At 39.6% G+C, this 131,729-nt stretch overlaps 7 protein-coding genes and 4 long non-coding RNA genes across 12 annotated transcripts; 10 read left to right on the top strand and 1 right to left on the bottom strand.

Moving 5' to 3' along the window:
• The first annotated feature begins 4,141 nt into the window (after nt 1-4,141).
• On the top strand, nt 4,142-8,008 carry LOC128449176 (sialic acid-binding Ig-like lectin 14). The gene is made up of 4 exons (XM_053432228.1): nt 4,142-4,455; nt 4,802-5,209; nt 5,832-7,244; nt 7,336-8,008. The coding sequence occupies exons 1-3, from the start codon at nt 4,395-4,397 to the stop codon at nt 6,158-6,160; spliced, it is 798 nt and encodes a 265-aa protein (XP_053288203.1). The 5' UTR covers nt 4,142-4,394; the 3' UTR covers nt 6,161-7,244; nt 7,336-8,008.
• Nucleotides 8,009-12,045: 4,037 nt separating this feature from the next.
• Nucleotides 12,046-14,272, top strand: LOC128449228 (uncharacterized). Its single transcript, XR_008339854.1, has 4 exons — nt 12,046-12,247; nt 12,994-13,067; nt 13,170-13,205; nt 14,013-14,272. It is a non-coding gene; the product is annotated as an uncharacterized LOC128449228 (long non-coding RNA).
• A 9,363-nt stretch (nt 14,273-23,635) lies between these two features.
• LOC128449227 (sialic acid-binding Ig-like lectin 14) lies at nt 23,636-24,562 on the top strand. Its single transcript, XM_053432291.1, has 2 exons — nt 23,636-23,751; nt 24,083-24,562. The coding sequence occupies exons 1-2, from the start codon at nt 23,691-23,693 to the stop codon at nt 24,511-24,513; spliced, it is 492 nt and encodes a 163-aa protein (XP_053288266.1). The 5' UTR covers nt 23,636-23,690; the 3' UTR covers nt 24,514-24,562.
• Nucleotides 24,563-50,651: 26,089 nt separating this feature from the next.
• On the top strand, nt 50,652-61,917 carry LOC128450091 (sialic acid-binding Ig-like lectin 12). The gene is made up of 2 exons (XM_053433540.1): nt 50,652-50,747; nt 61,131-61,917. Exons 1-2 carry the CDS (start codon nt 50,687-50,689, stop codon nt 61,562-61,564), a joined length of 495 nt encoding a protein of 164 aa, XP_053289515.1. The 5' UTR covers nt 50,652-50,686; the 3' UTR covers nt 61,565-61,917.
• Nucleotides 51,113-55,607, top strand: LOC128450089 (sialic acid-binding Ig-like lectin 14). The gene is made up of 4 exons (XM_053433536.1): nt 51,113-51,511; nt 52,136-52,456; nt 54,136-54,396; nt 55,055-55,607. The coding sequence occupies exons 1-4, from the start codon at nt 51,298-51,300 to the stop codon at nt 55,138-55,140; spliced, it is 882 nt and encodes a 293-aa protein (XP_053289511.1). The 5' UTR covers nt 51,113-51,297; the 3' UTR covers nt 55,141-55,607.
• Nucleotides 61,918-61,921: 4 nt separating the features above from the next.
• Nucleotides 61,922-67,397, top strand: LOC128450090 (uncharacterized). Of its 2 annotated transcripts, XM_053433538.1 has the most exons (6): nt 61,922-64,229; nt 64,321-64,437; nt 64,658-64,706; nt 66,380-66,474; nt 66,561-66,630; nt 66,748-67,397. In XM_053433538.1, the coding sequence occupies exons 1-6, from the start codon at nt 63,985-63,987 to the stop codon at nt 66,964-66,966; spliced, it is 795 nt and encodes a 264-aa protein (XP_053289513.1). In that variant the 5' UTR covers nt 61,922-63,984; the 3' UTR covers nt 66,967-67,397. The 2 variants fall into 2 exon arrangements, with proteins under 2 accessions (XP_053289513.1, XP_053289514.1); XM_053433539.1 differs by having other exon boundaries at nt 64,194-64,437.
• Nucleotides 67,398-71,127: 3,730 nt separating this feature from the next.
• LOC128449175 (B-cell receptor CD22) lies at nt 71,128-72,453 on the top strand. The gene is made up of 3 exons (XM_053432227.1): nt 71,128-71,594; nt 72,094-72,378; nt 72,443-72,453. The coding sequence occupies exons 1-3, from the start codon at nt 71,333-71,335 to the stop codon at nt 72,451-72,453; spliced, it is 558 nt and encodes a 185-aa protein (XP_053288202.1). The 5' UTR covers nt 71,128-71,332.
• A 307-nt stretch (nt 72,454-72,760) lies between these two features.
• Nucleotides 72,761-76,694, top strand: LOC128449764 (uncharacterized). Its single transcript, XR_008339910.1, has 3 exons — nt 72,761-73,129; nt 74,000-74,260; nt 74,918-76,694. It is a non-coding gene; the product is annotated as an uncharacterized LOC128449764 (long non-coding RNA).
• Nucleotides 76,695-80,156: 3,462 nt separating this feature from the next.
• Nucleotides 80,157-81,352, top strand: LOC128449424 (uncharacterized). The gene is made up of 3 exons (XR_008339870.1): nt 80,157-80,186; nt 80,430-80,537; nt 80,874-81,352. It is a non-coding gene; the product is annotated as an uncharacterized LOC128449424 (long non-coding RNA).
• Nucleotides 81,353-81,908: 556 nt separating this feature from the next.
• Nucleotides 81,909-84,776, top strand: LOC128449420 (sialic acid-binding Ig-like lectin 14). Its single transcript, XM_053432585.1, has 5 exons — nt 81,909-82,225; nt 83,003-83,269; nt 83,476-83,563; nt 83,655-83,771; nt 83,993-84,776. The coding sequence occupies exons 1-5, from the start codon at nt 81,928-81,930 to the stop codon at nt 84,138-84,140; spliced, it is 918 nt and encodes a 305-aa protein (XP_053288560.1). The 5' UTR covers nt 81,909-81,927; the 3' UTR covers nt 84,141-84,776.
• A 30,689-nt stretch (nt 84,777-115,465) lies between these two features.
• Nucleotides 115,466-118,302, bottom strand: LOC128449422 (uncharacterized). The gene is made up of 4 exons (XR_008339868.1): nt 118,169-118,302; nt 117,578-117,760; nt 115,964-116,958; nt 115,466-115,733 (listed from the first exon to the last, which is right to left on the bottom strand). It is a non-coding gene; the product is annotated as an uncharacterized LOC128449422 (long non-coding RNA).
• Between the last annotated feature and the right edge of the window lie 13,427 nt (nt 118,303-131,729).

Raw genomic sequence — 131,729 nt, 5'->3', positions numbered from 1 at the left:
CAGTGAAGGTGAAGTGGAACTGAACTTTCCACAGGTGAGATTCACAGCGACGCCCCGACGTCAGACGACCAACAGAGACTCCAGCAGCTCACACCAAGATGAGAGTCTTTACTCTAACGTCAGGATTTGACCCGAGATGTTCTCGTCCTGCTTTTTACAGCTACCTCGGGCCTGAGGAAGTTTATATTCACAATAAGTCATCACAGAGAGTCTGAAGAGTTCATGTGTTAAACCGTGTTGCCATTTGGAGTATTTTAAAACAAGTTAGCAAGAAGGCACAGAAGTTACATTACTGAGCTAAAATATAATATATCAATATTTAAAACTGTTAATTAAAGGTTCTGGAGAAAATAGTGAACAAAGCTAAATGTGAGGGGTAAACGTTTAAAATCCTTATTTTGCAATTTTAAATGTAAAATTATTGTATTAATATTTTTTTATATAAACTATATATATATAAATGAAATGCAGTTAGATAAAAAATGCTGAGATTCACTGCTGAATGTTTTTTGTGCTTTCCAGTGTTGTGAACTTAATCCAAACCCACACACCTGAAATGTAAATATCCTGTTGCTCAAAATAAAATGAAATATGTTGGAACAAATTATGAACTTTAAGTTTAATCACAATATTGTTGGATTTGTGAACATGTCACAGTGTGAAAGAGTTTCGGGAACATGCATGTACACACAAAATGCATTGCGTCAAGAAAGCACATTATTTTGTGATGCATTTCTATCAACGGACCATTTAAACCTTAAATTACGTCTTGAAAAAGAACACATGCATGTGAGCAGGCACGTGCACAAATTTCGCCCCGACATGCTCGGCGGCGCTCACTTGAGACAGGGAGAGAGATACTGACAGACAGACAGACAGGCAGAGAATTTAAAGGCAGTTTTACTGTTCTACTATTTATTTATTATTATTATTTTTAATTTCATAAATAATTTTGGCAATGGGTGCCCTTTTTTTTGGTTTGAGCACCTGCCGCCCAAAATGTCTATGCACGTGCCTGCATGTGACTGAGGTGTAATGTTTCTAAATGTCTTCTTACAGTTTTTCACAATTGTTAACACACGTTTTTCAAAACAATAACGGCTTTCTCAAAACTGCACACAGACAACTGAAAACCTCACACACACAATGCAAAACCTGACACTCCCTTTGCAAGATGACTCTTTGCCATCAAATCTCTTAACTGTTCACAAATTTCCTCAATGGGATTCAGGAAAGGAGAATAAGGTGGAAGGTATAGAATGGAAAAACACAGTGTGGATCATCTGTCTGGTCAGGTGGTACCAGCAGGTCATGCAGGACATCCAGGAAGATGAGGAGACGGGCAGCGTTATAGGCCCCTAGGTGGGCATGACGGTGCAAGACCCCATGGGGATTCATTGCAGCACACATTGTGATGTTCCCACCACGCTGGCCGGGGACCTCAACAATGGCCCGCTGGCCAATGACGTTTCTGCCCCGTCACCTCCTCTTCACCAGGTTGAATCCCACCTCATCAATAAAGATGTACTGGTACAACACATGAGCTGTGTCATGCTCCTGGATCAGCATGAGAATGCAAGTTACAGTATGGACACAGAGAGGTCAACACAGTGGGCTACAGTGAGACACTGTAGAAAAGGAACAATATTGGATTACAGGTACAATACATGCATGTGTCAGTGCTGAATGTTGGTACTTACAAGCACAAACTCTCACCATAACTCCTTGATGCCTGTGTTCCGTTCTAATGGGACCCTGAACACTTGTTTCATCCACATGGCATTTCTATGAAGAATACGGTCCAATGACGGTCTGGACGTTTCTAAATGTAGCATGGTCAGCCAGGATCCTAGTTTTTATCTGTCTGAGTGTGATAGAGTTGTTCTCACGAACCATATCTACAGTTACAGTTTCCTGTTCGGCTGTGTAAATGAGGTGAAAATGAATTAGGCATCACCTCTTCCTCCTCCTCCTCCTCTCACTCTTACCCCTCTCTTTCTCTGGTTGTCGATATCTTCCAAGTTCTCCATTGTTCATCAAACAACACAGAGGCTCAACAGACCTGAATGTTTAGAGATTTTAGTATTTATGTGTTGTAGGTTGATGCTTGGAGATTTTACTTGAGAAGTGTGTGCAACAACTGAACATTGTGTGTAGTGTTGTGCAATAGTACGTAAAAAGTGTTACCATAGAATGGTGTGCCTTTAGGCACTCAATAAATTTGGTTATCAAAATAAAATGTAAAACATTAATATTTAAAATATTAATATTAAATCATAACTTTAATTGGTTAAAGTTCTCGCGTGGCACCACCCTTCATAGAAGGGAAAAGATAGCCAATTTATTGATTAAGATCAGTCTCATTTAGATCTAGTTCAATTAGAAATCTCAATATTTTACCATTAAAGATTATATAATGAACAATGAAGGTTTATGGAGTTCTTAACAGTGTAACAGTTGGCAAGATTCACTTATGCAATATTAATGACAGAACATTTGTGAAAGAAGAACATTTATTATGAACATAATAAAGTATAAAAACACAAATTACTAAACAATCAAACTAACTAACAAGGAGGTGTGTGAGTGTGTGTGTGTGAATGTAAATTAGCATGCTTTAAAAATGGTCCCTAAGATAAGAGCCCCCCCCCTTCTTCTGAGGTTGCTTTATGGGGGTAGGTTTAATTAGGTGGAGACTATGCGTGTGTCTGTGGAGATGTTAATCAGATAATGCAAGAGTCAGAGAGACCTACAAAGGAGGCCTATGAAGGGCCTAACTAACAATTACTTTCAAATAACTTGTTGCCACAATATCACAACACATATCAAACTTATAAACACACACCGATCAAATAAACAGTCTTGCTTAGCGTAGTATAATTATTAAGCCCAGATTATGTTACCAGTCCGAGGGAAAGGGGAGCAGAAGTTGCAGTCCAGTTGTAGTTCTGTGACGTCTCCTGGGTTGGTGGTCGTAGAGTTCTGCATTCGTGATTCTGTCGAGCTGTGTGCTCAGATGCTGGTTGAAGTTTTCCTGCAGGACATCGCGTCGCTACGAGGAGTTTTGTAGAGCTTGAAGGGCGAGGAGATTTCCTTGAGAGGGGTGAGCTGGGAGCTGCACCTCTGACCTCCGGTTGTGGGTTGGATAGAGAAGGAAGCTGGATCAGCCAGGCCCCCCCCCCTTGGCGATGTAGGAGAGAGAGGCTGTAGCAGCCTTCCGTCCTTGGAGGGATGAGAGAAGAGAGGCTTTAGCAGCCTTCCGCCCTCGGGAGGATTGGAGAAAGAGAGAGATTTTAGGCAGACCTCTCCTTATATTGGCCCCGGTGACCTCACAGGTCTTGGACCAGAGTGACCAATAGGAGTGACCCCCCAGGTTCTTGACACCTTTGTGTGATATTGCCCAAATCCCAGGACATGCAGCATCCTGTTACATCCTCTGGGAGACTGAGTTCCTTGACTGTCTTAAGACAAAGGGAACATGTGGCACTCTGGGAGACTGAGTTCACTCCAGAACATGCGGCTTGACTGTTTCCAGTTTGACTGAAGGGAGGCCTGTGGTTTGCACAAAAACCATGTCCCAACAGTAGTGTTTTGACAACAAGGTGATGTGTAATTGACATCAGTGTGTAATGAAGGAAGTCAGAGTCTAATGCAGATAAGGGAGTGTGAAGTGGTGCCAAATTGCGTCGAGCGATTGGTACATGAAGTGAAGGTTGTGCAAATTGTGCAGAATTTTCGTTTTTGTGTGTTAACAACTGAGAAAACTAATTCCTGTCTCAATCTTGTCCTACAGAACCAGTCTGAACTGGCTCGGACAAACGGCCTTAGTTCTTCTATATAAGATCCTTGCATTTGACTGTTCTCCATCTTCATTGAGATCCCTGTGACTCTCTTTGTTGATCCTTTCTGCAGAAAGCTCCTATTAAAATACACAAAGACAAATATGGTGTTCCAGCCTCTTACACATCACAGTGTGTAAAAGCCTGTCGATGTGCACAGGAAAAACATTTCTCAGCAGTGACTTCCTTAAACGGTTGAGTGTGATAATTGGGGAGTAGACAGAAAAGCAACAAGAGCAGAAGTCACTTCAGAGCAGAAACAGAGAGAGAGGGAGAGAGAAAGGTAAAATACAACATTTAACTAATGCTTGACATATATAATGTTCTGAAATGTAAAGGCTTATGTAACCATCTTTGCTACATTCCTGGTGAAGGGAAGGTGTGAGATGTAAATCGATTCAGAGCTGCTGCTTGTTCTCCTAAAAGAGCGACTCAAGGAAAATCCGAACAGGCAGCATCCTTTATTAAGACGATGATTTCGATGGTAGACTGTCCTCTGGTTCCGTTACTGTATGTTCTGTGTCAGGTTCGTTGGAGGAAGAAGAAGAAGAAGAGATGTTTGTTCTCATCTGGGCGACTCTGCTTTTCTCTGTGAGAGTCAGTGATGCTGAGACAGGTATTCACTTTTTATTTTAACTTATATGCCAACTTTATGGTTATGAAGAAAATAGGTGGAAATAGTTTGCTATTAAAAAGATTTGCTACTGACAAGGTTTTAATTTGGGATTAGGATTTCAACTATACATTTGTTTTCCAAAGTATTATACGTTGATTATTGGAATTCCTCTGTGTCGTGTTTGCTTACCTCATTTCATATATATATATATATATATAAAACTGTGTAAAACTGACAGATTCATATGTTCTATTTTTTTTAAGTAGCCTTTCTTCTTTTTTTTGGTATATTTTAAAAGTTTAAATAATCTCTCTCCCTGTTTTTCTCTTAATGTTTGCATTAACAGGTTCTTCAGTGTGGGGGAAACAAAGTTGTCCGTTGACAGATTACTGTATCACTCTAGTTGAAGGAGAAATAACAGCGGAGGCCGGACTCTGTGTCGTGATACCATGCTCCTTCACTGTTCCTGAGAATATCAAATTCTTACATATAGTTTGGTTGAAATGTGAATCGACCAAACAGAGATGTGATTATGGAGACAGGATTTTTAACAGTAACACCTCCAGCGATCAGGTTCAGTCGGAGTTTAAAGGACGAGTGTCACTGCTGGAGTCTGATGTGAGCAAGAAAAACTGCAGCATCATCGTCAATGACCTGAAGGAGTCGGACTCTGGAACATATCAACTCAGAGTTGAAGCTTCACCGAGGAGAGGTTCATATAAATTCTCCCAAAGAGCAACTGTCTCTGTTAAAGGTATGAACCATTCTGCTGTATGACATGTTTGGTGTTTTGGGCCATAGGCTGCAAATAAACATGAACAACACTTCTCCATTTCCTTCCGTTGTGCAAAATACGTGTGATGCCACGTTACACTTTTGGTGTCAAAGTTTGCACAGTAGAGATTTTGGGATGTAGAGTGGTGTTAAAGTCCAGTCAGTACATGGCCTCAACCGATTGTAAGACCAATTAAGATGTTTCATCCCGTTACAGAGGCTAACACCAAAAAACGTATTAGAAACAAACTTTCTGAAGAATTTGCAATTTAACAAACATCAGTGTGATATGATCTCCTGGAAGTGACGGAAACAGTTCTTGTGAAAAGTTCATTTGAGGTGAAGTTTGAGTTTTTGATCCATGTCCCATTTACTAACATGGAGGTGGCAACCACCAGAGGGTGATCAAGGGAATTTGGCTTCACTTTAGTGGAGCTGTCATGTCGTCCATCTTTATTCACAGTCTATGGGTGGGACATAAAGTAATTTTGGCCGTTGTTTAGCTGATGCAGATTCCTATCGTTGCCCCATTTAAAAAAATGTGAATGAAGTGAATGATGACGTTCTGATCTGACTCCATTCATGAACTGGTCTCCCATCAGGTCTGAGTCAGAGGCCCACAGTGATGATTCCACCTCTTACTGAAGGACAGCCGACCACACTGACCTGCACTGCTCCTGGTCTCTGCTCTGGATCTGAACCTACATTCACCTGGAGGTGGCGAGGAAGAGGAGAGAGCGACACTGACCTCACAGGAAACATCACGGCCTTCAAAACTGAGAATGTGGCTGAGTTCGCTAAGAGACGCAGCTCGACTCTGTCCTTCTCCCCTTCAGCTGAACATCACGGAACCAACATCACCTGCACGGTCCTCTTCCAAGGACAAGTGAGCACAGAGGAGACGGCGACTCTGAGTGTGAGCTGTGAGTAGAACTACTTCATTTCTGAGGGGGGTTATTTTTACAACAAGAAACTTTGTTCTTAACCACATTATATGACTGTGCAACCTGTGTTTATCTATCGTAGATGTGAAGGAAGTCTGAATAACCCAAAATATGTTAGTGAGAGCAAGACTCTGACTCTGAAGTGAAGTGTTGAAGGTTTCCTTCCATCGCGGATCACATGGACTAATGCACTTGTGATGGTGAATGGATAAACAAGGAGGATATATTCTACATTACTGTGTATAAAGTAAATACTGATCAGACGTGCTGGTTCCAAAAAGAAGAAAACATTACTCCACAATATGATGTCATTCAAAATAAGGTTTAGCAAACCTGATCAGAAATAAGTAAAAAAATGGAACACTTACCTAAAATCAGTGGCTGTTAGGGTTAACCCTTTGCTAGGAAGAGAAATTGCTGAGAGAAAAATTGAAAGTTTCATCAGGAGAATCTAAAGCCAGTCTGTTTTATCTTTTATTGTTTCAATGCCCATTAACTGGTGCGAAAATACGTTTCAAAACACACACACATCACGGAGTCGGCAGAGAAGCAGGAGCTTGACGGGAGGAGCTCCGTGATGCTGAGCTGCTTCAGTCACAGCTTTCCCCCAGTCCAACACTACTCATGGTACAGGAAGAGTCAGGGAGAGGAACAGGATGAACTTGTGTCCGAGCATCAAAACCACACAGTGTACTCAAACCAGTCAGGAGTCTACTACTGCGTCGCAGAAAATGAAGTAGATCAAAGTTTGTCTGATCCCGTCCATCTGTTTGAACGTGAGTGAATTTCAAGACCTTATAACTGTGTGTTTTATTGTTCAGGAGATATGTGGGAGGTTTATATCAGATCATGTTTTCTGGTTGTCCATCTGTACATCCCATTTCCTACATCCTTCGCACAAAAACAAAATAAGAATCAAGGAGTAAATGATTTGATTTCGGTAGCCAAAGGTGAAGCTCGATATGATGCTCTCTCTCTTTTAGCCACAGGAAACTCTCTGCATATCCTGAAGTTCCTCCTTCCTGCTCTATTTGTCCTGATGATTATCATTTTAATCGTCATAGTTTTAAGGTGAATGAATAAGAAGTGAATTTGATTAAATAAATACATTTCAGAGATGGTCCGGCATGTGTAACCATATCATGTCCCTCTATGTTTTCAGACTCAGGAGGAAGAAATCTATTCAACAAGGAACAACAAACACCAAATCCCCTTCTGATTTTTCGGAGCAGTTGAGTCGTCCAGACGCCCCTGAACACCAGCCTCTTCCAGACAGCACGTACGACCACACCCACTCAACACACTGTCCCCACCCAGGACAAGGATCATCATGTGGGACAGAGTCAGACATGGACTGCTGCTCATGCTATAGTCAAAGCATCCATTTATGTTCTATATCCTCCGACATGAATAGCACAATGAAAGTCTGCCCTGTTATTTATAATAGTCATTCACTCTGTATGCATATGTTTATTCTTACATATCTTTTATATTCCACAGGCCTCCGACCGACATCAACCTTGTTTACAGCATTTTGAATCTGCCCCAGGTGAGTCCCGGGTTGAGACAACACTTTAAACTAGAAAACAATAAGTTAAAACAGTCTTTAAACAGAGACTTTAGTAAAACTCAAGAAGATTTATGTTAAAAAGAGTTTAATTCAAAGTGTCTAGTCATGGTGGCCTGTTGTCAGAACCGTGTCGTAGCACAATAGATTTTTTAATTATTTAACAACCAGTTGTTGAAACTTCAACATTTATATCTAATTGGCTTTATGTATATTGAAATCGTAGGAAACAGTGATTAAGGAGACTACAGGTCTAAGATTCAGGATATTTAAGCCTCTGCCTCGTCACTTCTACCCTGTTACAGCTGTAAAACTACTGATTCTTCTAAATACTCTAAAGCAAATCTAGATATATCTAGTTAACAAATCAAGAAAAATCTGTGTAAAAAACAACAAAAATGGTGGATTTTCAGTGTTTACGAATTGAAAACAAAATTAAAATGCAGTTTGTAGTTGTACTACATCTCAGAACCATATGTACATCAATATATAACGTTCATGACTTAAATGTACAGACATGTAGCTGACATGTTGAGAGAACGTTAAAGTAACGGTGATCAATAACAATCATGGTTTGTGCCAACTGTAGGGGCGTGCTTAGGCCCGATTTAAGCTTGTCTATTCATTCTGTTGGGAGAACTGCTACTCGATAGACGTAAGTGTTATAACTCTCCTAAGAAATTGTTTCTCAACCAGCGAACGTGGTAAAGTTGACTGTTATTGCAATTAATTGTTTTGGCTATTATGCCAATTCATTTTTCTCATTACAAAGTATTTGTTTTTCACTCTTTTGTCTATTCATATTGTCATTATTAATGCTGCCCTTTTGGGCCTTCTTTTTGGGAAAACAAAAATTCCCATCACACAAACTACATCTCCAACACCTCCTGAGAGTTTTTCTACCTAGGTCAACCGCTCTTGTACATCTCTATTTAACACGCATGCACAGGGGAAAACTACCTGCAGTTTCTAGCCCCAAGCCGGTTTCAAGGTTCCCCTCATCACCTTTATATTATTTTAGATATATTTTTCTTATGTTAGATATTTTTCATGATATTCAAGAGTAATCTGGAAATGTGTTGAAATATCAAAGTTAATTTCGCAGACCCCCTGCAATGCCGTCACGGACCACCAGGGGGCCGCGGACCCCTGGTTGAAAACCCCTGCTCTAAAGTCATAATTTCAATAATATGTTATCAAATATGTTTTAGTGGTGATATTATAAAGCATCCAAAGTCCCAGAATCTGTTATTTGTTTTATTTTGAGAACACACGATGCAAGGATCTGAAACAAGACAACAACATGTGCACATCATTTTTAAAAATTATCAATAAAATAATCTATCAGGATATCTTCAACCCTCAAATTGACCATGTAGAGCTACTGCCTTCCATCTTCTATCATCAGTATTAATCTGGCTCTACAGGCAGATGTGTCTTTTACTGTTCAAGCTGTTGCTTTTCCCTCCTTGTTCTTCCATATCCTGCCCTCACTGTTTGCCCTGTCAGTAGCTGTCTATCAGTGCACTTATATCTCAGTATACTGGGGCCAGTGATTAAAAGACAACCTGTACAGCATCCATTTTAGAGCATGAATGAAGTGATTCAGTTGCTGCTTGATAATCAATGATGTTTTCTGTCTCCATCTGCTCAGGCTGCCTCTGCACAAAACCACACAAGACGGCAAGCTGGAAACACCGAGGAGGATTCTGTCAACTACGCTCCTCTGAACTTTAAGAATAATCTGAAGTGAGAATTTAATCTTTGTGTTACAATACCAGAACAACAAAGTCGTTATTAATCAGCACATGTCATGTTGATATTTGTTTTTCAAGGAAGAAGCAAAGAAAGGTGGAAGAAGACTCCGTGTATGCGAAGGTGTCCAAGCCAACACGAGTTAAAAAGGTCAGGAACCGTGACCTCTCATTTCTTTATATCAGTCCGTATATTTTGCTATTAGGTGAATTTAATCCAGAAATTGTAGCACAAATAATCTATAAACTACCTCCGCTCTCATCCTAGAATGAACCAGAGAGCCTGCAGGACTATGAAAACATTAGTGATGCAGCTGCACGTGCACCAACATCTCCAAATCTACTTGACGACCACACCAGTGAAGGTGAAGTGGAGCTGAACTTTCCACAGGTGAGATTCACAGCGACGCCCCGACGTCAGACGACCAACAGAGACTCCAGCAGCTCACACCAAGATGAGAGTCTTTACTCTAACGTCAGGATTTGACCTGAGATGTTCTCCTCCTGCTTTTTACAGCTACCTCGGGCCTGAGGAAGTTTATATTCACAATAAGTCATCACAGAGAGTCTGAAGAGTTCATGTGTTAAACTGTGTTGCCATTAGGAGTATTTTAAAACTAGTTAGCAAGAAGGCACAGAAGTTACATTACTGAGCTAAAATATAATATATCAATATTTAAAACTGTTAATTAAAGGTTCTGGAGAAAATAGTGAACATAGCTAAATGTGAGGGATAAAAGGTTAAAATCCTTATTTTGAAACTTAAAATGTAAATAATGTGAGTGTAAAATGACTGTATTGATAACTTTTTATATAATCTATATATACATAAATTACATGCAGTTAGACAAGAAATGCTGAGAATCACTGCTGAATGTTTTTCTTTGTGCTTTCCAGTGTTGTGAACTTAATCCAAACCCACACACCTGAAATGTAAATATCCTGTTGCTCAAAATAAAATGAAATATGTTGGAACAAATTATGAATTTTCTTTCTTTGTATTCAACAGCACAGTTATATAACACTAATACTGCCCTGAGTGGGAACAGTGGGAACACTGGTCCTTGTCTCTCATCATCACCAACTTTCTGTCTTTCTCTCTTGGGCTTGACTTCAGCCTCTTGTTCCTTCCCAAAGGAAAGTGTGTCTGAAGAAATCTCTTCATTTGAGTCTCAGTGAAGAAACACAACAACCCAGCTCATATATTTACATTGTTACAGTGCAGAGTAGATTCTGTCAATCAATTCACTGATTGGCCTTGTGTTGTAAGAGTAGAGCTTCAATGTGTTTAAGAGAGTGAGTGGTCGAGAGAGAGAGAGAGAGAGAGAGAGAGAGAGAGAGAGAGAGAGAGAGAGAGAGAGAGAGAGAGAAAAGATGGACAAGGTCAGTTACAGTGTGTTGGAAAATAAATACAACAGCTTCTCTGTTATTTCTCTACTGCTACAGAAAGTGAAGGGTGTGAACCCTGAAGTGAGAAGCGGCTTCAGCCCGGGAGGAGAACAGACATCTCCCCTGTACGTCACCGACTCCGGTCTGGAGGTCGAGCAGGAGACGTTAACACTACGTTACCTTGTATATTTACCAGAAGATGATCCACTCCACCTCCTACTCACTCACCCACCGCCCACATTTTTAAATAATACCGAGGTCCGGACCTGCATGGAGCTGATTAAGTTACTTCAGATGAAGGTATTTGTCTGGGTCATGCTCTCCTGAACAACTAAAGACAGGTGAAGGGTCATAAGTTGTGGAAGGGCAGTCTGTTGGACGACTTGGGCAAAGACCTTCCAGAGATCCGAGCCCAAGCCCTTCTCTTGGCTCTCCCGACGCTCACCTCAGCCCTGGTCACCCAGAAAAAGGAGACCTTCAAAGCTCCGCGATGGGCCTCTGCGTCGCTATCTGTTGGGATGTCGGCCGTTCCCGCCCCCCTGGTGGCTTCTATGGTGGACGCGTGAGTAGCGGTGTGGATCCTGACAAAAGCTCAGTTATCTCTGTGCCTGGATGACAAATCAGTCGAGCGACTGGCCCGGCAGCGAGGCGTGGAACCCCCGAGACTTAAAGGGCTGCGGACCTGTGCGCTGTCAGGGGAGGTTACCAAAGGGGAAGTGAAGCGGCGGCTGGCAGCGGCAGAACAGGACTTGGCCACGGTGTCGTCAAAGCTGGTGGAGATGGCCATGCCCAGACACGCCCATTATGCCAGCCGCTCCTTCACCGCCATGCTGCAAGCTCTGAACGGCGCCATTGATGAAATGGCGGCCGATGCCGTGAAGATCGTGGCTGCAGCTCTCGGGGAGTGAAATGCTTTTTTCTCTGTGTGAGATGTTTCCTGTTTACGTGTTGTTCACCTGCACTTTTATGTTTATTAAACTCTCCACAAACCCTTTTGATACGTTTTCACATTGTTAGATGAAGTTTTAAATAGAGACACTGTGAATACTATGTGAGCAGGAATTCTCAAAATAAATATGAAGTAATGAAAACTGCTCTGTGCCTATCAACAAGACTTCACTACAAACAACAACTAATAGAGGAAGTGGGGGGAAGAGCATCTGAGTGCAGATACTGTGAGAAGCTGCAAACTCCATCACTGTAATCATAACACCTACAAGAAGCTGTTTTCTGGCTTGCATGACAGGGGATGATAATCATTTCTTTGCATCCCCTTTCAAAGTGTGAACACTTCCTTTTTCTGTAAAGTCTCATTCTCGGAGTGAGGCTGTGTGTGACAGACTGATACAAGTGGGTCCTCTGAGGTAAGAACAAGCTTCAATGGTTATTTATCTCCTCATGATGTTAATCTACTAGAGTAAAATAAAGTGTTTCAGAAGTTGTATTTACAGTAGATACACTGATTACAAACAAAATGATTTTTTTTTCATACAATTTATAATAATTTAAAACACTTTTTCTTCCAGTCAGTTGAAAAACTTTTTTACAAATGAAAACTCAAACATCGGTTTCAGACGTCGTAGTTCCCTGAAGACTGAGATGAACCCAAAGAGACAGATATGACTTTTTAAACTGTATATTTCAGACTAAAGGTTCAAAAATGTAAATGTAATGAATACACTGTTATTTTCCAGTCGACATATTGTATATGTGTTCTTTGGGTTCTTTGAATAAAAGTTAGTCGGACAAGTAGCTAATGTCAAATAAAATTAAAAAAGAAAAAGGAAAATAAACAATACTTTAGTTATTAAAGGAAAAAAGAAACTGAACTCTGGGATTAACAAAAACACTTAATTTCCTTTAATAAATGACAAATTCTGCATAGAGGTGAGGTGAATTTTGTGTTTTCAAACCACAAGTTCACAACCATTTTGACCTGAGGAACAAAACAAAGACAACTCTAACTGTCAGTAAAAGAAATGAAAAGAGGAAGAAGGAAATTCTGACACAAGCTGAAAAATAACTTATAATCACATGTTTTACAGTAAATACAGAAAGTTATGTGATCTTTAAATGTTTTTATCCACTTTTAATTTTTAATTTGTTTCAGGAATCCAGTTGTCGTCCCACATGAGATGGAGGCTCAGACAGTCACGTGGTTGGTTTTTCTGGCCCTAATAAAACGTAAGGATTTTATTTTTCCATTTTGAAAATAAAGTTGGTGTTTTTTTTCCAACATTTGCATTAAAGATTAACTGACTTCTCCACTTGTGTTTTCACCGACAGATGTTTCTACAAGTGACCCTGGAAGTCCCGTTAAATGTATGTACAATACAAATCTGAATATGGAAATATGTTTCAGAATATACATAAAATTACAATCAGTACACAAATGTGTCCTTCCTGCCCGAGCAACCAAGGCTCCTCCGGGTGGAAATATAATTATTAACCTAACGTACATGAAAAATGGACATTTGAACATAAACCATTGATAAAACGACAGAATGCATCTTTGAGATCATTTTAGTTGATGTGTATTTTGACTTTTTAGTTTGGTTCATGTTCCATTTACAAAAATTCATGAGGTGAGATTTATACTGCAATCAGGCACCCGGTGTCGATCTAGACACTTTGACTTCACTTTTAGTCGATGGTTTGAACTCTTCAAGATCAGTTATGACTCTAGAGCAGTTTGTCACAAAAAGCTTCACTCTACATAGTTTCACAATCAATTTGGCTACAAAAATCTGTCATAAAAGAATAAATAAACGAACAGAAAACTAGACCTACGTAAAATCAGTGAATGAAGAAAGATAAAAGTTTGTTTTCACCTCCTGACTCAGTCTGCTGTATGTCCTCGTTCAGGCTGTTTCAGAGCCTCAGGGCTCTTGTTTCAAAAGCTTTGTCCCCCAACTTTGTCCTTTTGTACAATAATTCATATCAGCTGAACTGATGAAGAGGAGTTAAAGAGCTTCAGGAGAGGAGTTCCCTTTACCACAGATTGTTGGATATTTTGCTCTGCAGAACTTTTACATTTACAAGAAACATATGTAACACAGACTAGAGGGAAGAAAAACAACAAAATCATAAAGTGCCTTCTTTAAAGAAGATTCTGCTTCCTCTCTACAGACCCGCCCACTGAACCTAAACTGTCTATGAGTTCTGAGGTCACAGAAGGTCAGACCATCACCATCAGCTGCACTGCTGAAAGTTTCCCACAGTCAACTCTCACCTTGATGAAGACCTACCCAAATCCTCAGGCTTTAATAATCACTGAAGAAAATCTGTATTCACGACCCATCAACTCTCTCTCACACACGTTTACTGTGACTTCAGCCGACGCTGGCTGGTACTTCTGCTGTGCCAAGAACACTGAGGGCTCAAAGGACAGCAAGCAGCAGGAGTTGGTGGTGAAATGTGAGTGTTTCAGCTGCGGCTTTATGTTTTAAACAAACAAATCAGAAAAAATCTTCCATAAAAAAAAACTGTCCATGCAGAAGAAAAATCTTCTCATGTATTTTTTCAGTGATCCAGTTTTTTCATTAATTTTTACTTCGGATAGTTGAAACAACAGCACCTCAGGAATTAATAACCGAAAGTATTTAAATCTCAGGGCTCTTGTTTCAAAAGCTTTGTCCCCAAACTTTGTCTTCATGTATTGTTTTAATTCGAATTCTGAACTAAAATCTTCTGCATAGTATTCACAATATTACATTCTTAGTGGACCGTCAGTCACAGAGCAAGTGTCTTGGTCCAGATTTGTCCTGGGCCACGAGAAGACCAGAAGTGATGGATCATTGCCTGAAGTGGCCCACATCCGCGTGCTATCTGGGTTGTGAATTAACCTGAAAGAATCTTCTGTTTCAGATTCACCTGTTGTTGAGATAAAGGTCTTTTCACTTGGGTCCTTTTTCCAGATAAGCCGAGGAAGACGAGCATTTCTGTCAGTGGCTCTTCTGATAACCAAGTGAAAGTTGGTGGTTCTCTCACGTTAACCTGTGACACTGATGCCAATCCTGCCCCGACGACTTACTCCTGGTCCCGCAGCAAAAATCAACAAACTGACTCTTGGTTGAAGAACACAAACAGACGAGAGCTGAGTTTAACAATACAAAGAGCAGATGAAGCTTGTTACAGATGCAGCGCCTCAAACCTCATTGGTAGAGGGGATGAGAGTCAACCAGTGTGCATACAAGTACTGTGTAAGTACTGTGATGTTTCCGATCATTTTTATGTAATTCAAATACTTTGATCATCTGCTTCCAGCTTGTGTGTGAAATGTCAGCCTCTGCTCTCGCTTTAAACTACTGTGCTGCTTATTTTAATTATGAATTCAGAGCCTACACTTGTAATGGAGTATTTTTGCTCTGCGATATTTCTACTTTTACTTAAATCTCTGTAATTCATCCACCAGAGTAAAGTATAATTATGTTGATATGAAGCCTTGTGACTCCCAGTAATTATATGGTTTCTGATAGTATACATTTTGGTTTCATGCAATGTTCTATTTTCACAGGTTTGCATGTTATTGTGATCCCTAATCCACTGTCTCCAGACTTACCTTGATTTACACCCTGATGAAACATAAAAACATATATTATGCAGGTTATTCTATGTTATAAAGACCATTATATTGGACAGTGGTTAAATCTGACAGTTCTCTGTTTTCTATATTTTTGGTTACTGCAGACAGTCCCAACCATGTGACAGTTCAAGCCAATCCTGGTTTTGATGTGAAGGAAAATGTGTTGTTGACACTGAGCTGTTCTGCCAAGTCCAACCCACCAGTGAGCTCTGTCACCTGGAGGAAGACGACTGATGGGAGAGAGGAAATCATCCAACAGACTCAGACTCAGACCTTCAGGGTGAATTCAGCCAGTCCCTCTGACAGTGGACTGTACAGCTGTGAAGCCACCAATGACATTGGAAGTGGAAAGTCACAGCCAGCTGAGGTTAAAGTCAGATGTGAGTAGAATGATTCACTTGTGATGTTGAATGGATAAACAAGGAGGATATATTCTACATTACTGTGTATAAAGTAAATACTGATCAGACGTGCTGGTTCTAAAAAGAAGAAAACATTACTCCACAATGTCAAAAACATCACAGGGTTCTTTTAACTATGGTGTAAATTAATTAATTCATTAAACTTATCCAACATTTCGTTGAACTGAAAACATCTATTTCAACATGACTAAAGTGGCCTGTTGTCATAACTTGATTTATTTAAATAGCACTTCTCAAAACAACGTTACAAAGTACTTCCCAAATAACTAAAAAAGTAAAAACACATCAAAATATGAATATAAATTAAAATAACAAATTAAAATTTTTTCAAAAAGAAAAAAGAAAAGAAAAAAACTAGAGGTATGTAAATTATAGAGCGAAGTAAGATAAAAGTATTAGTTTTAGTTTTAAGCTAGTCAGGGTGTTGCAGAGCTTCCTGGTTCTTATTTCTAAAACTCTGTTCCCAAACTTTGTCTTAGTACAAAAGCTTTGTTTATTATTTAACGACATTTCAAGTCGTTTATACTTCAAAAATCTATTTCAGATAGACTTTTTGAACAAATCATTCAAAATAACGTTTAGCAAACCTGCAAAAAAAAAAGGAAAAAAAAAAGGAACAGTAACATTAAATCAGTGGCTGTAGTTTGCTTCAAAGAGAGATTGTTGAGAAAAAAATTGGAAGTTTCACCAGGTGAATCTGAAGCCAGTCTGTTTTATCCTCCCATTTAAAGTTTCACATTCTTCTCAGTCTGGCTTTAAAGATTTGTTGTGTTATTCATTTTTGATCTGTGATGATGTTCAGAAAATGACGTTGTCTTTTCTCCTGAATTTCCCGGCTAGTTGCACACACACACATCACGGAGTCGGCAGAGAAGCAGGAGCTTGATGGGAGGAGCTCCGTGATGCTGAGCTGCTTCAGTCACAGCTTTCCCCCAGTCCAACACTACTCATGGTACAGGAAGAGTCAGGGAGAGGAAAAGGATGAACTTGTGTCCGAGCATCAAAACCACACAGTGTACTCAAACCAGTCAGGAGTCTACTACTGCATCGCTCAAAATGAAGTAGATCACAGTTTGTCTGATCCCGTCCATCTGTTTGAACGTGAGTGAATTTCAAGGCCTTAAAACTGTGTGTTTTATTGCTCAGGAGACATGTGGGAGGTTTATATCAGATCATGTTTTCTGGTTGTCTGTCCATACGTCCTATGTTTGTGAACGTGACATCTCCAGAAGGTCTTGAGGGAATTTCTTTAAACCATAAATGTAAATGTTCAGTGTGATTCAGGAATGAAATTATAAGAATGTGGAGGTCAAAGGTTAAGATTGTGTCCTCACAAAACTGTGAACTCACAAGGCATACTTACACAAACCTCAACTTTCGATGAGAACTCAAAGATGTGAAGTGATTAGATATCAGTGGTCAAAGGTCACAGTGGCCTCATCACACTCTTGGTTGATGGAGGTAAACAACTACAGAACAGTATTTCTAGTTCAGTCTTAAATAAATATCTGCACAAGGAATAAAGTTTAAACTAATTCTCCATGTTCACAAGTCTATATGATGCTCTCTCTCTTTTGACCACAGGAGACTATCTGGAGAACCTGAGGTTCCTCATTGTTGCTCTACTTCTCCTGATGATTATCAGTGTAATTGTGGTAAATTTAAGGTGAATGAATAAGAAGTGCATTTGATCAAATTCAATAAATACATGTCAGAGATGGTCTGACTTGTTATACCACATCATGTCCCTCTATGTTTTCAGATACTGGAGGAAATCTGTTCAACAAGGGACAACAAACATCGAATCCCCTTCTGGTTTTTCGGTAATGACACATTTGTTTGATCTTAAAAATCTATTTCTAATTGACTATTTGAATATTGGAAATCATAGCAAACAGTGATTATGGAGAGTACAGTTATAAGATTTAGGATATTTAAGACTCTGCTTCATCACTTCTGACCTGTTACAGCTCTAAAACTACTAATTCTTCTAAATACTCTCAATGATGTCATAATTTCAATAATATGTAATCAAATATGTTTTAATGGTGATATTACAAAGCCTCCAAAGTCCCAGAATGTTTTGTTAATTTTATGTTAAGAACACAAGAAAAAAAACAACAACATATGCACAGTAGATTTTAAAATGATAAATAATCTATCATGATATCTCCAACCCCTCATATTGACCATGTAGAGCTACTGCCTTCCATCTTCTATCATCAGTATTAATCTGGCTCTACAGGCAGATGTGTCTTTTACTGTTCAAGCTGTTGCTTTTCCCTCCTTGTTCTTCCATTTCCTGCCCTCACTGTTTGCCCTGTCAGTAGCTGCCTATCAGTGCACTTATATCTCAGTATACTGGGGCCAGTGATTAAAAGACAACCTGTACAGCATCCATTTTAGAGCCTGAATGAAGAGATTCAGCTGCTGCTCGACAATGATGTGGTTAGAGGAAACACAAATCGTCAGGAGATGAAACCTCCCCTTCACCCATTTATTCTGTGCAACAATCAAAACAATTAAATCAAGAAAAATTTCTTCAAGTCCTTAGAGAATCAGATGTGAGTATTGTATGAACTTTATTGTGACTTACATCCAGAGAGTGTCACACAAATAATCTATAAACTACCTCCGCTCTCATCCTAGAATGAACCAGAGAGCCTGCAGGACTATGATGACGTTAGTGATGCAGCTGCACGTGCACCAACATCTCCAAATCTACTTGACGACCACACCAGTGAAGGTGAAGTAGAGCTGAACTTTCCACAGGTGAGATTCACAGCGACGCCCCGACGTCAGACGACCAACAGAGACTCCAGCAGCTCACACCAAGATGAGAGTTAATACTCTGACGTCAGGATTTGACCCGAGATGTTCTCGTCCTGCTTTTTACAGCTACCTCGGGCCTGAGGAAGTTTATATTCACAATAAGTCATCACAGAGAGTCTGAAGAGTTCATGTGTTCAACCGTGTTGCCATTTGGAATATTTTAAAACTAGTTAGAAAGAAGGCATAGAAGTTACATTACTGAGCTTAAATATAATATATCAATATTTAAAACTGTTAATTAAAGGTTCTGGAGAAAATAGTGAACAAAGCTAAATATTTTGCAACTTAAAATGTAAAATTATTCTATTAATTACTTTTTATATAATCTATATATATATAAATGAAATGCAGTTAGATAAGAAATGCTGAGAATCACTGCTGAATGTTTTTTTTGTGCTTTCCAGTGTTGTGAACTTAATCCAAACCCACACACATGAAATGTAAATATCCTGTTGCTCAAAATAAAATGAAATATGTTTGAACAAATGATGAACTTTAAGTTTATTGACATTATTGTGGGATTTGTGAACATGTCAGTGTGAAAGAGTTTCGGGAACATGCATGTACACACAAAATGCATTGCGTCAAGAAAGCACATTATTTTGTGATGCATTTCTATCAACGGACCATTTAAACCTTAAATCACGTCTTGAAAAAGAACACATGCATGTGAGCAGGCACGTGCACAAATTTCGCCCCGACATGCTCGGCGGCGCTCACTAGAGACAGGGAGAGAGATACTGACAGACAGACAGACAGACAGGCAGACAGGCAGACAGGCAGATAATTTAAAGGCAGTTTTACTGTTCTACTATTTATTTATTATTTTTATTTTTAATTTCATAAATAATTTTGGCAATTGGTGCCCTTTTTTTTGGTTTGAGCACCTGCCGCCCAAAATGTCTATGCACGTGCCTGCATGTGACTGAGGTTTAATGTTTCTAAATGTCTTCTTACAGTTTTTCACAATTGTTAACACACGTTTTTCAAAACAATAACGGCTTTCTCAAAACTGCACACAGACAACTGAAAACCTCACACACAAAATGCTAAACCTGACACTCCCTTTGCAAGATGACTCTTTGCCATCAAATCTCTTAACTGTTCACAAAATGGAACTCGTGTTTTCATTTGGTACACACAGCCATATTTTCAAATGACACACACATACAATGCCTTGCATAAGTATTCACCCTCCTTGGACTTTTTCCCATTATGTACTGTTACTAACAGGAATTCAAATAGACTTAAATAAACTTTTTCCCGTTTGATCAACAAAACATGCATAGTACTTTGGAGGTGCAAAATAAATTATATTGTGACACAAACAATAATGAGAACAAAAAAGTTGACATCTGTTGGGTGCATAAGTATTCACCCCCCTGTGTCAATACTTGGTAGAACCCCCTTTCGCTGCAATTACAGCTGCAAGTCTTTTGGGGTATGTCTCTACCAGCTTTGCACATCTAGAGATGGAAAGGTTTGTCCATTCTTCTTGGCAAAAAAGATGAAGCTCAGTCAGATTGGATGGAGACCGTCTGTGAACCGCAATCTTCAAGTCTTGCCATAGATTCTCTATTGGATTGAGGTCTGGGCTTTGACTGGGCCATTTTAAGACATTAACATTCTTTAATCCAAACCATTCCTTTGTAGCTCTGGCTGTATGTTTAGGGTCATTGTCCTGCTGGAAGATGAACCTCCGCCCCAGTCTCAAGTCTTTTGCAGACTGCATCAGATTTTCTTCAAGGATTTCCCTGTATTTGGCTCCATCCATCTTTCCCTCTATTCTGACCAGTTTCCCTGTACCTGCTGAAGAGAAGCATCCCCACAGCATGATGCTACCACCACCATGTTTCACTGTTGGGATGGTGTGCTCAGGGTGATGATGGGCAGTGTTGGGTTTTCGCCACACATAGCGTTTTGCATTGAGGCCAAAAAGTTCCATTTTTTTCTCATCTGACCAGAGCACCTTCTTCCACATGTTTGCTGTGTCTCCCACATGGCTTCTGGCAAACTCCAAACGGGATTTTTTATGGATCCCTTTCAACAATGGCTTTCTTCTTGCCACTCTTCCATAAAGGCCAGATTTGTGGAGTAGACGACTAATAGTTGTCCTGTGGACAGATTCTCCCACCTCAGCTGTGGATCTCTGCAACTCCTCCAGAGTAACCATGGGCCTCCTGGTTGCTTCTCTGATTAATTTTCTCCTTGTCCGACTCTTCAGTTTGGGTGGACGGCCTCCTCTTGGTAGGTTTGCGGTTGTGCCATATTCTTTCCATTTTCTTATGATGGATTTTATGGTGCTCAGAGAGATGTTCAAAGCTCTGGATATTTTTGTATAACCTAACCCTGCTTCATATTTCTCCACAACTTTATCCCTGACCTGTTTGGTGAGCTCCTTGGTCTTCATGATGCTGTTTGTTCAGTAATGATCTCCAACAAACTCTGAGTCCGTCACAGAACAGGTGTATTTATACTGAGATTAAATTGCAGACAGGTGGACCCTATTTACTAATTATGTGACTTGCAAATGTGACTTGTGAATGCAATTGGTCGCACCAGATCTTTGTTAGGGGTTTCACAGTAAAGGGGGTGAATACATATGCACTCAACACTTTTCAGATTTTTATTTGTAAATGATTGTGAAATCCATGTAATATTTCCCCCCACTTCCAAATGATGCACTATTTTGTGTTGGTCCATTACATAAACTCACGATGAAATAAATTTTAATCTGTGGTTATACCATGACAAAATGTAGAAAAGTCCAAAGGGGGTGAATACTTATGCAAGGCACTGTACCATTCATTGGGAACACACAACTAAGCATTTGCTTGCACACTACCAAGTATTTACAGCACACTGAAGTGCAAAATTGAAAACACAATCATCAAAGTGGAACACACCATATGAATGAATGAGCCATTTCTCCTTTTGTAAAATGTCTCAGTGTAGGCCTACTTTTTTCATAGTCAAACATAAAGCAGCACACAAATATGCAGCATAAAAAGGTTTATTTCGGTACACACAGAGAACAGTACAGTACTGTAAACCGGCCTGCTCAACCCCCCCCCCTTCACAAAAATTTCAGTTTTTCACAATTTTTAACACACGTTTTTCAACACAATAACGGCTTACTCAAAACTGCACACAGAAAACTAAAAACCTCACACACACAATGCTGACAGGCCTCCTCCATGGCCTGGAGCAGTGGGACCCGGTCCTGTGGGTTCCGTTCATATACCTTCCACCTCCAAGGGATTCAGGAAAGGAGAATAAGGTGGAAGGTATAGAATGGAAATATGTGGGTGGTCCTGGAACCACTCCCGCACTTGAAAGCTCACATTGTCCCGGATGACAACGTGATTGATCCACTGTGGGTCATCTGTCTGGTCAGGTGGTACCAGCAGGTCATGCAGGCCATCCAGGAAGTGAGGAGACGGGCAGCGTTATAGGCCCCTAGGTGGGCATGACGGTGCAACACCCCATGGGGATTCATTGCAGCACACATTGTGATGTTCCCACCACGCTGGCCGGGGACCTCAACAATGGCCCGCTGGCCAATGACGTTTCTGCCCAGTCGCCTCCTCTTCACCAGGTTGAATCCCACATCATAAATAAAGATGTACTGGTACAACACATGAGCTGTGTCATGCTCCTGGATCAGCATGAGAATGCAAGTTACAGTATGGACACAGAGAGGTCAACACAGTGGGCTACAGTGATACACTGTAGAAAAGGAACAATATTGGATTACAGGTACAATACATGCATGTGTCAGTTCTGAATGTTGGTACTTACAAGCACAAGGTCTCACTGTAAATCCTTGATGGCTGTGTTCCATTCAAATAGGACCCTGAACACTTGTTTCATTCACATGGCAGTCCTATGAAGAATACAGTCCAATGACGGTCTGGAAGTTTCTAAATGTAGCATGGTCAGCCAGGATCCTAGTTTTTATTTGTCTGAGTGTGATAGAGTTGTTCTCACGAACCATATCTACAGTTTCAGTCTCCTGTTCGGCTGTGTAAATGCGGTGAAATTGCTCAACAGACCTGAATGTTTAGAGATTTGAATATTTGTGTGTTGTAGGTTGATGCTTGGAGATTTTACTTGAGAAGTGTGTGCAACAACTGAACATTGTGTGTAGTGTTTTGACAACAAGGTGATGTGTAATTGACATCAGAGTGTAAAGAAGGAAAGTCAGAGTCTAATGCAGATAAGGGAGTGTGAAGTAGTGCCAAACTGGGTCGAGCGATTGGTACATGAAGTGAAGGTTGTGCAAATTGTGCCGAATATTCGCTTTTTGTGTGTTAACAACTGAGAAAACTAATTCCTGTCTCAATCTTGGCCTAGAGAACCAGTCTGAACTGGCTCGGACAAACGGCCTTAGTTCTTCTATATAAGATCCTTGCATTTGACTGTTCTCCATCTTCACTGAGATCCCTGTGACTCTCTTTGTTGATCCTTTCTGCAGAAAGCTCCTATTAAAATAAACAAAGACAAATATGGTGTTCCAGCCTCTTACACATCACAGTGTGTAAAAGCCTGTCGATGTGCACAGGAAAAACATTTCTCAGCAGTGACTTCTTTAAACGGTTGAGTGTGATAATTGGGGAGGAGACAGAAAAGCAACAAGAGCAGAAGTCACTTCAGAGCAGAAACAGAGAGAGAGGGAGAGAGAAAGGTAAAATACAACATTTAACTAATGCTTGACATATATAATGTTCTGAAATGTAAAGGTTTATGTAACCATCTTTGCCTCATTCCTGGCTTTGCTGGTGAAGGGAAGGTGTGAGATGTAAATCGATTCAGAGCTGCTGCTTGTTCTCCTAAAAGAGCGACTCAAGGAAAATCTGAACAGGCAGCATCCTTTATTAAGACGATGATTTCGATGGTAGACTTTCCTCTGGTTCCGTTACTGTATGTTCTGTGTCAGGTTCGTTGGAGGAAGAAGAAGAAGAAGAGATGTTTGTTCTCATCTGGGCGACTCTGCTTTTCTCTGTGAGAGTCAGCGATGCTCAGACAGGTATTCACTTATTATTTTACTTATATGCCAACTTTATAGTTATGAAGAAAATAGGTGGAAATAGTTTGCCATTAAAAAGATTTGCTACTGACAAGGTTTTAATTTGGGATTAGGATTTCAACTATACATTTGTTTTCCAAAGTATTATACGTGTAATATTGGAATTCCTCTGTGTCGAGTTTGTTGACATCATTTCCTATATATATATAAAACTGTGTAAAACTGACAGATTCATATGATCTATTTTTTTCTATCTTTCTTCTTTTTTGGTATATTTTAAAAGTTTGAATAATCTCTCTCCCTGTTTATCTCTTAATGTTTGCATTAACAGGTTCTTCAGTGTGGGGGAAACAAAGTTGTCCGGTGACAGATTACTGTATCACTCTAGTTGAAGGAGAAATAACAGCGGAGGCCGGACTCTGTGTCGTGATACCATGCTCCTTCACTGTTCCTGAGAATATCAAAGTCTTACATATAGTTTGGTTTAAATGTGACCCGGCTGGACAGAGATGTGGTTATGGAGACATATTTTTCAACAGTAAAACCTTCAGCGATCAGGTTCAGTCGGAGTTTAAAGGACGAGTGTCACTGCTGGAGTCTGATGTGAGCCAGAAAAACTGCAGCATCATCGTCAATGACCTGAAGGAGTCGGACTCTGGAACATATCAACTCAGAGTTAACACTTTACCGAGTTCAGGTTCATATAAATTCTTCCAAAGAGCAACTGTCTCTGTTCAAGGTATGAACCATTCTGCTGTATGACATGTTTGGTGTTTTGGGGCCATAGGCTGCAAATAAACATGAACGACACTTCTCCATTTCCTTCCGTTATACAAAATACGTGTTATGCCACGTTGCACTTTTGGTGTCAAAGTTTGCACAGTAGAGATGTTGTGATGTAGAGTGGTGTCAAAGTCCAGTCAGTACATGGCCTCAACCGATTGTAATACCAATTAAGATGTTTCATCCCGTTACAGAGGCTAACACCAAAAAACGTATTAGAAACAAACTTTCTGAAGAATTTGCAATTTAACAAACATCAGTGTGATATGATCTCCTGGAAGTGACGGAAACAGTTCTTGTGAAAAGTTCATTTGAGGTGAAGTTTGAGTTTTTGATCCATGTCCCATTTACTAACATGGAGGTGGCAACCACCAGAGGGTGATCAAGGGAATTTGGCTTCACTTTATTGGAGCTGTCATGTCGTCCATCTTTATTCACAGTCTATGGGTGGGACATAAAGTAATTTTGGCCGTTGTTTAGCTGATACAGATTCCTATCGTTGCCCCATTTAAAAAAATGTGAATGAAGTGAATGATGACGTTCTGATCTGACTCCATTCATGAACTGGTCTCCCATCAGGTCTGAGTCAGAGGCCCACAGTGATGATTCCACCTCTGACTGAAGGACAGCTGACCACACTGACCTGCACTGCTCCTGGTCTCTGCTCTGGATCTGAACCTACATTCACCTGGAGGTGGCGAGGAAGAGGAGAGAGCGACGCTGACCTCAGAGGAAACATCACGGCCTTCAAAACTGAGAATGTAACTGAGTTCGCTAAGAGACGCAGCTCGACTCTGTCCTTCTCCCCTTCAGCTGAACATCACGGAACCAACATCACCTGCACGGTCCTCTTCCAAGGAAACGTGAGCACAGAGGAGACGGCGACTCTGAGTGTGAGCTGTGAGTAGAACTACTTCATTTCTGAGGGGCTGTATTTTACAAATGGACACTTTGTGCTTTAACCACATTATATGACAGAGCAGAAATGGAACAGGAACAACTCTGCGGAAAACCACAATCAATGACTTTCTCTATTACAAAGAAGAAAGAGGAACTGCCACTCTCTCTATCTTTAATGTCACAGCAGAGCTCAGGGCTCTTGGTCCCCCCAACTTTTTCTTAGTACTTTAAATCGTATGGGCTGGACTGATGAAGAGGAGTTTAGGAGCTTCAGGAGAGGAGCTCCCTTTACCACAGATTGTTGGATCTTTTGCTCTGCAGAACTTTTACATTTACAAGAAACTTATATAACACAGACTAGAGGGAAGAACAACAATAAAATTATAATGTTCCTTCTTTAAAGAAGATTCTGCTTCCTCTCTACAGACCCGCCCACTGAACCTATACTGTCTATGAGGTCTGAGGTCACAGAAGGTCAGACCATCAGAGTCAGCTGCACTGTTGAAAGTTTCCCACAGTCAACTCTCACCTTGATGAGGATCAACACAAATAATCAGTCTTTCAAAATCGCTGAAAATAATCTTAATTCACGACCCATCAACTCTCTCTCCCACAAGTTTACTGTGACTTCTGCCGTGCCCAGAACACTGAGGGCTAAAAGGACAGTGAGTGGGAGGAGTTGGTGGTGAAATGTGATTGTTTCAGCTGCGGCCTTTTTTTTCAACCAAACAGATCAAACCAAATCTTCCTTTAGACAATCTATCTATAAAAAAGTAGCTTTTCTTATGTATTTTTCAGATGTGAAGGTTCTAAAAAGAAGAGAACATTACTCCACCATGTCAAAAACAACACAGGGTTCTTTTCACTATTGTTTAAATTAATTCATTCATTAAACTTATCCAACATTTCTTTTAACTGAAAACGTCTATTTCAACATGACTAAAGTGGTTGTTGTCATAACTTGATATATTTAAATAGCACTTCACAAAACAACGTAACAAAGTGATTCCCAAATTACAAGAAAATAATAAAAACTAGAACTATGTCAAATTATAGATCAAAGTAAGATAAAAGTATTAGTTTTAGTTTTAAGCTAGTCAGGGTTTTGCAGAGCTTCAGGGTTCTTATTTCTAAAACTCTGTTCCCAAACTTTGTCTTAGTACAAAAGCTTTGTTTATTATTTATCGATATTTAAAGTTTTTTATACTTCAAAAATCTATTTCAGATAGACATTTTGAACAAATCATTCAAAATAACGTTTAGCAAACCTGCTAAAAAATAAGTTAAAAAAAAAGGAACAGTAACATTAAATCAGTGGCTGTAGTTTGCTTCAAAGAGAGATTGTTGAGAAAAAACTTGATAGTTTCACCAGGTGAATCTGAAGCCAGTCTGTTTTATCCTCCCATTTAAAGTTTCACATTCTTCTCAGTCTGGCTTTAAAGATTTGTTGTGTTATTCATTTTTGATCTTTGATGATGTTCAGAAAATGACGTTGTCTTTTCTCCTGAATTTCCCGGCTAGTTTCTCCAAAACACACACACATCACGGAGTCGGCAGAGAAGCAGGAGCTTGACGGGAGGAGCTCCGTGATGCTGAGCTGCTTCAGTCACAGCTTTCCCCCAGTCCAACACTACTCATGGTACAGGAAGAGTCAGGGAGAGGAACAGGATGAAGTTGTGTCAAAGCATCAAAACCACACAGTGTACTCAAACCAGTCAGGAGTCTACTACTGCATCGCTCAAAATGAAGTAGATCACAGTTTGTCTGATCCCGTCCATCTGTTTGAACGTGAGTGGATTTCAAGGTCTTATAACTGTGTGTTTTATTGCTCAGGAGACATGTGAGAGGTTTATATCAGATCATGTTTTTTGGTTGTCTGTCCATACGTCCTATGTTTGTGAACGTGACATCTCTAGAAGGTCTTGAGGGAATGTTTTTAAACCTTAAATGTAAATGTTCAGTGTGATTCAGGAATGAAATTATAAGAATGTGGAGGTCAAAGGTTAAGATTGTGTCCTCACAAAACTGTGAACTCACAAGGCATACTTACACAAACCTCAACTTTTGATGAGAACTCAAAACTGTGAAGTGATTAGATATCAGTGGTCAAAGGTCACAGTGGCCTCATCAGAATCTTGGTTGATGGAGGTAAACATCTACAGAACAGTATTTCTAGTTCAGTCTTAAATAAATATCTACACAAGGAATAAAGTTTAAACTAATTCTCCATGTTCACAAGTCTATATGATGCTCTCTCTCTTCTAACCACAGGAGACTATCTGGAAAACCTGAGGTTCCTCATTGTTGCTCTACTTCTCCTGATGATTATCAGTGTAATTGTGGTAAATTTAAGGTGAATGAATAAGAAGTGCATTTGATCAAATTCAATAAATACATTTCAGAGATGGTCTGCCTTGTTATACCACATCTTCTCCCTCTATGTTTTCAGATACTGGAGGAAATCTGTTCAACAAGGGACAACAAACATCAAATCCCCTTCTGGTTTTTCGGTAATGACACATTTGTTTAAACTTAAAAATCTATTTCTAATTGACTATTTGAATATTGGAAATCATAGCAAACAGTGATTATGGAGAGTACAGTTATAAGATTCAGGATATTTAAGCCTCTGCCTCATCACTTCTGACCTGTTACAGCTCTAAAACTACTAATTCTTCTAAATACTCTAAATTATGTCATAATTTCAATAATATGTAATCCAATATGTTTTAATGGTGATATTACAAAGCCTCCAAAGTCCCAGAATGTTTTGTTAATTTTATGTTAAGAACACAAGATCCAAGGATCTGAAAAAAAAAAACAACATGTGCACATTAGATTTTAAAATGATAAATAATCTATCATGATATCTCCAACCACTCAAATTGACCATGTAGAGCTACTGCCTTCCATCTTCTATCATCAGTATTAATCTGGCTCTACAGGCAGATGTGTCTTTTACTGTTCAAGCTGTTGCTTTTCCCTCCTTGTTCTTCCATATCCTGCCCTCACTGTTTGCTCTGTCAGTAGCTCTCTATCAGTACACTTATATCTCAGTATACTGGGACCATTATTTAAAAGACAACCTGTACAGCATCCATTTTAGAGCCTGAATGAAGAGATTCAGTTGCTGCTTGATAATCATGTGGTTAGAGGAAACAAAAATCGTCAGAAGATGAAACCTCCCCTTCACCCATTTATTCTGTGCAACAAACAAAACAATTAAATCAAGAAAAATGTCTTCAAGTCCTTAGAGAATCAGATGTGAGTCTTGTATGAACTTTATTGTGCGTTAAATCCAGAAATTGTCACTCAAATAATCTATAAACCACCTCCGCTCTCATCCTAGAAGGAACCAGAGAGCCTGCAGGACTATGATGACGTTAGTGATGCAGCTGCACGTGCACCAACATCTCCAAATCTACTTGACGACCACACCAGTGAAGGTGAAGTGGAGCTGAACTTTCCACAAGTGAGATTCACAGCGACGCCCCGACGTCAGACGACCAACAGAGACTCCAGCAGCTCACACCAAGATGAGAGTTAATACTCTGACGTCAGGATTTGACCCGAGATGTTCTCGTCCTGCTTTTTACAGCTACCTCGGGCCTGAGGAAGTTTATATTCACAATAAGTCATCACAGAGAGTCTGAAGAGTTCATGTGTTAAACCGTGTTGCCATTTGGAGTATTTTAAAACTAGTTAGCAAGAAGGCACAGAAGTTACATTACTGAGCTTAAATATAATATATCAATATTTAAAACTGTTAATTAAAGGTTCTGGAGAAAATAGTGAACAAAGCTAAATATTTTGCAACTTAAAATGTAAAATTATTGTATTAATAACTTTTTATATAATCTATATATATATAAATGACATGCAGTTAGATAAGAAATGCTGAGAATAACTGCTGAATGTTTTTTTTTGTCCTTTCCAGTTTTGTGAACTTAATCCAAACCCACACACATGAAATGTAAATATCCTGTTGCTCAAAATAAAATGAAATATGTTGGAACAAATGATGAACTTTAAGTTTATTGACATTATTGTGGGATTTGTGAACATGTCACAGTGTGAAAGAGTTTCGGGAACATGCATGTACACACAAAATGCATTGCGTCAAGAAAGCACATTATTTTGTGATGCATTTCTATCAACGGACCATTTAAACCTTAAATTACGTCTTGAAAAAGAACACATGCATGTGAGCAGGCACGTGCACAAATTTCGCCCCGACATGCTCGGCGGCGCTCACTAGAGACAGGGAGAGAGATACTGACAGACAGGCAGACAGACAGACAGGCAGACAGGCAGACAGGCAGAGAATTTAAAGGCAGTTTTACTGTTCTACTATTTATTTATTATTATTATTTTTAATTTCATAAATAATTTTGGCAATGGGTGCCCTTTTTTTTGGTTTGAGCACCTGCCGCCCAAAATGTCTATGCACGTGCCTGCATGTGACTGAGGTGTAATGTTTCTAAATGTCTTCTTACAGTTTTTCACAATTGTTAACACACGTTTTTCAAAACAATAACGGCTTTCTCAAAACTGCACACAGACAACTGAAAACCTCACACACAAAATGCTAAACCTGACACTCCCTTTGCAAGATGACTCTTTCCATCAAATCTCTTATCTGTTCACAAAATGGAACTCGTGTTTTCATTTGGTACACACAGCCATATTTTCAAATGACACACACATACCATTCATTGGGAACACACAACTAAGCATTTGCTTGCACACTACCAAGCATTTACAGCACACTGAAGTGCAAAATTGAAAACACAATCATTAAAATGGAACACACCATATGAATGAATGAGCCATTTCTCCTTTTGTAAAATGTCTCAGTTTAGGCCTACTTTTTTCATAGTCAAACATAAAACAGCACACAAATATGCAGCATAAAAAGGCTTATTTCGGTACACACAGAGAACAGTACAGAACTGTTAACCGGCCTGCTCATCCCCCCCCCCCCTTCACAAAAATTACAGTTTTTCACAATCGTTAACACACGTTTTTCAAAACAATAACGGCTTTCTCAAAACTGCACCCAGAAAACTAAAAACCTCACACACACAATGCTGACAGGCCTCGACACTCACGTCCCAGATGACAACGTGATTGATCCACTGTGGGTCATCTGTCTGGTCAGGTGGTACCAGTAGGTCATGCAGGCCAGCTTTATAGGCCCCTAGGTGGGCATGACGGTGCAAGACCCCATTGGGATTCATTGCAGCACACATTGTGATGTTACCACCACGCTGACCGGGGACCTCAACAATGGCCCGCTGGCCAATGACGTTTCTGCCCCGTCACCTCCTCTTCACCAGGTTGAATCCCACCTCATCAATAAAGATGTACTGGTACAACACATGAGCTGTGTCATGCTCCTGGATCAGCATGAGAATGCAAGTTACAGTATGGACACAGAGAGGTCAACACAGTGGGCTACAGTGAGACACTGTAGAAAAGGAACAATATTGGATTACAGGTACAATACATGCATGTGTCAGTGCTGAATGTTGGTACTTACAAGCACAAACTCTCACCATAACTCCTTGATGGCTGTGTTCCGTTCAAATAGGACCCTGAACACTTGTTTCATCCACATGGCATTCCTATGAAGAATACGGTCCAATGTAGAGAGGCTGAGGGTCTGGACGTTTCTAAATGTAGCATGGTCAGCCAGGATCCTAGTTTTTATTTGTCTGAGTGTGATAGAGTTGTTCTCACGAACCATATCTATAATTTCAGTTTCCTGTTCGGCTGTGTAAATGCGGTGAAATTGCTCAACAGACCTGAATGTTTAGAGATTTGAGTATTTGTGTTTTGTAGGTTGATGCTTGGAGAATTTACTTGAGAAGTGTGTGCAACAACTGAACATTGTGTGTAGTGTTTTGACAACAAGGTGATGTTTAATTGACATCAGAGTGTAATGAAGGAAAGTCAGAGTCTAATGCAGATAAGGGAGTGTGAAGTAGTGCCAAATTGCGTCGAGCGATTGGTACATGAAGTGAAGGTTGTGCAAATTGTGCAGAATTTTCGCTTTTTGTGTGTTAACAACTGAGAAAAACTAATTCCTGTCTCAAACTTGGCCTACAGAACCAGTCTAAACTGGATCGGACAAACGGCCTTAGTTCTTCTATATAAGATCCTTTCATTTGACTGTTCTCCATCTTCACTGAGATCCCTGTGACTCTCTTTGTTGATCCTTTCTGCAGAAAGCTCCTATTAAAATACAAAAAGACAAATATGGTGTTCCAGCCTCTTACACATCACAGTGTGAACCTGTCGATGTGCACAGGAAAAACATTTCTCAGCAGTGACTTCCTTAAACGGTTGAGTGTGATAATTGGGGAGTAGACAGAAAAGCAACAAGAGCAGAAGTCACTTCAGAGCAGAAACAGAGAGAGAGGGAGAGAGAAAGGTAAAATACAACATTTAACTAATACTTGACTTCTATAATGTTCTGAAATGTAAAGGTTTATGTAACCATCTTTGCCACATTCCTGGCTTTGCTGGTGAAGGGAAGGTGTGAGATGTAAATCGATTCAGAGCTGCTGCTTGTTCTCCTAAAAGAGGAAAATCCGAACGTGCAACATCCTTTTTTAAGACGATGATTTTGATGGTAGACTGTCCTCTGGTTCCGTTACTGTATGTTCTGTGTCAGGTTCGTTGGAGGAAGAAGAAGAAGAAGAGATGTTTGTTCTCATCTGGGCGACTCTGCTTTTCTCTGTGAGAGTCAGCGATGCTGAGACAGGTATTCACTTTTTATTTACTTATATGCCAACTTTATGGTTATGAAGAAAATAGGTGGAAATAGTTTGCCATTAAAACAATTTGCTACTGACAAGGTTTTAATTTGGGATTAGGATTTCAACTATACATTTGTTTTCCAAAGTATTATACGTTGATTATTGGAATTCCTCTGTGTCGTGTTTGCTGACCTCATTTCAAATATATATATATATATATATATATATATAAAACTGTGTAAAACTGACAGATTCACATATTCTATTTTTTTTTAAGTAGCCTTTCTTCTTTTTTGGTATATTTTAAAAGTTTAAATAATCTCTCTCCCTGTTTTTCTCTTAATGTTTGCATTAACAGGTTCTTCAGTGTGGGGGAAAACAAGTTGTCCGATGACAGATTACTGTATCACTCTAGTTGAAGGAGAAATAACAGCGGAGGCCGGACTCTGTGTCGTGATACCATGCTCCTTCACTGTTCCTGAGGATATCAACATCTCACATATAGTTTGGTTTAAATGTAAATCGACCAAACAGAGATGTGGTGATGGAGACATGATTTTCCACAGTAAAACCTTCAGCGATAAGGTTCAGTCGGAGTTTAAAGGACGAGTGTCACTGCTGGAGTCTGATGTGAGCCAGAAAAACTGCAGCATCATCGTCAATGACCTGAAGGAGTCGGACTCTGGATTATATCAACTCAGAGTTAACACTTTACAGAGTTCAGGTTCATGTAGATTCCCCCAAAGAGCAACTGTCTCTGTTCAAGGTATGAACCATTCTGCTGTATGACATGTTTGGTGTTTTGGGGCCATAGGCTGCAAATAAACATGAAGAACACTTCTCCATTTCCTTCCGTTGTACAAAATACGTGTGATGCCACGTTGCACTTTTGGTGTCAAAGTTTGCACAGTAGAGATGTTGTGATGTAGAGTGGTGTCAAAGTCCAGTCAGTACATGGCCTCAATCGATTGTAAGACCAATTAAGATGTTTCATCCCGTTACAGAGGCTAACACCAAAAAACGTATTAGAAACAAACTTTCTGAAGAATTTGCAATTTAACAAACATCAGTGTGATATGATCTCCTGGAAGTGACGGAAACAGTTCTTGTGAAAAGTTCATTTGAGGTGAAGTTTGAGTTTTTGATCCATGTCCCATTTACTAACATGGAGGTGGCAACCACCAGAGGGTGATCAAGGGAATTTGGCTTCACTTTAGTGGAGCTGTCATGTCGTCCATCTTTATTCACAGTCTATGGGTGGGACATAAAGTAATTTTGGCCGTTGTTTAGCTGATGCAGATTCCAATCGTTGCCCCATTAAAAAAAATGTGAATGAAGGGAATGATGACGTTCTGATCTGACTCCATTCATGAACTGGTCTCCCATCAGGTCTGAGTCAGAGGCCCACAGTGATGATTCCACCTCTGACAGAAGGACAGCCGACCACACTGACCTGCACTGCTCCTGGTCTCTGCTCTGGATCTGAACCTACATTCACCTGGAGGTGGCGAGGAAGAGGAGAGAGCGACGCTGACCTCAGAGGAAACATCACGGCCTTCAAAACTGAGAATGTGACTGAGTTCGCTAAGAGAAGCAGCTCGACTCTGTCCTTCTCCCCTTCAGCTGAACATCACGGAACCAGCATCACCTGCACGGTCCTCTTCCAAGGACACGTGAGCACAGAGGAGACGGCGACTCTGAGTGTGAGCTGTGAGTAGAACTGCTTAATTTCTGAGGGGCTGAATTTTATAACAAGAAACTTTGTTCTTAACCACATTATATGACTTTGCAACGTGTGTTTATCTATCGTAGATGTGAAGGAAGTCAGATTAACCCAAAATGTGTTAGTGAGGGCGAGACTCTGACTCTGAAGTGCACTGTTGAAGGTTTCCTTCCATCGCGGATCACATGGACTAATGCACTTGTGATGGTGAATGGATAAACAAGGAGGATATATTCTACATTACTGTGTATAAAGTAAATACTGATCAGACGTGCTGGTTCCAAAAAGAAGAAAACATTACTCCACAATATGATGTCATTCAAAATAAGGTTTAGCAAACCTGATCAGAAATAAGTAAAAAAATGGAACACTTACCTAAAATCAGTGGCTGTTAGTGTTAACCCTTTGCTAGGAAGAGAAATTGCTGAGAGAAAAATTGAAAGTTTCATCAGAAGAATCTAAAGCCAGTCTGTTTTATCTTTTATTGTTTCAATGCCCATTAACTGGTGTGAAAATACGTTTAAAAACACACACACATCACGGAGTCGGCAGAGAAGCAGGAGCTTGACGGGAGGAGCTCCGTGATGCTGAGCTGCTTCAGTCACAGCTTTCCCCCAGTCCAACACTACTCATGGTACAGGAAGAGTCAGGGAGAGGAGAGGATGAACTTGTGTCTGAGCATCAAAACCACACAGTGTACTCAAACCAGTCAGGAGTCTACTACTGCGTCGCAGAAAATGAAGTAGATCAAAGTTTGTCTGATCCCGTCCATCTGTTTGAACGTGAGTGAATTTCAAGGCCTTATAACTGTGTGTTTTATTGTTCAGGAGACATGCGGGATGTTTATATCAGATCATGTTTTCTGGTTGTCCATCTGTACATCCCATTTCCTACATCCTTCGCACAAAAACAAAATAAGAATCAAGGAGTAAATGATTTGATTTCGGTAGCCAAAGGTGAAGCTCGATATGATGCTCTCTCTCTTTTAGCCACAGGAAACTCTCTGCATATCCTGAAGTTCCTCGTTCCTGCTCTATTTGTCCTGATGATTATCATTTTAATCGTCATAGTTTTAAGGTGAATGAATAAGGAGTGCATTTGATTAAATAAATACATTTCAGAGATGGTCTGGCATGTGTAACCACATCATGTCCCTCTATGTTTTCAGACTCAGGAGGAAAAAATCTATTCAACAAGGAACAACAAACACCAAATCCCCTTCTGGTTCCTCGGAGCAGTTGAGTCGTCCAGACGCCCCTGAACACCAGCCTCTTCCAGACAGCACGTACGACCACACCCACTCAACACACTGTCCCCACCCAGGACAAGGATCATCATGTTGGACAGAGTCAGACATGGACTGCTGCTCATGCTATAGTCAAAGCATCCATTTATTTTCTATTTCCTCCGACATGAATAGCACAATGAAAGTCTGCCCTGTTATTTATAATAATCATTCACTCTGTATGCATATGTTTATTCTTACATATCTTTTATATTCCACAGGCCTCCGACAGACATCAACCTTGTTTACAGCGTTTTGAATCTGCCCCAGGTGAGACCCGGGTTGAGACAACACTTTGAACTAGAAAACAATAAGTTAAAACAGTCTTTAAACAGAGACTTTAGTAAAACTCAAGAAGATTTATATTAAAATGAGTTTAATTCAAAGTGTCTAGTCATGGTGGCCTGTTGTCAGAACCGTGTCGTAGCACAATAGATTTTTTAATTATTTAACAACCAGTTGTTGAAACTTCAACATTTATATCTAATTGGCTTTATGTATATTGAAATCGTAGGAAACAGTGATTAAGGAGAGTACAAGTTTAAGATTCAGGATATTTAAGCCTCTGCCTCATCACTTCTGACCTGTTACACCTGTAAAACTACTGATTCTTCCAAATACTCTAAAGCAAATCTAGATATATCTAGTTAACAAATCTAGAAAAATCTCTGTAAAAAACAACAAAAATGGTTGATTTTCAGTGCTTACGAATTGAAAACAAAATTAAAATGCAGTTTGTAGTTGTACTGCATCTCAGAACCATATGTACATCAATATATAACGTTCATGACTTAAATGTACAGACATGTAGCTGACATGTTGAGAGAACGTTAAAGTAACGGTGATCAATAACAATCATGGTTTGTGCCAACTGTAGGGGCGTGCTTAGGCCCGATTTAAGCTTGTCTATTCATTCTGTTGGGAGAACTGCTACTCGATAGACGTAAGTGTTATAGCTCTGCTAAGAAATTGTTTCTCAACCAGCGAACGTGGTAAAGTTGTAAAGTTGTTATTGCAATTAATTGTTTTGGCTATTATGCCAATTCATTTTTCTTATTACAAAGTATTTGTTTTTCACTCTTTTGTCTATTCATATTGTCATTATTAATGCTGCCCTTTTGGGCCTTCTTTTTGGGAAAACAAAAATTCCCATCACACAAACTACATCTCCAACACCTCCTGAGAGTTTTTCTACCTATGTCAACCGCTCTTGTACATCTCTCTTTAACACGCATGCACAGGGGAAAACTACCTGCAGTTTCTAGCCCCAAGCCGGTTTCAAGGTTCCCCTCATCACCTTTATATTATTTTAGATATATTTCTCTTATTTTAGATATTTTTCATGATATTCAAGAGTAATCTGGAAATGTGTTGAAATATCAAAGTTAATTTCGCAGACCCTATGCAATGCCGTCACGGACCACCAGGGGGCCGCGGACCCCTGTTTGAAAACCCCTGCTCTAAAGTCATAATTTCAATATGTTATCAAATATGTTTTAGTGGTGATATTATAAAGCATCCAAAGTCCCAGAATCTGTTATTTGTTTTATTTTGAGAACACACGATGCAAGGATCTGAAACAAGACAACAACATGTGCACATCATTTTTAAAAATTATCAATAAAATAATCTATCAGGATATCTTCAACCCCTCAAATTGACCATGTAGAGCTACTGCCTTCCATCTTCTATCATCAGTATTAATCTGGCTCTACAGGCAGATGTGTCTTGTACTGTTCAAGCTGTTGCTTTTCCCTCCTTGTTCTTCCATTTCCTGCCCTCACTGTTTGCCCTGTCAGTAGCTGTCTATCAGTGCACTTATATCTCAGTATACTGGGGCCATTATATAAAAGACAACCTGTACAGCATCCATTTTAGAGCATGAATGAAGAGATTCAGTTGCTGCTTGATAATCAATGATGTTTTCTGTCTGCATCTGCTCAGGCTGCCTCTGCACAAAACCACACAAGACGGCAAGCTGGAAACACCGAGGAGGATTCTGTCAACTACGCTCCTCTGAACTTTAAGAATAATCTGAAGTGAGAATTTAATCTTTGTGTTACAATACCAGAACAACAAAGTCGTTATTAATCAGCACATGTCATGTTGATATTTGTTTTTCAAGGAAGAAGCAAAGAAAGGTGGAAGAAGACTCTGTGTATGCGAAGGTGTCCAAGCCAACACGAGTTAAAAAGGTCAGGAACCGTGACCTCTCATTTCTTTATATCAGTCCGTATATTTTGCTATTAGGTGAATTTAATCCAGAAATTGTAGCACAAATAAACTTTAAACTACCTTCACTCTCATCCTAGAATGAACCAGAGAGCCTGCGGGACTATGACGACATTAGTGATGCAGCTGCACGTGCACCAACATCTCCAAATCTATTTGACGACCACACCAGTGAAGGTGAAGTGGAACTGAACTTTCCACAGGTGAGATTCACAGCGACGCCCCGACGTCAGACGACCAACAGAGACTCCAGCAGCTCAGAAGAAGAAGAGAGTCTTTACTCTAACGTCAGGATTTGACCTGAGATGTTCTCGTCCTGCTTTTTACAGCTACCTCGGGCCTGAGGAAGTTTATATTCACAATAAGTCATCACAGAGAGTCTGAAGAGTTCATGTGTTAAACCGTGTTGCCATTTGGAGTATTTTAAAACAAGTTAGCAAGAAGGCACAGAAGTTACATTACTGAGCTTAAATATAATATACCAATATTTAAAACTGTTAATTAAAGGTTCTGGAGAAAATAGTGAACAAAGCTAAATGTGAGGGATAAACGGTTAAAATCCTTATTTTGAAACTTAAAATGCAAAATTATTGTATTAATAACTTTTTATATAATCTATATATATATAAATGACATGCAGTTAGATAAGAAATGCTGAGAATCACTGCTGAATGTTTTTTTTGTGCTTTCCAGTGTTGTGAACTTAATCCAAACCCACACACCTGAAATGTAAATATCCTGTTGCTCAAAATAAAATGAAATATGTTGGAACAAATGATGAACTTTAAGTTTATTGACATTATTGTGGGATTTGTGAACATGTCACAGTGTGAAAGAGTTTCGGGAACATGCATGTACACACAAAATGCATTTTGTCAAGAAAGCACATTATTTTGTGATGCATTTCTATCAACGGACCATTTAAACCTTAAATTACGTCTTGAAAAAGAACACATGCATGTGAGCAGGCACGTGCACAGATTTCGCCCCGACATGCTCGGCGGCGCTCACTAGAGACAGGGAGAGAGATACTGACAGACAGACAGACAGACAGGCAGAGAATTTAAAGGCAGTTTTACTGTTCTACTATTTATTTATTATTATTATTTTTAATTTCATAAATAATTTTGGCAATGGGTGCCCTTTTTTTTGGTTTGAGCACCTGCCGCCCAAAATGTCTATGCACGTGCCTGCATGTGACTGAGGTGTAATGTTTCTAAATGTCTTCTTACAGTTTTTCACAATTGTTAACACACGTTTTTCAAAACAATAACGGCTTTCTCAAAACTGCACACAGACAACTAAAAACCTCACACACAAAATGATAAACCTGACACTCCCTTTGCAAGATGACTCTTTGCCATCAAATCTCTTAACTGTTCACAAAATGGAACTTGTGTTTTCATTTGGTACACACAGCCATATTTTCAAATGACACACACATACCATTCATTGGGAACACACAACTAAGCATTTGCTTGCACACTATCAAGCATTTACAGCACACTGAAGTGAAAAATTGAAAACACAATCATCAAAGTGGAACACACCATATGAATGAATGAGCCATTTCTCCTTTTGTAAAATGTCTCAGTGTAGGCCTACTTTTTTCATAGTCAAACATAAAACAACACACAAATATGCAGCATAAAAAGGTTTATTTCGGTACACACAGAGAACAGAACTGTAAATCGGCCTACTCAACCCCCCCCCTCCCTCACAAAAATTACAGTTTTTCACAATTGTTAACACATGTTTTTCAAAACAATAACGGCTTTCTCAAAACTGCATCCAGAAAACTAAAAACCTCACACACACAATGCTGACACGCCTCGACACTCACGTCGCCACAGGCCTCCTCCATGGCCTGGAGCAGTGGGACCCGGTCCTGTGGGTTCCGTTCATATACCTTCCACCTCCAAGGGATTCAGGAAAGGAGAATAAGGTGGAAGGTATAGAATGGAAATATGTGGGTGGTCCTGGAACCACTCCCGCACTTGAAAGCTCACATTGTCCCGGATGACAACGTGATTGATCCACTGTGGGTCATCTGTCTGGTCAGGTGGTACCAGCAGGTCATGCAGGCCATCCAGGAAGACGAGGAGACGGGCAGCGTTATAGGCCCCTAGGTGGGTGTGACGGTGCAAGATCCCATGGTGATTTATTGCAGCACACATTGTGATGTTCCCACCACGCTGGCCGGGGACCTCAACAATGGCCCGCTGGCCAATGAGGTTTCTGCCCCGTCACCTCCTCTTCACCAGGTTGAATCCCACCTCATCAATAAAGATGTACTGGTACAACACATGAGGTGTGTCGTGCTCCTGGATCAGCATGAGAATGCAAGTTACAGTATGGACACAGAGAGGTCAACACAGTGGGCTACAGTGAGACACTGTAGAAAAGGAACAATATTGGATTACAGGTACAATACATGCATGTGTCAGTGCTGAATGTTGGTACTTATAAGCACAAACTCTCACCATAACTCCTTGATGCTGTCTGTTCCGTTCTAATGGGACCCTGAACACTTGTTTCATCAGCATGGCATTCCTATGAAGAATACAGTCCAATGACGGTCTGGACGTTTCTAAATGTAGCATGGTCAGCCAGGATCCTAGTTTTTATTTGTCTGAGTGTGATAGAGTTGTTCTCACGAACCATATCTATAATTTCAGTTTCCTGTTCGGCTGTGTAAATGCAGTGAAATTGCTCAACAGACCTGAATGTTTAGAGATTTGAATATTTGTGTGTTGTAGGTTGATGCTTTGAGATTTTACTTGAGAAGTGTGTGCAACAACTGAACATTGTGTGTAGTGTTTTGACAACAAGGTGATGTGTAATTGACATCAGAGTGTAAAGAAGGAAAGTCAGAGTCTAATGCAGATAAGGGAGTGTGAAGTAGTGCCAAACTGGGTCGAGCGATTGGTACATGAAGTGAAGGTTGTGCAAATTGTGCAGAATTTTCGCTTTTTGTGTGTTAACAACTGAGAAAACTAATTCCTGTCTCAAACTTGGCCTACAGAACCAGTCTGAACTGGCTCGGACAAACGGCCTTAGTTCTTCTATATAAGATCCTTGCATTTGACTGTTCTCCATCTTCACTGAGATCCCTGTGACTCTCTTTATTGATCCTTTCTGCAGAAAGCTCCTATTAAAATACACAAAGACAAATATGGTGTTCCAGCCTCTTACACATCACAGTGTGTAAAAGCCTGTCGATGTGCACAGGAAAAACATTTCTCAGAAGTGACTTCCTTAAACTGTTGAGTGTGATAATTGGGGAGTAGACAGAAAAGCAACAAGAGCAGAAGTCACTTCAGAGCAGAAACAGAGAGAGAGGGAGAGAGAAAGGTAAAATACAACATTTAACTAATGCTTGACTTATATAATGTTCTGAACTGTAAAGGTTTATGTAACCATCTTTGCCACATTCCTGGCTTTGCTGGTGAAGTGAAGGTGTGAGATGTAAATCGATTCAGAGCTGCTGCTTGTTCTTGTAAAAGAGCAACTCAAGGAAAATCTGAACAGGCAGCATCCTTTATTAAGACGATGATTTCGATGGTAGACTGTCCTCTGGTTCCGTTACTGTATGTTCTGTGTCAGGTTCGTTGGAGGAAGAAGAAGAAGAAGAGATGTTTGTTCTCATCTGGGCGACTCTGCTTTTCTCTGTGAGAGTCAGCGATGCTGAGACAGGTATTCACTTTTTATTTTACTTAAACGCCAACTTTATAGTTATGAAGAAAATAGGTGGAAATAGTTTGCCATTAAAAAGATTTGCTACTGACAAGGTTTAATTTGGGATTAGGATTTCAACTATACATTTGTTTTCCAAAGTATTATACGTTGATTATTGGAATTCCTCTGTGTCGTGTTTGCTGACAACATTTCATATATATATATATATATATATATATCACCTGCACGGTCCTCTTCCAAGGACACGTGAGCACAGAGGAGACTGCGACTCTGAGTGTGAGCTGTGAGTAGAACTACTTCATTTCTGATTGGCTGAATTTTACAAATGAAACTTTGTGCTTTAACCACATTATATGACTGTGAAACGTTTGTTTATCTATCGTAGATGTGACGGAAGTCAGATTAACCCAAAATGTGTTAGTGAGGGCAAGACTCTGACTCTGAAGTGCACTGTTGAAGGTTTCCTTCCATCGCGGATCACGTGGACTAAAGTTTTTGACCAAAGCAGCAGAAATGGAACAGGAACAACTCTGCGGAAAACCACAATCAATGACTTGCTCTATTAAAAGAAGAAAGAGGAACTGCCACTCTCTCTATCTTTAATGTCACAGCAGAGGTCAGGGCTCTTGTTTCAAAGGCTTTGTCCCCCCAACTTTTTCTTAGTACATTAAATCGTATGGGCTGGACTGATGAAGAGGAGTTCAGGAGCTTCAAGAGAGGAGCTCCCTTTACCACAGATTGTTGGATCTTTTGCTCTAGATAACTTTTACATTGACAAGAAACCTATATAACACAGACTAGAGGGGAGAACAACAATAAAATCATAATGTCCCTTCTTTAAAGAAGATTCTGCTTCCTCTCTACAGACCCGCCCACTGAACCTATACTGTCTATGAGTTCTGAGGTCACAGAAGGTCAGACCATCACCATCAGCTGCACTGTTGAAAGTTTCCCACAGTCAACTCTCACCTTGATGAGGATCAACACAAATAATCAGGTTGAAATAATCCCTGAAAATAATCTTAATCCACGACCCATCAACTCTCTCTCCCACACGTTTACTGTGACTTCAGCCGAAGCTGGCTGGTACTTCTGCCGTGCCCAGAACACTGAGGGCTCAAAGGACAGCAAGCAGCAGGAGTTGGTGGTGAAATGTGAGTGTTTCAGCTGCGGCTTTTTTTTTCAACCAAACAGATCAAACCAAATCTTCCTTTAAAAAATCTGTTTATGCAAAAGTAGCTTTTCTCATGTACTTTTTTATCAACTATTATGTCTGACAGTTGAAACAATAGCACCTGAGAAATGAATGACCTAAACTAAATGTCTCTATTTGATTAAGTTCTGTATAGCTTGGAAAATATGAATAAAGTACCAGACCCTATATAAAGTCATTTAATCTATAAATTATCAATAAAAATGATCCAGTAATGTTACGTGGTGCCACTCTGCCACTTAATGAATTCTCCTGATAAACTACTGTGCTGCTTATTTAAATTATGAAATCAGGGCCTATACTTGTAATGGAGTATTTTGTACTGCGATTTTTCGACTTTCTTCTACTATTCAACATGACTTAAGTGTCCTGTTGTCATAACTTGATTTATTTAAATAGCTCTTCTAAAAACAACGTTACAAAATGCTTCCGATATAACATATATAGTAACAACACATCAAAATATGAAGATACATTTAATAACAATTAAACATTTCTCAGATTCACCTGGTCTTGATGTGAAGGAAAATGTGTTGTTGACACTGAGGGAAGAAAAACAATAAAATCATAATGTGCCTTCTTTAAAGAAGATTCTGCTTCCTCTCTACAGACCCGCCCACTGAACCTCTACTGTCTATGAGTTCTGAGGTCACAGAAGGTCAGAGCATCACCGTCAGCTGCACTGTTGAAAGTTTCCCACAGTCAACTCTCACCTTGATGAGGAGCAATACAAATACTCAGTCTTTAAAAAGCACTGAAAATAATATTTATTCACGACCCATCAACTCTCTCTCACACACGTTTACTGTGACTTCATCCGACGCTGGCTTGTACGTCTGCCGTGCCCAGAACACTGAGGGCTCAAAGGACAGCAAGAAGAAGGAGTTGGTGGTGACATGTGAGTGTTTCAGCTGCGGCTTTATGTTTTAAACAAACAAATCAGACAAAATCTTCCATAAAAAAAACTGTCCATGCAGAAGAAAAATCTTCTGATGCATTTTCTCAGTGATCCATTTTTTTCATAAATTTTTACTTCTGATAGTTGAAACAACAGCACCTCAGGAATTTATAACCGAAAGTATTTAAATCTCAGGGCTCTTGTTTCAAAAGCTTTGTCCCCAAACTTTGTCTGCATGTATTGTTTTAATTTGAATTCTGAACTAAAATCTTCTGCATAGTATTCACAATATTACATTCTTAGTGGACCGTCACTCACATAGCAAGTGTCTTGGTCCAGATTTGTCCTGGGCCAGGAGAAGACCAGAAGTGATGGATCATTTCCTGAAGTGGCCCACATCCGTGTGCTATCTGGGTTGTGAATTAACCTTAAAGAATCTTCTGCTTCAGATTCAGCTGTTGTTGAGATAAAGGTCATTTCACTTGGGTCCTTTTTCCAGATAAGCCGAGGAAGACGAGCATTTCTGTCAGTGGCTCTTCTGATAACCAAGTGAAAGTTGGTGGTTCTCTCACGTTAACCTGTGTCACCGATGCCAATCCTGCCCCGAGGACTTACTCCTGGTCCCGCAGCAAAAACCAACAAACTGACTCTTGGTGGAAGAACACAAACAGACGAGAGCTGAGTTTAACAATAAAAAGAGCAGATGAAGCTTGTTACAGCTGCAGAGCCTCAAACCTCATTGGTAGAGGGGATGAGAGTCAACCAGTGTGCATACAAGTACTGTGTAAGTACTATGATGTTTCCGATCATTTTTATGTAATTCAAATACTTTGATCATCTGCTTCCAGCTTGTGTGTGAAATGTCAGCCTCTGCTCTCGCTTTAAACTACTGTGCTGCTTATTTTAATTATGAATTCAGAGCCTACACTTGTAATGGAGTATTTTTGCTCTGCGATATTTCTACTTTTACTTAAATCTATGTAATTCATCCACCAGAGTAAAATATAATTATGTTGATATGAAGCCTTGTGACTCCCAGTAATTATACGGTTTCTTATAGTATACATTTTGGTTTCATGCAATGTTCTATTTTCACAGGTTTGCATGATATTGTGATCCCTAATCCACTGTCTCCAAACTTACCTTGATTTACATCCTGATGAAACTAAAAAACATATATTCTTCAGGGTCATTCTATATTATAAAGACCATTATATTGGACAGTGGTTAAATCTGACAGTTCTCTGTTTTCTATATCTTTGGTTACTGCAGACAGTCCCAACCATGTGACAGTTCAAGCCAATCCTGGTCTTGATGTGAAGGAAAATGTGTCGTTGACACTGAGCTGTTCTGCTGAGTCCAACCCACCAGTGAGCTCTGTCACCTGGAGGAAGACGACTGATGGGAGAGAGGAAATCATCCAACAGACTCAGACTCAGAGCTTCAGGGTGAATTCAGCCAGTCCCTCTGACAGTGGACTGTACAGCTGTGAAGCCACCAATGACATTGGAAGTGGAAAGTCACAGCCAGCTGAGGTTAAAGTCAGATGTGAGTAGAATGATGCACTTGTGATGGTGAATGGATAAACAAGGAGGATATATTCTACATTACTGCGTATAAAGTAAATACTGATCAGACGTGCTGGTTCCAAAAAGAAGAAAACATTACTCCACAATATGATGTCATTCAAAATAAGGTTTAGCAAACCTGATCAGAAATAAGTAAAAAAATTGAACACTTACCTAAAATCAGTGGCTGTTAGGGTTAACCCTTTGCTAGGAAGAGAAATTGCTGAGAGAAAAATTGAAAGTTTCATCAGGAGAATCTAAAGCCAGTCTGTTTTATCTTTTATTGTTTCAATGCCCATTAACTGGTGCGAAAATACGTTTCACATTCTTCTCAGTCTGGTTTTAAAGAGCAGCAATAATGTCACTTCACTTGTTGTGTTATTCATGTTTGATCTTTGATGATGTTCAGAAAATGACGTTGTCTTTTCTCCTGAATTTCCCGGCTAGTTTCTCCAAAACACACACACATCACGCAGTCGGCAGAGAAGCAGGAGCTTGACGGGAGGAGCTCCGTGATGCTGAGCTGCTTCAGTCACAGCTTTCCCCCAGTCCAACACTACTCATGGTACAGGAAGAGTCAGGGAGAGGAGAGGATGGAAATTGTGTCCAAGCATCAAAACCACACAGTGTACTCAAACCAGTCAGGAGTCTACTACTGCGTCGCACAAAATGAAATAGATCAAAGTTTGTCTGATCCCGTCCATCTGTTTGAACGTGAGTGAATTTCAAGACCTTATAACTGTGTGTTTTATTGCTCAGGAGACATGTGGGAGGTTTATATCAGATCATGTTTTCTGGTTGTCTGTCCATACGTCCTATGTTTGTGAACGTGACATCTCCAGAAGGTCTTGAGGGAATTTCTTTAAACTTAAAATGTAAATGTTCAGTGTGATTCAGGAATGAAATTATAAGAATGTGGAGGTTAAAGGTTTAGATTGTGTCCTCACAAAACTGTGAATTCACAAAGCATACTTTTGCCTTGTAAAAGCAATACCCACGTAACGCCTTGAGGGAACAAACACACAATTAAACTCAAGGAGTTAGTGATTTGATTTGGCAGTCAAAGGTCAAAGGTCAAGGTCAAAAGCGGCCTCACAAAACACGTATTTTGTCCTCTTGAAAGTCATTTTACAAAACCGCCTTTAGAGAAATTCCTCAACTTTCAATGAGAACTCAAAACTGTGAAGTGATTAGATATCAGTGGTCAAAGGTCACAGTGGCCCGGTGAATCTTGGTTGATGGAAGTAAACAACTACAGAATAGTATTTCTAGTTCAGTCTTAAATAAATATCTGCACAAGGAATAAAGTTGAAACTAATTCTCCATGTTCACAACTCAGTGTCTATATGATGCTCTCTCTCTTCTGACCACAGGAGACTATCTGGAGAACCTGAGGTTCCCCATTGTTGCTCTACTTCTCCTGATGATTATCAGTGTAATTGTTGTAAATTTAAGGTGAATGAATAAGAAGTGCATTTGATCAAATTCAATAAATACATTTCAGAGATGGTCTGCCTTGTTTTACCACATCATGTCCCTCTATGTTTTCAGATACTGGAGGAAATCTGTTCAACAAGGGACAACAAACATCAAATCCACTTCTGGTTTTTCGGTAATGACACATTTGTTTAAACTTAAAAATCTATTTCTAATGGACTATTTGTATATTGGAAATCATAGCAAACAGTGATGATGGAGAGTACAGTTATAAGATTCAGGATATTTAAGACTCTGCTTCATCACTTCTGACCTGTTACAGCTTTAAAACTACTAATTCTTGTAAATACTCTAAATGATGTCATAATTTCAATAATATGTAATCAAATATGTTTTAATGGTGATATTACAAAGCCTCTAAAGTTCCAGAATGTTTTGTTAATTTTATGTTAAGAACACAAGATCCAAGGATCTGAAACAAAACAACATGTGCACTTTAGATTTTAAAATGATATATAATAATCTGTCAGGATATTTACAACCCCTCAAATTGACCATGTAGAGCTACTGCCTTCCATCTTCTATCATCAGTAATAATCTGGCTCTACAGGCAGATGTGTCTTTTACTGTTCAAGCTGTTGCTTTTCCCTCCTTGTTCTTCCGTATCCTGCCCTCACTGTTTGCCCTGTCAGTAGCTGTCTATCAGTACACTTCTATCTCAGTATACTGGGACCATTATATAAAAGACAACCTGTACAGCATCCATTTTAGATCATGAATGAAGAGATTCAGTTGCTGCTGGATAATCATGTGGTTAGAGGAAACAAAACTCATCAGGAGATGAAACCTCCCCTTCACCCATTTATTCTGTGCAACAAACAAAACAATTAAATCAAGAAAAATGTCTGTAAGTCCTAAAAGAATCAGATGTGAGTCTTGTATGAACTTTATTGTGACTTACATCCAGAGAGTGTCACTCAAATAATCTATAAACTACCTCCGCTCTCATCCTAGAATGAACCAGAGAGCCTGCAGGACTATGATAACATTAGTGATGCAGCTGCACGTGCACCAGCATCTCCAAATCTACTTGACGACCACACCAGTGAAGGTGAAGTGGAGCTGAACTTTCCACAGGTGAGATTCACAGCGACGCCCCGACGTCAGACGACCAACAGAGACTCCAGCAGCTCACACCAAGATGAGAGTCTTTACTCTAACGTCAGGATTTGACCCGAGATGTTCTCGTCCTGCTTTTTACAGCTACCTCGGGCCTGAGGAAGTTTATATTCACAATAAGTCATCACAGAGAGTCTGAAGAGTTCATGTGTTAAATCGTGTTGCCATTTGGAGTATTTTAAAACAAGTTAGCAAGAAGGCACAGAAGTTACATTACTGAGCTTAAATATAATATATCAATATTTAAAACTGTTAATTAAAGGTTCTGGAGAAAATAGTGAACAAAGCTAAATGTGAGGGATAAACGGTTAAAATCCTTATTTTGCAACTTAAAATGTAAAATTATTGTATTAATAACTTTTTATATAATCTATATATATAAATGAAATGCAGTTAGATAAGAAACGCTGAGAATCACTGCTGAATGTTTTTTTTTGTGCTTTCCAGTGTTGTGAACTTAATCCAAACCCACACACATGAAATGTAAATATCCTGTTGCTCAAAATAGAAAGAAATATGTTGGAACAAATGATGAACTTTAAGTTTATTGACATTATTTTTGGATTTGTGAACATGTCACAGTGTGAAAGAGTTTCAGGAACATGCATGTACACACAAAATGCATTGCGTCAAGAAAGCACATTATTTTGTGATGCATTTCTATCAACGGACCATTTAAACCTTAAATTACGTCTTGAAAAAGAACACATGCATGTGAGCAGGCACGTGCACAAATTTCGCCCCGACATGCTCGGCAGCTCTCACTAGAGACAGGGAGAGAGATACTGACAGACAGACAGACAGACAGACAGACAGGCAGACAGGCAGAGAATTTAAAGGCAGTTTTACTGTTCTACTATTTATTTATCATTATTATTTTTAACTTCATAAATAATTTTGGCAATGGGTGCCTTTTTTTTTGGTTTGAGCACCTGCCGCCCAAAATGTCTATGCACGTGCCTGCATGTGACTGAGGTGTAATGTTTCTAAATGTCTTCTTACAGTTTTTCACAATTGTTAACACACGTTTTTCAAAACAATAACGGCTTTCTCAAAACTGCACACAGACAACTGAAAACCTCACACACAAAATGCTAAACCTGACACTCCCTTTGCAAGATGACTCTTTGCCATCAAATCTCTTACCTGTTCACAAAATGGAACTCGTGCTTTCATTTGGTACACACAGCCATATTTTCAAATGACACACACATACCATTCATTGGGAACACACAACTAAGCATTTGCTTGCACGCTACCAAGCATTTACAGCACACTGAAGTGCAAAATTGAAAACACAATCATCAAAATGGAACACACCATATGAATGAATGAGCCATTTCTCCTTTTGTAAAATGTCTCAGTTTAGGCCTACTTTTTTCATAGTCAAACATAAAACAGCACACAAATATGCAGCATAAAAAGGTTTATTTCGGTACACACAGAGAACAGTACAGTACTGTAAACCGGCCTACTCAACCCCCCCCCCCTTCACAAAAATTACAGTTTTTCACAATCGTTAACACACGTTTTTCAAAACAATAACGGCTTTCTCAAAACTGCACACAGAAAACTAAAAACCTCACACACACAATGCTGACAGGCCTCGACACTCACGTCCAAGATGACAACGTGATTGATCCACTGTGGGTCATCTGTCTGGTCAGGTGGTACCAGCAGGTCATGCAGGCCATCCAGGAAGACGAGGAGACGGGCAGCGTTATAGGCCCCTAGGTGGGGATGACGGTGCAAGACCCCATGGTGATTCATTGCAGCACACATTGTGATGTTCCCACCACGCTGGCCGGGGACCTGAACACTGGCCCGCTGGCCAATGACGTTTCTGCCCCGTCGCCTCCTCTTCACCAGGTTGAATCCCACCTCATCAATAAAGATATATAAGATGTACTGGTACAACACATGAGCTGTGTCATGCGCCTGGATCCACTGACACAGACAGCATGAGAATGCAAGTTACAGTATGGACACAGAGAGGTCAACACAGTGGGCTACAGTGAGACACTGTAGAAAAGGAACAATATTGGATTACAGGTACAATACATGCATGTGTCAGTGCTGGATGTTGGTACTTACAAGCACAAACTCTCACCATAACTCCTTGATGCTGTCTGTGTTCCGTTCTAATGGGACCCTGAACACTTGTTTCATCCACATGGCATTTCCATGAAGAATACGGTCCAATGACGGTCTGGACGTTTCTAAATGTAGCATGGTCAGCCAGGACCCTAGTTTTTATTTGTCTGAGTGTGATAGAGTTGTTCTCACGAACCATATCTACAGTTTCAGTCTCCTGTTCGGCTGTGTAAATGCTGTGAAATTGCTCAACAGACCTGAATGTTTAGAGATTTGAGTATTTGTGTGTTGTAGGTTGATGCTTGTAGATTTTACTTGAGAAGTGTGTGCAACAACTGAACATTGTGTGTAGTGTTTTGACAACAAGGTGATGTGTAATTGACATCAGAGTGTAATGAAGGAAGTCAGAGTCTGATGCAGATAAGGGAGTGTGAAGTAGTGCCAAATTGGGTCGAGCGATTGGTACATGAAGTGAAGGTTGTGCAAATTGTGCAGAATTTTCGCTTTTTGTGTGTTAACAACTGAGAAAACTAATTCCTGTCTCAAACTTGGCCTACAGAACCAGTCTGAACTGGCTCGGACAAACGGCCTTAGTTCTTCTATATAAGATCCTTGCATTTGACCGTTCTCCATCTTCACTGAGATCCCTGTGACTCTCTTTGTTGATCCTTTCTGCAGAAAGCTCCTATTAAAATACAAAAAGACAAATATGGTGTTCCAGCCTCTTACACATCACAGTGTGTAAAAGCCTGTCGATGTGCACAGGAAAAACATTTCTCAGCAGTGACTTCCTTAAACGGTTGAGTGTGATAATTGGGGAGTAGACAGAAAAGCAACAAGAGCAGAAGTCACTTCAGAGCAGAAACAGAGAGAGAGGGAGAGAGAAAGGTAAAATACAACATTTAACTAATACTTGACTTATATAATGTTCTGAAATGTAAAGGTTTATGTAACCATCTTTGCCACATTCCTGGCTCTGCTGGTGAAGTGAAGGTGTGAGATGTAAATCGATTCAGAGCTGCTGCTTGTTCTCCTAAAAGAGGAACATCCGAACAGGCAGCATCCTTTATTAAGACGATGATTTCGATGGTAGACTGTCCTCTGGTTCCGTTACTGTATTTTCTGTGTCAGGTTTGTTGGAGGAAGAAGAAGAAGAAGAGATGTTTGTTCTCATCTGGGCGACTCTGCTTTTCTCTGTGAGAGTCAGCGATGCTGAGACAGGTATTCACTTATTATTTTACTTATATGCCAACTTTATAGTTATGAAGAGAATAGGTGGAAATAGTTTGCCATTAAAAAGATTTGCTACTGACAAGGTTTAATTTGGGATTAGGATTTCAACTATACATTTGTTTTCCAAAGTATTATACGTTGATTATTGGAATTCCTCTGTGTCTGGTTGCTGACCTCATTTCATATATATATATATATATATATATATATATATATATAACTGTGTAAAACTGACAGATTCACATGTTCTATTTTTTTTTAAGTAGCCTTTCTTCTTTTTTGGTATATTTTAAAAGTTTGAATAATCTCTCTCCCTGTTTTTCTCTTAATGTTTGCATTAACAGGTTCTTCAGTGTGGGGGAAAACAAGTTGTCCGGTGACAGTTTACTGTATCACTCTAGTTGAAGGAGAAATAACAGCTGAGGCCGGACTCTGTGTCGTGATACCATGCTCCTTCACTGTTCCTGAGGATATCGAAGTCTTACATATAGTTTGGTTTAAATGTGAATTGACTGAAGGGAACTGTGGTGGTGGAGACATGATTTTCCACAGTAACACCTTCAGCGATCAGGTTCAGTCGGAGTTTAAAGGACGAGTGTCACTGCTGGAGTCTGATGTGAGCCAGAAAAACTGCAGCATCATCATCAATGACCTGAAGGAGTCGGACTCTGGAACATATCAACTCAGAGTTAAAGCTTCACCGAGTGAAGATTCATTTAATTTCCTCCAAAGAGTAACTGTCTCTGTTAAAGGTATGAACCATCCTGCTGTATGACATGTTTGGTGTTTTGGGGCCATAGGCTGCAAATAAACATGAACGACACTTCTCCATTTCCTTCTGTTGTACAAAATACGTGTGATGCCACGTTGCACTTTTGGTGTCAAAGTTTGCACAGTAGAGATTTTGTGATGTAGAGTGGTGTCAAAGTCCCATCAGTACATGGGCTCAACCGATTGTAAGACCAATTAAAAGGTTTCATCCCGTTACAGAGGCTCACACCAAAACATTTATTAGAAACAAACTTTCTGAAGAATTTGCAATTTAACAAACATCAGTGTGATATGATCTCCTGGAAGTGACGGAAACAGTTCTTGTAAAAAAGTTCATTTGAGGTGAAGTTTGAGTTTTTGATCCATGTCCCATTTACTAACATGGAGGTGGCAACCACCAGAGGGTGATCAAGGGAATTTGGCTTCACTTTAGTGGAGCTGTCATGTCGTCCATCTTTATTCACAGTCTATGGGTGGGACATAAAGTAATTTTGGACGTTGTTTAGCTGATGCAGATTCCTATTGTTGCCCCATTTAAAAAAATGTGAATGAAGTGAATGATGACGTTCTGATCTGACTCCATTCATGAACTGGTCTCCCATCAGGTCTGAGTCAGAGGCCCACAGTGATGATTCCACCTCTGACTGAAGGACAGCCGACCACACTGACCTGCACTGCTCCTGGTCTCTGCTCTGGATCTGAACCTACATTCACCTGGAGGTGGCGAGGAGGAGGAGAGAGCGACGCTGACCTCACAGGAAACATCACGGCCTTCAAAACTGAGAACGTGACTGAGTTCGCTAAGAGACGCAGCTCGACTCTGTCCTTCTCCCCTTCAGCTAAACATCACGGAACCAACATCACCTGCACGGTCCTCTTCCAAGGACACGTGAGCACAGAGGAGACGGCGACTCTGAGTGTGAGCTGTGAGTAGAACTAGTTCATTTCCTAGGGGGGTTATTTTTACAACAAGAAACTTTGTTCTTAACCACATTATATGACTGTATAACGTGTGTTTATCTATCGTATATGTGAAGGAAGTCAGATTAACCCAAAATGTGTTAGTGAGGGCGAGACTCTGACTCTGAAGTGAAGTGTTGAAAGTTTCCTTCAAACGTTGATCAAGTGGACTAAAGTTTCTGATCAAAGCAGCAGAAATGGAACAGGAACAACTCTGCGGAAAACCACAATCAATGACTTGCTCTATTACAAAGAAGAAAGAGGAACTGCCACTCTCTCTATCTTTAATGTCACAGCAGAGCTCAGGGCTCTTGTTTCAAAGGCTTTGTCCCCCCAACTTTTTCTTAGTACATTAAATCGTATGGGCTGGACTGATGAAGAGGAGTTAAGGAGCTTCAAGAGAGGAGCTCCCTTTACCACAGATTGTTGGATCTTTTGCTCTGCAGAACTTTTACATTTACAAGAAACTTATATAACACAGACTAGAGGGAAGAACAACAATAAAATTATAATGGGCCTTCTTTAAAGAAGATTCTGCTTCCTCTCTACAGACCCGCCCACTGAACCTATACTGTCTATGAGGTCTGAGGTCACAGAAGGTCAAACCATCAGAGTCAGCTGCACTGTTGAAAATTTCCCACAGTCAACTCTCACCTTGATGGGGATCAACACAAATAATCAGTCTTTCAAAATCGCTGAAAATAATCTTAATTCACGACCCATCAACTCTCTCTCCCACAAGTTTACTGTGACTTCAGCCGTGCCCAGAACACTGAGGGCTAAAAGGACAGTGAGTGGGAGGAGTTGGTGGTGAAATGTGATTGTTTCAGCTGCAGCCTTTTTTTTCAACCAAACAGATCAAACCAAATCTTCCTTTAGACAATCTATCTATAAAAAAGTAGCTTTTCTTATGTATTTTTCAGATAGGAAGGTTCTAAAAAGAAGAGAACATTACTCCACAATGTCAAAAACAACACAGGGTTCTTTTCACTATTGTTTAAATTAATTCATTCATTAAACTTATCCAACATTTCTTTTAACTGAAAACGTCTATTTCAACATGACTAAAGTGGTTGTTGTCATAACTTGATATATTTAAATAGCACTTCACAAAACAACGTAACAAAGTGATTCCCAAATTACAAAAAAAGAATAAAAACTAGAAGTATGTAAATTATAGAGCGAAGTAAGATAAAAGTATTAGTTTTAGTTTTAAGCTACTCAGGGTGTTGCAGAGCTTCAGGGTTCTTATTTCTAAAACTCTGTTCCCAAACTTTGTCTTAGTACAAAAGCTTTGTTTATTATTTATCGACATTTAAAGTCGTTTATACTTCAAAAATCTATTTCAGATAGACTTTTTGTACAAATCATTCAATATAACGTTTAGCAAACCTGCTAAAAAATAAGTATAAAAAAAAGGAACAGTAACATTAAATCAGTGGCTGTATTTTTTTTCAAAGAGAGATTGTTGAGAAAAAAATTGATAGTTTCACCAGGTGAATCTGAAGCCAGTCTGTTTTATTCTCCCATTTAAAGTTTCACATTCTTCTCAGTCTGGCTTTAAAGATTTGTTGTGTTATTCATTTTTGATATTTGATGATGTTCAGAAAATGACGTTGTCTTTTCTCCTGAATTTCCCGGCTAGTTGCACACACACACATCACGGAGTCGGCAGAGAAGCAGGAGCTTGACGGGAGGAGCTCCGTGATGCTGAGCTGCTTCAGTCACAGCTTTCCCCAAGTGCAACACTACTCATGGTACAGGAAGAGTCAGGGAGAGGAAAAGGATGAACTTGTGTCAGAGCATCAAAACCACACAGTGTACTCAAACCAGTCAGGAGTTTACTACTGCATCGCACAAAATGAAGTAGATCACAGTTTGTCTGATCCCGTCCATCTGTTTGAACGTGAGTGAATTTCAAGGTCTTATAACTGTGTGTTTTATGCTCAGGAGACATGTGGGAGGTTTATATCAGATCATGTTTTCTGGTTGTATGTCCATACGTCCTATGTTTGTGAACGTGACATCTCTAGAAGGTCTTCAGGGAATTTCTTTAAACCTTAAATGTAAATGTTCAGTGTGATTCAGGAATGACATTTTAAGAATGTGGAGGTCAAAGGTTAAGATTGTGTCCTCACAAAACTGTGAATTCACAAAGCATACTTTTGCCTTGTAAAAGCAATACCCACGTAACGCCTTGAGGGAATAAACACACAATTAGACTCAAGGAGTTAGTGATTTGATTTGGCAGTCAAGGGTCAAAGGTCAAGGTCAAAAGTGGCCTCACAAAACACGTATCTTGTCCTCTTGTAAGTCATTTTACAAAACCGCCTTTAGAGAAATTCCTCAACTTTCGATGAGAACTCAAAGATGTGAAGTGATTAGATATCAGTGGTCAAAGGTCACAGTGGCCCGGTGAATCTTGGTTGATGGAGGTAAACAACTACAGAACAGTATTTCTAGTTCAGTCTTAAATAAATATCTGCACAAGGAATAAAGTTGAAACTAATTCTCCATGTTCACAACTCAGTGTCTATATGGTGCTCTCTCTCTTTTGACCACAGGAAACTATCTGGAGAACCTGAGGTTCCTCGTTGTTGCTCTACTTCTCCTGATGATTATCAGTGTAATTGTGGTAAATTTAAGGTGAATGAATAAGAAGTGCATTTGATCAAATTCAATAAATACATTTCAGAGATGGTCTGGATTGTTATACCACATCATGTCCCTCTATGTTTTCAGATACTGGAGGAAATCTGTTCAACAAGGAACAACAAACATCAAATCCCCTTCTGGTTTTTCGGTAATGACACATTTGTTTAAACTTAAAAATCTATTTCTAATTGATTATTTGAATATTGGAAATCATAGCAAACAGTGATTATGGAGAGTACAGTTATAAGATTCAGGATATTTAAGCCTCTGCCTCATCACTTCTGACCTGTTACAGCTGTAAAACTACTAATTCTTCTAAATACTCTAAATGATGTCATAATTTCAATAATATGTAATCAAATATGTTTTAATGGTGATATTACAAAGCCTCCAAAGTCCCAGAATGTTTTGTTAATTTTATGTTAAGAACACAAGATCCAAGGATCTGGAAAAAAACAACATGTGCACATTAGATTTTAAAATGATAAATCTATCATGATATCTCCAACCCCTCAAATTGACCATGTAGAGCTACTGCCTTCCATCTTCTATCATCAGTATTAATCTGGCTCTACAGGCAGATGTGTCTTTTACTGTTCAAGCTGTTGCTTTTCCCTCCTTGTTCTTCCATATCCTGCCTTCACTGTTTGCCCTGTCAGTAGCTCTCTATCAGTGCACTTATATCTCAGTATACTGGGGCCATTATTTAAAAGTCAATCTGTACAGCATCCATTTTAGAGCCTGAATGAAGAGATTCAGTTGCTGCTTGATAATCATGTGGTTAGAGGAAACAAAAATCGTCAGAAGATGAAACCTCCCCTTCACCCATTTATTCTGTGCAACAAACAAAACAATTAAATCAAGAAAAATGTCTTCGAGTCCTTAAAGAATCAGATGTGAGTCTTGTATGAACTTTATTGTGACTTACATCCAGAGAGTGTCACACAAATAATCTATAAACTACCTCCCCTCTCATCCTAGAATGAACCAGAGAGCCTGCAGGACTATGAAAACATTAGTGATGCAGCTGCACGTGCACCAACATCTCCAACTCTATTTGACGACCACACCAGTGAAGGTGAAGTGGAACTGAACTTTCCACAGGTGAGATTCACAGCGACGCCCCGACGTCAGACGACCAACAGAGACTCCAGCAGCTCACACCAAGATGAGAGTCTTTACTCTGACGTCAGGATTTGACCCGAGATGTTCTCATCCTGCTTTTTACAGCTACTTCGGGCCTGAGGAAGTTTGTATTCACAATAAGTCATCACAGAGAGTCTGAAGAGTTCATGTGTTAAATCGTGTTGCCATTTGGAATATTTTAAAACTAGTTAGCAAGAAGGCATAGAAGTTACATTACTGAGCTTAAATATAATATATCAATATTTAAAACTGTTAAAATCCTTATTTTGCAACTTAAAATGTAAAATTATTGTATTAATAACTTTTTATATAATCTATATATATATAAATGACATGCAGTTAGATAAGAAATGCTGAGAATCACTGCTGAATGTTTTTTTTGTGCTTTCCAGTTTTGTGAACTTAATCCAAACCCAAACACATGAAATGTAAATATCCTGTTGCTCAAAATAAAATGAAATATGTTGGAACAAATGATGAACTTTAAGTTTATTGACATTATTGTTGGATCGTGAACATGTCACAGTGTGAAACAGTTTCGGGAACATGCATGTACACACAAAATGCATTGCGTCAAGAAAGCACATTATTTTGTGATGCATTTCTATCAACGGACCATTTAAACCTTAAATTACGTCTTGAAAAAGAACACATGCATGTGAGCAGGCACGTGCACAGATAGACAGTGGTGCTCAAGCACCGGCCCTTTTGCACTGGATGAGAAAAGTGCCCCTTATGCTGGAGCCCAATTTTTTCTTCATTCATCAATAGTTAAAAATAAAAAATACTCTCTCTGTCATAAATTTCCCCAAAATTTGTTTTGATATCTGACGGGGCATTTATTTGAGTTCTTGTCAGAATTTCGCCCCGACATGCTCCGCGGCGTTCACAAGAGAGAGGGAGAGAGATACAGGCAGACAGACAGACAGACAGGCAGGCAGACAGGCAGACAGACAGACAGACAGACAGACAGACAGACAGACAGACAGACAGACAGACAGACAGACAGACAGACAGACAGACAGGCAGATAAACAGGCAGACAGACAGACAGGCAGACAGGCAGGCAGAGTATTTAAAAGCTGTTTTACTGTTCTACAAATTAGACAAGTTCAGTAGTTTTGGTTCATTTAAAATCGTCATTATTGAAAAGAAGGTAGGTCTTAAGTTGAGCTACCGGACAGTCTGGTGAGATATATTGTGGTATATTATTAGTGTAATGCTGCTTATGCTTCAACTCTGTCAGTTGGCCTTGTTTTGTCTGTTTTTGCCTGTTATTCATTTATTTATTCAATTTGATAATTTGAGTTAGTTTGTTAACAAAAATAAATATATAAGTTGAAAATATCCTACTGTGTTTTTTATTTATTATTATTATTTTTAATTTCATAAATAATTTTGGCAATGGGTGCCCTTTTTTTTGGTTTGAGCACCTGCCGCCCAAAATGTCTATGCACGTGCCTGCATGTGACTGAGGTGTAATGTTTCTAAATGTCTTCTTAATTTGTTGGGTCTCATAGACTTTTCAGACATAAAATCCACACTGGTCTCTCCTCATGTCCTACTGCATTGACTGTGAACCCAAGAGCAAGACAGGCTTCATCGTACTTTCTGCAGAGGGGCTGAAGAGCCGCAGGTATGCCTCCGCGCCCCACCGGTGGGGGGCGCCAAACAGTTTGAGAATCACTGGTATAGTCCATGAGATCTGTGTTAAGAGGTCTCGCTTACGTGTGGTGAGATTATTATTTGATGTCTGCTGTCTCTTAAGATCAACAGATGGCCGGGCATCTCAGACCAGTTCCAGTTGTTCACCACCTCAACAAAGCACCAGCAGCACCAGCAGCACCAGCAGCAGCCCCAGCCCCCTTTTGTTCATTCATCCGTTGCCCATGATTCTCTTTCCCTGGGTTATTAGGGCCCGAGCACGACAGTGCAAGGAGCTGTTATTACAGTTTTTCACAATTGTTAACACACGTTTTTCAAAACAATAACGGCTTTCTCAAACTGCACACAGACAACTGAAAACCTCACACACAAAATGCTAAACCTGACACTCCCTTTGCAAGATGACTCTTTGCCATCAAATCTCTTACCTGTTCACAAAATGGAACTCGTGTTTTCATTTGGTACACACAGCCATATTTTCAAATGACACACACATACCATTCATTGGGAACACACAACTAAGCATTTGCTTGCACACTATCAAGCATTTACAGCACACTGAAGTGAACAATTGAAAACACAATCATCAAAATGGAACAGACCATATGAATGAATGAGCCATTTCTCCTTTTGTAAAATGTCTCAGTGTAGGCCTACTTTTTTCATAGACAAACATAAAACAGAACACAAATATGCAGCATAAAAAGGTTTATTTCGGTCCACACAGAGAACAGTACAGAACTGTAAACCGGCCTACTCAACTCCCCCCCTCACAAAAATTACAGTTTTTCACAATCGTTAACACACGTTTTTCAAAACAATAACGGCTTTCTCAAAACTGCACACAGAAAACTAAAAACCTCACACACAAAATGCTGACAGGCCTCGACACTCATGTTGCCACAATCCTCCTCCATGGCCTGGAGCAGTGGGACCCGGTCCTGTGGGTTCCGTTCATATACCTTCCACCTCCAAGCTGAAAAGAATTCCTCAATGGGATTCAGGAAAGGAGAATAAGGTGGAGGGTATAGAATGGAAAAATGTGGGTGGTCCTGGAACCACTCCCGCACTTGAAAGCTCACATTGTCCCGGATGACAACGTGATTGATCCACTGTGGGTCATCTACCTGGTCAGGTGGTACCAGCAGGTCATGCAGGCCATCCAGGAAGATGAGGAGACGGGCAGCGTTATAGGCCCCTAGGTGGGGATGACGGTGCAACACCCCATGGTGATTCATTTTAGCACACAGTGTGATGTTCCCACCACGCTGACCGGGGACCTCAACAATGGCCCGCTGGCCAATGACGTTTCTGCCCCGTCACCTCCTCTTCACCAGGTTGAATCCCACCTCATCAATAAAGATGTACTGGTACAACACATGAGCTGTGTCATGCTCCTGGATCAGCATGAGAATGTAAGTTACAGTATGGACACAGAGAGGTCAACACAGTGGGCTACAGTGAGACACTGTAGAAAAGGAACAATATTGGATTACAGGTACAATACATGCATGTGTCAGTGCTGAATGTTGGTACTTACAAGTACAAGCTCTCACTGTAACTCCTTCATGTCTGTGTTCCGTTTGAATGGGACCCTGAACACTTGTTTCATCCACATGGCATTCCTATGAAGAATACGGTCCAATGTAGAGAGGCTGAGGGTCTGGACGTTTCTAAATGTAGCATGGTCAGCCAGGATCCTAGTTTTTATTTGTCTGAGTGTGATAGAGTTGTTCTCACGAACCATATCTATAATTTCAGTTTCCTGTTCGGCTGTGTAAATGCGGTGAAATTGCTCAACAGACCTGAATGTTTAGAGATTTGAGTATTTGTGTGTTGTAGGTTGATGCTTAGAGAATTTACTTGAGAAGTGTGTGCAACAACTGAACATTGTGTGTAGTGTTTTGACAACAAGGTGATGTGTAATTGACATCAGAGTGTAATGAAGGAAAGTCAGAGTCTAATGCAGATAAGGGAGTGTGAAGTAGTGCCAAATTGCGTCGAGCGATTGGTACATGAAGTGAAGGTTGTGCAAATTGTGCAGAATTTTCGCTTTTTGTGTGTTAACAACTGAGAAAAACTAATTCCTGTCTCAAACTTGGCCTACAGAACCAGTCTGAACTGGATCGGACAAACGGCCTTAGTTCTTCTATATAAGATCCTTGCATTTGACTGTTCTCCATCTTCACTGAGATCCCTGTGACTCTCTTTGTTGATCCTTTCTGCAGAAAGCTCCTATTAAAATACACAAAGACAAATATGGTGTTCCAGCCTCTTACACATCACAGTGTGTAAAAGCCTGTCGATGTGCACAGGAAAAACATTTCTCAGCAGTGACTTCCTTAAACGGTTGAGTGTGATAATTGGGGAGTAGACAGAAAAGCAACAAGAGCAGAAGTCACTTCAGAGCAGAAACAGAGAGAGAGGGAGAGAGAAAGGTAAAATACAACATTTAACTAATACTTGACATATATAATATTCTGAAATGTAAAGGTTTATGTAACCATCTTTGACACATTCCTGGTTTTGCTGGTGAAGGGAAGGTGTGAGATGTAAATCGATTCAGAGCTGCTGCTTGTTCTCCTAAAAGAGGAAAATCCGAACAGGCAGCATCCTTTATTGAGACGATGATTTCGATGGTAGACTGTCCTCTGGTTCCGTTACTGTATGTTCTGTGTCAGGTTCGTTGGAGGAAGAAGAAGAAGAAGAGATGTTTGTTCTCATCTTGGCGACTCTGCTTTTCTCTGTGAGAGTCAGTGATGCTGAGACAGGTATTCACTTTTTATTTTACTTATATGCCAACTTTATAGTTATGAAGAAAATAGGTGGAAATAGTTTGCCATTAAAAAGATCTGCTACTGACAAGGTTTAATTTGGGATTAGGATTTCAACTATACATTTGTTTTCCAAAGTATTATACGTTGATTATTGGAATTCTTCTGTGTCGTGTTTGCTAACCTCATTTCATATATATATATATATATATATATATATATATTTTACACAGTTTTATATATATATATATATATATATATATATATATATATAAAACTGTGTAAAACTGACAGATTCACATGTTCTATTGTTTTTTAAGTAGCCTTTCTTCTTTTTTGGTATATTTTAAAAGTTTAAATAATCTCTCTCCCTGTTTTTCTCTTAATGTTTGCATTGACAGGTTCTTCAGTGTGGGGGAAACAAAGTTGTCCGTTGACAGATTACTGTATCACTCTAGTTGAAGGAGAAATAACAGCGGAGGCCGGACTCTGTGTCGTGATACCATGCTCCTTCACTGTTCCTGAGGATATCAAAGTCTTACATATAGTTTGGTTTAAATGTGAATCGACCAAACAGAGATGTGGTCATGGAGACATGATTTTCCACAGTAAAACCTTCAGCGATAAGGTTCAGTCGGAGTTTAAAGGACGAGTGTCACTGCTGGAGTCTGATGTGAGCCAGAAAAACTGCAGCATCATCGTCAATGACCTGAAGGAGTCGGACTCTGGAACATATCAACTCAGAGTTAACACTTTACCGAGTTCAGGTTCATTTTCCAAATTCTCCCAAAGAGCAACTGTCTCTGTTCAAGGTATGAACCATCCTGCTGTATGACATGTTTGGTGTATTTGGGCCATAGGCTGCAAATAAACATGAACAACACTTCTCCATTTCCTTCCGTTGTACAAAATACGTGTGATGCCACGTTGCACTTTTGGTGTCAAAGTTTGCACAGTAGAGATGTTGTGATGTAGAGTGGTGTCAAAGTCCAGTCAGTTCATGGGCTCAACCGATTGTAAGACCAATTAAGATGTTTCATCCCGTTACAGAGGCTAACACCAAAAAACGTATTAGAAACAAACTTTCTGAAGAATTTGCAATTTAACAAACATCAGTGTGATATGATCTCCTGGAAGTGACGGAAACAGTTCTTGTGAAAAGTTCATTTGAGGTGAAGTTTGAGTTTTTGATCCATGTCCCATTTACTAACATGGAGGTGGCATGGTTAATGACCTGTACTGCAGCCAACCACCAGAGGGTGATCAAGGGAATTTGGCTTCACTTTAGTGGAGCTGTCATGTCGTCCATCTTTATTCACAGTCTATGGGTGAAACATAAAGTAATTTTGGCCGTTGTTTAGCTGATGCAGATTCCTATCGTTGCCCCATTTTTTAAAAAGTGAATGAAATGAATGACGACGTTCTGATCTGACTCCATTCATGAACTGGTCTCCCATCAGGTCTGAGTCAGAGGCCCACAGTGATGATTCCACCTCTGACGGAAGGACAGCTGACCACACTGACCTGCACTGCTCCTGGTCTCTGCTCTGGATCTGAACCTACATTCACCTGGAGGTGGCGAGGAAGAGGAGAGAGCAACGCTGACCTCACAGGAAACATCACGGCATTCAAAACTGAGAACGTGGCTGAGTTCGCTAAGAGACGCAGCTCGACTCTGTCCTTCTCCCCTTCAGCTGAACATCACGGAACCAGCATCACCTGCACGGTCCTCTTCCAAGGAAACGTGAGCACAGAGGAGACGGCAACTCTGAGTGTGAGCTGTGAGTAGAACTTCTTAATTTCTGAGGGGCTGAATTTACAACAGGAAACTTTGTGCTTTAACCACATTATATGACTGTGCAACGTCTGTTTATCTATCGTAGATGTGAAGGAAGTCAGATTAACCCAAAATGTGTTAGTGAGGGCGAGACTCTGACTCTGAAGTGAAGTGTTGAAGGTTTCCTTCCATCGCTGATCACGTGGACTAAAGTTTTTGACCAAAGCAGCAGAAATGGAACAGGAACAACTCTGCGGAAAACCCCAATCAATGACTTGCTCTATTACAAAGAAGAAAGAGGAACTTCCACTCTCTCTATCTTTAATGTCACAGCAGAGCTCAGGGCTCTTGTTTCAAAGGCTTTGTCCCCCCAACTTTTTCTTAGTACATTAAATCGTATGGGCTGGACTGATGAAGAGGAGTTTCTACTATTTCAACATGACTTAAGTGTCCTGTTAAGTGTTCATAACTTGATTTATTTAAATAGCTCTTCTAAAAACAACGTTACAAAGTGCTCCCGATATAACATATATAGTAACAACACATCAAAATATGAAGATACATTTAATAACAATTAAAAATGTCTCGTAATTCACCTGGTCTTGATGTAAAGGAAAATGTGTTGTTGACACTGAGGGAAGAAAAACAATAAAATCATAATGTTCCTTCTTTGAAGAAGATTCTGAGTGTTTCAGCTGCGGCTTTATGTTTTAAACAAACAAATCAGAAAAAATCTTCCATAAAAAAAATTGTCAATGCAGCAGAAAAATCTTCTCATGTATTTTCTCAGTGATCCAGTTTTTTCATTAATTTGTACTTCTGATAGTTGAAACAACAGCACATCAGGAATTTATAACCGTAAGAACTTAAATGATATATTCTACATTACTGTGTATAAAGTAAATACTGATCAGACCTGCTGGTTCCAAAAAGAAGAAAAAATTACTCCACAATATGATGTCATTCAAAATAAGGTTTAGCAAACCTGATCAGAAATAAGTAAAAAAATGGAACACTTACCCAAAATCAGTGGCTGTTAGGGTTAACCCTTTTCTAGGAAGAGAAATTGCTGAGAGAAAAATTGAAAGTTTCATCAGGAGAATCTAAAGCCAGTCTGTTTTATCTTTTATTGTTTCAATGCCCATTAACTGGTGCGAAAATACGTTTCAAAACACACACACATCACGGAGTCGGCAGAGAAGCAGGAGCTTGACGGGAGGAGCTCCGTGATGCTGAGCTGCTTCAGTCACAGCTTTCCCCCAGTCCAACACTACTCATGGTACAGGAAGAGTCAGGGAGAGGAACAGGATGAACTTGTGTCCGAGCATCAAAACCACACAGTGTACTCAAACCAGTCAGGAGTCTACTACTGCATCGCTCAAAATGAAGTAGATCAAAGTTTGTCTGATCCCGTCCATCTGTTTGAACGCGAGTGAATTTCAAGGCCTTATAACTGTGTGTTTTATTGTTCAGGAGACATGTGGGAGGTTTGTATCAGATCATGTTTTCTGGTTGTCCATCAGTACATCCCATTTCCTACATCCTTCGCACAAAAACAAAATAAGAATCAAGGAGTAAATGATTTGATTTCGGTAGCCAAAGGTGAAGCTCGATATGATGCTCTCTCTCTTTTAGCCACAGGAAACTCTCTGCACATCCTGAAGTTCCTCGTTCCTGCTCTATTTGTCCTGATTATCATCATTTTAATCGTCATAGTTTTAAGGTGAATGAATAAGAAGTGCATTTGATTAAATAAATACATTTCAGAGATGGTCCGGCATGTGTAACCACATCATGTCCCTCTATGTTTTCAGACTCAGGAGGAAAAAATCTATTCAACAAGGAACAACAAACACCAAATCCCCTTCTGGTTTTTCGGAGCAGTTGAGTCGTCCAGACGCCCCTGAACACCAGCCTCTTCCAGACAGCACGTAAGACCACACCCACTCAACACACTGTCCCCACCCAGGACAAGGATCATCATGTTGGACAGAGTCAGACATGGCTGCTGCTCATGCTATAGTCAAAGCATCCATTTATGTTCTATATCCTCCGACATGAATAGCACAATGAAAGTCTGCCCTGTTATTTATAATAGTCATTCACTCTGTATGCATATGTTTATTCTTACATATCTTTTATATTCCACAGGCCTCCGACCGACATCAACCTTGTTTACAGCCTTTTGAATCTGCCCCAGGTGAGTCCCAGGTTGAGACACTTTAAACTAGAAAACAATAAGTTAAAACAGTCTTTAAACAGAGACTTTAGTAAAACTCAAGAAGATTTATATTAAAAAGAGTTTAATTCAAAGTGTCGAGTCATGGTGGCCTGTTGTCAGAACCGTGTCGTAGCACAATAGATTTTTTTAATTATTTAACAACCAGTTGTTGAAACTTCAACATTTATATCTAATTGGCTTTATGTATATTGAAATCGTAGGAAACAGTGATAAAGGAGAGTACAGGTCTAAGATTCAGGATATTTAAGCCTCTGCCTGATCACTTCTAACCTGTTACAGCTGTAAAACTACTGATTCTTCCAAATACTCTAAAGCAAATCTAAATATATCTACTTAACAAATCTAGAAAAATCTGTGTAAAAAACAACAAAAATGGTTGATTTTCAGTGTTTACGAATTGAAAACATAATTAAAATGCAGTTTGTAGTTGTACTGCATCTCAGAACCATATGTACATCAATATATAACGTTCATGACTTAAATGTACAGACATGTAGCTGACATGTTGAGAGTACGTGAGAGTAAAGGTGATCAATAACAATCATGGTTTGTGCCAACTGTAGGGGCGTGCTTAGGCCCGATTTAAGCTTGTCTATTCATTCTGTTGGGAGAACTGCTACTCGATAGACATAAGTGTTATAACTCTCCTAAGAAATTGTTTCTCAACCAGCGAACGTGGTAAAGTTGACTGTTATTGCAATTAATTGTTTTGGCTATTATGCCAATTCATTTTTCTTATTACAAAGTATTTGTTTTTCACTCTTTTGTTTTATTTCATAGTGTCATTATTAATGCTGCCCTTTTGGGCCTTCTTTTTGGGAAAACAAAAATTCCCATCACACAAACTACATCTCCAACACCTCCTGAGAGTTTTTCTACCTAGGTCAACCGCTCTTGTACATCTCTCTTTAACACGCATGCACAGGGGAAAACTACCTGCAGTTTCTAGCCCCAAGCCGGTTTCAAGGTTCCCCTCATCACCTTTACATTATTTTATATATATTTCTCTTATTTTAGATATTTTTCATGATATTCAAGAGTAATCTGGAAATGTGTTGAAATATCAAAGTTAATTTCGCAGACCCTCTGCAATGCCGTCACGGACCACCAAAGGGCCGCTGACCCCTGTTTGAAAACCCCTGCTCTAAAGTCATAATTTCAATAATATGTTATCAAATATGTTTTAATGGTGATATTACAAAGCATCCAAAGTCCCAGAATCTGTTATTTGTTTTATTTTGAGAACACACAATGCAAGGATCTGAAACAAGACAACAACATGTGCACATCATTTTTAAAAATTACGAATAAAATAATCTATCATGATATCTACAACCCCTCAAATTGACCATGTAGAGCTGCTGCCTTCCATCTTCTATCATCAGTATTAATCTGGCTCTACAGGCGGATGTGTCTTTTACTGTTCAAGCTGTTGCTTTTCCCTCCTTGTTCTTCCATATCCTGCCCTCACTGTTTGCCCTGTCAGTAGCTGTCTATCAGTGCACTTATATCTCAGTATACTGGGGCCAGTAATTAAAAGACAACCTGAACAGCATCCATTTTAGAGCATGAATGAAGAGATTCAGTTGCTGCTTGATAATCAATGATGTTTTCTGTCTAAATCTGCTCAGGCTGCCTCTGAACAAAACCCCACAAGACAGAAAGCTGGAAACACCGAGGAGGATTCTGTCAACTACGCTCCTCTGAACTTTAAGAATAATCTGAAGTGAGAATTTAATCTTTGTGTTACAATACCAGAACAAAAAAGTCGTTATTAATCAGCACATGTCATGTTGATATTTGTTTTTCAAGGAAGAAGCAAAGAAAGGTGGAAGAAGACTCCGTGTATGCGAAGGTGTCCAAGCCAACACGAGTTAAAAAGGTCAGGAACCGTGCCCTCTCATTTTGTTATATCAGTCCGTATATTTTGCTATTAGGTGAATTTAATCCAGAAATTGTAGCACAAATAATCTATAAACTACCTTCACTCTCATCCTAGAAGGAACCAGAGAACCTGCGGGACTATGATGACATTAGTGATGCAGCTGCACGTGCACCAACATCTCCAAATCTATTGGACGACCACACCAGTGAAGGTGAAGTGGAACTGAACTTTCCACAGGTGAGATTCACAGCAACGCCCCGACGTCAGACGACCAACAGAGACTCCAGCAGCTCACACCAAGATGAGAGTCTTTACTCTAACGTCAGGATTTGACCCGAGATGTTCTCGTCCTGCTTTTTACAGCTACCTCGGGCCTGAGGAAGTTTATATTCACAATAAGTCATCACAGAGAGTCTGAAGAGTTCATGTGTTAAATCGTGTTGCCATTAGGAATATTTTAAAACAAGTTAGCAAGAAGGCACAGAAGTTACATTACTGAGCTAAAATATAATATATCAATATTTAAAACTGTTAATTAAAGGTTCTGGAGAAAATAGTGAACAAAGCTAAATGTGAGGGATAAACAGTTTAAATCCTTATTTTGAAACTTAAAATGTAAATAATGTGAGTGTAAAATGATTGTATAATTAACTTTTTATATAATCTATATATATTTAAATGACATGCAGTTAGATAAGAAATGCTGAGAATCACTGCTGAATGTTTTTTTTTGTGCTTTCCAGTTTTGTGAACTTAATCCAAACCCACACACATGAAATGTAAATATCCTGTTGCTCAAAATAAAATGAAATATGTTGGAACAAATGATGAACTTTAAGTTTATTGACATTATTGTTGGATTTGTGAACATGTCACAGTGTGAAAGAGTTTCAGGAACATGCATGTACACACAAAATGCATTGCGTCAAGAAAGCACATTATTTTGTGATGCATTTCTATCAACGGACCATTTAAACCTTAAGTTACGTCTTGAAAAAGAACACATGCATGTGAGCAGGCACGTGCACAAATTTCACCCCGACATGCTCGGCGGCGCTCACTAGAGACAGGGAGAGAGATACTGACAGACAGACAGACAGACAGACAGACAGACAGATAGAGAATTTAAAGGCAGTTTTACTGTTCTACTATTTATTTATTATTTTTATTTTTAATTTCATAAATAATTTTGGCAATTGGTGCCCTTTTTTTTGGTTTGAGCACCTGCCGCCCAAAATGTCTATGCACGTGCCTGCATGTGACTGAGGTGTAATGTTTCTAAATGTCTTCTTACAGTTTTTCACAATTGTTAACACACGTTTTTCAAAACAATAACGGCTTTCTCAAAACTGCACACAGACAACTGAAAACCTCACACACAAAATGCTAAACCTGACACTCCCTTTGCAAGATGACTCTTTGCCATCAAATCTCTTAACTGTTCACAAAATGGAACTCGTGTTTTCATTTGGTACACACAGCCATATTTTCAAATGACACACACATACCATTCATTGGGAACATACAACTAAGCATTTGCTTGCACACTATCAAGCATTTACAGCACACTGAAGTGCAAAATTGAAAACACAATCAAAATGGAACACACCATATGAATGAATGAGCCATTTCTCCTTTTGTAAAATGTCTCAGTGTAGGCCTACTTTTTTCATAGACAAACATAAAACAGCACACAAATATGCAGCATAAAAAGGTTTATTTCGGTACACACAGAAAACAGTACAGAACTGTAAACCGTCCTACTCAACCCCGCCCCCCCTTCACAAAAATTACAGTTTTTCACAATCGTTAACACACGTTTTTCAAAACAATAACGGCTTTCTCAAAACTGTACACAGAAAACTAAAAAACTCACACACACAATGCTGACAGGCCTCGACACTCACGTCGCCACAGGCCTCCTCCATGGCCTGGAGCAGTGGGACCCGGTCCGGTGGGTTCCGTTCATACACCTTCCACCTCCAAGCTGAAAATAATTCCTCAATGGGATTCAGGAAAGGAGAATAAGGTGGAAGGTATAGAACGGAAAAATGTGGGTGGTCCTGGAACTACTCCCGCACTTGAAAGCTCACATTGTCCCGGATGACAACGTGATTGATCCACTGTGGGTCATCTGTCTGGTCAGGTGGTACCAGCAGGTCATGCAGGCCATCCAGGAAGACGAGGAGACGGGCAGCGTTATAGGCCCCTAGGTGGGTGTGACGGTGCAACACCCCATGGTGATTCATTGCAGCACACATTGTGATGTTCCCACCACGCTGGCCGGGGACCTGAACACTGGCCCGCTGGCCAATGACGTTTCTGCCCCGTCACCTCCTCTTCACCAGGTTGAATCCCACCTCATCAATAAAGATATATAAGATGTACTGGTACAGCACATGAGCTGTGTCATGCGCCTGGATCCGCTGATTCAGACAGCATGAGAATGCAAGTTACAGTATGGACACAGAGAGGTCAACACAGTGGGCTACAGTGAGACACTGTAGAAAAGGAACAATATTGGATTACAGGTACAATACATGCATGTGTCAGTGCTGATTGTTGGTACTTACAAGCACAAACTCTCACTGTAACTCCTTGATGGCTGTGTTCCGTTTGAATGGGACCTGGAACACTTGTTTCATCCACATGGCATTCCTATGAAGAATACGGTCCAATGTAGGGAGGCTGACGGTCTGGACGTTTCTAAATGTAGCATGGTCAGCCAGGATCCTAGTTTTAATTTGTCTGAGTGTGATAGAGTTGTTCTCACGAACCATATCTACAGTTTCAGTCTCCTGTTCAGCTGTGTAAATGCAGTGAAATTGCTCAACAGACCTGAATGTTTAGAGATTTGAGTATTTGTGTGTTGTAGGTTGATGCTTGGAGAATTTACTTGAGAAGTGTGTGCAACAACTGAACATTGTGTGTAGTGTTTTGACAACAAGGTGATGTGTAATTGACATCAGAGTGTAATGAAGGAAATCAGAGTCTAATGCAGATAAGGGAGTGTGAAGTAGTGCCAAATTGGGTTGAGCGATTGGTACATGAAGTGAAGGTTGTGCAAATTGTGCAGAATTTTCGCTTTTTGTGTGTTAACAACTGAGAAAAACTATTTCCTGTCTCAAACTTGGCCTAGAGAACCAGTCTGAACTGGCTCGGACAAACGGCCTTAGTTCTTCTATATAAGATCATTGCATTTGACTGTTCTCCATCTTCACTGAGATCCCTGTGACTCTCTTTGTTGATCCTTTCTGCAGAAAGCTCCTATTAAAATACACAAAGACAAATATGGTGTTCCAACCTCTTACACATCACAGTGTGAACCTGTCGATGTGCACAGGAAAAACATTTCTCAGCAGTGACTTCCTTAAACTGTTGAGTGTGATAATTGGGGAGTAGACAGAAAAGCAACAAGAGCAGAAGTCACTTCAGAGCAGAAACAGAGAGAGAGGGAGAGAGAAAGGTAAAATACAACATTTAACTAATGCTTAACATATATAATGTTCTGAAATGTAAAGGTTTATGTAACCATCTTTGCCTCATTCCTGGCTCTGCTGGTGAAGTGAAGGTGTGAGATGTAAATCGATTCAGAGCTGCTGCTTGTTCTCCTAAAAGAGCGACTCAAGGAAAATCCAAACGTGCAACATCCTTTATTAAGACGATGATTTCGATGGTAGACTGTCCTCTGGTTCCGTTACTGTATGTTCTGTGTCAGGTTCGTTGGAGGAAGAAGAAGAAGAAGAGATGTTTGTTCTCATCTGGGCGACTCTGCTTTTCTCTGTGAGAGTCAGCGATGCTGAGACAGGTATTCACTTTTTATTTTACTTAAACGCCAACTTTATAGTTATGAAGAAAATAGGTGGAAATAGTTTGCCATTAAAAAGATTTGCTACTGACAAGGTTTAATTTGGGATTAGGATTTCAACTATACATTTGTTTTCCAAAGTATTATACGTTGATTATTGGAATTCCTCTGTGTCGTGTTTGCTCACATCATTTCATATATATATATATATATATATATCACCTGCACGGTCCTTTTCCAAGGACACGTGAGCACAGAGGAGACTGCGACTCTGAGTGTGACCTGTGAGTAGAACTACTTCATTTCTGATTGGCTGAATTTTACAAATGAAACTTTTTTCTTAACCACATTATATGACTGTGAAACGTTTGTTTATCTATCGTAGATGTGACGGAAGTCAGATTAACCCAAAATGTGTTAGTGAGGGCAAGACTCTGACTCTGAAGTGCACTGTTGAAGGTTTCCTTCCATCGCGGATCACGTGGACTAAAGTTTCTGATCAAAGCAGCAGAAATGGAACAGGAACAACTCTGCGGAAAACCACAATCAATGACTTGCTCTATTAAAAGAAGAAAGAGGAACTGCCACTCTCTCTATCTTTAATGTCACAGCAGAGCTATGGGCTCTTGTTTCAAAGGCTTTGTCCCCCAACTTTTTCTTAGTACATTAAATCGTATGGGCTGGACTGATGAAGAGGAGTTTAGGAGCTTCAAGAGAGGAGCTCCCTTTACCACAGATTGTTGGATCTTTTGCTCTAGATAACTTTTACATTGACAAGAAACCTATATAACACAGACTAGAGGGAAGAACAACAATAAAATCATAATGTGCCTTCTTTAAAGAAGATTCTGCTTCCTCTCTACAGACCCGCCCACTGAACCTATACTGTCTATGAGGTCTGAGGTCACAGAAGGTCAGACCATCACCATCAGCTGCACTGTTGAAAGTTTCCCACAGTCAACTCTCACCTTGATGAGGATCAACACAAATAATCAGGCTGAAATAATCCCTGAAGAAAATCTGTATTCACGACCCATCAACTCTCTCTACCACACGTTTACTGTGACTTCAGCCGACGCTGGCTGGTACGTCTGCCGTGCCCAGAACACTGAGGGCTCAAAGAACAGCAAGCAGAAGGAGTTGGTGGTGAAATGTGAGTGTTTCAGCTGCAGCTTTATGTTTTAAACAAACAAATCAGACAAAATCTTCCACAAAAAAAATTGTCAATGCAGCAGAAAAATCTTCTCATGTATTTCTTCAGTAATCCATTTTTTTCATAAATTTTTACTTCTGACAGTTGAAACAACAGCACCTCAGGAATTTATAACCGAAAGTACTTAAATCTCAGGGCTCTTGTTTCAAAAGCTTTGTCCCCAAACTTTGTCTTCATGTATAGATTTAGTTTGAATTCTGAACTAAAATCTTCTGCATAGTTTTCACAATATTACATTCTTAGTGGACCGTCACTCACATAGCAAGTGTCTTGGTCCAGATTTGTCCTGAGTCACGAGAAGACCAGAAGTGATGGATCATTGCCTGAAGTGGCCCACATCCGTGTGCTATCTGGGTTGTGAATTAACCTGAAAGAATCTTCTGTTTCAGATTCACCTGTTGTTGAGATAAAGGTCATTTCACTTGGGTCCTTTTTCCAGATAAGCCGAGGAAGACGAGCATTTCTGTCAGTGGCTCTTCTGATAACCAAGTGAAAGTTGGTGGTTCTCTCACGTTAACCTGTGACACCGATGCCAATCCTGCCCCGACGACTTACTCCTGGTCCCGCAGCAAAAATCAACAAACTGACTCTTGGTGGAAGAACACAAACAGACGAGAGCTGAGTTTAACAATACAAAGAGCAGATGAAGCTTGTTACAGATGCAGCTCCTCAAACCTCATTGGTGGAGGGGATAAGAGTCAACCAGTGTGCATACAAGTACTGTGTAAGTACTGTGATGTTTCCGATCATTTTTATGTAATTCAAATACTTTGATCATCTGCTTCCAGCTTGTCTGTGAAATGTCAGCTTTAAACTACTGTGCTGCTTATTTTAATTATGAATTAAAATACTACACTTGTAATGGAGTATTTTTGCTCTGCGATATTTCTACTTTTACTTAAATCTCTGTAATTCATCCACCAGAGTAAAGTATAATTATGTTGATATGAAGCCTTGTGACTCCCAGTAATTATACGGTTTCTGATAGTATACATTTTGGTTTCATGCAATGTTCTATTTTCACCGGTTTGCATGTTATTGTGATCCCTAATCCACTGTCTCCAAACTTACCTTGATTTACATCCTGATGAAACATAAAAACATATATTATGCAGGTTATTCTATGTTATAAAGACCATTATATTGGACAGTGGTTAAATCTGACAGTTCTCTGTTTTCTATATCTTTGGTTACTGCAGACAGTCCCAACCATGTGACAGTTCAAGCCAATCCTGGTCTTGATGTGAATGAAAATGGGTCGTTGACACTGAGCTGTTCTGCCGAGTCCAACCCACCAGTGAGCTCTGTCACCTGGAGGAAGACGACTGATGGGAGAGAGGAAATCATCCAACAGACTCAGACTCAGACCTTCAGGGTGAATTCAGCCAGTCCCTCTGACAGTGGACTGTACAGCTGTGAAGCCACCAATGACATTGGAAGTGGAAAGTCACAGCCAGCTGAGGTTAAAGTCAGATGTAAGTAGAATGATGCACTTGTGATGGTGAATGGATAAACAAGGAGGATATATTCTACATTACTGTGTATAAAGTAAATACTGATCAGACGTGCTGGTTCCAAAAAGAAGAAAACATTACTCCACAATGTCAAAAACATCACAGGGTTCTTTTAACTATGGTGTAAATTAATTAATTCATTAAACTTATCCAACATTTCGTTGAACTGAAAACGTCTATTTCAACATGACTAAAGTGGCCTGTTGTCATAACTTGATTTATTTAAATAGCACTTCTCAAAACAACGTTACAAAGGGCTTCCCAAATAACTAAAAAAGTAAAAACACATCAAAATATGAATATAAATTAAAATAACAAATTAAAAATTTTTCAAAAAGAAAAAAGAAAAGAAAAAAACTAGAGGTATGTAAATTATAGAGCGAAGTAAGATAAAAGTATTAGTTTTAGTTTTAAGCTAGTCAGGGTGTTGCAGAGCTTCCTGGTTCTTATTTCTAAAACTCTGTTCCCAAACTTTGTCTTAGTACAAAAGCTTTGTTTATTATTTAACGACATTTCAAGTCGTTTATACTTCAAAAATCTATTTAAGATAGACTTTTTGAACAAATCATTCAAAATAACGTTTAGCAAACCTGCAGAAAAAAAAGGAACAGTAACACTAAATCAGTGGCTGTAGTTTGCTTCAAAGAGAGATTGTTGAGAAAAAAATTGGAAGTTTCACCAGGTGAATCTGAAGCCAGTCTGTTTTATACTCCCATTTAAAGTTTCACATTCTTCTCAGTCTGGCTTTAAAGATTTGTTGTGTTATTCATTTTTGATCTGTGATGATGTTCAGAAAATGACGTTGTCTTTTCTCCTGAATTTCCCGTCTAGTTGCACACACACACATCATGGAGTCGGCAGAAAAGCAGGAGCTTGACGGGAGGAGCTCCGTGATGCTGAGCTGCTTCAGTCACATCTTTCCCCCAGTCAAACACTACTCATGGTACAGGAGGAGTCAGGGAGAGGAGAGGATGGAAATTGTGTCCAAGCATCAAAACCACACAGTGTACTCAAACCAGCCAGGAGTCTACTACTGCATCGCACAAAATGAAGTAGATCATGCTTTGTCTGATCCCGTCCATCTGTTTGAACGTGAGTGAATTTCAAGACCTTATAACTGTGTGTGTTTTATTGCTCAGGAGACATGTGGGAGGTTTATATCAGATCATGTTTTCTGTTTGTCCGTCAGTACATCCTATGTTTGTGAACGTGACATCTCCAGAAGGTCTTGAGGGAATTTCTTTCAACTTAAAATGTAAATGTTCAATGTGATTCAGGAATGAAATTATAAGAATGTGGAGGTCAAAGGTTAAGATTGTGTCCTCACAAAACTGTGAATTCACAAAGCATACTTTTGCCTTGTAAAAGCAATACCCACGTAACGCCTTGAGGGAACAAACACACAATTAGACTCAAGGAGTTAGTGATTTGATTTGGCAGTCAAAGGTCAAAGGTCAAGGTCAAAAGTGGCCTCACAAAACACGTATCTTGTCCTCTTGATAGTCATTTTACAAAACCGCCTTTAGAGAAATTCCTCAACTTTCAATGAGAACTCAAAACTGTGAAGTGATTAGATATCAGTGGTCAAAGGTCACAGTGGCCTCATCAGAATCTTGGTTGATGGAGGTAAACAACTACAGAACAGTATTTCTAGTTCAGTCTTAAATAAATATCTGCACAAGGAATAAAGTTTAAACTAATTCTCCATGTTCACAAGTCTATATGATGCTCTCTCTCTTATGACCACAGGAAACTATCTGGAGAACCTGAGGTTCCTCATTGTTGCTCTACTTCTCCTGATGATTATCAGTGTAATTGTGGTAAATTTAAGGTGAATGAATAAGAAGTGCATTTGATCAAATTAAATAAATACATTTCAGAGATGGTCTGGCTTGTTATACCACATCATGTCCCTCTATGTTTTCAGATACTGGAGGAAATCTGTTCAACAAGGAACAACAAACAATGAATCCCCTTCTGGTTTTTTGGTAATGACACATTTGTTTGATCTTAAAAATCTATTTCTAATTGACTATTTGAATATTGGAAATCATAGCAAACAGTGATTATGGAGAGTACAGTTATAAGATTTAGGATATTTAAGCCTCTGCCTCATCACTTCTGACCTGTTACAGCTCTAAAACTACTAATTCTTCTAAATACTCTAAATTATGTCATAATTTCAATAATATGTAATCAAATATGTTTTAATGGTGATATTACAAAGCCTCCAAAGTCCCAGAATGTTTTGTTAATTTTATGTTAAGAACACAAGATCCAAGGATCTGAAACAAAACAACAACATGTGCACATTAGATTTTAAAATGATATAAAATAATCTGTCAGGATATTTACAACCCCTCAAATTGACCATGTAGAGCCACTGCCTTCCATCTTCTATCATCAGTAATAATCTGGCTCTACAGGCAGATGTGTCTTTTACTGTTCAAGCTGTTGCTTTCCCCTCCTTGTTCTTCCGTATCCTGCCCTCACTGTTTGCCCTGTCAGTAGCTGTCTATCAGTGCACTTATATCTCAGTATACTGGGGCCAATAGTTAAAAGACAACCTGTACAGCATCCATTTTAGAGCCTGAATGAAGAGATTCAGTTGCTGCTGGATAATCATGTGGTTAGAGGAAACAAAAATCGTCAGAAGATGAAACCTCCCCTTCACCCATTTATTCTGTGCAACAAACAAAACAATTAAATCAAGAAAAATGTCTTCAAGTCCTTAGAGAATCAGATGTGAGTCTTTTAGGAACTTTATTGTGACTTACATCCAGAGAGTGTCACTCAAATAATCTATAAACTACCTCCGCTCTCATCCTAGAATGAACCAGAGAGCCTGCAGGACTATGAAAACATTAGTGATGCAGCTGCACGTGCACCAATATCTCCAACTCTATTTGACGACCACACCAGTGAAGGTGAAGTGGAGCTGAACTTTCCACAGGTGAGATTCACAGCGACGCCCCGACGTCAGACGACCAACAGAGACTCCAGCAGCTCACACCAAGATGAGAGTTAATACTCTGACGTCAGGATTTGACCTGAGATGTTCTCGTCCTGCTTTTTACAGCTACCTCGGGCCTGAGGAAGTTTATATTCACAATAAGTCATCACAGAGAGTCTGAAGAGTTCATGTGTTAAATCGTGTCGCCATTTGGAGCATTTTAAAACTAGTTAGAAAGAAGGCATAGAAGTTACATTACTGAGCTTAAATATAATATATCAATATTTAAAACTGTTAATTAAAGGTTCTGGAGAAAATAGTGAACAAAGCTAAATGTGAGGGATAAACGGTTAAAATCCTTATTTTGCAACTTAAAATGTAAAATTATTGTATTCATAACTTTTTATATAATCTATATATATAAATGAAATGCAGTTAGATAAGAAACGCTGAGAATCACTGCTGAATGTTTTTTTTGTGCTTTCCAGTGTTGTGAACTTAATCCAAACCCACACACCTGAAATGTAAATATCCTGTTGCTCAAAATAAAATGAAATATGTTTGAACAAATGATGAACTTTAAGTTTATTGACATTATTGTTGGATTTGTGAACATGTCACAGTGTGAAAGAGTTTCGGGAACATGCATGTACACACAAAATGCATTGCGTCAAGAAAGCACATTATTTTGTGATGCATTTCTATCAACGGACCATTTAAACCTTAAATTACGTCTTGAAAAAGAACACATGCATTAGAGCAGGCACGTGCACAGATAGACAGTGGTGCTCAAGCACCGGCCCTTTTGCACTGGATGAGAAAAGTGCCCCTTATGCTGGAGCCCAATTTTTTCTTCATTCATCAATAGTTAAAAATAAAAAATACTCTCTCTGTCATAAATTTCCCCAAAATTTGTTTTGATATCTGACGGGAAATTTATTTGAGTTCTTGTCAGAATTTCTCCCAGACATGCTCCGCGGCGCTCACAAGAGAGAGGGAGAGAGATACAGGCAGACAGACAGACAGACAGGCAGAGTATTTAAAAGCTGTTTTACTGTTCTACAAATTAGACAAGTTCAGGAGTTTTGTTCCATTTAAAATCGTCATTATTGAAAAGAAGGTAGGTCTTAAGTTGAGCTACATGACAGTCTGGTGAGATATATTGTGGTATATTATTAGTGTAATGCTGCTTATGATTCATCTCTGTCAGTTGGCCTTGTTTTGTCTGTTTTTGCCTGTTATTCATTTATTTATTCAATTTGATAATTTGAGTTAGTTTGTTAACAAAAATAAATATATAAGTTGAAAATATCCTACTGTGTTTTTTATTTATTATTATTATTTTTAATTTCATAAATAATTTTGGCAATGGGTGCCCTTTTTTTGGTTTGAGCACCTGCTGCCCAAAATGTCTATGCACGTGCCTGCATGTGACTGAGGTGTAATGTTTCTAAATGTCTTCTTAATTTGTTGGGTCTCATAGACATTTCAGACATAAAATCCACACTGGTCTCTCCTCATGTCCTACTGCATTGACTGTGAACCCAAGAGCAAGACAGGCTTCATCGTACTTTCTGCAGAGGGGCTGAAGAGCTGCGGGTATGCCTCCGCGCCCCACCGGTGGGGGGCGCCAAATAGTTTGAGAATCACTGGTATAGTCCATGAGATCTGTGTTAAGAGGTCTCGCTTACGTGTGGTAAGATTATTATTTGATGTCTGCTGTCTCTTAAGATCAACAGATGGCCGGGCATCTCAGACCAGTTCCAGTTCTTCACCACCTCAACAAAGCACCAGCAGCACCAGCAGCACCAGCAGCAGCCCCAGCCCCCTTTTGTTCATTCATCCGTTGCCCATGTTTCTCTTTCCCTGGGTTATTAGGGCCCGAGCACGACAGTGCAAGGAGCTGTTATTACAGTTTTTCACAATTGTTAACACACGTTTTTCAAAACAATAACGGCTTTCTCAAAACTGCACACAGACAACTGAAAACCTCACACACAAAATGCTATACCTGACACTCCCTTTGCAAGATGACTCTTTGCCATCAAATCTCTTACCTGTTCACAAAATGGAACTCGTGTTTTCATTTGGTACACACAGCCATATTTTCAAATGACACACACACTATTGCACACTATCAAGCATTTACAGCACACTGAAGTGTAAAATTGAAAACACAATCATCAAAATGGAACACACCATATGAATGAATGAGCCATTTCTCCTTTTGTAAAATGTCTCAGTGTAGGCCTACTTTTTTCATAGACAAACATAAAACGGAACACAAATATGCAGCATAAATAGGTTTATTTCGGTACACACAGAGTACAGAACTGTAAACCGGCCTACTCAACCCCCCCCCCCCCCCCCCTCACAAACATTACAGTTTTTCACAATCGTTAACACACGTTTTTCAAAACAATAACGGCTTTCTCAAAACTGCACACAGAAAACTAAAAACCTCACACACACAATGCTGACAGGCCTCGACACTCACGTCGCCACAGGCCTCCTCCATGGCCTGGAGCAGTGGGACCCGGTCCTGTGGGTTCCGTTCATATACCTTCCACCTCCAAGCTGAAAAGAATTCCTCAATGGGATTCAGGAAAGGAAAATAAGGTGGAAGGTATAGAATGGAAAAATGTGGGTGGTCCTGGAACCACTCCCACATTTGAAAGCTCACATTGTCCCGGATGACAACGTGATTGATCCACTGTGGGTCATCTGTCTGGTCAGGTGGTACCAGCAGGTCATGCAGGCCATCCAGGAAGACGAGGAGACGGGCAGCGTTATAGGCCCCTAGGTGGGCATGACGGTGCAACATCCCATGGGGATTCATTGCAGCACACATTGTGATGTTCCCACCACGCTGACCGGGGACCTCAACAATGGCCCGCTGGCCAATGACGTTTCTGCCCCGTCACCTCCTCTTCACCAGGTTGAATCCCACCTCATCAATAAAGATATATAAGATGTACTGGTACAACACATGAGCTGTGTCATGCGCCTGATTCAGGCGCATGACACAGACAGCATGAGAATGCAAGTTACAGTATGGACACAGAGAGGTCAACACAGTGGGCTACAGTGAGACACTGTAGAAAAGGAACAATATTGGATTACAGGTACAATACATGCATGTGTCAGTGCTGGATGTTGGTACTTACAAGTACAAACTCTCACCATAACTCCTTGATGGCTGTGTTCCGTTCTAATGGGACCCTGAACACTTGTTTCATCAGCATGGCATTCCTATGAAGAATACGGTCCAATGTAGGGAGGCTGAGGGTCTGGACGTTTCTAAATGTAGCATGGTCAGCCAGGATCCTAGTTTTTATTTGTCTGAGTGTGATAGAGTTGTTCTCACGAACCATATCTACAGTTTCAGTTTCCTGTTCAGCTGTGTAAATGCTGTGAAATTGCTCAACAGACCTGAATGTTTAGAGATTTGAGTATTTGTGTGTTGTAGGTTGATGCTTTGAGATTTTACTTGAGAAGTGTGTGCAACAACTGAACATTGTGTGTAGTGTTTTGACAACAAGGTGATGTGTAATTGACATCAGAGTGTAAAGAAGGAAAGTCAGAGTCCGATGCAGATAAGGGAGTGTGAAGTGGTGCCAAATTGGGTCGAGCGATTTGTACATGAAGTGAAGGTTGTGCAAATTGTGCAGAATTTTCGCTTTTTGTGTGTTAACCACTGAGAAAAACTAATTCCTGTCTCAAACTTGGCCTACAGAACCAGTCTGAACTGGCTCGGACAAACGGCCTTAGTTCTTCTATATAAGATCCTTGCATTTGACTGTTCTCCATCTTCACTGAGATCCCTGTGACTCTCTTTGTTGATCCTTTCTGCAGAAAGCTCCTATTAAAATACACAAAGACAAATATGGTGTTCCAGCCTCTTACACATCACAGTGTGTAAAAGCCTGTCGATGTGCACAGGAAAAACATTTCTCAGCAGTGACTTCCTTAAACGGTTGAGTGTGATAATTGGGGAGTAGACAGAAAAGCAACAAGAGCAGAAGTCACTTCAGAGCAGAAACAGAGAGAGAGGGAGAGAGAAAGGTAAAATACAACATTTAACTAATGCTTGATTTATATAATGTTCTGAACTGTAAAAGTTTATGTAACCATTTGTGCCACATTCCTGGCTCTGCTGGTGAAGGGAAGGTGTGAGATGTAAATCGATTCAGAGCTGCTGCTTGTTCTCCTAAAAGAGGAAAATCTGAACAGGCAGCATCCTTTATTAAGACGATGATTTCGATGGTAGACTGTCCTCTGGTTCCGTTACTGTATTTTCTGTGTCAGGTTCGTTGGAGGTAGAAGAAGAAGAGACGAACTTTCATCGAATCAGGATGTTTGTTCTCATCTGGGCGACTCTGCTTTTCTCTGTGAGATTTAGCGATGCTGAGACAGGTATTCACTTTTTATTTTACTTATATGCCAACTTTATGGTTATGAAGAAAATAGGTGGAAATAGTTTGCCATTAAAAAGATTTGCTACTGACAAGTTTTTAATTTGGAATTAGGATTTCAACTATACATTTGTTTTCCAAAGTATTATACGTTGATTATTGGAATTCCTCTGTGTCGTGTTTGCTGACCTCATTTCATATATATATATAAAACTGTGTAAAACTGACAGATTCACATATTCTATTTTTTTTTAAGTGGCCTTTCTTCTTTTTTGGTATATTTTAAAAGTTTAAATAATCTCTCTCCCTGTTTTTCTCTTAATGTTTGCATTAACAGGTTCTTCAGTGTCGGTGAAAACAAGTTGTCCGTTGACAGATTACTGTATCACTCTAGTTGAAGGAGAAATAACAGCAGAGGCCGGACTCTGTGTCGTGATACCATGCTCCTTCACTGTTCCTGAGGATATCAAAGTCTTACATATAGTTTGGTTTAAATGTAAATCGACTGAAGGGAACTGTGGTGATGGAGACAAGATTTTCAACAGTAACACCTTCAGCGATCAGGTTCAGTCGGAGTTTAAAGGACGAGTGTCACTGCTGGAGTCTGATGTGAGCCAGAAAAACTGCAGCATCATCGTCAATGACCTGAAGGAGTCGGACTCTGGAACATATCAACTCAGAGTTGAAGCTTCACCGAGTTCAGGTTCATATAATTTCCTCCAAAGAGCAACTGTCTCTGTTCAAGGTATGAACCATCCTGCTGTATGACATGTTTGGTGTTTTGGGGCCATAGGCTGCAAATAAACATGAACGACACTTCTCCATTTCCTTCCGTTGTACAAAATACGTGTGATGCCACGTTGCACTTTTGGTGTCAAAGTTTGCACAGTAGAGATGTTGTGATGTAGGGTGGTGTCAAAGTCCCATCAGTACATGGGCTCAACCGATTGTAAGACCAATTAAGATGTTTCATCCTGTTACAGAGGCTCACACCAAAAAACGTATTAGAAACAAACTTTCTGAAGAATTTGCAATTTAACAAACATCAGTGTGATATGATCTCCTGGAAGTGACGGAAACAGTTCTTGTGAAAAGTTCATTTGAGGTGAAGTTTGAGTTTTTGATCCATGTCCCATTTACTAACATGGAGGTGGCAACCACCAGAGAGTGATCAAGGGAATTTGGCTTCACTTTAGTGGAGCTGTCATGTCGTCCATCTTTATTCACAGTCTATGGGTGGGACCTAAAGTAATTTTGGCCGTTGTTTAGCTGATACAGATTCCTATCGTTGCCCCATTTAAAAAAATGTGAATGAAGTGAATGATGACATTCTGATCTGACTCCATTCATGAACTGGTCTCCCATCAGGTCTGAGTCAGAGGCCCACAGTGATGATTCCACCTCTGACTGAAGGACAGCTGACCACACTGACCTGCACTGCTCCTGGTCTCTGCTCTGGATCTGAACCTACATTCACCTGGAGGTGGCGAGGAGGAGGAGAGAGCGACGCTGACCTCACAGGAAACATCACGGCCTTCAAAACTGAGAATGTGACTGAGTTCGCTAAGAGACGCAGCTCGACTCTGTCCTTCTCCCCTTCAGCTGAACATCACGGAACCAGCATCACCTGCACGGTCCTCTTCCAAGGACACGTGAGCACAGAGGAGACAGCGACTCTGAATGTGAGCTGTGAGTAGAAACTACTTCATTTCTGATTGGCTGAATTTACATTTACATTTAATAACAATTAAAAATGTCTCGTAATTCACCTGGTCTTGATGTAAAGGAAAATGTGTTGTTGACACTGAGGGAAGAAAAACAATAAAATCATAATGTTCCTTCTTTAAAGAAGATTCTGAGTGTTTCAGCAGCTGCTTTATGTTTTAAACAAACAAATCAGAAAAAATCTTCCATAAAAAAAATTGTCAATGCAGCAGAAAAATCTTCTCATGTATTTTCTCAGTGATCCATTTTTTTCATTAATTTTTACTTCTGATAGTTGAAACAACAGCACCTCAGGAATTTATAACCGTAAGAACTTAAATAATATATTCTACATTACTGTGTATGAAGTAAATACTGATCAGACCTGCTGGTTCCAAAAAGAAGAAAACATTACTCCACAATATGATGTCATTCAAAATAAGGTTTAGCAAACCTGATCAGAAATAAGTAAAAAAATGGAACACTTACCTAAAATCAGTGGCTGTTAGGGTTAACCCTTTGCTAGGAAGAGAAATTGCTGAGAGAAAAATTGAAAGTTTCATCAGGAGAATCTAAAGCCAGTCTGTTTTATCTTTTATTGTTTCAATGCCCATTAACTGGTGTGAAAATACGTTTCACATTCTTCTCAGTCTGGTTTTAAAGAGCAGCAATAATGTCACTTCACTTGTTGTGTTATTCATGTTTGATCTTTGATGAGGTTCAGAAAATGACGTTGTCTTTTCTCCTGAATTTCCCGGCTAGTTTCTCCAAAACACACACACATCACGGAGTCGGCAGAGAAGCAGGAGCTTGACGGGAGGAGCTCCGTGATGCTGAGCTGCTTCAGTCACAGCTTTCCCCCAGTTCACAACTACTCATGTTACAGGAAGAGTCAGGGAGAGGAACAGGATGAACTTGTGTCAGAGCATCAAAACCACACAGTGTACTCAAACCAGTCAGGAGTCTACTACTGCATCGCAGAAAATGAAGAAGGTCAAAGTTTGTCTGATCCCGTCCATCTGTTTGAACGTGAGTGAATTTCAAGGCCTTATAACTGTGTGTTTTATTGTTCAGGAGACATGTGGTGGTTTATATCAGATCATGTTTTCTGGTTGTCCATCTGTACGTCCCATTTCCTACATCCTTCGCACAAACACACAATAAGAATCAAGGAGTAAATGATTTGATTTCGGTAGCCAAAGGTGAAGCTCGATATGATGCTCTCTCTCTTTTAGCCACAGGAAACTCTCTGCACATCCTGAAGTTCGTCCTCCCTGCTCTATTTGTCCTGATGATTATCATTTTAATCGTCATAGTTTTAAGGTGAATGAATAAGAAGTTAATTTGATTAAATAAATACATTTCAGAGATGGTCCGGCATGTGTAACCACATCATGTCCCTCTATGTTTTCAGACTCAGGAGGAAAAAATCTATTCAACAAGGAACAACAAACACCAAATCCCCTTCTGGTTTCTCGGAGCAGTTGAGTCGTCCAGACGCCCCTGAACACCAGCCTCTTCCAGACAGCACGTACGACCACACCCACTCAACACACTGTCCCCACCCAGGACAAGGATCATCATGTGGGACAGAGTCAGACATGGACTGCTGCTCATGCTATAGTCAAAGCATCCATTTATTTTCTATATCCTCCGACATGAATAGCACAATGAAAGTCTGCCCTGTTATTTATAAAAGTCATTCACTCTGTATGCATATGTTTATTCTTACATATCTTTTATATTCCACAGGCCTCCGACCGACATCAACCTTGTTTACAGCATTTTGAATCTGCCCCAGGTGAGTCCCGGGTTGAGACAACACTTTGAACTAGAAAACAATAAGTTAAAACAGTCTTTAAACAGAGACTTTACTAAAACTCAAGAAGATTTATATTAAAAAGAGTTTAATTCAAAGTGTCTAGTCATGGTGGCCTGTTGTCAGAACCGTGTCGTAGCACAATAGATTTTTTAATTATTTAACAACCAGTTGTTGAAACTTCAACATTTATATCTAATTGGCTTTATGTATATTGAAATCGTAGGAAACAGTGATTAAGGAGACTACAGGTCTAAGATTCAGGATATTTAAGCCTCTGCCTCATCAATTCTAACCTGTTACAGCTGTAAAACTACTGATTCTTCTAAATACTCTAAAGCAAATCTAGATATATCTACTTAACAAATCTAGAAAAATCTGTGTAAAAAACAACGAAAATGGTTGATTTTCAGTGCTTACGAATTGAAAACAGAATTAAAATGCAGTTTGTAGTTGTACTGCATCTCAGAACCATATGTACATCAATATATAACGTTCATGACTTAAATGTACAGACATGTAGCTGACATGTTGAGTGAACGTTAAAGTAACGGTGATCAATAACAATCATGGTTTGTGCCAACTGTAGGGGCGTGCTTAGGCCCGATTTAAGCTTGTCTATTCATTCTGTTGGGAGAACTGCTACTCGATAGACGTAAGTGTTATAACTCTCCTAAGAAATTGTTTCTCAACCAGCGAAGGTGGGGAAGTTGACTGTTATTGCAATTAATTGTTTTGGCTATTATGCCAATTCATTTTTCTCATTACAAAGAATTTGTTTTTCACTCTTTTGTTTTATTTCATATTGTCATTATTAATGCTGCCCTTTTGGGCCTTCTTTTTGGGAAAAAAAAAATTCCCATCACACAAACTACATCTCCAACACATCCTGAGAGTTTTTCTACCTAGGTCAACCGCTCTTGTACATCTCCCTTTAACACGCATGCACAGGGGAAAACTACCTGCAGTTTCTAGCCCAAGCCGGTTTCAAGGTTCCCCTCATCACCTTTATATTATTTTAGATATATTTCTCTTATTTTAGATATTTTTCATGATATTCAAGAGTAATCTGGAAATGTGTTGAAATATCAAAGTTAATTTCGCAGACCCCCTGCAATGCCGTCACGGACCACCAGGGGGCCGCGGACCCCTGGTTGAAAACCCCTGCTCTAAAGTCATAATTTCAATAATATGTTATCAAATATGTTTTAATGGTGATATTACAAAGCATCCAAAGTCCCAGAATCTGTTATTTGTTTTATTTTGAGAACACACAATGCAAGGATCTGAAACAAGACAACAACATGTGCACATCATTTTTTTAAATTACGAATAAATAATCTATCAGGATATCTTCAACCCCTCAAATTGACCATGTAGAGCTACTGCCTTCCATCTTCTATCATCAGTATTAATCTGGCTCTACAGGCAGATGTGTCTTTTACGGTTCAAGCTGTTGCTTTTCCCTCCTTGTTCTTCCATATCCTGCCCTCACTGTTTGCCCTGTCAGTAGCTGTCTATCAGTACACTTATATCTCAGTATACTGGGGCCAGTAATTAAAAGACAACCTGTACAGCATCCATTTTAGAGCCTGAATGAAGAGATTCAGTTGCTGCTTGATAATCACTGATGTTTTCTGTCTCCATCTGCTCAGGCTGCCTCTGCACGAAACCACACAAGACGGCAAGCTGGAAACACGAGGAGGATTCTGTCAACTACGCTCCTCTGAACTTTAAGAATAATCTGAAGTGAGAATTTAATCTTTGTGTTACAATACCAGAACAACAAAGTCGTTATTAATCAGCACATGTCATGTTGATATTTGTTTTTCAAGGAAGAAGCAAAGAAAGGTGGAAGAAGACTCTGTGTATGCGCAGGTTTCCAAGCCAACACGAGTTAAAAAGGTCAGGAACCGTGACCTCTCATTTTGTTATATCAGTCCGTATATTTTGCTATTAGGTGAATTTAATCCAGAAATTGTCACACAAATAAACTTCAAACTACCTTCACTCTCATCCTAGAAGGAACCAGAGAACCTGCAGGACTATGATGACATTAGTGATGCAGCTGCACGTGCACCAACATCTCCAAATCTATTTGACGACCACACCAGTGAAGGTGAAGTGGAGCTGAACTTTCCACAGGTGAGATTCACAGCGACGCCCCGACGTCAGACGACCAACAGAGACTCCAGCAGCTCACACCAAGATGAGAGTCTTTACTCTAACGTCAGGATTTGACCCGAGATGTTCTCGTCCTGCTTTTAACAGCTACCTCGGGTCTGAGGAAGTTTATATTCACAATAAGTCATCACAGAGAGTCTGAAGAGTTCATGTGTTAAACCGTGTTGCCATTAGGAATATTTTGCCATTAGGAATATTTTAAAACAAGTTAGCAAGAAGGCAAAATATAATATATCAATATTTAAAACTGTTAATTAAAGGTTCTGGAGAAAATAGTGATCAAAGCTAAATGTGAGGGATAAACGGTTAAAATCGTTATTTTGAAACTTAAAATGTAAATAATGTGAGTGTAAAATGATTGTATTAATAACTTTTGATATAATCTATATATACATAAATTACATGCAGTTAGACAAGAAATGCTGAGAATAACTGCTGAATGTTTTTTTTTGTGCTTTCCAGTGTTGTGAACTTAATCCAAACCCACACACCTGAAATGTAAATATCCTGTTGCTCAAAATAAAATGAAATATGTTGGAACAAATTATGAACTTTCTTTCTTTGTATTCAACAGCACAGTTATATAACACTAATACTGCCCTGAGTGGGAACAGTGGGAACACTGGTCCTTGTCTCTCATCATCACCACCTTTCTGTCTTTCTCTCTTGGGCTTGACTTCAGCCTCTTGTTTCTTCCCAAAGGAAAGTGTGTCTGAAGAAATCTCTTCATTTGAGTCTCAGTGAAGAAACACAACAACCCAGCTCACAAATTTACATTGTTACAGTGCAGAGTAGATTCTGTCCATCAATTCACTGATCGGCCTTGTGTTGTAAGAGTAGAGCTTCAATGTGTTTAAGAGAGAGAGAGAGAGAAAGAGAGAGAGAGAGAGAGAGAGAGAGAGAAAGAGAGAGAAAGTATAAAGATGGACAAGGTCAGTTACAGTGTGTTGGAAAATAAATACAACAGCTTCTCTGTTATTTCTCTACTGCTGCAGAAAGTGAAGGGTGTGAACCCTGAAGTGAGAAGCGGCTTCAGCCCGGGAGGAGAACAGACGTCTCCCCTGTACGTCACCGACTCCGGTCTGGAGGTCGAGCAGGAGACGTTAACACTACATTACCTTGTATATTTACCAGAAGATGATCCACTCCACCTCCTACTCACTCACCCACCGCCCACATTTTTAAATAATACCGAGGTCCGGACCTGCATGGAGCTGATTAAGTTACTTCAGATGAAGGTATTTGTCTGGGTCATGCTCTCCTGAACAACTAAAGACAGGTGAAGGGTCATAAGTTGTGGAAGGGCAGTCTGTTGGACGACTTGGGCAAAGACCTTCCAGAGATCCGAGCCCAAGCCCTTCTCTTGGCTCTCCCGACGCTCACCTCAGCCCTGGTCACCCAGAAAAAGGAGGCCTTCAAAGCTCCACGATGGGCCTCTGCATCGCTATCTGTTGGGATGTCTGCCGTTCCCGTCCCCCCCCCGTTGGCTTCTAGGCTTCGTGGCTGCAGCTCTCGGGGAGTGAAATGCTTTTCTCTGTGTGAGATGTTTCCTGTTTACGTGTTGTTCACCTGCACTTTTATGTTTATTAAACTCTCCACAAACCCTTTTGTTACGTTTTCACATTGTTAGATGAAGTTTTATATAGAGACACTTTGAATACTATGTGAGCAGGAATTCTCAAAATAAATATGAAGTAATGAAAACTGCTCTGTGTCTGTGAACAAGACTTCACCACAAACAACAACTAATAGAGGAAGTGTGAGGAAGTGCATCTGAGTGCAGATACTGTGAGAAGCTGCAAACTCTATCACTGTAATCATCACACCTACAAGAAACAGTTTTCTGGCTTGCATGACAGGGGATGATGATCATTTCTTTGCATCCCCTTTCAAAGTGTGAAAACTTCCTTTTTCTGTAAAGTCTCATTCTCGGAGTGAGGCCGTGTGTGACAGACTGATACAAGTGGGTCCTCTGAGGTAAGAACAAGCTTCTATGGTTATTTATCTCCTCATGATGTTAATCTACTAGAGTAAAATAAAGTGTTTCAGAAGTTGTATTTACAGTAGATACACTGATTACAAACAAGATGATTTTTTTTCATAAAATTTATAATAATTTAATACACTTTTTCTTCCAGTCAGTTGAAAAACTTTTTTCCAAATGAAAACTCAAACATCAGTTTCAGATGTCGTAGTTCCCTGAAGACTGAGATGAACCCAAAGAACCAGATATGACTTTTAAACTGTATATTTCAGACTAAAGGTTCAAAAATGTAAATGTAATGAATACACTGTTATTTTTCCAGTCGACATATTGTATATGTGTTCTTTGGGTTCTTTGAATAAAAGTTAGTCAGACAAGTAGCTAATTTCAAATAAAATTAGAAAATAAAACAGAAAATAAACAATACTTTAGTTATTAAAGGAAAAAAGAAACTGAACTCTGGGATTAACAAAAACACTTAATTTCCTTTAATAAATGACAAATTCTGCATAGAGGTGAGGTGAATTTTGTACATGAGGAACAAAACAAAGACAACTCTAACTGTCAGTAAAAGAAATGAAAAGAGGAAGAAGGAAATTCTGACACAAGCTGAAAAATAACTTATAATCACACGTTTTACAGTAAATAGAGAAAGTTCTGTGATCTTAAGATGTTTTTATCCACTTTTTAATTTTTAATTTGTTTCAGAAATCCAGTTGTAGTCCCACATGAGATGGAGGCTCAGACAGTCACGTGGTTGGTTTTTCTGGCCCTAATAAAACGTAAGGATTTTATTTTTCCATTTTGAAAATAAAGTTGGTGGTTTTTTTCCAACATTTGCATTAAAGATTAACTGACTTCTCCACTTGTGTTTTCACCGACAGATGTTTCTACAAGTGACCCTGGAAGTCCCGTTAAATGTATGTACAATACAAATCTGAATATGGAAATATGTTTCAGAATATACATACATTTACAAATAGTGGACAAATGTGTCCTTCCTGCCCGAGCAACCAAGGCTCCTCCGGGTGGAAATATAATTATTAACCTAACGTACATGAAAAATGGACATTTGGCACAAAAAGCTTCACTCTACATAGTTTCACAATCAATTTGGCTACAAAAATCTTTCATAAAAGAATAAATAAACGAACAGAAAACTAGACCTACGTAAAATCAGTGAATGAAGAAAGATAAAATATGTTTTCACCTCCTGACTCAGTCTGCTGTATGTCCTCGTTCAGGCTGTTTCAGAGCCTCAGGGCTCTTGTTTCAAAAGCTTTGTCCCCAAACTTTGTCCTTTTGTACAATAATTCATATCAGCTGAACTGATGAAGAGGAGTTAAGGAGCTTCAGGAGAGGAGTTCACTTTACCACAGATTGTTGGATATTTTGCTCTGCAGAACTTTTACATTTACAAGAAACATATGTAACACAGACTAAAGGGAAGAACAACAGTACAATGATAATGTGCCTTCTTTAAACAAGATTCTGCTTCCTCTCTACAGACCCGCCCACTGAACCTAAACTGTCTATGAGGTCTGAGGTCACAGAAGGTCAGACCATCACCGTCAGCTGCACTGCTGAAAGTTTCCCACCGTCAACTCTCACCTTGAAGAGGATCAACACAAATAATCAGGCTGAAATAATCCCTGAAAATAATCTTAATCCACGACCCATCAACTCTCTCTACCACGAGTTTACTGTGACTTCAGCTGATGCTGGCTGGTACTTCTGCCGTGCCAGGAACACTGAGGGCTCAAAGGACAGCATCCAGAAGAAGTTGGTGGTGAAATGTGAGTGTTTCAGCTGCGGCTTTTTTTTTCAACCAAACATATCAAACCAAATCTTTCTTAAAAGATCTATAAATACAAAAGTAGCTTTTCTCATTTACTCCTCAATCAACTTTTACTTCTGAGAAATGAATCACATAAACTAAATGTGTCTATTTGATTAAGTTCTGTAGAGTTTAGAAAATATCAATAAACTACCAGACCCTATATAAAGTCATTTAATCTATAAATTATAAATAATAATGATCCAGTAATGTTACGTGCTGCCACTCTGCCACTTAATGAATACTCCTGATAAACTACTTTGCTGCTCATTTAAATTATGAATTCAGGGCCTGTACTTGTAATGGAGTATTTTTGTACTGCAATATTTCTACTTTTACTTAAATCTCTGTAATTCTTCCACCAGAGTAAATTATTATTCTGTTGATATGAAGGCTTGTGATTTTAAGCACTTTTTCTTATAGTACAATTTGTGGTGTAATTATGTAATGCAATGAATTATTTTCACAGTTTTGCATGTTATTGTGCTCTCTTATATAAATTAGTCCACTACCTACAAATTAACCATGAATTAGACCCTGATGAAATAAAAAAAAATATTATACAGGGTCATTCTATATTATAAAGACCATTATACTGAACAGTGGTTAAATCTGACAGTTCTCTGTTTTCTATATCTTTGGTTACTGCAGACAGTCCCAAACATGTGACAGTTCAAGCCAATCCTGGTCTTGATGTGGATGAAAATGTGTTGTTGACACTGAGCTGTTCTGCCGAGTCCAACCCACCAGTGAGCTCTGTCACCTGGAGGATGACGACTGATGGGAGAGAGGAAATCATCCAACAGACTCAGACTCAGACCTTCAGGGTGAATTCAGCCAGTCCCTCTGACAGTGGACTGTACAGCTGTGAAGCCACCAATGACATAGGAAGTGGAAAGTCACAGCCAGCTGAGGTTAAAGTCAGATGTGAGTAGAATGATGCACTTGTGATGGTGAATGGATAAACAAGGAGGATATATTCTACATTACTGTGTATAAAGTAAATACTGATCAGACGTGCTGGTTCTAAAAAGAAGAAAACATTTATCCACAATGTCAAAAACACAACAGGGTTCTTTTAACTATGGTGTAAATTAATTAATTCATTAAACTTATCCAACATTTCCTCTAAGTGAAAACGTCTATTTCAAACTGACTAAAGTGGCCTGTTGTCATAACTTGATTTATTTAAATAGCACTTCTTAAAAAAACGTTACAAACTGCTTCCCAAATATCAAAAAAAAATTAAATACAGAAAAATATGAATATAAATTTAGAAACCAATTAAAAATCTGTCATAAAAGAATACAAATTTGACCAACGTTAAATCAGCGAATGAACCAAGATAAAAGTGTCCTGTTGTCATAACTTGATTTATTTAAATAGCTCTTCTAAAAACAACGTTACAAAGTGCTTCCGATATAACATATATAGTAACAACACATCAAAATATGAAGATACATTTAATAACATTTAAAAATTTCTCAGATTCACCTGGTCTTGATGTGAAGGAAAATGTGTCGTTGACACTGAGGGAAGAAAAACAATAAAATCATAATGTTCCTTCTTTAAAGAAGATTCTGCTTCCTCTCTACAGACCCGCCCACTGAACCTAAACTGTCTATGAGGTCTGAGGTCACAGAAGGTCAGACCATCACCGTCAGCTGCACTGCTGAAAGTTTCCCACAGTCAACTCTCACCTTGATGAGGATAAACACAAATAATCAGGCTGAAATAATCCCTGAAAATAATCTTTATTCACGACCCATCAACTCTCTCTCCCATGAGTTTAAAGTGACTTCATCCGACGCTGGCTGGTACTTCTGCCGTGCCCAGAACACTGAGGGCTCAAAGGACAGCAAGCAGAAGGAGTTGGTGGTGAAATGTGAGTGTTTCAGCTGCGGCTTTATGTTTTAAACAAACAAATCAGACAAAATCTTCCATAAAAAAAACTGTCCATGCAGAAGAAAAATCTTCTCATGTATTTTTTCAGTGATCCAGTTTTTTCATTAATTTTTACTCCTGATAGTTGAAACAACAGCACCTCAGGAATTTATAACCGAAAGTACTTAAATCTCAGGGCTCTTGTTTCAAAAGCTTTGTCCCCAAACTTTGTCTTCATGTATTGTTTTAATTTGAATTCTGAATTAAAATCTTCTGCATAGTATTCACAATATTACATTCTTAGTGGACCGTCACTCACATAGCAAGTGTCTTGGTCCAGATTTGTCCTGGGTCAGGAGAAGACCAGAAGTGATGGATCATTGCCTGAAGTGGCCCACATCCGTGTGCTATCTGGGTTGTGAATTAACCTTAAAGAATCTTCTGTTTCAGATTCACCTGTTGTTGAGATAAAGGTCATTTCACTTGGGTCCTTTTTCCAGATAAGCCGAGGAAGACAAGCATTTCTGTCAGTGGCTCTTCTGATAACCAAGTGAAAGTTGGTGGTTCTCTCACGTTAACCTGTGACACCGATGCCAATCCTGCCCCGACGACTTACTCCTGGTCCCGCAGCAAAAATCAACAAACTGACTCTTGGTGGAAGAACACAAACAGACGAGAGCTGAGTTTAACAATACAAAGAGCAGATGAAGCTTGTTACAGCTGCAGCGCCTCAAACCTCATTGGTGGAGGGGATGAGAGTCAACCAGTGTGCATACAAGTACTGTGTAAGTACTATAATGTTTCCGATCATTTTTATGTAATTCAAATACTTTGATCATCTGCTTCCAGCTTGTGTGTGAAATGTCAGCCTCTGCTCTCGCTTTAAATTACTCTGCTGCTTATTTTAATTATGAATTCAGAGCCTACACTTGTAATGGAGTATTTTTGCTCTGCGATAATTCTACTTTTACTTAAATCTCTGTAATTCATCCACCAGAGTAAAATATAATTATGTTGATATGAAGCCTTGTGACTCCCAGTAATTATACGGTTTCTTATAGTATACATTTTGGTTTCATGCAATGTTCTATTTTCACAGGTTTGCATGTTATTGTGATCCCTGATCCACTGTCTCCAAACTTACCTTGATTTACATCCTGATGAAACATAAAAACATATATTATGCAGGTTATTCTATGTTATAAAGACCATTATATTAGAAAGTGGTTAAATCTGACAGTTCTCTGTTTTCTATATCTTTGGTTACTGCAGACAGTCCCAAACATGTGACAGTTCATGCCAATCCTGGTCTTGATGTGAAGGAAAATGTGTTGTTGACACTGAGCTGTTCTGCCGAGTCCAACCCACCAGTGAGCTCTGTCACCTGGAGGAAGACGACTGATGGGAGAGAGGAAATCATCCAACAGACTCAGACTCAGACCTTTAGGGTGAATTCAGCCAGTCCCTCTGACAGTGGACTGTATAGCTGTGAAGCCACCAATGACATTGGAAGTGGAAAGTCACAGCCAGCTGAGGTTAAAGTCAGATGTGAGTAGAATGATGCACTTGTGATGATGAATGGATAAACAAGGAGGATATATTCTACATTACTGTGTATAAAGTAAATACTGATCAGACATGCTGGTTCCAAAAAGAAGAAAACATTTATCCACAATGTCAAAAACACCACAGGGTTCTTTTAACTATTGTGTGAATTAATTAATTCATTAAACTTATCCAACATTTCGTTGAACTGAAAACGTCTATTTCAACATGACTAAAGTGGCCTGTTGTCATAACTTTATATCTTTAAATAGCACTTGTTACAACGTAACAAAGTGCTTCCCAAATTACAAAAAAATAATAAAAACTAGAAGTATGTAAATTATAGAGCGAAGTAAGATAAAAGTATTAGTTTTAGTTTTAAGCTAGTCAGGGTGTTGCAGAGCTTCAGGGTTCTTATTTCTAAAACTCTGTTCCCAAACTTTGTCTTAGTACAAAAGCTTTGTTTATTATTTAACGACATTTCAAGTAGTTTATACTTCAAAAATCTATTTCAGATAGACTTTTTGAACAAATCATTCAAAATAAAGTTTAGCAATCCTGCTAAACGTTATTTAAAAAAAAAAAAGGAACAGTAACATTAAATCAGTGGCTGTAGTTTGCTTCAAAGAGAGATTGTTGAGAAAAAAATTGATAGTTTCACCAGGTGAATCTGAAGCCAGTCTGTTTTATCCTCCCATTTAAAGTTTCACATTCTTCTCAGTCTGGCTTTAAAGATTTGTTGTGTTATTCATGTTTGATCTTTGATGATGTTCAGAAAATGACGTTGTCTTTTCTCCTGAATTTCCCGGCTAGTTTCTCCAAAGCACACACACATCATGGAGTCGGCAGAGAAGCAGGAGCTTGACGGGAGGAGCTCCGTGATGCTGAGCTGCTTCAGTCACATCTTTCCCCCAGTCCAACACTACTCATGGTACAGGAGGAGTCAGGGAGAGGAGAGGATGGAAATTGTGTCCAAGCATCAAAACCACACAGTGTACTCAAACCAGTCAGGAGTCTACTACTGTGTCGCACAAAATGAAGTAGATCAAAGTTTGTCTGATCCCGTCCATCTGTTTGAACGTGAGTGAATTTCAAGGTCTTATAACTGTGTGTTTTATTGCTCAGGAGACATGTGAGAGGTTTATATCAGATCATGTTTTCTGGTTGTCTGTCCATACGTCCTATGTTTGTGAACGTGACATCTCTAGAAGGTCTTGAGGGAATGTTTTTAAACCTTAAATGTAAATGTTCAGTGTGATTCAGGAATGAAATTATAAGAATGTGGAGGTCAAAGGTTAAGATTGTGTCCTCACAAAACTGTGAACTCACAAGGCATACTTACACAAACCTCAACTTTCGATGAGAACTCAAAACTGTGAAGTGATTAGATATCAGTGGTCAAAGGTCACAGTGGCCTCATCACACTCTTGGTTGATGGAGGTAAACAACTACAGAACAGTATTTCTAGTTCAGTCTTAAATAAATATCTACACAAGGAATAAAGTTTAAACTAATTCTCCATGTTCACAGCTCAGTGTCTATATGATGCTCTCTCTCTTCTAACCACAGGAAACTATCTGGAGAACCTGAGGTTCCTCATTGTTGCTCTACTTCTCCTGATGATTATCATTGTAATTGTGGTAAATTTAAGGTGAATGAATAAGAAGTGCATTTGATCAAATTAAATAAATACATTTCAGAGATGGTCTGGCTTGTTTTACCACATCATGTCCCTCTATGTTTTCAGATACTGGAGGAAATCTGTTCAACAAGGGACAACAAACATCAAATCCCCTTCTGGTTTTTCGGTAATGACACATTTGTTTAAACTTAAAAATCTATTTCTAATTGACTATTTGAATATTGGAAATCATAGCAAACAGTGATTATGGAGAGTACAGGTATAATATTCAGGGTATTTAAGCCTCTGCCTCATCACTTCTGACCTGTTACAGCTCTAAAACTACTAATTCTTCTAAATACTCTAAATGATGTCATAATTTCAATAATATGTAATCAAATATGTTTTAATGGTGATATTACAAAGCCTCCAAAGTCCCAGAATGTTTTGTTAATTTTATGTTAAGAACACAAGATCCAAGGATCTGAAAAAAAACAACAACATGTGCACATTATATTTTAAAATGATAAATAATCTATCATGATATCTCCAACCACTCAAATTGACCATGTAGAGCTACTGCCTTCCATCTTCTATCATCAGTATTAATCTGGCTCTACAGGCAGATGTGTCTTTTACTGTTCAAGCTGTTGCTTTTCCCTCCTTGTTCTTCCATATCCTGCCCTCACTGTTTGCCCTGTCAGTAGCTGTCTATCAGTGCACTTATATCTCAGTATACTGGGGCCATTATTTAAAAGACAACCTGTACAGCATCCATTTTAGAGCCTGAATGAAGAGATTCAGTTGCTGCTTGATAATCATGTGGTTAGAGGAAACAAAAATCGTCAGGAGATGAAACCTCCCCTTCACCCATTTATTCTGTGCAACAAACAAAACAATTAAATCAAGAAAAATGTCTTCAAGTCCTAAAAGAATCAGATGTGAGTCTTGTATGAACTTTATTGTGACTTACATCCAGAGAGTGTCACACAAATAATCTATAAACTACCTCCACTCTCATCCTAGAATGAACCAGAGAGCCTGCAGGACTATGAAAACATTAGTGATGCAGCTGCACGTGCACCAACATCTCCAAATCTACTTGACGACCACACCAGTGAAGGTGAAGTGGAGCTGAACTTTCCACAGGTGAGATTCACAGCGACGCCCCGACGTCAGACGACCAACAGAGACTCCAGCAGCTCACACCAAGATGAGAGTTAATACTCTGACGTCAGGATTTGACCTGAGATGTTCTCCTCCTGCTTTTTACAGCTACCTCGGGCCTGAGGAAGTTTATATTCACAATATGTCATCACAGAGAGTCTGAAGAGTTCATGTGTTAAACCATGTTGCCATTTGGAGTATTTTAAAACTAGTTAGAAAGAAGGCATAGAAGTTACATTACTGAGCTTAAATATAATATATCAATATTTAAAACTGTTAATTAAAGGTTCTGGAGAAAATAGTGAACAAAGCTAAATGTGAGGGATAAACGGTTAAAATCCTTATTTTGCAACTTAAAATGCAAACTTATTGTATTAATAACTTTTTATATAATCTATATATATATAAATGACATGCAGTTAGATAAGAAACGCTGAGAATCACTGCTGAATGTTTTTTTTTGTGCTTTCCAGTGTTGTGAACTTAATCCAAACCCACACACATGAAATGTAAATATCCTGTTGCTCAAAATAAAATGAAATATGTTGGAACAAATGATGAACTTTAAGTTTATTGACATTATTGTTGGATTTGTGAACATGTCACAGTGCTGCATTTCTATTTTCTATCAACGGACCATTTAAACCTTAAATTACGTCTTGAAAAAGAACACATGCATGTGAGCAGGCACGTGCACAAATTTCGCCCCGACATGCTCAGCGGCGCTCACTAGAGACAGGGAGAGAGATACTGACAGACAGACAGACAGACAGACAGACAGACAGACAGACAGGCAGACAGGCAGACAGGCAGAGAATTTAAAGGCAGTTTTACTGTTCTACTATTTATTTATTATTATTATTTTTAACTTCATAAATAATTTTGGCAATGGGTGCCCTTTTTTTTGGTTTGAGCACCTGCCGCCCAAAATGTCTATGCACGTGCCTGCATGTGACTGAGGTGTAATGTTTCTAAATGTCTTCTTACAGTTTTTCACAATTGTTAACACACGTTTTTCAAAACAATAACGGCTTTCTCAAAACTGCACACAGACAACTGAAAACCTCACACACAAAATGCTAAACCTGACACTCCCTTTGCAAGATGACTCTTTGCCATCAAATCTCTTACCTGTTCACAAAATGGAACTCGTGTTTTCATTTGGTACACACAGCCATATTTTCAAATGACACACACATACCATTCATTGGGAACACACAACTAAGCATTTGCTTGCACACTATCAAGCATTGACAGCACACTGAAGTGCAACATTGAAAACACAATCATCAAAGTGGAACACACCTAATGAATGAATGAGCCATTTCTCCTTTTGTAAAATGTCTCAGTGTAGGCCTACTTTTTTCATAGTCAAACATAAAACAGCACACAAATATGCAGCAAAAAAAGGTTTATTTCGGTACACACAGAGAACAGAACTGTAAATCGGCCTACTCAACCCCCCCCCCCCTCCCTCACAAAAATTACAGTTTTTCACAATCGTTAACACACGTTTTTCAAAACAATAACGGCTTTCTCAAAACTGCACCCAGAAAACTAAGAACCTCACACACACAATGCTGACAGGCCTCGACACTCACGTCGCCACAGGCCTCCTCCATGGCCTGGAGCAGTGGGACCCGGTCCGGTGGGTTCCGTTCATATACCTTCCACCTCCAAGCTGAAAATAATTCCTCAATGGGATTCAGGAAAGGAGAATAAGGTGGAAGGTATAGAATGGAAAAATGTGGGTGGTCCTGGAACCACTCCCGCACTGGAAAGCTCACATTGTCCCGGATGACAACGTGATTGATCCACTGTGGGTCATCTGTCTGGTCAGGTGGTCCCAGCAGGTCATGCAGGCCATCCAGGAAGACGAGGAGACAGGCAGCGTTATAGGCCCCTAGGTGGGCATGACGATGCAAGACCCCATGGTGATTCATTGCAGCACACATTGTGATGTTCCCACCACGCTGGCCGGGGACCTCAACAATGGCCCCGCTGGCCAATAATGTTTCTGCCCCGTCACCTCCTCTTCACCAGGTTGAATCCCACCTCATCAATAAAGATGTACTGGTACAACACATGAGCTGTGTCATGCTCCTGGATCAGCATGAGAATGCAAGTTACAGTATGGACACAGAGAGGTCAACACAGTGGGCTACAGTGAGACACTGTAGAAAAGGAACAATATTGGATTACAGGTACAATACCTGCATGTGTCAGTGCTGAATGTTGGTACTTACAAGTACAAACTCTCACCATAACTCCTTCATGCCTGTGTTCCATTCAAATAGGACCCTGAACACTTGTTTCATCCACATGGCATTTCTATGAAGAATACGGTCCAATGACGGTCTGGACGTTTCTAAATGTAGCATGGTCAGCCAGGATCCTAGTTTTTATTTGTCTGAGTGTGATAGAGTTGTTCTCACGAACCATATCTACAGTTTCAGTTTCCTGTTCGGCTGTGTAAATGAGGTGAAAATGAATTAGGCATCACCTCTTCCTCCTCCTCCTCCTCCTCCTCTCACTCTTACCCCTCTCTTTCTCTGGTTGTCGATATCTTCCAAGTTCTCCATTGTTCATCAAACAACACAGAGGCTCAACAGACCTGAATGTTTAGAGATTTTAGTATTTATGTTTTGTAGGTTGATGCTTGGAGATTTTACTTGAGAAGTGTGTGCAACAACTGAACATTGTGTGTAGTGTTGTGCAATAGTACGTAAAAAGTGTACCAGGCAGTAACAGCCAGGTACAAGCTCTGTTACATAGGGCCGGGGGCACGCTATGTCTTAATTCAAAAGCATTTAACAGTTACAGGCAATTTCGCAGCTTGACCAGTTAACATTGAATATGTGATATTCAAATGTTAAAAGAAATTCTTAAAATTTCAACAAAGAACGTTCAACTAGAATTATTAGCAACAATAGCAATCTTTTAGGGTAACACTATGGGACTTAAAGTGGTAGTTCTTAATAATTAATTATTAATAAATATTTCATTTATGAGTAAATTAAATTTCACCACAATGCACTTGTTTGTAAATACGGTTGAATGTCTACTCCGGTAGCAGACTAGTGGAATTGAATTCAAGCCTCTGGCTTGACTGAAAATTCCAAATTCACCTATTTCTGGCTTTTGCCAAAAATGAAAAACACATTAATATTGCATAGTCACTTATGCAATATTAATGACAGAACATTTGTGAAAGAAGAACATTTATTATGAACATAATAAAGTATAAAAACACAAATTACTAAAAGATCAAACTAACTAACAAGGAGGTGTGTGAGTGTGTGTGTGTGAATGTAAATTAGCATGCTTTAAAAATGGTCCCTAAGATAAGAGCCCCCCCCCCTTCTTCTGAGGTTGCTTTATGGGGGTAGGTTTAATTAGGTGGAGACTATGCGTGTGTCTGTGGAGATGTTAATCAGATAATGCAAGAGTCAGAGAGACCTACAAAGGAGGCCTATGAAGGGCCTAACTAACAATTACTTTCAAATAACTTGTTGCCACAATATCACAACACATATCAAACTTATAAACACACACCGATCAAATAAACAGTCTTGCTTAGCGTAGTATAATTATTAAGCCCAGATTATGTTACCAGTCCGAGGGAAAGGGGAAAAGAAGTTGCAGTCCAGTTGTAGTTCTGTGACGTCTCCTGGGTTGGTGGTCGTAGAGTTCTGCATTCGCGATTCTGTCGAGCTGTGTGCTCAGATGCTGGTTGAAGTTTTCCTGCAGGACATCACGTCGCTACGAGGAGTTTTGTAGAGCTTGAAGGGCGAGGAGATTTCCTTGAGAGGGGTGAGCTGGGAGCTGCACCTCTGACCTCCGGTTGTGGGTTGGATAGAGAAGGAAGCTGGATCAGCCAGGCCCCCCCCCCTTGGCGATGTAGGAGAGAGAGGCTGTAGCAGCCTTCCGTCCTTGGAGGGATGAGAGAAGAGAGGCTCCGCCCTCGGGAGGATTGGAGAAAGAGAGAGATTTTAGGCAGACCTCTCCTTATATTGGCCCCGGTGACCTCACAGGTCTTGGACCAGAGTGACCAATAGGAGTGACCCCCCAGGTTCTTGACACCTTTGTGTGATATTGCCCAAATCCCAGGACATGCAGCATCCTGTTACATCCTCTGGGAGACTGAGTTCCTTGACTGTCTTAAGACAAAGGGAACATGTGGCACTCTGGGAGACTGAGTTCACTCCAGAACATGCGGCTTGCCTGTTTCCAGTTTGACTGAAGGGAGGCCTGTGGTTTGCACAAAAACCATGTCCCAACATCCCCCCTGTGGCTTCAGGGATCGCACCTGACATGTGTTCCTGAGGGCATATCTGAACATGTTTAGTGCAAGGCTGGAAAAGTCAATTGTCAGTTCATTTGGACGGTAACATCTGGGCATTTGTATATACTATCTAGTTAAGCTAAGCAAGATTCAAATTAGACAAATCATTCAGAGTAAAGTAATAGTACAATATGAATAACCTGTGCTGTTCACTAGGTTTAAGGAGAAAACTGAAAAAATGTGACATTTGTAAATTGTAAAACAAGATGGAGAGAGAGACACGTACAATGGTAAGGTCATCTTTTTTTGGGAATGTCCAAGAGTTTTGTTACCTCATTGGTTCTTACTTAATGTAGTACTCAGTCGTATCTGTTAGACTTAACAATTTTAAACTCCTCAGGTTTCCTGCGGTGGATGTCATAATTTTCAAAATCTCAAAATTCAAATGACTGTATCATTGTTTCTGTAATAATATGCTAATGTCCTAACCTGTGTGGTATGGACTTGTATTATGATATGAAAGGTGTTCGATCCAAATATATTTACAAAGTTGGCAGTGGTATATAAGTTTAATCAGAATTGAGGTTTTTGAGTTTGCTGATGTTGCTAACAAAAACAGTTTTCCTATTTAACTGCATGAAACTTAATACTGACTGTCTGTACAGGATTTAACTGTGTGTTGGTTATGGCCGTGAGGAGCGAGCTCTTGATCGCCTGTGTCTCGGCTCAGGGCTGTAACGCGCTGCGGGGCCAGGCTCTAAGTTGCGTTCAGAGGCGCTGTCACTGTGTGCTCGGTCATAACCATATTTTGAACTGTACTCAGAGATGCTGTCGTCATCTTCTGAGTAGTGGTTGTCTGTTTGGGCCAGAATGTCAGAGTACGGCTTCCTGCAGCTTCTACTGTGGGAATGCCTATCTCTGGGCAGTTGGTGAACATGGCGGATACGCTCTGTGTCCCCATGCTGCCTGCTGTCACCCCCCCTCGTTTTGTTGTGAGGGGGCCTTTTTGAGGCTGTGGATAAATTTGACACCTTGGTGTTAGTTCTGACAGGCTCGGTTGCACCAACTGTAGCCTTGAGAGTGATAACAGTTTCCCAAGCCACCTGTGACATCTTCCTGATCTGCTGCATTGAAGGTTTTCCTTCCTGTGTCATCAGTACAACATGTGTGCGTATACATGGATGTAAATTGCGTAAGAACATGGCCTTGAAGGTGGGATTTTCTTCTAGGCCTGGTTCGTTCTTTCCTTGAAAATAAACATGTCTTAAACGTTTGAAATAATCCTTGGGATTTTCGCGACGTGAATGTTTAATTTCGGATGCTGTAACAATGGCTGTTATCTCATCAGCAGTAGAAGAGAATTCCTCGACTACTGCTTGACGGAGCTCTGTGTAGTTACTGGTGACACTGGAAGGAAGTGACCGAATTAACTTGTGAACAGCTGTAGAGCTGGTTTTTAACACAAGTCTAACCTTCTCTCTTTCTGTTGTATTTGCCACATCACTTAAGCTGAGATCTAGTTCTCTAAAGTAATTATCAATGTTGTGATCACAGTTGTCTGGATCAAATTGTTCAATATCTTTAGCTAGAAACTCCAGCAACTTGAAGCGCGGACACTGTGAGGTCCGGCTGCGTGCATCACCTGCTACAGGTCTCTCTGGTTGAGGGGGAGGTGCTAAAACATTTTTGAATGTTGAAGTCCCCCCTTTCGAGAGTTGTGCACGGAGCAATGTGTCATGCAGCAGTGGATGAGAAGTGTATGAGGCACAATGTGTTCTTGAAGATAAACTACATGTGTCATCAATGTCAGTCTCAGAGTCAGAAAGATGGGCGGTTAGGAAGCTGTTACCTCTTCCTGTCAGAGGAGGATCAGAAAGTGACTTCATTCCCAAAGACTTCGGGTCGGATGGGATTCTGTCCCATCTTGGGAGTGAAGAGGGAGTTAACCGTACACTATCAGAGGAGTATGAATCGGAGTAACCAGAATCACATTGGTTCAAAAACTGATGTGAGGCCGCGCCTTCTAATCTAAGTTTTAACAATTCCTCCTTGTGTGAAAACAGATCTGACTCGGCTGAGTGCAGGTCTTCCAAATAGTGCAGAGTTTTCTTACTAGCAGTCTGAACCTCCTGGAGGAGAAAAGCATTTTGTGCTCTAAGGGCATTTACCTCCTGTTCCATGGCTGCTGTGCTCTGACAGGCAAGGTTGATTTGCCTGTGGAAATTAAGAATCATACATCTCAACAATGGACCCTTTGATGCTGTTTGTGCATCACACCTGTCATTAAGTAAAGAATCTATTTCTTTATTACACTCATTGAAGTTCAACTTGTTGATGAATTCAGGATAGCCAGGGGTCAGGCTTGGTGCTAGGGAAGAAACAAATTGTTCTACACAGGGATTCTCCATTGTTGGATCTGAAATGTAAGGATTAGATTTAAGTTTATAAATCAACAACAGTGTGGTTGGCTTTGGTGTTGCGATGGCAGACACCTTGTAGTGTGGATTTTATCGTACACTAGCCTAACCAAAACTATGGTGAGTAAAACAATTCACCAAACTTTGAATCACAATAACTGATATGCAGGGCAGTAACAGTTAAGGGTTCTATAAATTCACAGGGCTGTAAGCACGCTGTGGCTCTTTCTCACGTTCTCTTATCCAACTTGGGCTGATATGCTAGGCAGTAACAGCCAGGTACAAGCTCTGTTACATAGGGCCGGGGGCACGCTATGTCTTAATTCAAAAGCATTTAACAGTTACAGGCAATTTCGCAGCTTGACCAGTTAACATTGAATATGTGATATTCAAATGTTAAAAGAAATTCTTAAAATTTCAACAAAGAACGTTCAACTAGAATTATTAGCAACAATAGCAATCTTTTAGGGTAACACTATGGGACTTAAAGTGGTAGTTCTTAATAATTAATTATTAATAAATATTTAATTTATGAGTAAATTAAATTTCACCACAATGCACTTGTTTGTAAATACGGTTGAATGTCTACTCCGGTAGCAGACTAGTGGAATTGAATTCAAGCCTCTGGCTTGACTGAAAATTCCAAATTCACCTATTTCTGGCTTTTGCCAAAAATGAAAAACACATTAATATTGCATAGTCATGAAGTTTTTGCCAACTGTACTCTGCTTCACAGGGCTACACCATTTATGTTAATTAGGTGCAGCGTTCCGCCTCACACGGGGATCCATTTATGTTGTGCAATAGTACGTAAAAAGTGTTACCATAGAATGGTGTGCCTTTAGGCACTCAATAAATTTGGTTATCAAAATAAAATGTAAAACATTAATATTTAAAATATTAATATTAAATCATAACTTTAATTGGTTAAAGTTCTCGCGTGGCACCACCCTTCATAGAAGGGAAAAGATAGCCAATTTATTGATTAAGATCAGTCTCATTTAGATCTAGTTCAATTAGAAATCTCAATATTTTACCATTAAAGATTATATAATGAACAATGAAGGTTTATGGAGTTCTTAACAGTGTAACAGTTGGCAAGATTCACTTATGCAATATTAATGACAGAACATTTGTGAAAGAAGAACATTTATTATGAACATAATAAAGTATAAAAACACAAATTACTAAACAATCAAACTAACTAACAAGGAGGTGTGTGAGTGTGTGTGTGTGAATGTAAATTAGCATGCTTTAAAGATGGTCCCTAAGATAAGAGCCCCCCCCCCCTTCTTCTGAGGTTGCTTTATGGGGGTAGGTTTAATTAGGTGGAGACTATGCGTGTGTCTGTGGAGATGTTAATCAGATAATGCAAGAGTCAGAGAGACCTACAAAGGAGGCCTATGAAGGGCCTAACTAACAATTACTTTCAAATAACTTGTTGCCACAATCAGGGGCGCCGAAAAGGGGGGGTAAAGGAGACGGATTCTAGGGGCCCATGATGGAGGGGGGCCCAGAGAGGCCCCTAATGATGATGAAATTATAATACAGAAAAAATAATGACACTAAGTTATTAACTAACATATAATCACACATGTTTTATTTTCCATGTCCTGGTAACAATTCCTTTATTTGTTTTGGAAGCATCAACCCCTGCAGGGCCCCCCCTTCCCCCCCTCTATTTACGTAAAATGGTTCAGTCCGACTGGATCAGCTGCAGCCGGTAGCACTGGCGATTTGTCACAGACAGCGCCACAGCGGGCAAAGCGGAGGAGACAGCAGTATGCCTCAAAAATCAGGCAGCCAAAAAAGAAAGGAAAATAAATTAAGAGAGGAGAAGGAGTTGAAGGGTCGACAATATGTCACCCAGTATTTCCAAAAAAAAGGTGGGTTTGTTGTGGTGGAAAGTTATGGATATTAACTTTGTCCCTGTCTGTGGTCTATAAGCTAGCTCACTTTTCTCACCATGTTAGCTCAAGAAAACTCTGGATTTTTACATTTTACTGCTATATTAGTTAAATAATCAATCCAGTCAAACATTTATCAAGCTGTTCTTATTCAATAATAGTTGATCTCCCCTCTGTCAAAATGATGCCTCATTCTGAACAGAGTCAAGTGCACCTGAAGCTGCAGCAGCTGTCTGTCAGCCCCCAACTCCCCCTGCCCCTGAATCAGCCCCAGTGCCCCCACATGAGGAAGGAGGTGAGCAGCTGTGTGTGTTGAAATAATAATAATAATAATAATAATAATAATAATACATAATATAATACAAAATATAATACATTTGACTACAGTCTCAAAACAATACAAAGATGAAGGTAGGAAGGGCTGACTTTTAGTCAAAGTAATAATTCACTTTATTGCATACCATGTGTGCTTTTCTCCCATGTACAGAAAAAGCCTTCCACTAGTGCACTGACCAGTCAAAATGGGTATAAAATGTGTGATGTGAAGTGGCGTCGAATGTACAATAAATTCCCAGTCCATGAGAGGAGTGAGGCACATAGAGATTGCTACTTAAGATGGAAAAATCTGCAAGGATCTGTAATGAAAGATAGAGGTGTGGATTCTCTGTTAAATAAGGAGTTGCAAACAGAAATAGAGAAAAATAGAGCCATCTTGGAGAGACTCTTAGACGTAACCCTACACTTGGCCTCAAGAAACCTGCCTTTCAGGGGCAAAACCAAAGACCTAGATGACATTCATAATGGCAATTTCCTAGGCACACTGGAGCTCTTGTCACATTGTGATCCTCTGCTGAAAGAGCACTTTCAAAAAATCAGGGACAACAAACAAAAACAAAAAGAAGGAAAAGGAACCAGGCTAACACATTATCTTAGCTCTGACAGTCAGAATGAGTTTATCAACTTATGTGGACGACGAGTTCTGAAAAGAATTCTGCAGGAACGGGAGGATGCCATATATTATGCTGTCATCTGTGATGCCACACCAGACATTTCCCATACGGAGCAAAATGTGGTGCTACTACGGTATGTTAAATATGACAAAGAAAAAGATGAGTGGGAAATTACGGAGAGGTTCCTTGAATTCAGGGATTTTCTCAAAAAGACGGGGAGTGAGATCGCAGAGATGATTGATGCAGTTCTTCGTGACCATGGGATAGACATCGGTGATTGCAGAGGGCAGGGCTATGACAACGGGGCTAACATGTCAGGGAAAATAAAAGGAGTCCAAGCTCAAATACTGAAGAAAAACAAGCTGGCTACTTATTCACCATGTGCCTCCCACACATTAAATCTTGTTGGTGTGCACGCTGCACAGTCAAGCCCAGAGGTATCCACATTTTTCGGCTGCATAAATCTCCTGTACACATTTGTAAGTGGCAACCCAGAGCGTTGGGCCATCTATAAAGAGCAAACAGGTTGCTCATTGCATCGCCTATCTGATACCCGCTGGAGTGCAAGGATTGAGGCTGTTAACCCTGTGGCAAAGCACCTACCTTCTGTCCTCAAATCCCTTGATAGCATAGTTATGACATGCAGTCTCACCAGTGAACCAAGATCAGAAGCTAATGGTTTGAGAAAATACTTCATGTCATTTGATGCTGTTGTTCTTCTCACTGTCTGGCTGAAGGTACTGCAAGTATTGACAACAGGAATGTTATTCTCCAGTCAGGAAAAATATCACTTGACATAGAAGCAGCCAATATCAGAGACTTGACAGAAGAGATGCAGTCTCTAAGAGATGCATGGGACACTCTCCTAGCTTAGGCAAAGTTGATTGAGCTGGGGAAATTAATGTTACACCTCAGTTAAGCAAGGAGTCCAGCCGCCAGAAGAAAAGGCGGAGATTCCATGATGAAACCGCTGAAGAGGAGACAACTCAGGAGAGTTCAGAAACAGTGTTTCGGAACACTGTGTTTTATACAGCCATGGACAGTATCATCAGTGACTTGGACACTAGGTTCCGGGGCATTGCACATATTGTCAACGAGTTTTCTGCTGTTCTGAAAGTTGGGCAGATTAGTGAGGGCAAAATCTCTTCTGTGTGCCAACCACTGATCACAAAGTATTCTAGTGATCTTACTCCTGATTTTGAAAATCAAGTAAGACACCTAAACAGTGTATATGCAGCCAACTTCCCCCTTAACCTGTCCCCTCTTGAACTCCTGAATGCAATTTGTAAGCTGCAGCTGCAAAGCATCTTTGGAGAAGTGTGCATCGCCTTGCGCATATTTTGCACCCTGCCAGTTACTGTTGCTGGTGGTGAGAGAGCGTTCAGTAAACTAAAAATGATAAAAAACTATTTGAGGTCCACAATGTCTCAGGAAAGACTTTGCAGTCTTGCCATGCTGTCAATTGAGAGTCAGTTGGCTAGAAAGCTGGACTTCAAAGACCTGATAAGTGATTTTGCACATGAGAAGGCTCGGCGTTGGGCTTTTGGTGAGAAGAGTTGAGCAAGGACCAGTGATTGAAAGGTTGCAAAAGGAAGCTTGACTCAGTCGGCAACGTTATATTATATATATATTTGCCATTCTTTCATATATTAAGTTCTACTTAAATGATGAGAAATCATATATGGCCATTTTGTATTCTGATGGCTTTTTGTTTTTGCTGAGATTTTTTTCTCTTCACTGATTATAATTGCTATTTTTTCATGGAAGAGTTTATTTCCAATTTAAGAATCAGTGGTGCAGCAAATAAATGACTCAAAATGAATTCCATTGTATTCAGAGTGCTCAGTTCTTCCCCTACTGTACATGTCAACCAGGGCCGGGTCTAGGCAGGGGCAAGAGGGGGCCTGGCCCCCTCAAATAAATGTTGTGCCCCCTCAAACTAAATAGGGTTAGGGTTAGGGTTAGGCACAATGCCCCCTCAAGATTTGTGGCTGCCCCCTCATACATGCCTGTCTAGACCCGGCCCTGATGTCAACTGTCATGCTGTTCTTCTTTCACAAATATGGTAATGATAGTCAAAAATACCATTAAAATGCATAATTGTATGTAAAATAGCATCAAAAAATTTTGCCGCTGTGTTGGGGGCCCTGTAAAGATTCTTTTCATGGGGCCCAAAATCCCTAGCGGCGCCCCTGGCCACGTTACACTTTTGGTATCAAAGTTTGCACAGTAGAGATGTTGTGATGTAGAGTGGTGTCAAAGTCCAGTCAGTACATGGCCTCAACCGATTGTAAGACCAGTTAAGATGTTTCATCCCGTTACAGAGGCTAACACCAAAAAACGTATTAGAAACAAACTTTCTGAAGAATTTGCAATTTAACAAACATCAGTGTGATATGATCTCCTGGAAGTGACGGAAACAGTTCTTGTGAAAAGTTAATTTAAGGTGAAGTTTGAGTTTTTGATCCATGTCCCATTTACTAACATGGAGGTGGCAACCACCAGAGAGTGATCAAGGGAATTTGGCTTCACTTTAGTGGAGCTTTCATGTCGTCCATCTTTATTCACAGTCTATGGGTGGGACATAAAGTAATTTTGGACGTTGTTTAGCTGATGCAGATTCCTATCGTTGCCCCATTTAAAAAAATGTGAATGAAGTGAATGATGACGTTCTGATCTGACTCCATTCATGAACTGGTCTCCCATCAGGTCTGAGTCAGAGGCCCACAGTGATGATTCCACCTCTGACTGAAGGACAGCTGACCACACTGACCTGCACTGCTCCTGGTCTCTGCTCTGGATCTGAACCTACATTCACCTGGAGGTGGCGAGGAAGAGGAGAGAGCGACGCTGACCTCACAGGAAACATCACGGCCTTCAAAACTGAGAATGTGACTGAGTTCGCTAAGAGAAGCAGCTCGACTCTGTCCTTCTCCCCTTCAGCTGAACATCACGGAACCAGCATCACCTGCACGGTCCTCTTCCAAGGACACGTGAGCACAGAGGAGACGGCGACTCTGAGTGTGAGCTGTGAGTAGAAACTACTTCATTTCTGAGGGGCTGAATTTTACAACAAGAAACTTTGTTCTTAACCACATTATATAACTGTGCAACGTGTGTTTATCTATCGTAGATGTGAAGGAAGTCAGAATAACCCAAAATGTGTTAGTGAGAGCGTGACTCTGACTCTGAAGTGCACTGTTGAAGGTTTCCTTCCATCGCGGATCACGTGGACTAATGCACTTGTGATGGTGAATGGATAAACAAGGAGGATATATTCTACATTACTGTGTATAAAGTAAATACTGATCAGACGTGCTGGTTCCAAAAAGAAGAAAACATTACTCCACAATATGATGTCATTCAAAATAAGGTTTAGCAAACCTGATCAGAAATAAGTAAAAAAATGGAACACTTACCTAAAATCAGTGGCTGTTAGGGTTAACCCTTTGCTAGGAAGAGAAATTGCTGAGAGAAAAATTGAAAGTTTCATCAGGAGAATCTAAAGCCAGTCTGTTTTATCTTTTATTGTTTCAATGCCCATTAACTGGTGTGAAAATACGTTTCAAATCATACACACATCACGGAGTCGGCAGAGAAGCAGGAGCTTGACGGGAGGAGCTCCGTGATGCTGAGCTGCTTCAGTCACAGCTTTCCCCCAGTCCAACACTACTCATGGTACAGGAAGAGTCAGGGAGAGGAACAGGATGAACTTGTGTCCGAGCATCAAAACCACACAGTGTACTCAAACCAGTCAGGAGTCTACTACTGCGTCGCAGAAAATGAAGTAGATCAAAGTTTGTCTGATCCCGTCCATCTGTTTGAACGTGAGTGAATTTCAAGGCCTATTAACTGTGTGCTTTATTGCTCAGGAGACATGTGGGAGGTTTATATCAGATCATGTTTTCTGGTTGTCCATCTGTACATCCCATTTCCTACATCCTTCGCACAAACACACAATAAGAATCAAGGAGTAAATGATTTGATTTCGGTAGCCAAAGGTGAAGCTCGATATGATGCTCTCTCTCTTTTTAAACCATAGGAAACTCTCTGCACATCCTGAAGTTCGTCCTCCCTGCTCTATTTGTCCTGATGATTATCTTTTTAATCGTCATAGTTTTAAGGTGAATGAATAAGAAGTGCATTTGATTAAATAAATACATTTCAGAGATGGTCCGGCATGTGTAACCACATCATGTCCCTCTATGTTTTCAGACTCAGGAGGAAAAAATCTATTCAACAAGGAACAACAAACACCAAATCCCCTTCTGGTTTTTCGGAGCAGTTGAGTCGTCCAGACGCCCCTGAACACCAGCCTCTTCCAGACAGCACGTACGACCACACCCACTCAACACACTGTCCCCACCCAGGACAAGGATCATCATGTTGGACAGAGTCAGACATGGGCTGCTGCTCATGCTATAGTCAAAGCATCCATTTATTTTCTATATCCTCCGACATGAATAGCACAATGAAAGTCTGCCCTGTTATTTATAAAAGTCATTCACTCTGTATGCATATGTTTATTCTTACATATCTTTTATATTCCACAGGCCTCCGACCGACATCAACCTTGTTTACAGCATTTTGAATCTGCCCCAGGTGAGTCCCGGGTTGAGACAACACTTTGAACTAGAAAACAATAAGTTAAAACAGTCTTTAAACAGAGACTTTAGTAAAACTCAAGAAGATTTATATTAAAAAGAGTTTAATTCAAAGTGTCTAGTCATGGTGGCCTGTTGTCAGAACCGTGTCGTAGCACAATAGATTTTTTAATTATTTAACAACCAGTTGTTGAAACTTCAACATTTATATCTAATTGGCTTTATGTATATTGAAATCCAACCCAGTCTCATCAGAAAATGTTCAATGGCAACGTTGGTCCACTTGGACCGACGTTACCATCTCACAATCTGGCCTCTCAGATTGTGAGATGGTAACATTTAGTCCTCCCATTGTTTTGCATTGGCGTGTTCTCACGTCACGTGACTCTCAAGCTCCCGTCTGCGGAGAGGAAAACATGGCGGAGATTCCTTGTTTTTTCAGATAAAAATATAATTTTGTAACTTAGTTTGGGCATAAAAATACATTCTGACACCATTTCTAGCGAGAAATGTGGTCTTTGCTTCCACAGTCTTCAGCCAGTTCGTGCTTATGATAAATATTTTAATAGTTATCACGCATGTTTTTATCGTTGCTATGATGGTTGCCATGGCACCACGGGCGCAGCTTGGTGTTTAAATCACAGTCCCTGCGTGGTGTCCTTCAGTGATCGTGAATGTTATTCATGTTATATAATAGTAATATTTGAGGCTAGATTACATCTCTAATGAGAAGGATCATGCGAGTCTGTTTATACCGAGGCCGGCCCGAGTGCGCGAGCGGACCGAGTGCGCGAGCGGACATGACGTGTGGCTGTCGTAAAAACCCAATTTGTAAACAACCAGCCCTTTAACTCGGGGCTGCGTCATAAACACGGCGCGCTTGGAAGACCACGATGTCATCTTCCTTCTGTCAGGTAAGTAGTTTATTGTTTTTAAAGATCGTTACGATCTAGGTTTACAGTCCGAGTGCGGAGAGAGTCCGTCAATCCACACTATGGACGCTGTTCATCAGCTAATACGCCATTGTTAGCCACATGCTTCAGCCCACGGTAGCCTGTGCTACCTGGGAGGTGAATACATGGTTGTTGAAAGCAGTTCAAGACGCTTAGCTCATCATTGAGGGACGCTACAATATAAATATAAACATGAATTTGATTTATGAATGCTTTAGATTAATAAGGAGTGTATTTGTCTACCATTACTCCACAATATCAGGTCAATTTGGTTTAATGTATAGTATGCAATATGACAATAATGTTTCCATGTTATGGAGTTGCGATTCATTTTATAAAACAATTGCTATGTTCTGTTTTTTAATCAAGGAGGATCCAAGTGAAGCTACAGGAGTTTCTTTAACGTCAACAACTTGGACCAAACAGTTTGTTTTGCTTGATGAAGAGCAGGAAGGGCAGCCTGGAGAGAAAGAGAAGCCGGGTTGAGCCCACTACCATCATCCATGTACCATGAGGAAGATGAGGGAGAGAAATGATCCTACCATTAAAGAGGTACTTTTAAGTTACATACCAGAAAAAACATTTTATATAATTTGCCAAATATACATTTTTATTAAATCCCCAAAGTACGCTTGCTGAAATACAAGTTAATATCACACTGAAAGAATTTTGATCAATCATGCTTCCCTGCTGTGATTGTTTAACTTGGAAAACAACTTTTTCCACAGGAAGGCAAGTAAATTTAAGGAATACATGTGCAAAGTTTTCCTCTGTTATGTATAATGATGACCCCCATCAAACATAATGTTAGCAATATTTACACCTTTTAATTTATACTGTTTATTTCTGTCTACATGTGTGAATTTGCCTTCATTAGTTTCAGAAAAGAGCGATGATGTATCGGTCAGTGGGCGGCAGCACGAGACTCCGCAAACTAGTCTGTAAGCAAAGCAGACGAAGGCATCGAGGTTGCGGCCTGCCATCATTGTTATTTTGCTTAAGGGACTGAATATGTTTCATGCAGAAATATTAGCATTTCCCTTATATCTACCAAAACTGCTTGTTTCACAGACTGCAGTTTTGTTTTGATCCGATGTGGTGTGCAAATACAACCGTATCTGCAATGGGTTGTGGGGCATTAACATTTGTAACTCTAATTTTGTTTTGACAGACTGTGAAAAGAACGTTGAGAACATCACCACTCTACAGGAAGACACAGTCCAGTAATGGGTGTCAGAAGTTCAGTAGTGAACGACAGGTACTGTGGAAAAATGTGTGTCATTGTTGTACAATGTCCTTTGACTCTGTTTACACAAGGTTAACACAAAAAGGTTTGATTGTAAAGTGATATTGGTATGAATTCATGTTATTCTCCTCTTCACAAGAAACAAACAATCCAAATTACCTGCAGAAAGCCCTTGATGGACGCTTCAGCTGCATCGTCAGACTGGCCAGACAGCAAGATGCCAACTTTAATGCCAATTTATTTGTGTAACATTCTGTGACCAAATGTGTAGATAACTTTTTGTAGATTGTAAAAATAGATAACCCATTTATTACAAAAAACTACACTAGAATTACCGCACTGCGTTGTATGACTCCGCTAACCAGAGCAGTGTCCGTCTACATATTTCTACATATTTTCTCTCATATAAATGACACTGTATCTCTTGACAACTGAAACCATAAGATGAGGTCAGTGTGGCCTTGACCTTTTTACTTTAAGACAAATACAAAGTTAGACAATCCGAAAACATGCAGTTATGCCTCCGGCGACTCGCTATTGCAGAGGCATTAAAACCGTAGTGTAGTAGATTGGATTTTATTGGTGTTACATTGGACATCTTGTATGGGTACACCAAAAAATATATTTGGTTTCACATTCTAGATGGCAATAAGCAGAGTCATCAACTCAGGAAAAATATTTCTGTAGAAAAGAAAGCCCTGTATGTGTGTATGTATACATACACACAAACGCACTATTGAGACGTTTTGTTTTTTATCATATATTCTCAGGCAGTACTGATGCATTTACTGAGACGGGACGTGAGGGCCTACTCTGCGTGCTCAGAGTTCAAGCCCAGCAGGCTGCAGCGGGCCTGACATATTCTGGAACAGCAGCACAGTCTTTAGATGACTCCTCTGAAGATGAAAACATGGCGAGGTACTTCTCCACTGATGAAGAACTGTGAGGGCTGTGATTAGCTACACTCTCTTGCTACAATGCTACTCATGCTACTCCCTGGCAGCCTTAGGAAGGCATTAGCTTGCTGTGTGGTAGCTGTTAGCTTCAGCATTTTTAATTTTTAGTGGCCTGTCTGACGTTTATGTTTAAAAAAAAAAATCAGAGGGAACCATCTTCATAATTTAACACTATGGTTTGTTTGTGTCCTTCAGTTCTTCTCAAGAGAAGCAGTACAGGTGTGCCTCAGCTCCATGGTCCCTCCTGCAGCCTCCGCTCCTGATGCTAACCTCATGTCTCCATCACACCAAGCAGCAGACCTGGATTGACAGACCTTTCTCCAGAGCTGCCCCCTCCCTCTGAAACCCCCCTCTCCAAAACACTATTTGTGTAGTTTTTAAAGTATTTTTTGCATGAGAATTGTTGATCATATCATTTCCAGCAGATGCCTTAATATAATGTTTGTGCACAATAAATGACATTGATCATAACAGAATGGTATTTCCTTGCACTTCTACACCATGATATTGGCAGATAAGATGCTGATTACATTAAAGCAGTGAATGCTCTTCTTTAAGCAACATAAACAAACAATGATCCAATGAATCTGAAGTAGAATGGGCACATTACATTCTGTAGAGAATGCCTCAGTTATGGAAGTCAGAAAATAACTTTCTTTATCTGAGGTTCCAGTCATTTATAGTCACAGCAAAGCACACAGGTCTGGTTGTCTAGGGACACCCATATCATTGTTTAAGATGTGTAACATCAAGTTTGTGTTTCAGTGCAAAATTAGTCATTAGTCAAGAGTTCACCCTCTTGTTTACATTAAAATTAGGTGACCTAGATGTTTCACAATGCATCTGATAAGGTCTTATGAGAAACATTCTTAACATTAAAGAAATCAACACAGAGGCTAGCAATAGATGCTTTAATCCGTAGCTGGTAATCGGCAGCCTGACTTATTCAAACACATTAATACTACAATGAATGAGGCAGGGCCTTCTATCAGAAATCAACTATATCGTCACGTTATGTTTCTCTTGAGCTCATTGGAATTACCTTCACATTCCACTCACTGTCACCTGAACCATACTGTTGTTTCTGTATCTACAGTGACTTTTAGGAAAACATATACTAGAGGGCAATGTATAAACATTAATACATCTTATTTATATAGAGCTTTTCAAGAAGTGCAAGTACTAAACTGAGGGAAAGCTAATACAAACAATATATATATATCTTATTTCCATGTGCCAGGACAGCCTCACACTTGGATATAAACCAATTTTAGAATACATTTGCTTATACTGGAGATCTTTTAAATTAATGTCCCAGAAATGATTTCTGATGGAAAACCCCTGCCTTATTCATTGTAGTATTAATGTGTTTGAATAAGTCAGGCCGCTGATTATCAGCTACGGATTAAAGTCAAACAGATATTGCTATCCTCTGTGTTGATTTCTTTAATGTTAAGAATGTTTCTCATAAGACCTTATCAGATTGCATTGTGAAACATCTGGGTCACCTAATTTTAGTGTAAAGAAGAAGGTGAACTCTTGACTAATGACTAATTTTGCACTGAAACACAAACTTGATGTTACACATCTTAAACAATATGATATGGGCGCCACTTAGACAACCAGACCTGTGTGCTTTGCTGTGACTATAAATGACTGGAACCTCAGATAAAGAAAGTTATTTTCTGACTTCCATAACTGAGGCATTCTCTACAGAATGTAATGTGCCCATTCTACTTCAGATTCATTGGATCATTGTTTGTTTATGTTGCTTAAAGAAGAGCATTCACTGCTTTAATGTAATCAGCATCTTATCTGCCAATATCATGGTGTAGAAGTGCAAGGAAATACCATTCTGTTATGATCAATGTCATTTATTGTGCACAAACATTATATTAAGGCATCTGCTGGAAATGATATGATCAACAATTCTCATGCAAAAAATACTTTAAAAACTACACAAATAGTGTTTTGGAGAGGGGGGTTTCAGAGGGAGGGGGCAGCTCTGGAGAAAGGTCTGTCAATCCAGGTCTGCTGCTTGGTGTGATGGAGACATGAGGTTAGCATCAGGAGCGGAGGCTGCAGGAGGGACCGTGGAGCTGAGGCACACCTGTACTGCTTCTCTTGAGAAGAACTGAAGGACACAAACAAACCATAGTGTTAAATTATGAAGATGGTTCCCTCTGATTTTTTTTTAACATAAACGTCAGACAGGCCACTAAAAACTAAAAATGCTGAAGCTAACAGCTACCACACAGCAAGCTAATGCCTTCCTAAGGCTGCCAGGGAGTAGCATGAGTAGCCTTGTAGCAAGAGAGTGTAGCTAATCACAGCCCTCACAGTTCTTCATCAGTGGAGAAGTACCTCGCCATGTTTTCATCTTCAGAGGAGTCATCCAAAGACTGTGCTGCTGTTCCAGAATATGTCAGGCCCGCTGCAGCCTGCTGGGCTTGAACTCTGAGCACGCAGAGTAGGCCCTCACGTCCCGTCTCAGTAAATGCATCAGTACTGCCTGAGAATATATGATAAAAGACAAAAACGTCTCAATTGTGCGTTTGTGTGTATGTATACATACACACATACAAGGCTTTCTTTTCTACAGAAATATTTTTCCTGAGTTGATGACTCTGCTTATTGCCATCTAGAATGTGAAACCAAATATATTTTTTGGTGTACCCATACAAGATGTCCAATGTAACACCAATAAAATCCAATCTACTACACTACGGTTTTAATGCCTCTGCAATAGCGAGTCGCCGGAGGCATAACTGCATGTTTTCGGATTGTCTAACTTTGTATTTGTCTTAAAGTAAAAAGGTCAAGGCCACACTGACCTCATCTTATGGTTTCAGTTGTCAAGAGATACAGTGTCATTTATATGAGAGAAAATATGTAGAAATATGTAGACGGACACTGCTCTGGTTAGCGGAGTCATACAACGCAGTGCGATAATTCTAGTGTAGTTTTTTTGTAATAAATGGGTTATCTATTTTTACAATCTACAAAAAGTTATCTATACATTTGGTCACAGAATGTTACACAAATAAATTGGCATTAAAGTTGGCATCTTGCTGTCTCACCAGTCTGACGATGCAGCTGAAGCGTCCATCAAGGGCTTTCTGCAGGTAATTTGGATTGTTTGTTTCTTTTGACGAGGAGAATAACATGAATTCATACCGATATCAGTTTACAATCAAACCTTTTTGTGTTAACCTTGTTTAAACAGAGTCAAAGGACATTGTACAACAATGACACATATTTTTCCACAGTACCTGTCGTTCACTACTGAACTTCTGACACCCATTACTGGACTGTGTCTTCCTGTAGAGTGGTGATGTTCTCAACGTTCTTTTCACAGTCTGTCAAAACAAAATTAGAGTTACAAATGTTAATGCCCCACAACCCATTGCAGATACGGTTGTATTTGCACACCACATCGGATCAAAACAAAACTGCAGTCTGTGAAACAAGCAGTTTTGGTAGATATAAGGGAAATGCTAATATTTCTACATGAAACATATTCAGTCCCTTAAGCAAAATAACAATGATGGCAGGCCGCAACCTCGATGCCTTCGTCTGCTTTGCTTACAGACTAGTTTGCGGAGTCTCGTGCTGCCGCCCACTGACCGATACATCATCGCTCTTTTCTGAAACTAATGAAGGCAAATTCACACATGTAGACAGAAATAAACAGTATAAATTAAAAGGTGTAAATATTGCTAACATTATGTTTGATGGGGGTCATCATTATACATAACAGAGGAAAACTTTGCACATGTATTCCTTAAATTTACTTGCCTTCCTGTGGAAAAAGTTGTTTTCCTAGTTAAACAATCACAGCAGGGAAGCATGATTGATCAAAATTCTTTCAGTGTGATATTAACTTGTATTTCAGCAAGTGTACTTTGGGGATTTAATAAAAATGTATATTTGGCAAATTATATAAAATGTTTTTTCTGGTATGTAACTTAAAAGTACCTCTTTAATGGTAGGATCATTTCTCTCCCTCATCTTCCTCGTGGTACGTGGATGATGGTAGTGGGCTCAACCCGGCTTCTCTTTCTCTCCAGGCTGCCCTTCCTGCTCTTCATCAAGCAAAACAAACTGTTTGGTCCAAGTTGTTGACGTTAATGAAACTCCTGTAGCTTCACTTGGATCCTCCTTGATTAAAAAACAGAACATAGCAATTGTTTTATAAAATGAATCGCAACTCCATAACATGGAAACATTATTGTCATATTGCATACTATACATTAAACCAAATTGACCTGATATTGTGGAGTAATGGTAGACAAATACACTCCTTATTAATCTAAAGCATTCATAAATCAAATTCATGTTTATATTTATATTGTAGCGTCCCTCAATGATGAGCTAAGCGTCTTGAACTGCTTTCAACAACCATGTATTCACCTCCCAGGTAGCACAGGCTACCGTGGGCTGAAGCATGTGGCTAACAATGGCGTATTAGCTGATGAACAGCGTCCATAGTGTGGATTGACGGACTCTCTCCGCACTCGGACTGTAAACCTAGATCGTAACGATCTTTAAAAACAATAAACTACTTACCTGACAGAAGGAAGATGACATCGTGGTCTTCCAAGCGCGCCGTGTTTATGACGCAGCCCCGAGTTAAAGGGCTGGTTGTTTACAAATAGGGTTTTTACGACAGCCACACGTCATGTCCGCTCGCGCACTCGGTCCGCTCGCGCACTCGGGCCGGCCTCGGTATAAACAGACTCGCATGATCCTTCTCATTAGAGATGTAATCTAGCCTCAAATATTACTATTATATAACATGAATAACATTCACGATCACTGAAGGACACTACGCAGGGACTGTGATTTAAACACCAAGCTGCGCCCGTGGTGCCATGGCAACCATCATAGCAACGATAAAAACATGCGTGATAACTATTAAAATATTTATCATAAGCACGAACTGGCTGAAGACTGTGGAAGCAAAGACCACATTTCTCGCTAGAAATGGTGTCAGAATGTATTTTTATGCCCAAACTAAGTTACAAAATTATATTTTTATCTGAAAAAACAAGGAATCTCCGCCATGTTTTCCTCTCCGCAGACGGGAGCTTGAGAGTCACGTGACGTGAGAACACGCCAATGCAAAACAATGGGAGGACTAAATGTTACCATCTCACAATCTGAGAGGCCAGATTGTGAGATGGTAACGTCGGTCCAAGTGGACCAACGTTACCATTGAACATTTTCTGATGAGACTGGGTTGTGAAATCATAGGAAACAGTGATTAAGGAGACTACAGGTCTAAGATTCAGGATATTTAAGCCTCTGCCTCATCACTTCTAACCTGTTACAGCTGTAAAACTACTGATTCTTCCAAATACTCTAAAGCAACTCTAGATATATCTAGTTAACAAATCTAGAAAAATCTCTGTAAAAAACAACAAAAATGTTGGATTTTCAGTGCTTACGAATTGAAAACATAATTAAAATGCAGTTTGTAGTTGTACTGCATCTCAGAACCATATGTACATCAATATATAACGTTCATGACTTAAATGTACAGACATGTAGCTGACATGTTGAGAGAACGTTAAAGTAACGGTGATCAATAACAATCATGGTTTGTGCCAACTGTAAGGGCGTGCTTAGGCCCGATATAAGCTGGTCTATTCATTCTGTTGGGAGAACTGCTACTCGATAGACGTAAGTGTTATAACTCTGCTAAGAAATTGTTTCTCAACCAGCGAACGTGGTAAAGTTGACTGTTATTGCAATTAATTGTTTTGGCTATTATGCCAATTCATTTTTCTCATTACAAAGTATTTGTTTTTCACTCTTTTGTTTTATTTAATATTGTCATTATTAATGCTGCCCTTTTGGGCCATCTTTTTGGGAAAACAAAAATTCCCATCACACAAACTACATCTCCAACACCTCCTGAGAGTTTTTCTACCTAGGTCAACCGCTCTTGTACATCTCTCTTTAACACGCATGCACAGGGGAAAACTACCTGCAGTTTCTAGCCCTAAGCCGGTTTCAAGGTTCCCCTCATCACCTTTATATTATTTTAGATATATTTCTCTTATTTTAGATATTTTTCACGATATTCAAGAGTAATCTGGAAATGTGTTGAAATATCAAAGTTAATTTCGCAGACCCCCTGCAATGCCGTCACGGACCACCAGGGGGCCGCGGACCCCTGGTTGAAAACCCCTGCTCTAAAGTCATAATTTCAATAATACGTTATCAAATATGTTTTATTGGTGATATTACAAAGCATCCAAAGTCCCAGAATCTGTTATTTGTTTTATTTTGAGAACACACAATGCAAGGATCTGAAACAAGACAACAACATGTGCACATCATTTTTAAAAATTACGAATAAAATAATCTATCATGATATCTTCAACCCCTCAAATTGACCATGTAGAGCTGCTGCCTTCCATCTTCTATCATCAGTATTAATCTGGCTCTACAGGCAGATGTGTCTTTTACTGTTCAAGCTGTTGCTTTTCCCTCCTTGTTCTTCCGTATCCTGCCCTCACTGTTTGCCCTGTCAGTAGCTGTCTATCAGTACACTTATATCTCAGTATACTGGGGCCAGTAATTAAAAGACAACCTGTACAGCATCCATTTTAGAGCATGAATGAAGAGATTCAGTTGCTGCTTGATAATCACTGATGTTTTCTGTCTGCATCTGCTCAGGCTTCCTCTGCACAAAACCACACAAGACGGCAAGCTGGAAACACCGAGGAGGATTCTGTCAACTACGCTCCTCTGAACTTTAAGAATAATCTGAAGTGAGAATTTAATCTTTGTGTTACAATACCAGACCAACAAAGTCGTTATTAATCAGCACATGTCATGTTGATATTTGTTTTTCAAGGAAGAAGCAAAGAAAGGTGGAAGAAGACTCTGTGTATGCGAAGGTGTCCAAGCCAACACGAGTTAAAAAGGTCAGGAACCGTGACCTCTCATTTCTTTATATCAGTCCGTATATTTTGCTATTAGGTGAATTTAATCCAGACATTTTCACACAAATAAACTTTAAACTACCTTCACTCTCATCCTAGAATGAACCAGAGATCCTGCAGGACTATGATGACGTTAGTGATGCAGCTGCACGTGCACCAACATCTCCAAATCTACTTGACGACCACACCAGTGAAGGTGAAGTGGAGCTGAACTTTCCACAGGTGAGATTCACAGCGACGCCCCGACGTCAGACGACCAACAGAGACTCCAGCAGCTCACACCAAGATGAGAGTCTTTACTCTAACGTCAGGATTTGACCCGAGATGTTCTCGTCCTGCTTTTTACAGCTACCTCGGGCCTGAGGAAGTTTATATTCACAATAAGTCATCACAGAGAGTCTGAAGAGTTCATGTGTTAAACCGTGTTGCCATTAGGAGTATTTTAAAACTAGTTAGCAAGAAGGCACAGAAGTTACATTACTGAGCTAAAATATAATATATCAATATTTAAAACTGTTAATTAAAGGTTCTGGAGAAAATAGTGAACATAGCTAAATGTGAGGGATAAAAGGTTAAAATCCTTATTTTGAAACTTAAAATGTAAATAATGTGAGTGTAAAATGATTGTATTAATAACTTTTGATATAATCTATATATACATAAATTACATGCAGTTAGACAAGAAATGCTGAGAATAACTGCTGAATGTTTTTTTTTGTGCTTTCCAGTGTTGTGAACTTAATCCAAACCCACACACCTGAAATGTAAATATCCTGTTGCTCAAAATAAAATGAAATATGTTGGAACAAATTATGAACTTTCTTTCTTTGTATTCAACAGCACAGTTATATAACACTAATACTGCCCTGAGTGGGAACAGTGGGAACACTGGTCCTTGTCTCTCATCATCACCAACTTTCTGTCTTTCTCTCTTGGGCTTGACTTCAGCCTCTTGTTCCTTCCCAAAGGAAAGTGTGTCTGAAGAAATCTCTTCATTTGAGTCTCAGTGAAGAAACACAACAACCCAGCTCACATATTTACATTGTAACAGTGCAGAGTAGATTTTGTCCATCAATTCACTGATCGGCCTTGTGTTGTAAGAGTAGAGCTTCAATGTGTTTAAGAGAGTGAGTGGTCAAGAGAGAGAAGAGAGAGAGAGAGAGAGAGAGAGAGAGAGAGAGAGAGAGAGAGAGAGAGAGAGAGAGAGAGAGAGAGAGAGAGAGAGAGAGAGAAAGTATAAAGATGGACAAGGTCAGTTACAGTGTGTTGGAAAATAAATACAACAGCTTCTCCGTTATTTCTCTACTGCTGCAGAAAGTGAAGGGTGTGAACCCTGAAGTGAGAAGCGGCTTCAGCCCGGGAGGAGAACAGACATCTCCCCTGTACGTCACCGACTCCGGTCTGGAGGTCGAGCAGGAGACGTTAACACTACGTTACCTTGTATATTTACCAGAAGATGATCCACTCCACCTCCTACTCACTCACCCACCGCCCACATTTTTAAATAATACCGAGGTCCGGACCTGCATGGAGCTGATTAAGTTACTTCAGATGAAGGTATTTGTCTGGGTCATGCTCTCCTGAACAACTAAAGACAGGTGAAGGGTCATAAGTTGTGGAAGGGCAGTCTGTTGGACGACTTGGGCAAAGACCTTCCAGAGATCCGAGCCCAAGCCCTTCTCTTGGCTCTCCCGACGCTCACCTCAGCCCTGGTCACCCAGAAAAAGGAGGCCTTCAAAGCTCTGGTATGGGCCTCTGCGTCGCTATCTGTTGGGATGTCTGCCGTTCCCGCCCCCCCGCTGGCTTCTATGGTGGACTCGTGAGTACCGGTGTGGATCCTGACGTGCGCTGTCAGGGGAGGTTACCAAAGGGGAAGTGAAGAGGCGGCTGATGGCGGCGGCAGAACAGGACTTGGCCACGGTGTCATCAAAGCTGGTGGAGATGGCCATGCCCAGACACGCCCGTTATGCCAGCCGCTCCTTCACCGCCATGCTGCAAGCTCTGAACGGCACCATTGATGAAATGGCGGACGAAGCTCTCGGGAGTGAAATGCTTTTCTCTGTGTGAGATGTTTCCTGTTTACGTGTTGTTCACCTGCACTTTTATGTTTATTAAACTCTCCACAAACCCTTTTGAGACGTTTTCACATTGTTAGATGAAGTTTTAAATAGAGACACTGTGAATACTATGTGAGCAGGAATTCTCAAAATAAATATGAAGTAATGAAAACTGCTCTGTGCCTATCAACAAGACTTCACTACAAACAACAACTAATAGAGGAAGTGGGGGGAAGAGCATCTGAGTGCAGATACCGTGAGAAGCTGCAAACTCCATCACTGTCATCATAACACCTACAAGAAGCTGTTTTCTGGTTTGCATGACAGGGGATGATAATCATTTCTTTGCATCCCCTTTCAAAGTGTGAAAACTTCCTTTTTCTGTAAAGTCTCATTCTCGGAGTGAGGCTGTGTGTGACAGACTGATACAAGTGGGTCCTCTGAGGTAAGAACAAGCTTCTATGGTTATTTATCTCCTCATGATGTTAATCTACTAGAGTAAAATAAATTGTTTCAGAAGTTGTATTTACAGTAGATACACTGATTACAAACAAAATGATTTTTTTTTCATAAAATTTATAATAATTTAAAACACTTTTTCTTCCAGTCAGTTGAAAAACTTTTTTCCAAATGAAAACTCAAACATCGGTTTCAGACGTCGTAGTTCCCTGAAGACTGAAATGAACCCAAAGAACCAGATATGACTTTTAAACTGTATATTTCAGACTAAAGGTTAAAAAATGTAAATGTAATGAATACACTGTTATTTTTCCAGTCGAAATATTGTATATGTGTTCTTTGGGTTCTTTGAATAAAGGTTAGTCAGACAAGTAGCTAATTTCAAATAAAATTAAAAAATAAAACAGAAAATAAACAATACTTTAGTTATTAAAGTAAAAAAGAAACTGAACTCTGGGATTAACAAAAACACTTAATTTCCTTGAATAAATGATTAATTCTGCATAGAGGTGAGGTGAATTTTGTGTTTTCAAACCACAAGTTCACAACCATTTTGACATGAGGAACAAAACAAAGACAACTCTAACTGTCAGTAAAAGAAATGAAAAGAGGAAGAAGGAAATTCTGATACAAGCTGAAAAATAACTTATAATCACACGTTTTACAGTAAATAGAGAAAGTTCTGTGATCTTAAGATGTTTTTATCCACTTTAAATTGTTTATTTGTTTCAGAAATCCAGTTGTAGTCCCACATGAGATGGAGGCTCAGACAGTCACGTGGTTGGTTTTTCTGGCCCTAATAAAACGTAAGGATTTTATTTTTCCATTTTGAAAATAAAGTTGGTGTTTTTTTTCCAACATTTGCATTAAAGATTAACTGACTTCTCCACTTGTGTTTTCACCGACAGATGTTTCTACAAGTGATCCTGGAAGTCCCGTTAAATGTATGTACAATACAAATCTGAATATGGAAATATGTTTCAGAATATACATAAAATTACAATCAGTACACAAATGTGTCCTTCCTGCCCGAGCAACTAAGGCTCCTCCGGGTGGAAATATAATTATTAACCTAACGTACATGAAAAATGGACATTTGAACATAAACCATTGATAAAACGACAGAATGCATCTTTGAAATCATTTTAGTTGATGTGTATTTTGACTTTTTAGTTTGGTCCATGTCCCATTTACAAAAATTCATGAGGTGAGATTTATACTGCAATCAGGCACCAGGTGGCGATCTAGACACTTTGACTTCACTTTTAGTCGATGGTTTGAACTCTTCAAGATCAGTTATGACTCTAGAGCAGTTTGGCACAAAAAGCTTCACTCTACATAGTTTCACAATCAATTTGGCTACAAAAATCTGTCATAAAAGAATAAATAAACGAACAGAAAACTAGACCTATGTAAAATCAGTGAATGAAGAAAGATAAAAGTTTGTTTTCACCTCCTGACTCAGTCTGCTGTATGTCCTCGTTCAGGCTGTTTCAGAGCCTCAGGGCTCTTGTTTCAAAAGCTTTGTCCCCCAACTTTGTCCTTTTGTACAATAATTCATATCAGCTGGACTGATGAAGAGGAGTTAAGGAGCTTCAAGAGAGGAGCTCCCTTTACCACAGATTGTTGGATCTTTTGCTCTGCAGAACTTTTACATTTACAAGAAACATATGTAACACAGACTAGAGGGAAGAACAACAATAAAATCATAATGTCCATTCTTTAAAGAAGATTCTGCTTCCTCTCTACAGACCCGCCCACTGAACCTATACTGTCTATGAGGTCTGAGGTCACAGAAGGTCAGACCATCACCGTCAGCTGCACTGCTGAAAGTTTCCCACAGTCAACTCTCACCTTGATGAGGATCAATACAACTAATCAGGCTGAAATAATCCCTGAAAATAATTTTAATTCACGACCCATCAACTCTCTCTCCCACGAGTTTAAAGTGACTTCATCCGACGCTGGCTGGTACGTCTGCTGTGCCCAAAACACTCAGGGCTCAAAGTACAGCAAGTGGAAGAAGTTGGTGGTGAAATGTGAGTGTTTCAGCTGCGGCTTTTTTTTTCAACCAAACAGATCAAACCAAATCTTCCTTTAAAAAATCTGTTTATGCAAAAGTAGCTTTTCTCATGTGTTTTTCTATCAACTATTACGTCTGACAGTTGAAACAATAGCACCTGAGAAATGAATGACCTAAAGTAAATGTGTCTATTTGATTAAGTTCTGTAGAGCTTGGACAATATGAATAAACTACCAGACCCTATATAAAGTCATTTAATCTATAAATTATCAATAAAAATGATCCAGTAATGTTACGTGGTGCCACTCTGCCACTTAATGAATACTCCTGATAAACTACTGTGCTGCTTATTTAAATTATGAAATCAGGGCCTATACTTGTAATGGAGTATTTTGTACTGCGATTTTTCGACTTTCTTCTACTATTCAACATGACTTAAGTGTCCTGTTGTCATAACTTGATTTATTTAAATAGCTCTTCTAAAAACAACGTTACAAAGTGCTTCCGATATAACATATATAGTAACAACACATCAAAATATGAAGATACATTTAATAACAATTAAAAATGTCTCGTAATTCACCTGGTCTTGATGTAAAGGAAAATGTGTTGTTGACACTGAGGGAAGAAAAACAATAAAATCATAATGTTCCTTCTTTAAAGAAGATTCTGAGTGTTTCAGCAGCGGCTTTATGTTTTAAAGAAACAAATCAGAAAAAATCTTCCATAAAAAAATTTGTCAATGCAGCAGAAAAATCTTCTCATGTATTTTTTCAGTGATCCAGTTTTTTCATACATTTTACTTCTGATAGTTGAAACAACAGCACCTCAGGAATTTATAACCGAAAGTACTTAAATCTCAGGGCTGTTGTTTCAAAAGCTTTGTCCCCAAACTTTGTCTTCATGTATTGTTTTAATCTGAATTCTGAACTAAAATCTTCTGCATAGTATTCACAATATTACATTCTTAGTGGGCCGTCACTCACATAGCAAGTGTCTTGGTCCAGATTTGTCCTGGGCCACGAGAAGACCAGAAGTGATGGATCATTTCCTGAAGTGGTCCACATCCGTGTGCTATCTGGGTTGTGAATTAACCTGAAAGAATCTTCTGTTTCAGATTCACCTGTTGTTGAGATAAAGGTCATTTCACTTGGGTCCTTTTTCTAGATAAGCCGAGGAAGACGAGCATTTCTGTCAGTGGCTCTTCTGATAACCAAGTGAAAGTTGGTGGTTCTCTCATGTTAACATGTGACACCGATGCCAATCCTGCCCCGACGACTTACTTCAGCTGCTACTTTTTTTTCATCCAAACAAATCAAACCAGAATGTTCCTATAAAAAAACTATCATTGCAAAAGTAAATTGTTCACATGTATTTTTTCTGTGGTCCAGTTTTTTTTCATGAATTATTTCTTCTGACCGTTGAAACAGTACCAACTGAGAAATTAATGACCTAAAGTACTGAAATCTCTGTAATTCTTCCATCAGACTAAAGTACAATTCTATTAAATTGAAGCCATCTAACTTTAAGCAGTTATATGTGTTCTTATAGTATAATTTGTGGTGTAATTGTGTAATGCAATGTATTGTTTTCATAGGTTTGCATGTTTTTGTTCTCCCTTTGATAAATTAGTTCACTACCTATAAATCTACCATGAATTAGACCCTGATGAAATAAAAAAACATATTATACAGGGTCATTCTATATTATAAAGACCATTATACTGAACATTGGTTAAATCTGACAGTTCTCTGTTTTCTATATCTTTGGTTACTGTAGACAGTCCCAAACATGTGACAGTTCAAGCCAATCCTGGTCTTGATGTGAATGAAAATGTGTTGTTGACACTGAGCTGTTCTGCTGAGTCCAACCCACCAGTGAGCTCTGTCACCTGGAGGAAGACGACTGATGGGAGAGAGGAAATCCTCCAACAGACTCAGACTCAGACCTTCAGGGTGAATTCAGCCAGTCCCTCTGACAGTGGACTGTACAGCTGTGAAGCCACCAATGACATTGGAAGTGGAAAGTCACAGCCAGCTGAGGTTAAAGTCAGATGTGAGTAGAATGATGCACTTGTGATGGTGAATGGATAAACAAGGAGGATATATTCTACATTACTGTGTATAAAGTAAATACTGATCAGACGTGCTGGTTCTAAAAAGAAGAAAACATTACTCCACAATGTCAAAAACACAACAGGGTTCTTTTAACTGTGGTGTAAATTAATTAATTCATTAAACTTATCCAACATTTCCTCTAAGAAAACGTCTATTTCAAAAAGATTAAAGTGGCCTGTTGTCATAACATGATTTATTTAAATAGCACTTCTCAAAACAACGTTACAAACTGCTTCCCAAATATAAAAAAAAAATGAAATACAGAAAAATATGAATATAAATTTAGAAACAAATTAAAAATCTGTCATAAAAGAATACAAATTTGACCAACGTTAATTCAGCGAATGAACCAAGATAAAAGTGTCCTGTTGTCATAACTTGATTTATTTAAATAGCATTTCTCAAAACAACGTTACTACCAAAGTGCTTCCGATATAACATATAGTAACAACACATCAAAATATGAAGATACATTTAATAACATTTAAAAATTTCTCAGATTCACCTGGTCTTGATGTGAAGGAAAATGTGTCGTTGACACTGAGGGAAGAAAAACAATAAAATCATAATGTGCCTTCTTTAAAGAAGATTCTGCTTCCTCTCTACAGACCCGCCCACTGAACCTAAACTGTCTATGAGGTCTGAGGTCACAGAAGATCAGACCATCACCATCAACTGCACTGCTGAAAGTTTCCCACAGTCAACTCTCACCTTGATGAGGATCAACACAAATAATCAGGCTGAAATAATCCCTGAAGAAAATCTGTATTCACGACCCATCAACTCTCTCTCACACACGTTTAAAGTGACTTCAGCCGACGCTGGCTTGTACTTCTGCCGTGCCCAGAACACTGAGGGCTCAAAGGACAGTAAGAAGAAGAAGTTGGTGGTGAAATGTGAGTGTTTCAGCTGCGGCTTTATGTTTTAAACAAACAAATCAGACAAAATCTTCCATAAAAAAAACTGTCCATGCAGAAGAAAAATCTTCTCATGTATTTCTTCTGTGATCCATTTTTTTCATAAATTTTTACTTCTGATAGTTGAAACAACAGCACCTCAGGAATTTATAACCAAAAGTACTTAAATCTCAAGGCTCTTGTTTCAAAAGCTTTGTCCCCAAACTTTGTCTTCATGTATAGATTTAGTTTGAATTCTGAACTAAAATCTTCTGCATAGTATTCACAATATTACATTCTTAGTGGACCGTCACTCATATAGCAAGTGTCTTGGTCCAGATTTGTCCTGGGCCAGGAGAAGACCAGAAGTGATGGATCATTGCCTGAAGTGGCCCACATCCGTGTGCTATCTGGGTTGTGAATTAACCTGAAAGAATCTTCTGCTTCAGATTCACCTGTTGTTGATATAAAGGTCTTTTCACTTGGGTCCTTTTTCCAGATAAGCCGAGGAAGACGAGCATTTCTGTCAGTGGCTCTTCTGATAACCAAGTGAAAGTTGGTGGTTCTCTCACGTTAACCTGTGACACCGATGCCAATCCTGCCCCGATGACTTACTCCTGGTCCCGCAGCAAAAATCAACAAACTGACTCTTGGTGGAAGAACACAAACAGACGAGAGCTGAGTTTAACAATACAAAGAGCAGATGAAGCTTGTTACAGATGCAGCTCCTCAAACCTCATTGGTAGAGGGGATGAGAGTCAACCAGTGTGCATACAAGTACTGTGTAAGTACTATGATGTTTCCGATCATTTTTATGTAATTCAAATACTTTGATCATCTGCTTCCAGCTTGTGTGTGAAATGTCAGCCTCTGCTCTCGCTTTAAACTACTGTGCTGCTTATTTTAATTATGAATTCAGAGCCTACACTTGTAATGGAGTATTTTTGCTCTGCGATATTTCTACTTTTACTTAAATCTCTGTAATTCATCCACCAGAGTAAAGTATAATTATGTTGATATGAAGCCTTGTGACTCCCAGTAATTATACGGTTTCTTATAGTATACATTTTGGTTTCATGCAATGTTCTATTTTCACAGGTTTGCATGTTATTGTGATTCCTAATCCACTGTCTCCAAACTTACCTTGATTTACATCCTGATGAAACATAAAAACATATATTATGCAGGTTATTCTATGTTATAAAGACCATTATATTAGAAAGTGGTTAAATCTGACAGTTCTGTTTTCTATATGTTTGGTTACTGCAGACAGTCCCAACCATGTGACAGTTCAAGCCAATCCTGGTTTTGATATGAAGGAAAATGTGTTGTTGACACTGACCTGTTCTGCTGAGTCCAACAAACCAGTGAGCTCTGTCACCTGGAGGAAGACGACTGATGGGAGAGAGGAAATCATCCAACAGACTCAGACTCAGACCTTCAGGGTGAATTCAGCCAGTCCCTCTGACAGTGGACTGTACAGCTGTGAAGCCACCAATGACATTGGAAGTGGAAAGTCACAGCCAGCTGAGGTTAAAGTCAGATGTGAGTAGAATGATGCACTTGTGATGGTGAATGGATAAACAAGGAGGATATATTCTACATTACTGTGTATAAAGTAAATACTGATCAGACGTGCTGGTTCCAAAAAGAAGAAAACATTACTCCACAATGTGATGTCATTCAAAATAAGGTTTAGCAAATCTGATCAGAAATAAGTAAAAAAAATGGAACACTTACCTAAAATCAGTGGCTGTTAGGGTTAACCCTTTGCTAGGAAGAGAAATTGCTGAGAGAAAAATTGAAAGTTTCATCAGGAGAATCTAAAGCCAGTTCCTTTTTATCTTTTATTGTTTCAATGCCCATTAACTGGTGCGAAAATACGTTTCAAAACACACACACATCACGGAGTCGGCAGAGAAGCAGGAGCTTGACGGGAGGAGCTCCGTGATGCTGAGCTGCTTCAGTCACAGCTTTCCCCCAGTCCAACACTACTCATGGTACAGGAAGAGTCAGGGAGAGGAACAGGATGAACTTATGTCAGAGCATCAAAACCACACAGTGTACTCAAACCAGTCAGGAGTCTACTACTGCATCGCTCAAAATGAAGTAGATCAAAGTTTGTCTGATCCCGTCCATCTGTTTGAACGTGAGTGAATTTCAAGGTCTTATAACTGTGTGTTTTATTGTTCAGGAGACATGTGGGAGGTTTATATCAGATCATGTTTTCTGGTTGTCCATCTGTACATCCCATTTCCTACATCCTTCGCACAAACACACAATAAGAATCAAGGAGTAAATGATTTGATTTCGGTAGCCAAAGGTGAAGCTCGATATGATGCTCTCTCTCTTTTAGCCACAGGAAACTCTCTGCACATCCTGAAGTTCGTCCTCCCTGCTCTATTTGTCCTGATGATTATCATTTTAATCGTCATAGTTTTAAGGTGAATGAATAAGAAGTTAATTTGATTAAATAAATACATTTCAGAGATGGTCTGGCATGTGTAACCACATCATGTCCCTCTATGTTTTCAGACTCAGGAGGAAAAAATCTATTCAACAAGGAACAACAAACACCAAATCCCCTTCTGGTTTCTCGGAGCAGTTGAGTCGTCCAGACGCCCCTGAACACCAGCCTCTTCCAGACAGCACGTACGACCACACCCACTCAACACACTGTCCCCACCCAGGACAAGGATCATCATGTGGGACAGAGTCAGACATGGACTGCTGCTCATGCTATAGTCAAAGCATCCATTTATGTTCTATATCCTCCGACATTAATAGCACAATGAAAGTCTGCCCTGTTATTTATAATAGTCATTCACTCTGTATGCATATGTTTATTCTTACATATCTTTTATATTCCACAGGCCTCCGACCGACATCAACCTTGTTTACAGCATTTTGAATCTGCCCCAGGTGAGTCCCAGGTTGAGACAACACTTTGAACTAGAAAACAATAAGTTAAAACAGTCTTTAAACAGAGACTTTAGTAAAACTCAAGAAGATTTATATTAAAAAGAGTTTAATTCAAAGTATCTAGTCATGGTGGCCTGTTGTCAGAACCGTGTTGTAGCACAATAGATTTTTTCAATTATTTAACAACCAGTTGTTGAAACTTCAACATTTATATCTAATTGGCTTTATGTATATTGAAATCATAGGAAACAGTGATAAAGGAGAGTACAAGTCTAAGATTCAGGATATTTAAGCCTCTGCCTCATCACTTCTAACCTTTTACAGCTGTAAAACTACTGATTCTTCCAAATACTCTAAAGCAAATCTAGATATATCTACTTAACAAATCAAGAAAAATCTGTGTAAAAAACCACGAAAATGGTTGATTTTCAGTGCTTACGAATTGAAAACATAATTAAAAAGCAGTTTGTAGTTGTACTGCATCTCAGAACCATATGTACATCAATATATAACGTTCATGACTTAAATGTACAGACATGTAGCTGACATGTTGAGAGAACGTTAAAGTAACGGTGATCAATAACAATCATGGTTTGTGCCAACTGTAGGGGCGTGCTTAGACCCGATTTAAGCTTGTCTATTCATTCTGTTGGGAGAACTGCTACTCGATAGACGTAAGTGTTATAACTCTCCTAAGAAA

The sequence above is a fragment of the Pleuronectes platessa genome, chromosome 10 (assembly GCF_947347685.1).
Source record: "Pleuronectes platessa chromosome 10, fPlePla1.1, whole genome shotgun sequence".
NCBI lineage: Eukaryota > Metazoa > Chordata > Actinopteri > Pleuronectiformes > Pleuronectidae > Pleuronectes > Pleuronectes platessa.
The sequence above is the reverse complement of the archived record's forward strand: the minus strand, read 5'-3'. Positions and strand labels throughout refer to the sequence as shown.

What these genes read in the sequence shown, in the direction of transcription:
- LOC128449176 (XM_053432228.1), top strand. Translation starts at nt 4,395, where the DNA reads ATGTTTGTTCTCATCTGGGCGACTCTGCTTTTCTCTGTGAGAGTCAGT. An exon ending in AGTCAGTGATGCTGAGACAG is followed by an intron (nt 4,456 to 4,801) that starts GTATTCACTTTT and finishes TTGCATTAACAG; the next exon opens with GTTCTTCAGTGTGGGGGAAA. An exon ending in AGCAACTGTCTCTGTTAAAG is followed by an intron (nt 5,210 to 5,831) that starts GTATGAACCATT and finishes GTCTCCCATCAG; the next exon opens with GTCTGAGTCAGAGGCCCACA.
- LOC128449227 (XM_053432291.1), top strand. Translation starts at nt 23,691, where the DNA reads ATGTTTGTTCTCATCTGGGCGACTCTGCTTTTCTCTGTGAGAGTCAGC. An exon ending in AGTCAGCGATGCTCAGACAG is followed by an intron (nt 23,752 to 24,082) that starts GTATTCACTTAT and finishes TTGCATTAACAG; the next exon opens with GTTCTTCAGTGTGGGGGAAA.
- LOC128450091 (XM_053433540.1), top strand. Translation starts at nt 50,687, where the DNA reads ATGTTTGTTCTCATCTGGGCGACTCTGCTTTTCTCTGTGAGAGTCAGC. An exon ending in AGTCAGCGATGCTGAGACAG is followed by an intron (nt 50,748 to 61,130) that starts GTATTCACTTAT and finishes TTGCATTGACAG; the next exon opens with GTTCTTCAGTGTGGGGGAAA.
- LOC128450089 (XM_053433536.1), top strand. Translation starts at nt 51,298, where the DNA reads ATGATTTTCCACAGTAACACCTTCAGCGATCAGGTTCAGTCGGAGTTT. An exon ending in AGTAACTGTCTCTGTTAAAG is followed by an intron (nt 51,512 to 52,135) that starts GTATGAACCATC and finishes GTCTCCCATCAG; the next exon opens with GTCTGAGTCAGAGGCCCACA. An exon ending in GGCGACTCTGAGTGTGAGCT is followed by an intron (nt 52,457 to 54,135) that starts GTGAGTAGAACT and finishes TTTCCCGGCTAG; the next exon opens with TTGCACACACACACATCACG.
- LOC128450090 (XM_053433538.1), top strand. Translation starts at nt 63,985, where the DNA reads ATGTGGGAGGTTTGTATCAGATCATGTTTTCTGGTTGTCCATCAGTAC. An exon ending in GCCTTTTGAATCTGCCCCAG is followed by an intron (nt 64,707 to 66,379) that starts GTGAGTCCCAGG and finishes AAATCTGCTCAG; the next exon opens with GCTGCCTCTGAACAAAACCC. An exon ending in AACTTTAAGAATAATCTGAA is followed by an intron (nt 66,475 to 66,560) that starts GTGAGAATTTAA and finishes TTGTTTTTCAAG; the next exon opens with GAAGAAGCAAAGAAAGGTGG.
- LOC128449175 (XM_053432227.1), top strand. Translation starts at nt 71,333, where the DNA reads ATGAGGTCTGAGGTCACAGAAGGTCAGACCATCACCATCAGCTGCACT. An exon ending in GAAGGAGTTGGTGGTGAAAT is followed by an intron (nt 71,595 to 72,093) that starts GTGAGTGTTTCA and finishes TCCTTTTTCCAG; the next exon opens with ATAAGCCGAGGAAGACGAGC.
- LOC128449420 (XM_053432585.1), top strand. Translation starts at nt 81,928, where the DNA reads ATGATTCCACCTCTGACTGAAGGACAGCTGACCACACTGACCTGCACT. An exon ending in TTAATCGTCATAGTTTTAAG is followed by an intron (nt 83,564 to 83,654) that starts GTGAATGAATAA and finishes CTATGTTTTCAG; the next exon opens with ACTCAGGAGGAAAAAATCTA. An exon ending in CAGCCTCTTCCAGACAGCAC is followed by an intron (nt 83,772 to 83,992) that starts GTACGACCACAC and finishes TATATTCCACAG; the next exon opens with GCCTCCGACCGACATCAACC.